The sequence below is a fragment of the Zalophus californianus genome, chromosome 10, assembly GCF_009762305.2.
Source record: "Zalophus californianus isolate mZalCal1 chromosome 10, mZalCal1.pri.v2, whole genome shotgun sequence".
Classification (NCBI taxonomy): domain Eukaryota; kingdom Metazoa; phylum Chordata; class Mammalia; order Carnivora; family Otariidae; genus Zalophus; species Zalophus californianus.
In genome coordinates this window covers 68,621,632-68,754,151 of record NC_045604.1, presented here as the reverse complement: position 1 = coordinate 68,754,151, position 132,520 = coordinate 68,621,632, and the positions used below count along the sequence as shown (strand labels likewise).

The 132,520-nt window shown below is 54.3% G+C and overlaps 2 protein-coding genes and 1 pseudogene across 7 annotated transcripts; 2 read left to right on the top strand and 1 right to left on the bottom strand.

The window, feature by feature from the left end:
- The first annotated feature begins 21,633 nt into the window (after window positions 1-21,633).
- LOC113932577 lies at window positions 21,634-23,574 on the top strand (annotated as a pseudogene).
- A 453-nt stretch (window positions 23,575-24,027) lies between these two features.
- Window positions 24,028-64,555, top strand: CAPN2 (calpain 2). Its single transcript, XM_027611687.2, has 21 exons — window positions 24,028-24,396; window positions 28,805-28,874; window positions 47,030-47,148; window positions 48,120-48,253; window positions 49,115-49,283; window positions 50,482-50,565; window positions 51,224-51,309; window positions 51,755-51,829; window positions 52,279-52,439; window positions 53,507-53,676; window positions 54,383-54,394; window positions 55,317-55,528; window positions 56,349-56,385; window positions 57,124-57,189; window positions 58,029-58,086; window positions 59,315-59,379; window positions 59,923-59,991; window positions 60,509-60,587; window positions 62,043-62,159; window positions 62,388-62,446; window positions 63,719-64,555. The coding sequence occupies exons 1-21, from the start codon at window positions 24,160-24,162 to the stop codon at window positions 63,740-63,742; spliced, it is 2,103 nt and encodes a 700-aa protein (XP_027467488.1). The 5' UTR covers window positions 24,028-24,159; the 3' UTR covers window positions 63,743-64,555.
- Window positions 64,556-67,670: 3,115 nt separating this feature from the next.
- On the bottom strand, window positions 67,671-121,818 carry TP53BP2 (tumor protein p53 binding protein 2). Of its 6 annotated transcripts, none has more exons than XM_027611752.2 (18): window positions 121,586-121,818; window positions 99,181-99,328; window positions 93,760-93,873; window positions 91,146-91,228; window positions 88,154-88,255; window positions 86,252-86,426; window positions 85,020-85,201; window positions 84,551-84,715; window positions 84,075-84,303; window positions 82,835-82,939; window positions 82,190-82,338; window positions 80,990-81,443; window positions 78,711-79,486; window positions 76,329-76,466; window positions 75,527-75,660; window positions 73,694-73,860; window positions 70,464-70,663; window positions 67,671-68,448 (listed from the first exon to the last, which is right to left on the bottom strand). In XM_027611752.2, exons 1-18 carry the CDS (start codon window positions 121,610-121,612, stop codon window positions 68,407-68,409), a joined length of 3,390 nt encoding a protein of 1,129 aa, XP_027467553.2. In that variant the 5' UTR covers window positions 121,613-121,818; the 3' UTR covers window positions 67,671-68,406. The 6 variants fall into 6 exon arrangements, with proteins under 6 accessions (XP_027467553.2, XP_027467554.2, XP_027467555.2 ...); XM_027611753.2 differs by lacking the exon at window positions 121,586-121,818 and adding an exon at window positions 100,098-100,115; XM_027611754.2 differs by lacking the exon at window positions 82,835-82,939.
- Between the last annotated feature and the right edge of the window lie 10,702 nt (window positions 121,819-132,520).

Sequence of the window (132,520 nt, the reverse complement as noted above, 5' to 3'; positions counted from 1 at the left end):
GACTGATGGAGCGAGCAAGTCCTTCCTCCTGCTGATAGCTGAGCGAGCACAGCTGTGATGTTCTCCACGAGGGACTCCTGTGGGGTGAGCACCCTCCTTCCCACCCATCCGCCTGAATCACCCCTCGTCACATCCAGATGCTGCACAACCAAACCCCCCTCATCTGGGCAGACAGATCTGCACCTTTTTTCCTGGAGCCGGAAAGCAAGGCGCGCAGAGTCAGGAGCGCTGTCTGCTCACCAGCCCCTCCTACACAGATGGCAAATGCCTCCCCGTGATCCAGCCGGACGCCCAGGATGAAGCAGCCTGTTCCCTGGCGGCTCCGTCAACCAGGACAGATGTCTGCACAGCCTCATGCCCCAGATATGCCAGGGTCCCTCACAGAGGCTGGAGAGGCCAAGCAGGATCGCCCCTCATGGCACCTGAGCAGGCAGCCGAGCCGGAACACTGGGCTTGATCGACAGAAGGACCCAGGCTCTGTCGTCCCCTCCGCAAGGGCCGTAAATCACCCAAAGGCCTGAGTGTGCTTTCCAGACAATGACAGTTTGCAGAGCTTACTGTCGTGCACAACTGTAATTTCGGGAAAGGGAGGGAGAGAGCAGGCAGCATTCGCGTCCTGGGCCTACCTGCCTCGGAACTCTAAGGCACGCAAGGGATGACTCGGACATCAGGCGTTGCTGTGGTTTGAGTTATGAGAAACGTCCAGAACAGGCAGATCTATAGAAACGGGGAGGAGATACTGGTTTGCAGGGACTAGCCGGACAGGGGACCTGGGATTGACCACAAACAGGCATGAGGTTTCTTTTCGGGGTGCTGGAAATTTTCCGGAACTAGATGTCAGTGACAGTCGCCCAGCATAGCATGTGCGACAAGAATCACAGAATCGTGTACTTTCAATGGGCGAGTTTTAGAGTATATGAATTTCATCTCAATCAAAAATGTAAAAGAAAAGAGAATACTGGGATGGAGAAGAGCCACTGTGATCCATGCGCTCGTTAGTGGTCTCTAAGGAAAACCGGGGCCCCACCTGCTCAGGACAGCGAGCACCCCTCATGCCCAATAGTGCCCAAGCTGGAAGACCACGCCCCGTGCACCAGCCCCAAGCAAGCGGAAGGCGGGGTCCAGAGTACGGGCTCACCCCTCTCCTGGTCTGGGGGTCACAACACCCCAGGCCCCCGTCCCTGGCAGGAAGGTCCAGCGGCCAACCCAGATCCGCTGACCCGCTATGACAGAGTGAGGCTGTAAACACCTTTGTTTGGACAGAACGTCAGGTCCATTGCCGGTCAGAGACCCACAGATGGTCTGCAGGTGGACCGGGCTGTCAGGCTAGCCCACGTCACTCACGTGGCAGACTTGACTCCAAGTCTTCTGATGTTCACATCCACATTCTTGCCACAACACAGGACCTGCGCTGCCCGCAGCGGGGAGCTCTGACCCGGGACACGACGAAGCCCACTGACTCATGAGTCCCTCCGCCCCACAGAGCTGCTGGGCAGCATAGACACTGGGCCGGGGGTAAGAGGACAAACACCGTTCCTGCCGCGAGGAATGCCGATGCAGTGGGAAAGGCAGAGCCAGTTCTGAGGGGACGGGGATAAGGAAGGCTTCTTGGAGGAGGTGGCATTCCAGCTGGATCCTGAAGAACGAGAGACTTGAAGGTGCTTGGGGGCTTGATGGAGGCTGTGAGAGGGGGCATCTAGGAGCGGGGGGCACGAGCAACGTCTGGAGGGAGTGTTGGTGCGTGTGCCCCCCGAAGGCCTCCTGTGTGTACCTGCTCCTGACGGCACGCACCGCCTGCACCCGGTGCCGTGGCTACCCTGCCTCATCCGTTTCCCGCTGGACCTCCTCCTTCAGCACACAAACGGCGTCGGCGTTTCCGGCCCCACAGCCCTGCCCCATGCCTCCCTTTCTCGTTACAATGTCAGAGACATGGGACACTCGTGGAGCCAAGTTCTCCCTGCCGGCCTCCCTTCCCATCACTCGGTCAGACGCTCAGCGGAGACCACTGGTCCTCTATGTAACTGCCCATAGCATTTGGACATGGGTCAACACTCTTTCCTTCCAGAAAAGGAGAGGAAGAATGAATTGCACGAGTGATGTCCTTGAGGGGGCAAGAGGCGTTCAGACCTAGAGGCCGAGGCGGGGGGCTGCTCGGAGCTGGGAGCACAGACAGTCCGTCCCTGTCTCGGGGCTGAAGGCAGGAACGCACGTGAGATGTAACGGGGGGACCATGGCACATTCTCTCCTGATGGCTGTAAGGTCTACGCGTGGGAGTAGGAATCGAGGACGTTGGCTGAGAGCCAGAACCGGGCGCAGGTGTTTTGAGGGCAGAGGTAAGAAACAGCATCTATGAGCCCAGGTTAGCGAGAGCACAGGCGACGTATGGCATGGCCACCAGGCAGTGAAGAACCCACCTGAGCTAGTGAGCATCCACCGAATGTGAGACAAATCAGCAGCACATTGCTGCTAATGAGTTACCCCAAGCTTAACGGCCTAGGGCAACTAACATTTATAATCTTACCATTTCTGTGCGTAAGGAAGTCAGGGGTAGCTTAGTTGGATAGTTCCAGCCTTAGAGTCTTTCTTGGGGCTGATGTCAGCAGGGGCGGCTGTCAACCAAAGGCCTGACTGGGGCGGGAGGGTCACTTCCAAGATGGCGCACTCACATGGCTGTCAGCAGGAGGCCTCCGTCCCTCACTCAGTGGGCTCTCCAGCTCCAAGTCCATCTCTGGGCTTCTGAAGGGCAGCTCCCACCACTAACTAGCAAATAAGGCCTGGTGCTACTCAGCGCAGGGTCCCAAGAGAGAATCTAATTGGCCCAGCTCACCGTTTGGAGGCAGGCACATAGGCCCTGCATCATCGGCCAGGCTAAGGGATTGGCTGCACGGCATGATGTCCGTGCTCTGCCCCTGGCCCTGGAAGCCCCTCACCATTCCCACACGTGGGCACTGGTGAGCGGCAGGATCCCCGCATTTTGCTGTCAGAGGCTGTGCTGCTCCCCGGTGTCAGAGCCCACGCCCTAACTGGGGACCCGTGTCCTCCAGGGTGCTCAGTGACACAATGAAGCGTAAACACGATGTGCTTTCTTGAACTGTCATCGTCACTCTGAGACCCTTTTGTAAGAGGAATTTCTTAATTGTTTACTATGAAATATACTCAGGAAGTTGCGGGCTCGGCTCCCGAGGGGTGCGCATTCACCCTCACCTGTACTTCCAGAAGCTTCTTCCCATCTTAGTGGGGCATCTTTGAATGTGGGGGAAAAAACACATACATACAAATATATGAATTAAAACTCACCAGGGGAGCCTGGCTGGCGCAGTCTGCGGAGCATGCAACTCCTTACCTTGGGGTGGTGAGCTCAAGCCCTGCTTGGGTGTAGAGATGACTTAAAAATAAAATGTTTAAAAATAAACAAACACACCAAAAAGGAAAGATAAACACAAAGCTCAGAAGGGTGGTCCTTTCCATCTTCAAGAGGGGGAGCTGGGATGGGGAAAAAGTACATAGAGATATAAGTTTTATGTAATGTTCCTGGATGGGGTAGGGGACACAGAGGAGTTCGTTATACTGTTAATCATAAAATAATTAAAGGAAGCCATGCACGGACTAATGATGAGAGCGTGCCATGAATCAAGGATTGTCTTCAATCCAGTTTTAAACAATGACAGTTAAACACAAAATCCCACAGCAGGCAGAGGGGGTGGCATATACCAGCTGGGAATCCCGCCCTGGAGACTCAGATCTGCGGGCGCTGTGCACTCCTGGTGGTGGCACCAGACCCTCACCACTGGACTCCAGCATGGCCCCATCGCCTGCTCCTCTGGCAGAACTAACCGTGAGAAAGAACCACCAAGCCGCATCTAACCAGAACCAGAGCACCTGTTCCCTCCCCCTGGGCCACAGCTCACCGTCTGGATTCAGCAGCGCCCCCGCAGAAAGGCTCCCGCCGTAGAGATTGTCCGGTGCATCGCGCTGAAGTGTAATCATTGCTCTGCTTCCTAGTCCCACTGAGTTAAATCCCTCGCACGCAGAAACCACACTCTTAGTCCCTGAGTCTCTGCCCCATTTCTCAAACCCCTTCACTGTGGCCCAGCGCTGGACACATAACAGATGTTCAATGCATGCGTGTTGAATGAATAACTCACCAAACATAGAGTTAGACCCAAGCTTTGCGTCTTGCACCCTTGGATTAGCAAGAGACAGAAAATAATCAAGCCCCACAAGGGAAAATGAGAGGAATCTAAGTGCACATGTACCCCGAGGGCTCCTGTTTCCTGTGTGGTTGTCTGAAAAGGTTTGCACGTATGACTGAAACCAAGACAAACTAGAAAGGGCTTGCAGAAGGCTAGAAGTATCTAGAAATAGTAGCTTTGATGCAGCCCCTATGAGCCTGGGACCCAGAGTAGACCCGCATTTCAGCCGTGCCGCCCCATCCTCACAGTCCCCTGGAGAAACCACTCTTCCCGCGGGTCTTTGCTCATCTGACACAGAGGGCTTGGGCGGCCCAGTGCACAGCTGTGCTACGTGCTCGACCGGCTACCCTCGTCTGGAGGAGACAGGCTCCTGCTGAGCTGAACACAGCGTCAGCCCTAGGGGCGGGCCGAGCCCCTGGGAGCAGGTGAGGGGTACCCCTCGCGGTTAGGCACGCACATGCACGCTCGCATCACACACCGAGGCGCACCCTCCCTGGTCTGGGCAACGACAACCCTGGGCAGCATCAGTGCTGTCCGCCACGTGTCCCGGATGAGGAAGGGTGGCTGCATCACTGGACTCCTAAGTGGCAGAGGAGGATTTGAACCGGGTCCACCCTCCCTAGAAGCCCATGTGTTTTTCCAAGACACTATATTGACACTTTTTTAAAGTCGATTAATTAACATACAGTGTATTATTAGTTTCAGGAGTTGAATTTAATGATTCATCAGTGCTCATTACATCACGTGTCCTCCTTAATGCCCATCACCTAACCACCCCATCCCCCCACCCCCCGCCCCTCCAGCAACCCTCAGTTTGTTTCCTGAGATTGAGAGTCTCTCTCTGTCTCCCTGTCTGAACCGCCTCTTCTTTGTGCTTTCATCTGCCAACGGACATCTGGGCTCTTTCCACATTTCGGCTGTTGTAGACATTGCTGCTGTGAGCATTGGGGTGCAGGGGCCCCTTTGGATCACTGCATGTGTATCTTTGGGGTAAATGCCCCAAAGTGCAATTGCTGCATCTAAAGAGACAAAGGACCACGTGAGAACGTGGAGAATGCACCTGGAGGGTTGCACTGGAGGCTGCTTTCTCGACACAGAGTCCCGCAGGCTTGCTGGGCTCCAGCTGCTAGTGTGGCAGGGGGAAACGCTTTTCTTCCAGCCGCAGGGAGCCAGGGCCAGGGACACCGGGGACGGGCCCTGCTCCTCCCTGCATCCATGACGCGAGCAGCCTCTCACCCCAGCTGAGGTTCCAGCCAGCGGAACTGCGGGCTGCAAGCAGCAACGCTCGGGAGGAAGGGGTCCTGGAAGGTGCCGGAGCCAGGGTGGGCTGGCCGCAGCAGCCGGTGGTCTCTGCTGCCCCCTGGGGGTCTGTCCCATGCCAACAGGCCTCCGGGACCCCCGGAAACCGCAGCCCTTGATGAAACATTGTAGTAACTCACACTTTCAGCTCTTGGTGAAACATTGTAGTAATTCACACTCCCCACTCAGCTCCTCAGAGGTTGGCTTCTAGCTGGTTTTCCCGATAAAAGAGTATTTTAAACCTATGTTTAAATGGCGCATTCTGAAAATGGATAAAGGGAAAGAACAGTGCCTTTATCCTGCCTTTCCTATATGGGCTGTATTTCAGGGTAAACCGTTGATAAGGCAGAATTGCAGCTAATAAGAGAAGGAGTGAGAGAGAATTGGAAGAGTCAACATCTTGCAACCTTCAGTGAAATGGAGGCTCTAAGCATCTGTCACCAACGGATGATAAAACTTGGAGACGGTGGGCGGGTCAGGCCGGCACTGTCTACACCCACCCGCCAATCTGCCCATCGCTAAGCAGGGACACTCCTGCCTTCTCATGTGCTACAGCAAGGTGCACAACACAGGTCCACTGGTGAGGAATTCAGTCGTCTCCCCAAAAACGACCTCGGATGTAATCAAACCCCTAGATCTAATTGCCATTTTAGAGACAATAAAAGGTTTACAAAGGTTTCTCAATATCGGCGCTATTGACGTTTTGGACCAGATAACTCTGCTGGGGTTGCTGTTCTGTGCATCACAGGATGTTTGGACTCATCTCTGGCCTCCCCTTACTAGATGCCAGGAGCACCGTGTAGTCATGGCAACTGGAAATGCCCAGACATTCCCAGATGTTCCCTTGGTGGCAAAACCTCCCCCAGTCAAGCCACTGGGCTAGAGACACAAGTCCAATGACACCATGAGGGTTCCATCAGCCAGCTCCCAAATGTGGAAATTCTACAGGACGAACGATACACTTTCTTCCACAAATAAATGTCACGGGGGAAAAGGGGGTGAGGGCAAGGCAGTTATAGATCTAAATGTAGTTAAGAAACCTAACAATCAAATACTATGCTGGGGCTCCTGGCTGACTCAGTTGGTGGAGCGTACAACTCTTGATCTCTGGGTTGTGAGTTCGAGCCCCACGTTGGGTATAAAGATTGCTTAAAAACTTTTTAAAAAATCAAATACAATGGCATAAGACATTTTGGATCCCAGTTTGAACAAACTGGGACATTTTGGAGACAATTGGGGAAAACTGAACATAAGATGGGAATTACATGCCATTTGCTACAACATGGATGGAGCTAGAGAATATTATGCTGAGCAAAGTCAGTCAGAGAAAGACAAATACCATATGGTTTCACTCGTATGTGGAATTTAAGAAACAAATCAAACAAACATAAGGGAGGGAAAAGGAGAGGCAAACCAAGAAGTAGACCCTTAATTATAGAGAACTGATTGTTACCAGAGGGAGTAGTGGGGGAGGGCATGGATGAAAGAGGTGATGGGGATAAAGGAGGCACTGTCGTCATGAGCACTGGGTCACGTGTGGAAGTGATGAATTACTATATTGTACACCTGAAACTAGAGTTATGTTAACTGTACTGGAATTTAAATTTTTTTAAATGGGTGGGGCACCTGGGTGGCTCAATCAGTTAAGCCCATGACTTTGGCTCAAGTCATGATCTCAGGGTCCTGAGATCAAGTCCCACATCAGGTTCCCTGCTCAGAGAGGATCCTGCTTCCCCCCTCTGTCTCTGCCACTCCCCCTGCTCGTGCTCTCTCTCTCTCTCAAATAAATAAATAAAATCTGTTTTTAAAAATGGGTATTATATGATATTAAGAAATTATTAATTTTGTTGAGTATAAGATATTATAGTTTTTATATAGATACATTTGTCACATCTTTATCTGATACACACTCACACTAAAGTATTTTCGATTAAAATGATATTTTTCTGACCTTTGATTTAAAATATCCAAGACACATCAAAAACTAATGATGTGATATATGGTGATTAACATAACAATAAAAAATTTAAAAAAATATCCAAGCCAAAAAAAATGCAGGGGTACATCCTCTCCTTTGAATGTTCTCCTGATCTGAGCCTTTCTCATTACAAGATGACCCCCTTTCCCTCTAATAATGCTTTTTGCCCTAAAATTTATTTTGTCCATTATTAATATGGTTTTGCCAGCCTCTTTCTCATTAACATTCACACGATCTTTTCCCGTTGTTTTATTTTCTTTCTTCCTGTACTATAACCATATGCATCATTCTGTTCATATAGATCAGTCGACCACTGATTGAGTCCCTGATTTCCTGATGTTAAACCAACCTTCTACTCTTTTTTTAAATAACCTCTACACCCAGTGTGGGGCTCAAACTCACAACCCTGAGATCAAGAGTCAGATTCTCCACCAAGTGAGCCCTCCAGATGCCCCCCCACCAACCTTGTATTCCTGGTGGTATTTCCACATGTATATAGCTGGATCCGGTTTGCTAGTACTCCCTTCAGAAGACAAAGAGGGATGTGGGTCAACCTGGAAGGGGCATGTCCTCAGGTGAGGCAGCTCTGCCACTAAGTGGAACCCTGAGGGGCTGAGAGGGAGAATTCCCAGCAGGAGGAGTAGCCGCACCCAGGGCCTGAGAGAGACAAGGCCAGAAAGACGTCCGGCCCCCCCCTGCCTCTCTTGGGGGCCGTGGGTGGCCCAGGGCCTCCCATGGGATTGAAAGTATACATTTCCGCGGCTCAATAAGTGAACTTTGAGCAAAGTGAGCCAGAAAAGTCTTATGGTCCACCAAGATATTCAAAAAAGTACTATCATTCATCATATCATCTAGAATTATGACACCAAAAATAGCGTATTTTTGAAATTTGTAAGTTCATGTTGCTCCTCACGTGTCACTCTAACCCTTTACTACCCTTTGTAAGTAAAAAGCATCGTGAAAAGAAAAGGTTGAATATCAAGCTTTTCTTCCAAACCTTCTTTCCCAGATTTGGAAGAATGTGGCCACATTTGCGTTTGCACTGAGCCCCGCGCGTCTGGAGCTCGCCTTCAGGTTTCCTGTCCCATGGGGGTTGACCAGAAAGGTGCCCTCAGCTGTTATTTACACCTTAACGTGAGTGAATTTCAGATGCTTTTATGGAAGACTTTCAAATGTGTAAGAACAGATCGTAGGGGCACTGCAGACACAGAAAACAGGGGGATGACCTTAAGAGGGAGGGGAGAAGGACCTGAAGGGAAACTGCAGATTTTGCCCAGAGTTTGGCTTTGTTAGAATCTTGTCCCTGACACCAACGCAAGCATAGCACACAGCCCAGCTATTAAACACTAAATATGAAGATGTCATTTATAGAAGTCCTTTAAAAAAAATTCCCTTGCCGCCAGAAGTATGTTAACAGCATGTATAAAACTGAACACTCAGGAACATCCTTGTTTTAAAACTGGCTTTGAATGGCCCAGTCCTGGAGACTAGAGCTGCATCTCATGATCGGGAGGGGGCCCTCTGGAGGACTATCAATTGCTCACCGCTCCAAATAGAGAAAAATATCTGGAGTTAATTAAAATGGGCCAATACCATCATGTTCCATGTGGACTGGAAAGAACTAATGTGGAATTAAGATATCAGCCAAAGGCCAGTAAAAACACAAGTCACTAGTAAACTGAATGCACAGTTCCTGGGAGGAGATCAAAGCACATTTTTTTTTTACACTCTGCTCCAGCATATTTGATGTTTCTGCTTACATGACCAGCTTGTGCGGAGAGTGGGCTCTGTTTTCCTTCGAAAGGAGCCAACACTGTGGCTGAGGGTGGCAGAGCGCACCGCACCATCCTGCCCACTGCGGGCTTCAGACTCAGAGTGCACCCAACCGCGGGGGAAGAGCCAATCCAAGAAACGACCCTGTCCACGGCATTTTGACCATTGGTCCTTGGTAACAAATACTGAACACTGGTCAGTAGTTTTGATTTTCACACCTTGAAACTACTTTCTGTGCATCCTTAGAGCAAGAAAATGAGGAAACTCATTAAGAATGTTGGAGGGCGTTACAAATACGGAGAGCGGGGGCTTCAAAACAAGCCACAGGGTCTTCATTTGGAAGTGAAGGTCAATGTGAACTCACGTGACAAAGTGTAACTTTTTTTAAAGATTTTATCATTTTTTCATTTGAGAGAGAGAGCATGCGCCCATGTGCATGAGCAGGGGGAGGGGTAGAGGCAGAGGGAGAAGCAGGCTTCCCGCTGAGCAGGGGATGCAGGGCTCGATCCCAGGACCCTGAGATCACGACCTGAGCTGAAGGCAAACACTCAACCGACTGAGCCACCCAGGCGCCCCAACAAACTGTAACTTTGTAGAAGTTAAAATTTTATGTCGTTTATTCACTTTCATAAATATAAAATGAGCTTGCGTTTATTTACCTAATTTTTTTTACAATTAATTGCCTAATTAAGAGAGAACCAGCAGGATGGTAAAGCTGCTTAAATTAAATATTAAGTATTAGATTAAATTTCTAGGCACTGAATAAAGAATGTTAAAATAGGAATTCTGGGTTATATACGAAACTGGTTAATGTCATACAGGACAAAGAAACTGTAACCTTCGAGATTTGAGGGGGTATGTCTCTGATTTGTTCAGCTGAGGGCCTTGTTCTTTTATTTTTTAACTGAAAGAAATTATTTGCATGAGTAGCAGACAAAAATCTACATGTTAACATGTAACCTTATAGAGTCTGGGTGTTATTCAATGGTGAATAACTAATCAAACAAAAGTACATTTCCCTAAAGAGTGAGAAAACAGGGGACGCCTGGCTGGCTCAGTTGGTGAAGAACATGACTGTTGATCTTGGGATTGTGAGTTCAAGCCCCATGTGGGTTGTAGAGATTACTTATAAATGAATGAATGAATGAATGAATCAGTCATTAAAACAAAAGAAAAGATAATCCTTGGGTGGACATATTAGCTGGAGAGGACAGAGATTTGTCCGACCCAGGGCCGGCAGGCACCCAGCCTCGACTGTCCTCCTGCCCCAACAACCTGTTTGCCACACTCAAGTTAAAGGTGTTGGCTGAGGGGCGCTGGGTGTCTCAGATGGTTAAGCATCTGCCTTCTGCTCAGGTCATGATCCCAGGGTCCTGGGATCGAGTCCCTCATCAGGCTCCCTGCTCAGCAGGGAGCCTGCTTCTCCCTCTGCTTCTCTCTCTCTCTCTGTCTCTCATGAATAAATAAATAAAATCTTTAAAAAAAAAAGTGTTGGCTGAAGCCCTGTTCTCAAGGTCCAGACTTGTCCAGCTAGCTCACCAAGCCACATGTCCTGGCTCCCGCTCTCCTCGCTGGCCTCCTCCCCGCCTCCCATCAGCCCACCCACCCTCACACGAGCTGACCTAGCTCTGGGCCCCCCTTGGTTATGACTTCCTACCTGGAGCCTTCCAAGACTTCCCAAGTCTGGGTAAAGGTCTTTAATGTGCACTTCCCGCCGTAGCAACTGTCAGGGTTATTCATGGTCAGCTATTTACATGCCTAAATCCTCTGTGAGCACTGTCCTGTGCCTGGTTCACGGCTGAAGCCCAGTGCTACACCCGCCCACAAATTACATGGATGGTGGATGAACGGACAGATCAACCGATCACTGAACAGTTGCTAGGAGTGGGTGGACAGATAGGAGAGAAAGAGGGAGATGGTAGATGGTGGATGGATGGTTGGGTGGTTGGATGGATGAGTGGATGGGTGGATGGGGGGATGGATGGATGCATGGATGCATGGATGGATGCATGGATGTATGGGTGGATGGATGGATGCATGGATGTATGGGTGGATGGGGGATGGATAGGTGGATGGATGGATGGATGAGTGGATGGATGGATGGATGGATGGATGGATGAGTGGATGGATGGATGGATGGATGGATGGATAAGGGGATGGGTGGATGGGTGCGTAGGTGGATGGATGGATGGGTGCATAGGTGGATGGATGGATGGATGAGTGGATGGATGGATGGATGGATGGATGGATGGATGGATGGATGGATGGATGGATAAGGGGATGGGTGGATGGGTGCGTAGGTGGATGGATGGGTGGGTGGATGGATGGATGGGTGCATAGGTGGATGGATGGATGGATGAGTGGATGGATGGATGGATGGATGGATGGATGGATGGATGGATGGATGGATAAGGGGATGGGTGGATGGGTACGTAGGTGGATGGATGGGTGCATAGGTGGATGGATGGGTGGATGAGTGGATGGATGGATGGATGAGGGATGGGTGGATGGGTGCGTAGGTGGATGGATGGGTGGGTAGGTGGATGGATGGATGGGTGCATAGGTGGATGGATGGATGGATGAGTGGATGGATGGATGGATGGATAAGGGGATGGGTGGATGGGTGCGTAGGTGGATGGATGGGTGCATAGGTGGATGGATGGGTGGATGAGTGGATGGATGGATGGATGAGGGATGGGTGGATGGGTGCGTAGGTGGATGGATGGGTGGGTAGGTGGATGGATGGATGGGTGCATAGGTGGATGGATGGATGGATGGATGGATGGATGGATGGATGGATGGATAAGGGGATGGGTGGATGGGTGCGTAGGTGGATGGATGGGTGGGTAGGTGGATGGATGGATGGGTGCATAGGTGGATGGATGGATGGATGAGTGGATGGATGGATGGATGGACGGATGGATGGATGGATGGATGGATGGATAAGGGGATGGGTGGATGGGTGCGTAGGTGGATGGATGGGTGCATAGGCGGATGGATGGGAGGATGGATGGATGGATGGATGGATGGGTGGATGGATGGGTGGGTAGGTAGATGGGTGTGTAGGTGGATGGGTGGGTAGGTGGATGAGTGAATGGGGATGGATGGACGGGTGGATGCACGGGTGGATGGATTGATGGATGGATGGATGGGGGATGGATGGATGGGTGGGTGGATAGGTAGATAGATGGAATGATTAGAGAGGAGATAAAGGGATGGGTCAGTATCGACGCCAGAGGGCTTTGGAATCTGGAGCTGTGGTTGCCTGAGAGCCCCCTCAACACACTTTGCCAATTTTAGTTGTTTATGCTGAAAAGTATCAAAGGCCTCTTGAGGCCGACATTTCTTTTTCCGCAGCTACATTGGGGTTTTTCTTGCTTCGAAATAGCAATGCTGCATCTTGCCGCGTGGTGGAGCCAACACAGCACCGAAGAGGCCCGGGCTCTCACTCCTGCGGCAGGTCGCACCCCGCTGTTCACAAAGGAGAGCTGCACCCAGGGGTGGAGACGTCAGCTCAGGCTCACGTTTGTCGTTCGGGAAGTCTCCGTGATCTTTAGAACACCCCCCTCCCCCCCCCTTGCCGAGTCTCAGACAAATCATCCGGCTCCACAAAAGCGTGGTGAGGGGTGTTTTCTCCCCGGTGGGCCTGTGGCCTGTGTTCCATTGTGAGGACAACTGGGAGGAACCGCTGGGACTATGGTCTTCCGTCAGCCTGTCCTTTCCCAGCAGGACACAGGGAAGAAGGGCTGGGGAGGCGGCAGTCCCGGCCATGAGCTCTGCTCCCGGGAAGAGGCTCTCAATGCGCCATTCCTGGTGGCCTGGGGCCCTCTCCACGCAGCCCAGTCAGCCAGGACCCTTGCGTGACTTCCTCACTGCCGTATGAGACCCTGCGGGATCCAGGCCCTCCCTACATCCTGGCCTCACCCCTGTCCTCCCCTTGCCCCCTCACAGGACCACTGCTAGCACCACCCCAACCCCAACTCCACTCACAAATCCTCAAGAGGCCAAGGGAGTTCCCGGGGTATTTTGACGGCTTGGAAATGCCCCTGGGGTGGATGTGGGGTGGAGGCTGGGCTGTGTGTCCCAAGCAGACTCCCCAAAGATTTCCTGGACTCCCCACCCCTGTCCCGGCACCAACGGAAGCTGAGCAATGGACCCGCCCAGCCAGGGTAAGGGAGGAGGAGGGTGGCAGGAAATGCTGACTTGGCCTACTCCCACCTTTCTCTCGGGTAAAGGTTGTGAGCACCCCAGCCTCGGGGAGGGATCTTCTGGTTCTCCTGGAAAGAGGGATGGTACACCCCATGCGCCTCTAAACACAGAGCTCTGAAACACTCCTGGTAGATACTCAATCAGAGCTCCTCGGAGCTCTCCACCAGGGCGCCTGGGGGCTCAGTCGGTGAAGCATCTGCCTTCAGCTCAGCTCAAGATCCCGGGGTCCTGGGATCGAGCCCCCACGTTGGGCTCTCTGCTTTAGTCGGGAGCCTACTTCTCCTTCTGTCACTCCCCCTGCTTGTGCTCTCTCTCTCTCTCTCTGACAAATAAATGAATAAAATCTTTAAAAAAAAAAAAAAAAAACGAAACCTCCATCAGGAGACCCCTTTAATAAGACAGGGGACCCGAAGCTGCATTCCCACACCTGTGCCCATGATTGCAACGATCAAGATCCCAGCCGGCTTTGCCTTGGGTAAGCTTGGTGTCTCTGATCCTTCCGTGAATAACCTTTCCCACAAACCTGTTGTGAGTCAAGTACTGTGCCAGGATCAGGAGGCGAATAAAAAAGACCGTCCATTTCCGGCATTGACGGTCCAGCAGGAACTGGACACAGAAACGTTTGTGTCCTGGCAAAAGCATAGGAGTTCTGTCAAAGTACTCAGGTAATAGCTCTGATCAGTCACGGTTGTGATTTTTTATTTATATTCAAATCCACATCACAAAATGGACATTAGGGAGCACTCCTGTCTTGACATGACTTGCATTTTGGATCAGTCCCTGGCCCCCTGATGCGGAAAGAAATCCCTCCAGGATACTCCCTGCTGAGTCAGGGGTGTCCCCAGCATACCCGGGTCACAGGTAGAGGGACAGGGGCTGGGCACCGGCTGGGCAGCGGGCAGCTGGTGTACGGCTCTGGCGTCTAGGCCCCGACCTGGCCCTGGGACCCCCGCAGCTGCCCGGCCCTTGGCTCTGGCTTTGGCTCCCCATCTGCAGCAGTTAGACAGGGAGATGGTCCCGCCCTCCTCCTCTGCCTCTGAGCTGCGGCCTTTGTGATTCTTATTCTTGCCTTAGAGCCAGAGAATCTCTGAGTCAGACACCCTGTGGTCACATTGCTCAGCGGTGACTCACACCCAGACTCCACTCGCAGCGAAGGCCCCTTTGGTGTTATTTCCTTATTTGGCCCCAGGCAGGGGCTCATGGTCTCTCTGGGGAGCTGCCCTGGCAGAGCCTCTCCTTGAGCCCAGGAAGGGCCTCGATGCCCAAGACTCAGCCTGGGCACCACCAGCCATGCCTGGAAACCCATCTTAATATGCTAAGAAATAAATCTCTGAGTCTACAGAGCAGTCTCCTCTGTGCGTGTGTATTTAGAGGGTGGGGGGAGACACTGCGTCCCAGAGGCCAGGGGAATAGCTGGTTATTGTGTCCCAAGCGCCGGCTGCATTCACCCGCGGCCCCAGAGATGGGCGCTGGAAGCAGAGGAGGTGGTGGGCCAGGCAGGTCTTGACGCCAAGAAAGCTCACCGCATAAGTCGCAGGCCCAGAAGGGGGGGGGGACGGCAGCGAGAAAGAACAGTGCGGGAGCTGGCCATGGCGGTCTGCGGTGTGCGGAGGCGTAAGAGAGCGTTCCCTCCCCGTTAGCCCGGCAACCCCCCCCCACAGCCCCCGGTTTAGGGATGGATTCCCCGAATGCAGTCTTGCACTCCAGCTGTAGCTCCATCCAGCCACTGGCCGGATGGCCAAGTCACAGCAACGCTCCGTGCCTCAGTTTCTTCAACGGCACTGTGGAAACACAGCAAGGCCTATCTCATAGGGTTATTGTGAGGGTTCATCCAGGGAGGGAAATGAAAATGCTCAAAGAGAAGCCCGCGCCCCGGTGTGTACAGCAGCATCATTTACAACGGCCACGGCGCGGAAGCAGCCCACGTGTCCATCCATAGGGAACGGACGAGGAAATGGGGCGTGCCTGTCAGCACGTCCTCGGGCTCAACCAGAGACCCCATCAGGTAGAGTCACAAATAGACAAGGGGTGCCTGGGTGGCTCAGTTGGTCTGACTCTTGATCTCAGCTCAAGATTGATCTGATCTTTTTTTTTAATTATTTTATTGTTATGTTAATCACCATACATTACATCATTCGTTTTTGATGTAGTGTTCCATGATTCATTGTTTGTGCATAACACCCAGTGCTCCACGCAGAACGTGCCCTCTTTAATACCCATCACCAGGCTGACCCATCCCCCCACCCCCCTCTGATCTGATCTTGATCTCAGGGTCATGAGTTCAAACCCAACGCTGGTCCATGCGGGGCATGGAGCCTACATAAAATTTTTTAAAAATTAAAAAAAAAAAAACCCACACAAGTAGACAAGACTGCTTAACTCATGCCCTGACTGAATCCCATTGTGCTTATTTCTAATCCCACTTTCCTGAGCCATCCATGAAGATGTTTTGCAATGACCAGAACATTCCAGAACAGAAAAGCCCTGAAAGCAACGGAATGCCTAGAAGACCACACCCAGCACGTGCCCTCCCCTGCCGGTGACGCTGGGCTGAACGCACACTGACCCCCACCAGCGATCACACGCTCTCTGCCTGCTCCCTTGCAGGTACCCCTCACCTCCGCTTATAAAGCTCTCGGTGTCCCTTGTGTCAGGGGAGAGGCTCATTGTTGTACGTGTGTGTTTGAGAAGCTGGTTAAGGCTTGAGCCGACCACCTCTCCCAGCTGCCAGCACCTGAAATAAATTTCTCCCTTTCCTTTCCAAACCCTCATGTCTTGAGTTACTGGCTTCTCTTGCCATGAGTTTATTCAAGTTTGTTTGGCAATGATGTTGGCGAACCTAACCCAGAGCCATGTTTCCGATTTGTCCGACCCCCTCGGGATTCCCCGGGATTCCCCGGGACGGAGCAGGTGGCCAGAGTCTTACCCACTCACTTCCTGAGTTAGTGGTTAGCATAGATCCATGGGTAATATCCACACAGTGAAATATTACTCAGCCATTAAAAAGAAGGAAATCCTGTCATTTGCAACATCATGGATGGACCTGGAGGGCATCATGCCAAGTGAAGTAAGTCAGACGGAGAAAGACAAATACTGTGTGATCTCACTTACATGGGGAGTCAAAACAAAACAAAACAAAACTCCTAGATACAAAGAACAGATTGGTGGTTGCCAGAGGTGGGGGTTGGGAGGGTAAGCAAAGTGGGTGAAGGCGGGTCCAAAGGGACAAGCTTCCAGTTACAGAATAAATGAGTCACACAATGTAACACAGCGTGGTGACTGGAGTTGATAATGTAGTGCATATTCCAAAGTTGCTAAGAGAGTAGATCTGAAGAGTTGGCACAAGATAAAAAATTCTGTAGCTATGTGTAGCGATGAACGTTAACTACACTTAGCGTGGAGATCATTTTGCAATACACACAAACATGGAATTATGATGCTGTCCACCTGAAATTAACATAATGTAGTATGTCAGTTATACCTCATTTTAAAAAATGAAAAAATATGAATAAATATTTGCAGAACACTCAAGAGGACAGGGTCTCCCCAGCTGCTCCAGCCTGTGACAACGCAGCAGAGGTCCTGGGCCCGCCGCTTCCACCCCGTGCAGACTTCTTTTTTTTTTAAGATTTTATTTATTTATTTGATAGAAAGAGAATGAGAGATAGAGAGCACGAGAGGGAAGAGAGTCAGAGGGAGAAGCAGGCTCCCTGCTGAGCAGGGAGCCCGATGTGGGACTCGATCCCGGGACTCCAGGATCATGACCTGAGCCGAAGGCAGATGCTTAACCAACTGAGCCACCCAGGTGCCCCCTGCCCCGTGCAGACTTCTAATGGGCCAGCTCTGCTGGGGACTCCCCACGGGGTTGGCTGAGACCATCTCAGGGCAGCACTCCAGCTCCTCTGCTCCCCCTCACCTTTATCATTCACAGGCAGGACCCCCAATAAATCTCTTGCACTCCTAACTTTGCGTTGGCATTTTCTTCCTGGAGGATGCAAAAATGACAGACTAGGTTAAATAGAATCCTTCGCTGCAGGACTTGTCAGAGGCTTTGACATAATAATACACATTAGGATTCATTAAGAGGGAACACACTATGAAGTTTGTCCCAAGTTTATTGACCAAATGCTAACATCCACACACTCACACCCATATACACAGCACAGAACATCCATTAACATCTTGTGGAACTTATGATCTGCTGAATAAAGTTTGATAAAAACTGAACTAGAAGACTCTAAATTTCCAACAACACTGGGATTCTGTCATAGAGACCTCAAAATGTGCATCCAGGGCCTCGTGGTGCAGAAGGAAAGCCCCAAAGCCTCACCTGGTTTTTATCAACAGCTCACACTGTATTTATAAGCCTCCTCCCATCAGAATTACAGAGCATGTGGTGACACACATTATCCCTATTTACAGAGGGAAAAACTGAGGCACAGGAAGGTTGACGCGTGCCCCAGATCCACCCTCGAGTTGCTGGTGCTGCCACTGAGTCACGTTCCTTTTGACCTGTTACATTGACAGATGACTGAGGGGCCACAACAGGGGGCAGGGAAACCCACGGGTCCCTGGGATCTCCGCCCCAGGGAAGTGGGGGTCCCAGCAATAACAACATTCTGGGGGCTGAGCCCTGTGCCTGGAAGGAGGGAGGGGATAAAGAGCTACAAGAAAATATGCCCAACGTAGGAGGGTACATCAGGAGACGGAGGAGAGCAAGTACTCCAAGAGGTCTCAACTGCCCAGCCCCAGCGTAGCAAAGTGCAAGGGCGTGGGGAGGCCCAGAGTGACTCAGTGACAAGGCCCGGCGGCCGTCATATGTCACCGCGGGGCTGGCAGTTGGCTGGCCCCTCCCTGCTGCAGCCTCCTGGCCCCCAGTCCTTCTGCTCTGCTCACCCACCCCCCCAACCGCCCAGGAGGCTGGTCTAGGCTTTTTGGTGCTTTCTTTCCACATTTTTCCTCTCTCCTGCCCGCTGCACCTCCCACCTCTTGCCACACCAGGGGCAGGCCCATCCCGCTCTGCTTAGGCCCTTGGACTGGCACTGGAAGCCCACCCCACCCCTGCCCGCACCCGGTGCGTCCAGCGGGCGTGTCCAACCCCCAGCTGCAGTCACAAGGAAGGAACAAGCCTTGTAGCCACTCCAAGAGGGAGGGGTCCCTAAAACGAAACCACTCGCGGTAACAACACGGAATGCCTCTTCTCTCCTTATGGCCTCTGGATTCGGATCACAGACCAGAGAGAGGGAGTCAGGTCAATCAAGAAGGAGGATCTGGCTTTTCCTAGGCCTCCGCCCTCAGGAGAAAGTGGGCCCCCTGCCGGCCGTGCAGCCCTTCTAGGCTGGGAAGAGGCCGGACAGGCTCCGGTCTGGGGCTCAGAGCCAGGCTGGTCCCAGCACCCATTAGCAGCTGTTCTGCTCGGCCTCCATTTCGTCTTCTGTAAAATGAGGAAAGAAGGCCTCCCTTGACCGACTGGGAAGATTTAATGTACATCAAGCATGGAGCTCAGGGCCTGGCTCCTGGAGGTGCTTGGGGAAAGAGTGAGCTTGGACTCGAGCGTCCAGAACCTACAGAATGTGCGTCTGCAGGCCCCAAACAGTCAGGGCCGCGGCTGGTGGTCTCGATGTTTTATTCTCTCTCTGTGTCTCTGTCACACACATGCTCATCCTCACACACGCTCACCCTCACACACACATACAGGCTGGGCCCCACCTGCGCTGGGGGCTCCCCGCACTCCGGGCCCAGTGACTCACTGCAGGAAGTTTCCCCAGGGCGAGGCCCGGAGTCCGCGGCTGTGGGCACCTGTGTGAATCCTGTGGAAGGGATCGTGTGGTCACAAACAGATGGGGTTTTGCCAGATCCGGTGAGATAGCATCATGTGAGAGTCTCCGAAAGCATAAAGAACACTCTGTTTTAAAAACTGCTCCATGGCCTTTGGTGAGGGCAGTAATCACTGTGGAAATCTGCAAATAAATTCGAGGTACTCGGGACAGCGAAGGTCCTTTGTGAGCAGGGTCCTGTGTGCCCAGGCCCTGGGAGGCTGGTGGATGGCGGCCGGGGCAGCAGGAAGCTGCCCCTGGGGCTGGTCTGCCCTGTCCCATGTCACGTAGAGGAGCTGGGGCCAGGGTCAGCCACATGTGGGCAGGCAGGGATGAGGCATGTCCTCCAGGACTGAGTTGACCTCCAGGAGACCAGCAGGAGACGTGCACCCCTGGGCCGCTCCGTCACACTGGCCAGGTAGATGCGTTTTCCCCCAAGAGCCCAGAACCCAGAAGAAATCTGGTGGCGCAATGGAAATCGGACAGTGAAACCAGTTAACAGGTTCCAGGATGAGCTATCTCTTCCCTCTGTTCTCAGTTGTGGTGGTTTCAGAAAACCTATGAGCTAGAAGCCAATTTCAATGTCTCCCATTTCATCCAAGGCTACAAAAGCAGAGCCAGGGGCAGGCGGTGGTACCTGTCTGTCGGGCAGTGTGCCCAGACTTGCAAAGGGAACATGGAGATTTCAGACAAAAGCACATCCAGACTTTGGTAGGCAAGCCTTGAATCGGAGAGAAAGACTTTTGCAATAGGGAGACATTTCCAGTCTCAAAAACCTACAAGTGTCTCACCATCATACAGAAAGGGCTTGTCTCTTACAGGGTAAAGGATGTGCAGACAGAGATAAACAGAATCTTTGCAGGGGAAGCTGGACGAACAAGGGGAAATGAGCAGTGGGGTCTGACCAGAAGAACGGTCTCCTGGGACAAGGGGCCACATTCCACTTCGTGTCTGCTCCGGTTTGCAGGCAAGCAGAGGTCAGACGCCTGTAAGAAAGAGACAAACCTGACTACAATTTGGTCAAGTGAAGCAGAGAGTAAGAAATGGACAACTGAGCACTGGTCAAGGACAAGAATCAATAGCAGAAGGGACCATATTGGTGACTACAAACCCAAAACCCAAAGTAGGGTGATTCCACGGAAATGGGGTACCTGGCACACTCCACTCCTGAAGCACGTGTGCAAAGGGCTCAGTTCTTGAATCTGAATAAATACTCATGGTGGCAGAAAGCAATTCATGAATCCTAAGCTCCTTCCTCCTCGCTGGGAAATCTAGGCCGTGGGAAACAATAAGCAGTCTCGAAATGATTTTGAGGGGCAGAGAAATAGTGCCTTCAAAATGCAGCCACCCCTTGTGAAAATTCCAAGAACAAGGCCAATGCCGACTTTCAGCTAGGAAGAAACTGTCACCCGATGATGCTGGAAAAATACCTCCAGCCTGGGTCCTACCACCTGCCAGAGAGCCCTCCGGCTATGGGGTGTTCAGAGGTCACCATCCCCTGGCTTGGCAGGTCCCCCAGCAGCAGGGCCCAATCTGGGAGGGAGAATTCTCCCTCCACCCTCCAGGTCTTCAACGGGACTAAGAATTCAATGTACACAGAGAAGCTTAACAGGAGAAAGACCCAAAGTTGTATTATGTGCTCACAGAGGCCCAATAACAAAATTGGGACCCAAAGAAAGGACCAAGACAGGCGGTTTTTATACATTTTGGACAAAGAGACGTTACATTTGTGAGGAATTGACAGGAGAGGGAAAATATGGGCTTGCGAGCTTTAATTAGTAAGGAATTCTCAGTGGTTCTGGTGCTCCGCAAAGCTGGCAAGGCCCGAGCTCGGGAGCACACCGCAGGGCTGTACCCTTCCACGAGGCACAGCGTGGCCAGTGTGCAAGCATTTTTTGTTAAATTAAACCCTGCACCCCACAAGCCCATTGCTGGTCCCTGTTCCCTCTGTGGAGCAACACAGACTGAATACACACCCTGCACTCCATGACAACCCCGAAAACGTGGGAAGTTAGCATCAGGGCCTGTGCACAAAAGTGTGCTAAAAGATACTTTCCTAAAAGAGTAAAATAATGACTCTCATACAAATATAAGATGAATATATGTCCAAGATTTTATTTAACTCATTAATGAAGAAGGGAACCAGTAGGTGTTTAAAAAAAATAGTTCAAAGGAGAATCTAAAAGTGCAGACGGTTAGGCATGCAGGACTGAGATCTGCTCATAGATGTAAAACAGGGAGGCTGTGGAGCCAAGCTTTCAGCAGGGAATGCCTATTTGCATGTATATGGACAAGAGTTATTTGCATTACTATCAATTTCCCAAAACTTACAGAGTTGTGAAATAGCTTGAAGACTAGGAAAGGGATGGAGAGGAGCTCATCAGATCCCCGGCAAGTCGGCTTAGTGAGAAGGCCTGGGAGGTGCAGAGGACACTCACTGTTGGAGCTTCTGAACCCACTGGATGGGTTCTGACCCAACACTCAGGTAAAGGTGACTGCAGCCACCAACAGGGTGGACATCCTGGACCCCGCACTCTCCGCTCAGGCGGTCTGGACCCAAAGATTGAATTCCCCATGCCCAGCGAGGAGGCCCGGGCCAGAATCCTGCAGATCTACTCCCACAAGGTGAACATCAGTCCTGATGTGAACTACAAAGATCGGGCCCGCCATGCGGATGACTTCAGTGCAGCCGCATGCAAGGCCATGTATGTGGAGGCGGGCATGATCGCACTGTTTGGGCGCGCCCCGAACTCACGCATGAGGACCACATAGAGGGCGTCCTGGAGGTGCACTCCAAGAAGAAAGCCAACCTGCAGTTTGCCGCACCTGCCCCCTCGTGCTGGGTAGATGCATAATAAAACATGGTTTCAGGAAAAGAAAAAAAAAAAACCTAACATTGCAGAGAACACCCAGGATATCTTTTTTTTTTTTTTTTTAATTCCAAAGACTTTTAAGTGTTTCCTGACAGGTCATAGTCTAGCAAATTCTAAATACTCAAATCTCAAACTATGCTTCAAGATGGACTATCTATTCTTCCTGTTCTTCAGGCTAAAAGATAATTTATTTTTTTAAAGATTTTATTTATTTATTTCACAGAGAGAGCAGAAGGGGGAGCAGCAGAGGGAGAGGGAGAAGCAGACTCCCGGATGGGCAGGGAGCTCAATGCAGGGCTCGATCCCAGGACCCTGAGATCATGACCTGAGCCGAAGGCAGACGCTTCACCAACTGAGCCGCCCAGGCGCCCCTAAAAGATGATTAAAAAAAAAAAAAACGTTAAATCATGAGCGACTCTCATCTAGCTATAAAACGAACACATGTTAAAGATTTCATTTAGCTCATTAATTAAATGAGGCAACTAAGCAGATGCTACATCTGGTTCAAAAGGAAAGTGCAAGAAGCACCAGTTTATATGAAATGAAGCATATTGAAATGAATGGGCCAACCGCCTCGGACTACCGCAAGGCCGGGAGACCCCTGCACTGGACAGGATTCACGTGGATCCCTACACTGTGCGGCTCCGTTACCTATAACTCAGTCATGAAACAACTCACACCCAATGAAAGGTGACCATCGGGTAGGCTGGGAAGAAGTGCTCTAAACCAGGATGTTCAGCATTACTGACATTTGGGATCAGATCACTTTGCTGTGTGGTGTAAGAAGTTGAGCAGCATCCCTGGCTTCTACCCACTAGAGGTCAGTGCCCCCCATCCGCAGTCCTGACAATACAAAATGTCTCCCAGCAAGGTCAAGTGTCCCCTGGGGTAAGGTAGAGAGGGCAAAGCCACCCCCTGTTTCCCACTGAAACACAAATGCTTGCCTCTTAGTGCAGGGAGGGGGAGGACGAGCAGTCCCTGCGCACCCGCGCCTCCGGGATGGAGCCAAGAAGCTCCCTCCCTCCGAGCCCCTCCCCCAGCACCCCGCCCCCGGGGGAGGGGTCGCCGGCTCTGCTCTCCAAACACCCCACCGGTATTGACTCCATCCTCCCCTTCAAGGTGAGTGTCAGATAAACAACAATACCTGGAATTGGTAATCTCTGCACCCAAACCTGGGGCTCGAACTCACCACCCCGCGGTCAAGATCGCGTGCTCCACCGACTGAGCCAGCCAGGCGCCCCACGAGTACCTTATCAGTATAAGTATGCCCCTGCAATATCCGGGACATACTTACACTGAGGAAATATTGGTGCTAACCTGAAATTCGGGATGTATTTTGAGTGGCCAACCCCGGGACCCTGTGTGTGATGTGCAGCGTGTGATTCTAACAGGCGCTGAGGCCTCGGAATCCCCGCGCTGCCCGCGACCGCTGATGCGACACTGGGTCACCCAGCCTCTCCGAGGCCCGCTGTTCGCCTCTGCAGGATGGGAACACAGTGGGGGGACACCTGTCTCCCGAGGTTGCTGAGGGCGTAAATGAGAGGCCGTCTGCGCGCTGTTGGACACAAAGTCGGGGGCCCGGTGATGGCCGCTGATTTAGTCCCGGACCCGCCTTCCAGCCCTGGGGGCGGAGCGTTGGCGGCCGGTCGGGGCCGCAGGTGGCAGCTCCCGACCCCCGGCGCCGAGGCCACACCCCTCCGGGCGCTGAGGCCACACCCCTCCGGGCGCTGAGGCCACACCCCTCCGGGCCGCCGAGGCCTCACCCCTCCGGGAAGCCACCGCCCTCCGGGCTCCGAGGCCACACCCCTCCGGGCGACGTGGCCACACCCCTCCGGGCGCGGAGGCCCCACACCCCTCCGGGCGCCGAGGCCACACCCCGCCGGGAGGGGGCGCCTCCTGCTGGGGGAGGCACAGCCGGCCGCGCCGCGGACCGCAGTCTAGCCGCAGCGCGCCCGAACAGGCCGCGCCCCTGCCGACACCGGTCCCTGCTCGCCGCGCCCCTGCCGAGACCCCGCGCCATGGCCGGCATCGCGGCCAAGCTGGTGAAGGACCGAGAGACGGCCGAGGGGCTGGGCTCGCACGAGAAGTCCATCAAGTACCTCAACCAGGATTACGAGGCGCTGCGGGACGAGTGCCTGGAGGCCGGGACGCTCTTCCAGGACCCCTCCTTCCCGGCCATCCCTTCCTCCCTGGGCTTCAAGGAGCTGGGACCTTATTCCAGCAAGACGCAGGGCATCGAGTGGAAGCGGCCCACGGTAGGGCGCGGGGCCGGGGGTTGCGGGGGGCGGCGGGGGGCGCGGGGCCCGAGGTGGGGGGGGTGCGGGGCCGGGGGCCGGCGGGGGGCGCGGGGCCCGGGGTGGGTGGAGTGCGAAGGGTGCGGGGCCCAGGCTGCCGGCAGGCGTAGCGCAGCGGAGTCTGGGAGGGCCGGCGCCGGCCGCCGGGAGCGCGCCACGAGCGCACCAAGCGCGCCCCTCCCCGTTATTCGGTGCAGGCGCGTCCGCCGCGTGGGCCTGGCCTCTCTCCACCCCGGCGCTTACCCAGCCAGTCAGGCGCGCCCTGCCCTCCGGTGCAGTTACCAGGCCGGCCAGGGGAGCGGCCTTCGGACTCCACGAGATGTCGGGGCGACATAGGGGGCCTGGGAGAAACTTTGCTTGGACTCCCGCGGGGAGATGGTGGGAGGAAGGTCTGCGGGGAAAGGAGGGTGGGAGGCAGTATCTGACCAGGAAAAGTCAGGCTCTAACTCAGCTTGTGTCTGCTTCAGGGAAGAGGGAAACCCGCAGCCTGGTCCTTTTGTGCGTAAGGATTGTCTCATGCAGTCGTGGTTAAGATTTATCCAATCAGAGTTTCGTGTTTATTTTTCCAAATGGGAGCGCTGGCGAGATCTCCGCGTAACATTTACCCTGATGATTAACGAAGGACAGGAGTGATGCAGCACAGAGCCAGATGCTCCTCCTCATTGCACTGGCCCAGAATGCTCCCTGGGGAATCTCGGGGGCCCCTCTAAGCTCCCATGTCCTGCCCACGCCCCTTGCCCTGGCAGACCTTGGGACAGCTTGCCCCCTCCTCCAGTTGTCCATCCGGTTCGCCATGGATCCCTGCAGGCTCCACCTGCCATGGGACACTGCATGGGATTCCCCCGCCAAATCTGAACAAGGCTTCCTGGGAGCCCAGGCTCTAGATTCCTGACCTGAGAATAAAGTTGCTGCCCTGTGTCTACTCCTCTGGACCTCCCAGGTCACCTGTTACCCTAAACCCAGCCTATAAGCAGCAAGCGCAGTAAAAATGCCCTAGGCGGGGTCCCCAGCACTTGAGTTCATTTCTTGCTCACCTGCTGGGTGTCGCTGCCTGGACCTCTAGCCTCTCTGCTTCCATTTCTTCATCTAAAAGGAGAGATGTTGCCTAAGTATTTTCCTCTTTATTTATTATTCTTTATCTTTTATTGTTCCTCACAGAGCCCTGTTAACTTTCCTCAAGTGTTTTCGCAGTTTATAGATATAATTATGTATTATCTGTCCTTCCCTCGGAACTGCAGGGACCCCCTGTGTATTGGTCACCAATGTGTCCCCAGAGATCAGTGCCACCTCATCCAGAGGTCCTGAGCGCCTGTTAACATGCCAGGCACTGTCTTCAATGCTTGGGATACACCTGTGAACAGAGGGATGGTGATTCTTCATGGAGTCAGGGAATGAATGAAGGCAGGATTGTAATGAGCCTCAAGTGAAGTTATAGTTGTGAGAGTGACAAGTAAAAGAATGTATTCACCTGACAGTAGCATGGCGCCTCGCTCACAGTTTACAGAGTGAATTTGCACACTCCTTCACTTGTTCTCTCATTCACTATTAAATAAGCATTTGGGGCGCCTGAGTGGCTCAGTTGGTTAAGCGACTGCCTTCGGCTCAGGTCATGATCCTGGAGTCCCGGGATCGAGCCCCGCATCGGACTCCCTGCTCAGCAGGGAGTCTGCTTCTCCCTCGGACCCTCCCCCCTCTCATGCTCTCTCTCTATCTCATTCTCTCTCTCAAATAAATAAATAAAATCTTAAAAAAATTTTTTTAAATTTAAAAAAATAAGCATTTGCTGAACACCTACTATGTGCCAGGCACAGTATGTCTAGTTTTGCCTCCTTAGACTTTAGGGGCTGGTGAGGGGAGGCAGGTCACCCAGGAGGTAGAACTGCCTGTAGAGCTTCCAGATGGGCGAGAGATCTAGAGCCATCTCAGGACCCTGCCAGCTCAGATGAGACAGGTTGCGAGCTTCACAAGTTGCGGGGGGGGAGGCGGGGAGGCTGTTACGTTCCCATTCAGCAGTTGAGGAACTAGAGGCTTGCAGAAGTTAAATATTTGTTCACACAGGTGTCCAGGGTGGAGCCGGGACTCTGTCCAGCCTGTGGGTTGGACAGCTACCTTCTGCCTCCGTCCTGCCTTCTCGAACACTGCTGGGGTTGGGGTCAGGCGAGGGAAACAAAATATCCCCTGGATCTGGACACCAGCGAGTCACTGGGGACTTTGGAAGAGCAGCTGCGGTCGGAAGATGGTGCAGAGCCGGTCGGCTGGGGGCTGTAGGCGCCACAAGTGAGGGACCCAAAGAAGGAAGAGCATCATCAGCTCCTTTGAGAGGGTGTCTGAAAAGGGACAGGGGAGTGGTGGGTAGGGCGGGCCGTGGGGTTTGAGAGGCTGTGGGATGTGTCATGTGTTGAGTCACCAGGGAGGAAGGGGTGAGAGACAGGCAGACAGCAGGAGTTGGTGACACAAGGTCCCAAGGAAGGGAGAGCAGGGAGCGGGCAGGCCCGGAGCGGGAGGGTGTGCTCCTCCCTACGGAGGGGTTTCCTGACCTTGCTGCTGAGACCAGCTGCAGTGCTGGGGAGGTCAGAGCAGGGGCAGGCTGCCTGAGTCCCCCTGTGCCCAGAGAGCACAGACCTCTGGTGGCCTCAGATTCAGGGACTATCATCCCCTTGCTCTTCAGTGACAATAGCTGACTTCTGTGGGGTGCTCACCAAGGACACGTGGTGTCACTGAACACCCTGTGGGGGTACACCTGTCACACCATCCCCATTCCACAGATGAGGAAACCAAGGCCAACAGAGGTGGAGGACCTTGCCCGGGTGTTAGAACCCGTTGGAATGGCAGGGTCAGGGTTCAGACCCCGCTTGTCTGGACCCAGAGCCCAAGCCTCGACCCCGTCGCCGGGGTCACATCGGGGTTTAATCCAGTGCCTACATGCCGTGCACGAGGCTCACTTTCCTGAGGCACCTCCAGGGGCCACCCTGGGCTTTGCCTTCTTTGGAGAGGCTGCCCGAGGTGTGGGAAAGTTTCTGAAACAGTGGAAAATCCTGCTGGTGGAAGAGCCTGGCGCACAGAGGAACGCAGTGTGATTCTTGGGCTCTCGGCACCAAGCCCAGTGTGTCCATCGATCAGCTGCATGAGTGCTTGCCTGGCGGGTTCGGCTGTTCCGTCATCCCCCCAAGCAGACCGACCTGAGCAGGGAGGGGACCATGGCGAGGCATGAAAGGAATGCACTCTGCTGTAGAGTGATGCACAGGGACAGGGGCCGGGGGGCCGGACCCAGGCCCCACCCAGAAAAGGCTTCTGCTTGACCCAGAGGAACACACCGAGGGGTGTGGGGTGGAGCGCCGGCGCACCGAGGCCGCCCAAGCCGATGAAAGCCTGGATTTATGCCTGGCTTCCTCTGGCTTCCTCTGCGGCTTTGGGGTGGAGCGCTTCAGAATCAGGAAACAGAGAGGGTGGCGGGAGGGGCCAGAATTGTTCCCGATTGGCCTCCATGGGGCTGGGTGGGGGGGTGATAATTGTGAGTTTTGTTACTAATCAGTGAGGTTGTAACACCCTTAGAGTTTTGTTACCAATCGGTTAGAGGCAACCTCAGTACAGAGCTATTGTTATCCGCCAGTGAGTGCAAATCCCAGCACTGTCTGTAACTTAGAGCCCCTATCTTTGGACACATTGTTTTACATTGTTTTATCTCCGTGGCCGGTTTCCTCCCTGTAAAATGGGGACGGTACCCATCTGAGTCCCCAAGAGGGCCCCATGACATAAAGCACCACGCACAGCACGCCTCTGCAGCGGCTTCCCGAGACACGGATGCTGCTGGTATCCCGGGCGCTGGGCGGCTTCAGAAGGCTAGATCCGTTCCCCTGCACATACCCAGCAGCACCACTGGACGGGGCACAGCTAAATACCAGACCGCAGAGTACAAGTGCTCGGGGGCTCAGAATCCCAGACACGAGCGAGGGCTGGACTGTGAAGGAGGGCTTCATGGAGGAGGCGGCAAGAAAGCTTGAAATACAGTAGGAGGTGAAACAGGAGAGAACAGGGTGGGAAAGGAATCCCACGAAGACAAAACAGCTGACGTGCAGGAATGGAGGAGAGGGGCTGGTGGGGCGGCCCCAGAGTATGAAGGGACCCCACAGCTGATGGAGAGGAAGCAGAGACATGAAGTAGGCTGTAGGCAGTGCGGGGCGCTGGGGTTCCACGGGGCAGGGGTACGAGAAGTTGCCCATGGCAGTCTGGCTCTAACTGCAAAACTTTCCCTGGTGGGGGGGGCGGCGAGGGGAGAAGGCATCTGGTGCACCCGCTGGGAACGGAGGTGTCCTAACCCCAAAAGCATGTGTCTGGTGGCTTGACAGCACTGTGTGGGTCTCGTTCCCAGGAGATCTGCAATGACCCGCAGTTTATTATTGGAGGGGCCACCCGCACGGACATCTGCCAAGGAGCCCTGGGTAAGTGACGGCACCTGAAATAGCCTGTGGGGTCTCGTCTGCAAGGCTGCAGCCTGCTGGCTTCCATTTCCAGAAGCTTCCTGGCATTTCTTCTCCCCTGAGGGGCCCATCCCAAGGCACACATGAGGCCTCCTGAGTCCCCTGCTCTGGGCTGGTTGTTGAGACTACACAGACGCGCCCACTGGAGGGTGCAGGTGCTTCTGGATTCCAACCGCCCATTGCGCTCGGCCCTCCCCAGGGGCAGAATGGCTAGCAGCTGATGCAGTCGGTCTCTGGGCTGAGGGCCAGGTGGGAGGACTCCCCGAGGCCAGTCACAGCCCTGACACCTCCGTTCTTGGGGGCTCGGGGACCGGGGGTGGTGACTCAGTGTGAGGGAAGAGGGAAACCTGAGCTCGCTGCTGAGCGGAAGTCAGAGCACCAGAGTGTTCTCAGTGTTTGCAAGACGGGCTCACCATGGTATCACAACAGCTGGAAGCAGCGCTTCTCGTTGCAAAGGTGGTTGTAATGTTGGTTTAAACGCACGGGGAGGGGGGAGCTGAACTGTGAGGGCCTGAGGCCGAGCCCCCATTCCCTCCGGACGGACGCAGTGACTGCTGAGCCTGGACCTGCCGAGTCTCCGGCTTTGGTATGAACTCTCCCAAGGCTTCTGTGAAGGCTTAACGTGGGCCTGGGACCATGACTTGAGATGCTCGTAGAACCCTCGTAAGGAACAGGAGCCTGTGGTCACTCCGATAAACCAGAAGCTTGTTTCCTGCGATCAGCTTCCCCTTGCTCCCCAGACTAGTCCACCTGCAACAAAATCGATGAGCTGGAATCGTACCGCCTTTCCTGGCCTACTTTGCCAAGGTTCCTATACTCAGAGTAATAGCGGCTCATGTTTCTTGAGTGAACACTGTGTACCATACACTAAGACAAGATGCAGAATCCCCGCGGTGCTGTGATTATTCTTATCGATGAGGACACTGAGGTCCCGGGAGTAACAGTGGAAGTGGGGGTCTGGGATACAAGCACGGACCGCATGATCCAGGGCCTGTGTCCTCAGCCCCCGGGCCACACTCGTAGAAGGGGGCTGGAGAGTCTCAGCCTCCAGCTGTGTGAGGGACTCTGGGAGCCCCACAGGAAATGCCTCTCGGAGAACATGCCCAGCTGGCGTGAGCCCAACCTCTGTGTGCAGATGCCTGAGATGCCGGAGCACATTCTTACCTGCCTAGAACACCCCCCCACCCCCTTTCCTTTCCTCTCCCCCACAAACAATAGAAGCCAGGGGTCCTTGGGCAATCGGAGTTAGCTGACAGAGGCTTTGGCCAGCTCTGGGGATTGGGGGATGGGTCACACCGGGGCTGGACTCCACACGTGGCCCGAACATCTACTTTAATAGAGTGTTATGACATCTCAAGGGCCAAATTGCAAGTAGCAAATGCAGGATTTGAGTGTTCTTTACATAGCACCAGGCCTTTCAGAGAGGAGACAAGTGGACCTTACATTCCAGGGGTACGATTCCTGAGATCTGCCCTGGGTCAAATAGAAACAAGATCAAGAGTGATCAGCCCTTTTAGAATTCCTCAGTCATTGGTCTGTAATTTCTAAGGCCATTTGCTCTCTTGGCCTTTCCTTCTGGAGGCTCCTGGTTGGAGGACCGCCTGTGGAATGTGGTTGTCTGGACTCTCACCCACCTCTGGTCTCTGGGCACAGGGTGGTGACTGTGGCCAAGTCCGAGCAGGCTCAGAAGCATGTGGAACAGGGGACCGTGGCGCGGCAGCTGGCCACACAAGTGGCAGCCGGGGCTCAGCTCCTGGACTGTGGGCAAGTCCTCACATAGATGAGGCATTTGGCTGTTCTAAAGTAGTTACTCCCGCCTGCCACGGCGCGTGGACCACATGCTCCAGCATGGCGCGCGGCCAGACCATCTGCAGCAGTGACAGCCCGGCCACCATGCGCACCTCTGTGTGCCCAGCCGCAGGCAGTCACCCCAAGTCTGCCGTGAACCCCCCCACCACGCAAACCAGAAGACAGCCCGGGGGTGCGGCTGGGGGTACAGGCAAGGCCACAGAGCTGAAATGCACCGAAGGAGAGACGCGGATCCAAGTGTATGTCTTCCTGCACTCCTCAGAGCTGCCCTGACACCGTGACTGTGTCAAGGGGACCGGAAGGTGACATTCTCAGAGCAAAATTCACTTTCTGCCCGGAGACCAACTTGGCTCACCAGGGACCCCGGGCGGTGCCGTCCGTAGACTTGTGCATTTCTGAGTGCCAGCGGGCCCAGCAGTGGGCCGTCCACAAACCACCCCCCTCTCCCAGGAGGCACAGCCCAAAGCCCCAGCGAAGTCGTTCGCACCCTGTTTGCAGAACTGCCCCTACCGCAAGAGCAGCTAAGTAGAATCTGGACTCACGGCTGGCGACCTGCTCTTACAGGTTAGAACTGCCCCCAGAGGCCGGGAAAGTCCGGAAGCTGAGCTCCTCCCACCATAGGTTTTCACTGTGCCTCTGCGGAGCTTTCTCCAGTGCCCCCAGAGTCCCCACAGCCCCCCATAGCTCTCTCTGCTCTCCCCAGGCCTGGTCTCCCCCCCACCCCCACCCCAGGCCCCCCGGGGGACGGCTCGAGGCCACCAGCAGCTGTCAGAGCTCTTGAAAGGCACAGCCTGTGTCATTGTCACCTGGAGGATGTTTTCCAGTCACCCTGCCTCCACGCCCAAGAGGCACCTGGGTCCCCAGAGCACCTACTGGGCGGTGTTGGCTACAGGTGTGCTCCCCACAGCCCAGCCCACTGGAGAAGCACCTGCTTCCTCCACCAGATCAGCCTGGGGGTCCTGGGGCAGGTTACCCAAGCTGAGACTCAGTTTCCTCTTCCGTAAATGGGAATAACAACACTACAGTTGACCCTGGAGTCACACGGGGGTTAGGGGCGCTGATGCCCTGCACAGTTGAAAATCCACATCCAACCTGACTCACCCAGAACTTTACTAATAAGTGTTGTAAATAATCTTTATTTATTTTTAAAAGATATTTATTTATTGGAGAGAGAGAGAGAGAGCATATGCACGAGCAAGGGGGAGGGGCAGAGGGAGAGAGAGAATCCCAAGCAGATTCCGCACTGAGTGTGGAGCCCCACACGGGGCTCGGTCTCATGACCCTGAGATCATGACCTCAGCCAAAACCAAGAATCAGGGACACTTAACCAACTGAGCCACCTAGGCGCCCCTGTAAATAACTTTAGATGATTTACATTATAATTTTTTTAAAAAGTCATTTTTATGGTAGGTGCCTTTTGAAATGTTAATAGACTTTATTTTGTGGCACAGTCTTAGATTTATGGAAGAACTGAGAGGACAGTACAGAGAACTCCACCTACCCCACACCCAGATTCCCCGTCTTGCTGAGCTCTTATTATGGCTCGGGACCCAGCACTGATATGGCATCATCGAGATTTCCTCAGCTGTTCCCAGTGTCCTGGCTTTGCTCCAGCATCCCACTCAGGGACCACGTTATGTTTGGCTGTTGTGTCTGCGTGGGCTCCTCTGGGCTGTGGCAGTTTCCGATGCTTCTTGCATTTTAGGGTTCTTGTAGGAGGCCCCTCTATTTTGGAATGTGCAGGTGCCTTTAAAAAAATAGTGTGTGTAGTTTTAAAACAAGGATGGAAAATTAAGTGTCCGCTGGTTTGGTGGAGAAAGTAAATACATTCTCTTCTCTTTGCAACAGTCGCTTCGCAGCCAGCCCCATCCTCACTGCCCCCCCCGCCCCTCCCCCCAGGGCGTCTCCAGCTCCTAGAGCAGATGTGTGGCCGCTATGACTCATTTCCTCCCAGCCTCCCTTCCAGTTATAAATACTACCCCCAGCTTTGCTCCCCGAAGGCTGCAGCCATGCTCCCAGCTCCCTTCCTGCTGCCCTAGGACAGTCCCAGAAGCTGGGACAGCTGGAGCGCTAACCCTGCTGTTTTCCCCAGGCCCCTGCCCTGCCCCGGGTGCCCCAGCCTTGGTCAGCACAACAGCAGGCTTCCTGACCTCCGGACCCCAGAGAGCAGGGGCAGCGGAAATTCTCCCCCCAAAGAACCACCCCCCCCCCCCCGCACTGTGGCATACATTTGCATCTGAAATCCCAGGGTGCCCAGGAGGAGTTTACAGGGCTCCCCTGCTCCCCATTGGCCTCTGATCACACTGTGGCTTTTCACTTGTCAGGGGCTCCCTGACCCAAGAGCCAGGCCACATCCCTTTGGCCTCCCTTGTCTGCCCCTGAGATTAGGGTTGGATCAGATTTTCCTAAGATCCCACTACTTTTGACATTCTGTGACTCCAAAAATATGCTACCTTCTGCTGGCAGGAAGCCCTCCCCCCAGCTTCTTGCACCCTCCCCCCGCCCCCCGCAAGGGGTCAAGGTCTGGGGAGCCCTGCTCAGATCACCCCCCCAACGGGCCAGCTGCGGCGGGGCTGGCGAGGCACTGGCCAGCAGCAGTGCGGGTGATGGAGCCCCAGGAGGAGGGGGGGGGTCCACACGGCGGGGGCCGGCCTGGCAGGCAGGTGTGCGTTAACCAGGACGAAGTGGCCTGTGTCTGCACTCCAGGACGATAGATAGCACGAGCCACGTGTGCGTTGTGGCCATTGCGGGGGGGCGGCGCAGCGGCCCGGGGCGCCCTGGGGTCCAGCCTCCCGCCCCTTACTCTCCGGGTTGGGATGGTCCTCACAGACTTGTGTGTCTCTGCCGGAGCCAGGCTGGGCACATGCATCCGTGAACACCTGTAAGCAGCAGGGTCCAGAAGGGGGGACGTGGGGGTCCGTCAGGCCGAGCGTGGCCGTGGCTCTGTGGCACGTGGCTCTTCGCTTTGGGCGGATCGCCGTCCTCCTCAAGCCTCCGTTGCCTCATCGGCGAACTGGGAGTTAAGGGGAGCACCTGCCGCAGGGCTGAGGCTGAAACTGAACGCACCTGTGCAGCTCCGGGCGGCCGGGCGCGTGGGAGGGGCTTGAGTGCTGCATGTGGGCCGCGCTGTTCCCGCGAGCGGGTCAGGTGCGCCTGGGGAGGCCCGTGGCGTGCGCGCGTGCGCGGTGCCGGCCCTTGGTACCTGCCCGGCCGGGCTCTGGGCCTCGCGGTCGGCAGCCCCCGAAGTTGTGGAGAGGGACAGGAGGTGGTGTTCGGAGAAGAGCTCACGGGGCCCCGTGCAGTCCCCTGAACCCCACCGGCGGGGCCCACGCTCTGCCTGCAGTGCGCCTTCAGCCCCAGCTCCCGCCTACCGCCTGCGCCGTGGGAGTGAAGGTGATGCTAGTGTCCTCCCTTTCCCGTCGGGTGGGGAGCTGCACGACTCGGTTTCTTGGTCTGTCTGGGGGTCTGGATCAGAGTGCAGAACTCATTCCTGTGGGGCTACTTTGTACTGGGGTCTTCTCTCCTGCACCTCGCGTCCCCCCCCCCCCATGGGGAGATTTTTGTCCACAGTTCAACACTGAGGATGCTCCCAGGGACTCAGGAGGTTGGGGGCTCCTCCTGTGGGGTGGATGAAGGCGGCGGGGGGCGGGGGAGAAAGGGCGTGGGTTTGACGGCGCCCCAGTCCCCAGAGCTGGGGAATGCAGCTGGTGGCTTCCTGCTGGTCCTCCACCAGCCAGGGCCCAGCTGCGGGGCAGGGACTCCCTTCCCAGCATCCAGTGGTCCAGGCAAGTTCAGAGTCAGGGCTCAGTCCTCAGCTCCCTCCTTCTTTGTAGGGCCCCTGCTCCGGCAGGGGAAGGGAGGGGCAGGGACACATTGTCTGGATCATGCGCTGGCTCCTAGAAGGAGGCTTGTGTTAACCAGGGCGGGGTGGGGCCTGTCGCCCATAGCCTCGGATGTAAATGAGCAGTGATTGGGTGTGGGGGCATTCTGGTTTGGGGGTGCCCTCCTCTGGGCTGCTGTGGGGCATGGAAGGGTGATGGGAGGGACCCCTATGGGACTCACCAGCCACCATCCCACAGGCCTGGGCCCCCGGCAGGGTGTGAGCATCTTCTAGAGAAGCCCCTCCCCAGCAGCTCCCAGGGGTGGCCCCAGTTAGCCCCCCGGAGCTTCTGTCCCCTTCCTTCCAAAGCCGGTCCAGTGGCCTCCCTCCACAGGCTGCCTAGGCCTGTCCCCTGTGCTGGAGACCATTAAACACCAGTGTGTCAGGAGGGGTCAGATGTGGCCAAAACCAGCCTCAGCATCTGCTCTGTTTGGAATTTGTGTAGCTTCACGCAGAGAGCAAAGGAGCAAGGCACTAACACAGTGAGACCAGGGCCATTGAGACTGGACATAGGGCAGGGCCTCCCACCCTCCGTGCTGTTGGGTGGGCGGCGGCATTCCTGGCCCCTGGCCACTGCGTGCACTAGGCACCACCCAAACTTGACAGTCAGAAATGCCTCCAGACGTTGCCAAGATCCCCTGGGGTGGGGGAGTTGGTGGCAAAGCGCCCCTGGTGGAAAATCACCGAACACCAGAACACCAGCACCGGAGTGTGCAGGGGAGAGGGTGGGAGGGTAGTGGGGCCTGGAGGGAGCCTGGAGGAGGGAGCCGCGGTGGTAAATAATGGGCAAGGCTCTGTAACCCCCCCACAGTTGGGAGGAACCGGCATGTAAAGTGGGGTGCATTTCTGGGATGTTTGAACTTGTGGGAGGGGCTCCAGCTCTCCCCCACCCCGGGGAGTTTCTGCAGCAGAAGACGGGCTGCCTCTGCTTCTTGGAAGGTGCTCCCCTCCCAGAGCAGGCGTGTGGACTGCATCTCGGGCCCTGGGATGCCCCGGCGACGGCAGAGTGACTGGGCGCCTTGTGCGCCATCCCCACACCGTCACCTCCATGCTGGCTGTCCTATTGCTGGTGTCCCCCCCCCGCAACGGGGCAGGCCGTCACAGTCAGCAGGTGCATCGTCCTGGCCAGATCTCAGGAGAGCGGATTCCAGGAAGGTCCCTGTCTTGCTACACCTGTATCTAGCATTGTAACCCACCCCCAAAATCAGTGGCTCGAAATAACAGGATTTTTCTGTTCACTTACATGGGTTTGAAGGATGGCTGGGGTCAGCCCCGTGACTCAGGGCCCTTCCCGCACTTTCAGCCACTGGGCTGGGGTCACCTGAAAGCCCCTCACCCACCTGTTTGGAGCCTGGGCTGGAGGCTGGGTCAGCAGGGGCCCCGGGGTCCCTGTGCCTCTCATGTGGCCTCTTCCATGGAAGCCTCAAGTGAGCTGAGCTTCTGGGCTCTCCCTTGTCCAGGGAGAGACCCCAGGAAGCTGCCTCACCATTTATGACCTAGCTTCAGGGGTCACGCGGCACCCCTTCTGCTGAACCCTATCCACTGAGACACTCAGAGGCTGGCCCGGGTTCTAGAAGAGCGTGTGACCCCAGAAATACTGTGGCTGCCATTTCTGGAAGATGCCATGCTTCCTCCCCTTGGAATGATGGTCTTGTCCTTCACCAGCGGTGACCCAGGGAGGCTCGGATACTAGCCCGTCATGGTTGGGTGGCTCGGTTCTCTGGGATCCCCCAGTATGCAGGGTAGTGGGGCACTCAGCTGGCTGGGCTCACCGGTGCAGTCTGGGGACATGGTAGGGGGAGAGCAAGAGGTTAAGAGGGGCCTGCCCCCCAAGGGCTGGGACTGAGTCCCCGAGGGTGACCAAGGAATGAGGTGGAGGGCAGGTGTCCAGGCAGAGTTAGCACTCTCCCGTGGGAAGTGCCCCCTTCTGGAAAGTGTGAGGCTTTATTGGGTCTAGAGGGTCTGGTGCAGAAGGGGAGAGGCGGAGCACCCTCCCTAAACTGGTGGAGTCTAGTCTAATTTCTTCTACCTCACCTTCCCCTCACTTGGAGCCCTGCCCCGCCTGTGCCTGCTCCCTGCTCCTCTGGGACTGAGCCACCCCTGCACTGCTCAGGTGTCCCCACCTGCCCTTCCCTAGCCCTGCAAGGGCTCCTCCCCTCCACCTGCTCCTCAGGACCGGTTCAAGCCCATCTCCCCTAGCCCCCTGCCCTCCTAACCCACACGCTTACCCACCCCTTCTGCATCCCTCCTCCCCCTTACCCTCCCCACTCCTTCTGCAGCCCCGCCCCTCTTGTAGCCCCCACCCTCCTAACCCACCCCCCCCTGCAGCCCCCCACCCTGGTCAGACTTGAAGCCGAGGGCTCACCGCCACCTGTGATCGTGGTCCCCTGCCTGTCCTCACACTGGCCCAAGCCCCTGAGAGCTAGAGCCACTCTTGTCCGGAGCCTGCACACCAGGCGTGGAGGGGAGAGGGAGCAAACAAGGCACTAGAAAGCAGACGGGGGCGGGGGGAGAATATTTGTATCCATGTCCGCCAGGGTCCGTGCAAGGAGGGGGGTGCTCAGAGGCTCTCACGGGGCCAGGGGCTCGTCAGGCCCGAGAGAAGCAACAGTGGGGGTGCCGAAGCTCAGAGGGCTTCCAGGAAGCGTCAGGGCCGGCCTTGGGCGATGCATTGTCTGCGCTTTCTCAGCGTGTGTGTTTGAAGCGTGTACACGCTGTGTGTGCGGCGAGTCAGGGACACGTGCTCGGCGGTGACACGGGCCCTGCCCTCATGGATCTTCTGTTCTGGGACCCGTCACGGGCAGCCACACTCTTCTGGGGGGGAGGGAGACCGAAGCCCAGCGTCTCCTGGATTCTCTGCTTCACTTTCCTGTTTGTGGAGGGAAATCCCTGATGGCAGGCGGAAGCATGCCACGAATATCATTGTGCTCCCCGCCTGGAAGCCCCCCCGCCCCCACGGCCGCAAATATTAGGAAACCAGCCCTGTCCCGCTCCCGGCGGTGGGCCCCCGGTGACCTCGGCCCCTGCACAGAGCTGACTTAGGACGCACACAGAGGCCGGGGAGCACAGCCCTGGAAATTTACTGACATGGCTCTGTATGAATTCACCTTTTCAGAAGAGGGCTCTGGACCTTCAAGGAGCCATTCATCAGGCCGCCTGGAGGGCTGTGTGGGGAAGGCTATGTGCGCCCCGTGTGCTCAGGCCGGAGCCAGGAGGGGGTGAGCCCAGTCGGAGACACTTAAACCTTTGTCAGGGTAGTCCGGAGGGTAAGGCATCTGTGCCTAATGACCCCAAATTGCAACGCAATCCTCCTTTCCCAAGCAAGTCAGAAGGGAGGGGCAGGTCTGGACTTGGAGGGGATTCCCTGGGGCCCATGAGCACAAGGGGCCTAGTGATGCCAGCAGGTGCCCGGGGTGGGGGGTGGGGGGGAACAGAGAGAAGGTCACTCAGTAGTCGTTGAGTGAATAAATTAATCCATGCGATCTCTCTCTGCCTTAGACACAAAATTCATAGATAGAATTCCGTGCAAAAACCCACAGCAAGACACACAGGGAGAAGGTGGTCCACCTGCAGGGGGAGGAGGCAGGGTGCTTGTGCCCTTAAAGGGCCCTCTTGCCTTGTGTTCTGTGAGGGACCCTCGGCCCCCCATCCTCTCCTCTGTGGCTCCCCCTCCTCACATGCCCCCCTCGTCCGCTCTCATCCTTTCTGGGACCACACACCACAGCCTGAGACTTCGCTCTTCTGGGTCCCAGCTTTCTCCCCTGACTCCTTCCCTAGAAAAACACATGTTCACATGCAGAACTTGCCCAGAATGTGTGGGGTTCCACATCTCTGAAGCCCATCTGGGGACCCCTAGTTTGCCTTTTGCATCGGCTCCTAACAACCTTCTGACTACCATAGCTAAGAAAATGTGAGGTCAGAGAAGTTGAGAAATATATCCAGGTGCACCTGTCACCAGCAGGATCAGGATCCAGACCTAGGTCTTAGCACATGTCCTGTGCTCCTTCCCACCCGCCTCTGGTCGGGCCTCCCAGGTCTGTGCAGGAGGCCTTCCCCTCGTGGTCTGGGGCTCACTGAAGGCCAGCCTAGCAGCTGGGGAACAGCCAGCCCCGCCCCTGGGAGCCTGCCTTGGTGAGCGAACACATCAACCCCAGCCTTACTGGGACCCTCTGGCACCCGCCTGTTCTGTGTACTCGCTAGGCACCCAAGGCTCTCAGCCGCGAGACTGGCACTCCCTGGGTTGTGCACCTGCTCCTGGCTCCGTGTCGGCAGAGAGGGCGCCTGGGACAACGTGGCCGCGGGGAGGAGGGTGCGCGGGAAGGGCGATCCCTAGGGGCCTGGCTGAACCCAGCCAAAGGGGACGACAGAGAGAACAGCCAGGAGCCCAGAACCTGACAGAAGCAGAGAGGAGGGAGTCAGAACAGGTGGGTCCAGGCTGCGGGCCTGGGAGGAGGGCACACGGGCACATCTCCTGCAGGGATCCCGAGGTTGCCCCCTGGGGAGGAGAGGCATCTCTGTGTCGACCCAAGTGAGAGGTGGGGCAAGTCTGTCTTGGCCCTGGGACACCCTCCCCTGGGCCGTTTCTGTAATGCCGCCTTCCTAGCCGCCCCCAGCCCTGGTTCAGCCTCTCAGAAGCTCTCCGGAGTTCTCACTCGAGGTCTGGTCTCACAGTGGGGTGAGGACTCTTGTGTTCTGCTCTGGGAATTAAGTCGAGATGCAGTGTGGGGTCTTTGGAGAAAGGGGGTTGCAAGCTCGCGGAGGCAGCTCATGCTTGACTGAGCGTGTGGCTGTTGGGGTACCCAGGTGGGCTTTTAGGATAGGAAGCAGGGCAGAAAATCACCCCCCACCCCGCCCCCAGCCTCTCAGGCCTGTACCAGTTGAGTGTCTTCCAGAACAGACTAGTAGGGGCAGGAGTTCAGCGGGGGGTGGGGGGAGGAAGGGGGAGCCCGGATGTGGGAACAGCCAGTCTGGAGCCTGTAGTCAGACCTTCAGTGGGTGGTTCAGGAACCCCTGGGCAGAACCTTGTCTGCTCCTTTAATGATGGGCATGGCCAGCAGCCCGGATGTTCAAGGACCTGTGGTGACCCAGCTCCAACCCTTGTCCCTGCCCGTGTCTGGGGTGCTGGACAGGGGAGTCCCAGGGGAGTCAGAGCTTCAGGCAAAGTAGACAGAAGGTGCTAAAATTTACTATGCCTCCCCTCAGTGGGGCCTGACCCCTCCCCCAGTGCATACAATGAAACCATGTCTTGTGAAGAAAAACCATGGGTTCTAAAGAAAAGACAATCCAAAAAGAAGGGGGTGTCGAAATCTAGGGAGAGAAAGAGCCACAGATGCTGTCAGAAGGACCTCAGCTGCCAGAGGAGGTCCCTGCATTTAGGTCTGATGGGGGATGGCCAGGGAAGAGCCTCACCCACCCCCCGGAGAAGATCTGGTTCTGGGCAGGCCAACAGCAGGTGCACCCTCCCTAAGCATGCCAGAAGGTTCCAGGGTCGAGTATGTGGAAAATATGCCCATCGTGCCCTCTCCCCGCCGAAGCCACCACAGATTATTGTTGGGAAGCCTCCACTCTTGACCTGCTTGGCTTTGCATTTCCCATGGAAACATGGAGCCTTCACCCATCATCACAGGAAATCCTCAGATAAGGCCCAGAATCAATAAACCAAAACCCAACAGTTTAGCATGCTCGTTTCTGTTTTGTTTTAAGATTTTATTTATTTATTTGACAGAGAGAGCAAGAGCAGGAACACAAGCAGGGGGAGTGGCAGAGGGAGAAGCAGGCTTCCCGCGGATCATGGAGCCCGATGCGGGGCTCGATCCTGGGACCCTGGGATCATGACCTGAGCTGAAGGCAGATGCTTAATGACTGAGCCACCCAGGCGCCCCTAGCATGCTCGTTTTATACAGAGATGAATCTCAGAAGAATCGGCTAACTGAAGTGAGCGTGGGTGCCTCGGGAAGGGAGACTAAGACGGGGCAGGAGTCCACAGTTTTTAGTGCCCTTTGTGCTAATTTTTAAATCTAGGGGCAGTGAAAGCTTGATCTAAAAAAAATGCTAAAGCTGGGGGCGCCTGGCTGGCTCAGTCGGTAGCACCTGCGACTTTTTTTTTTTTTTTTAAAGATCTATTTATTTATTTGACAGAGAGAGACATAGCGAGAGCAGGAACACAAGCAGGGGGAGTGGGAGAGGGAGAAGCAGGCTCCTGGCAGAGCAGGGAGCCCAATGCAGGGCTTGATCCCAGGACCCTGAGATCATGACCTGAGCTGAAGGCAGATGCTTAATGACTGAGCTACCCAGGCACCCTGGAGCTCGAATTCCCAACCCTGAGACCAAGAGCTGCATGCTCCTCCAACTGAGCTGGCCAGGAGCTCCTAATGTGTTTGAGACATTAGTTTTTCCCTTTTCCATGAACTGCTTATATCTTTGTCCATTTTTCTATGGAGCTCTCATTTCTTTATTTACTAGAAAAGTTTATATACAATGTCTGGGATCTGAGTATTTTTCCTTATTTTTTTTTTTTAGTTTGATTTTGTTAATTACGATTTTTTTTTTACCATGTAGACTTTTTTTAATATACTTTAATGTAGTTAAGTTTATCATTTAAAAGGCTTATGGCGGGCGCCTGGGTGGCTCAGTTGGTTAAGCGACTGCCTTCGGCTCAGGTCATGATCCTGGAGTCCCGGGATCGAGTCCCGCATCGGGCTCCCTGCTCAGCAGGGAGTCTGCTTCTCCCTCTGACCCTCTTCCTTCTTGTGCTTTCTATCTCTCATTCTCTCTCTCTCTCAAATAAATAAATAAAATCTTTAAAAAAAAAAAAATAAAATAAAAAATAAAAAAAATAAAAAAAATAAAAAAAATAAAAGGCTTATGGCTTCCAGGTTACAATTCCATAGCCTATCTCCACTCAGATTATATTGGAATTCTCCCATTGTCTCTTCCAGAATGTCTATGGATCTATAAAAACATTGTATTTATAATGTTATCATGTTAATATACTAAGATACAGTTAAGATATATGGCATAAATACATAGGCAATCAAAATACAAATAAAACAGATGGCTAGATTTACCATATTTATGTAGGATTATGTAAATAACATTAGAATATATGCTTAAAATATATAATGTTAAATGCTAAAATATGAACATTATTCCATTTAGAATTTACCCCTATGACAAGATGAACTAGAACTTGATTTTTTTTCTAGAAGGCCACTCCATTGTTCCAATTCCACATGTGAATAGTGTATCTTCACTAAATTCCTGTGTTTGGAATGATTCTGAACTTTCTGTTCTACGCCATGTATCTGTATTCTCATGCACAAGTTCTGTATGGTCTTAATTATTGTGGCTTTATGCCTGTTTTAATACCTGATAAAGGTAGACTCCCTTCCCAGACTTTCTTCTGTCTATGCTTGACATTTAATTTTTCCTTATAAACTTTACATCAGCTAAGTTCCAAATTTAAAAAAATCCTCTTACCATTTTTATTGGGATTGCATTAAGTTTACAGGCTGACTCAGGAGGAAGTGGCATTTTTACGATGATGACTTTTTCTAGCCAAGAATCTGGGCCCCGTTTTAAATGGGGTAAATGATTATCTGAGCTTCTCCATGCACGATGTTACCCTTGGAGTTAGCTAAGGGTGAATAGCTGATGAGGGATAGACCACAGTCAGCCAAGTCTTGAACACTCTTGGCCATACACACTGTGTGTTGGAAGCCTTCTGTGACCTGGTGAGGAAGTATCACCAGATCCCTGGCAGGAGAGGCCCTGATTTAGCAGGTGGAGCTGGTGTCAGGACTCAAGAACTGGGCGTAAGTAGGTCATGCCCAGATGCCACCTCGAGGGAGCAGTGCCCGGGGTCGAGGGGCACAGCTCAAGCCAAGCCCAGGAAGAAATACTCTCACCACACCCTCCCCCTCCTCTCCTGTGCTCCCCAGGGCTCCCGTTGGCCAAACCCGCCCGCAGCGAGAGGCGCTGGGAGCCCACGGTTTCGTCCAGGGAGGCTAGCTCCGGGGCGGAGGGCAGGATGAAGGTGTGCACTGGACCTGGGGAGGCACGCATGTCCCCACCACCGTCATCTCTGCTCTGAGACAAATGGACTAAGTGAAGACAAGGTCATTAACGGTGACCGAGTGTAAGCAGACTCTGCACCCAGCAGGGGCTTCGTGGTGTGCTGCTCAGGGACAGTCCCACGTGGTGTGGGTGGTCGCCCACCTTCACCTCTCTCTTGCGGACAGGTAATTTAAAAGCCAAAAAACTACACATCTGCATCTTTCCAAGCCCGTCTGTGTGGCAGCTTTCCTGGACAGTCCTTGTCACTGAAAGACACCCTCGCAGGCTCTCCTGGGGCTAGACCAGTGGAGCAGTGGACAGGTGCATCGCCGTCTCACCAGTCCTAACCCAGCCAGCTGGTTGTACCCGGATCCTGATGCCACTGACCCAAACAGGCTCTGCCTGGGGGAGGTTCCCGGGACTTCTCCACCCACCTCGCCTCTGCAGGAACAAGTCCCTGCGGGACTGTCCAGAGGAGAAGGGCAGTTGTGAATCATTTGGGGGAAGGGAGAGGCTGACCTTGATGGGGAGGACAGAGGACCCGAGGCTGCAGCGGGAGGTTGTGGGACAGGTTTCCCGGGGAGGAGAGGGCCCCACGCGGACATGGCATCCAGGCGGCAAGCAGGGTGCTAGTGAGCACCGTGCAGCCAGACACGGAGACAATCAGGTCCCCCCTCAAGGACAGAAGTACCCACGACAACATCCTGTGAATTAGATGCCTTGGAAATTCGCAAAGGAGACCACGTGGGTCACACATTAAAAGCTTTGCTCAGACCCACCTGACGGTGGCTCGTTACGGGGACTTCGGGAGGCCACCAGCCTCCCTTGGCCTCCTGTCCTCCGCTGTGACAGAGGCCGACAGCACCTGCCTGTTTGTTCTGTGATGAAATGAGAGGATGATTTTGGTAAAGCCCAGGGACCTGCCATGTCGTGAGTCCCCATGATGTCACTATTCTAGTCCCTGATGCTGAGAATGCTCACAGGAGCGGGGGAAGTAAGGAAACGAGATGCGCCCTGTGAGGGAGAGAGTTAGGAATCCGAGTGTAAAACAGGATTTCCGACGCTTTCACCTTATTAGGCATCCGCGCACTCTTCCAGGGGCCTCCCAGCCTTCAGCCCCACAGCTTGGAGGGCTCACAGGAAACGTTTCGAGTCTTCGGCTGTAAAATGCTCTGAGTCTTGTTCCCTCTTGTTTGCTGTGCTCTTGGTGCCCCTGTCTTGACGGTGTGACAACAGGCTGACGTCCTGCCGTCCCAGTGAGTCACCGTGCATCCGACAGGTGGCAAGTTTTACTGTCCCGTGAGCCGTGGCCTGAGGGAGTTCAGATATGACATAGGATTTCATGAAGCTGCTGGCGTGTTACCCCTCCATTTTAAGCGTGGATTGCAGTTGGATATTCCTAGTGGGGTCAGTCTCTAGCAAGGTTCCGTTTTTAAACAAAACCCAGGACTTGATTTAGAGGATTTGCTTGGGAGACCGGATCACCTCTGGCCTGAGTGCCCTCTGAGCTTCCATTTCCTCAGCCCACAGAGGCAACGACAGCCCGGGTGATTGTGTCGTAAGGGTTACAGATACCTGTGCAACATGCTCTTTGCAGAGCGTTGTGCACATGCTGCCTGCCCGCTATGGCTCAGGGCAGGTCCGGATTCCGCCGCCTGCGCCGTCCCTTCAGGACACCTGACCTCAAGCAAGTCACTCGATGCTTAAAGCCACAGTGCCATCATCCAGAGGCATTCTAGGATGACACACCCTTTCAGAGGAAACCGGTTAGGTTGGGACAGCTCTGCACAGGGCAGGGGGTGCGGGGGCCTTGCTGAAGGAAGAAAACTGGAAGGCACGGAACACGGCCACCGATTTCCAGGATGTGGCGGGAGCCTCTGGGTCTGGTGGTGAGTGGACATCTGAGCTGGGTGTGGGGCCAGTGCTGACCTAGATGTATGGCCCACAATAAACAAGAGCCCCGTCCCTCCTGCACCCGGTCACATCCCAGGAACAGCCATGACGTCTGAGGCCACAGAGCAGGATACATGTGCGTCATGTCAAAGCACCAGCTCCTGGGACCCCGGGAGCCCGAACGGGGGAGGGGGGGGTCCAAGGGACCCACTGCCACTGCAGTCCCTCCACCCTGAACGGCTCTTCCCAGGGTGCTCGTGGCTTCCCAGGGCTGCACAACAGGTGTGGGGTTCTGGCTTCAGGACTCTGTCTCTGGGATCCTACACTTGAACCACTCTGTCCACAAGCCTGTCCTCCTCCACGTGTTGACCCAAATCCAAGCACTTTGCAAGATGCCCAGAAAATCTTGAATTCGCTCAAGAAGAGGAAGAACCACAGGCATCCCCAGGCTTCCAGAGAAGGACCAAAGCCACGCGAGGACCCGAGATCAGGGGAGGAGGAGAGGATTGGAAAGGAGATCTCGTGAGCCCAGGAACAGTGGCCACATGGTGGGCCTGTCCTGCAGACGGGACAGTATGATACGGTCCACGCGGGAGAGCGCGATGCTCAGAAACCGCCAGAAGATCGTCTGTTTTATTGACCAGGAGGCATGTGGGCTCAGCACAGGGAAGCCCCTCTGGGTAGACTTCCATCCCCCCGTTGGGGACTCCTTGGCTCCTGCCCCGTGAGAGCTAAAGACTCCCACCGCCAGGTTTCTTTGCAATCTCCATATTCTCAACACGAAAGGGTCTCTACTTTGGTTCCTGTCAAAGCCTACTTGACCCAAAAGGTTGCCTCTGGGATCTGACAGACAGAAACATCACACCTGTTAAACTCTGCCTTGTAGCTGTTCCATCATCGGCCCCGCATTTAATCTCCTGAGCTGTGTCTGCTCCGCTCTGACTCAGGGACGGTCATGCTCCTGACAGAGTGCTGGGAGGAGGAGAGGAGGTAATGACCCGAAGCTCTCAGGAGAGTGGCTGGCACACCGGAGGGTCTCAGCAAGTGAGAGCTGTTGCCCGCGCTACCCTAGCACTCGGGGAGACTGAGGTCATCACGTCACGTGGCAGAAAAGACCAAGGCAGATCAGGCTGCAGGTAGGGCTTGATTCAGGGTCTCCAGGGTTGCCATCAGGACCTGGTTTCTAAACTCCTTCCATCTCCCAGCCCCTCTTCCTTTGAGATGGCCCCATTCTCGGGCAGGCTGCCCCTCCCACGGCAGCAGGGCCCCTGTAAAGCTCTCGTGGCACCTGACGGGCTCTGGCTGGGCCACAAAACCTTCTCCAGGCCAACCACTGCAGGCCGGAAATGTGATGCCTGGGTGACCGCAGGCCTGCCTCTGGAACTGAAACCTCACAGACCGAGCATGTGGGCAGCTGGTTTCTCAGAGGATTCCCGGAGGCAAGCAGAAAGCCACGGCTGCGTCCCCAGCACCCTGCACCCACCCAGGTGAAGGATCGAGGGGATTCATTTGCCTGCATTGGGTTCCAGATGGCACCCTGAAGAGCTGCCCCACACACCACCCGTCAGGACACTAAGTAGTCGCCGGAATCCAGAAGAACTCGGTGACCTTCAGTAGCATCTTCAGGAGCCCTGTCCTTAGTAAACATAAATCCAACGATGCCAACTAGCCCCTGCACGGCTGTTTCCTGTTAGTGCTACGGGAGGTGGTAGGAAAGCGCACGCCCCTTTAGCATGAACTTGAGGTCCTGGGCCTCCCCCGGGAGCCTGTTGGGCCCCGGCCCTTGGAGGTGAACGTGAGCCCCCTTCGATGTGCCATTGCTGACAACGGCTCGCTTCTGACCACGTAAGATGGTTGCGGAGCTTGCGTGCTGAGCACCTGCCGCAGGCGTGTGAGTGCTTTACACACTTTACAGCTCAGCCACCTGTGAGCCATAGGAGACACGGCAGCTCAGGGAGGGGCCCGTCCGACCGTCCGAGCTCTTGTGCCCCCGCACGGTGCCCTCCCACCACCGTCCATGTGCCCTCGCCCGCGGGGGGCAGCCCGGCCACCCGCCCTCTCTGACCCTGGAACCCGTGCTTGCCCCGTGCGGGACGTGCAGGACAGCCTGCGTGGGACCTGCCGGCGGCCTCTATGCCCTCCTCCCGCTGACCGCGTCCCACCCGTGCTGCTGCGTCCTCTGCTCCCCAGCTCACCTGAGCTCACCTGCACACCCCGCACTCCCAGAAGCGTGGGCACCTCGTCATTCCTGCCACACCCTCCGTGGGTCAGGTGGGTGGCCTGGCCGGGAGGACAGCGCGGCTCTCACAGGTCTTCCCGAGAGTGGATCCTCCCGCCTCTGAGCAGGTCCCCCCTCCCCGCACTAAAGATGTCACCAGCCCTCCAACCCGCCTGTCGTGTGGGGGCTCGTCCTCAGCTTCCAGCACCCGGGGCGAGACAGGGTGAGACTCCTACTTGGAGCTGCGTGCTGTGTTTGCAGGTGACTGCTGGCTACTGGCGGCCATTGCCTCCCTCACCTTGAATGAAGAGGTCCTGGCTCGCGTCGTGCCCCTAGAGCAGAGCTTCCAGGACAGCTATGCGGGGATCTTCCACTTCCAGGTGACATTGTGTCGGCTCAGGCTTCTCCCCAGCGGGTCCTGGGGGGCCAGGGACAGGTCCTGGGGGGGTAAGGATAGGTCCTACAAGGCCAGGGACAGGTCCTGGGGGTCCAGGGACAGCTGTGGGGGCTAGAACAGATCCTGGGGGGCTAGAACAGGTCCTGGGGGCCAGGGGCAGGACCTGGGGGAGGTAAGGATGGGTCCTGGGGGGCCAAGGGCAGGACCTGGGGGGCCAGGGACAGGTCCTGGGGGAGGTAAGGATGGGTCCTGGGGGGCCAAGGGCAGGACCTGGGGGGCCAAGGGCAGGACCTGGGGGGCCAGGGACAGGTCCTGGGGGGCTAAGGGCAGGTCCTGGGGGCCAAGGGCAGAACCTGGGGGTCCAGGGATAGGTCCTGGGGACTAGAAGAGTTCCTGGGGGCTGGGTAAGAACAGGTCTTAGGAGCTAGGAACAAGTCCCAGAGGCTAGAACAGGTCCCCTGTCTTGGCCAAGTGTATCAGACCCTGGGGTTTGCAGACTCTTAGGACCGTGCTGTTCTGCCGAGGCCTCGGAGAGGCTGCAGGCAGCTCCCTGGCCTGCGCCTGATGGGGGACCCTGCCAGGATAGCAGCAGGGAGCCTCTCGGGACAGTCAAGGAGGGAGGCGGTACAGGCACCCAGGAGGTCATTCCCAAGTTTAGAAAGCCTACTTTGCGGGGGGTCTGAGACAAATGGTGAGGTACTGCTCACCTTTCACGCCAGTAAATAAGAAGTAGTATCCTTGAGAGAGAGAGAGAGACTCGGGGCAGAGTGCTTGAGACATGGGTGTGCGCTTGGAGGGAAGGACAGGTGCCTCTGCCCTCAGCTTCTCAGTGAGGACCGGCCAGCCGGAGGAGGGGTGGGAGCATCTCCTCCCAGGATGGGCCCACGGAGGCCAGGGGTCCCCGTGCGGCCGCCGGCTCCTCCCCCAGCCTGCCCCGTGTCCCCTGCCCTGCAGTTCTGGCAGTACGGCGAGTGGGTGGACGTGGTCGTGGACGACAGGCTGCCCACCAAGGATGGGGAGCTACTGTTCGTGCACTCCGCGGAGGGCAGTGAGTTCTGGAGCGCACTGCTGGAGAAGGCCTACGCCAAGTGAGTGACCGCAGCCTCCCCTCGGGCAGCCCGGGTTCTGGAAGAGGCAGGTGGGGGTCAAGGATGACTCTGGCCAGAAGTGGGGTCCGAATGCAAGGAGTGCATGCATGGGGGGGTGCCTGGCCACACTGTACCCTGGTCAGTGACCGTGCTCGCCACGTTGGCCACGTTAGCCGCATGTGCAGGAACAGCTGTGGCGCAGACAGCTGACCTTGGAGAACGACCTCCACCTCCTTGGCAGGTCGGGGATGTTTTTGTCAGCTAAAGGCAACAGAGTTTTTCCTGCAGAGGGATGAAAAGCTCAGTAACTTCTACAGAGTGTGTGGTGTGCGATTAGCAGTGGTTTCCCACCCCAGCTGCCCATCCTCCGCAAGCTCCGTGGCAGCCCCCCCACCCCCCTCTCCCCGCAGCCCCCCCCTCCCGCCAGGGCCACCCGGGCTCTCCAGCATCCAGAGATTTCCATCCCTCGCAGCCACAGCCAGGGAAGAGGGCCAGGCTGTGAGAGTCTGGGGTCCGGGAGCCACGTCTCCATTACGTGCCCTGTTGCTCAGCTAGAAGCCACGGGACATACTGCGCGTAGAACCACTTTCATTAGCGAGCTGCTGTCTTTTCTAAGCTGTAAATGCCAAACAGCCGGTGGGCCGCGCAGCCCTTTGCTGTCAGGATGCAGAAACAGTACAGGAGGTCGGGCCAGATGACCGCCCGGGGCCTTCCCCCTGTCAGGCTGTAGGAGATTTGTCGGAGCTCAGGCCCCAGGGAATCTGCGCAGAGGGTCCCTGGGGCCCCCAGCCAAGGAGGCATGGGGTCGGGGTCGGGTCGGGGGCACTTCGAGAAGCGGCAGCAGCATCTGTCCCCCCTCAGGGTCAACGGCTGTTATGAAGCACTCTCGGGGGGCGCCACCACCGAGGGCTTCGAGGACTTCACAGGGGGCATCGCCGAGTGGTACGAGCTCAGGAAGGCCCCTCCCAACCTGTTCCGGATCATCCAGAAGGCTCTGCAGAAAGGCTCCCTCCTCGGCTGCTCCATCGATGTGAGTCGTGTGCTCTAGCGGGCACGAGCCCTTTCCCATCCACCACGCTGGGCGTCACCTGGAACCGAGGGGTGGCCGGCAATAGCCAGGCAGTGTGGGGGACAGCTCGTGGGGCAAGGGCACCTCCTGTGCATCACCAGCCCCGACCACAGGTTCCGCGAGTCCCCTGCCCGCGGCTGGTCCTGGGGGAGATACCCCTTGCAGACACCTGCCCCCGGGGGCAGGGTCCGCGTGGCCTGGAGCCCGGTAGCCTTCCCCTTCTCGGCTGCCACGTCCGCGGGCCTGTGGGAGGCTTTGGAGGGGCTGTTTCCTTACGGTGCCTGCAGGCCTCCCCGGAAGCAGAGAAGTGCGCACCCCATCCTGTCCCCGGGCCTCCTCCAGGCTGAGCCCACTCCCGAGCCCTGTGCCATCCGGGACGCATTCCCCCTGGGGACAGAGAGAGAAGCCCCAACTCTTGGGGCTGTAGTCTCTGTCCGACGTGCTGAAAAACACAATTCAACCTAGTAAACGTGAAGATGTAATTGGCTTTACTAGGTGATTCGTGAAGCGGGGGGCACCCCATCCAGCAAGGGGAGGGTGGGGCGGGAAGTCAGCTGCTGAAGGGAAGTCTGCTCCCAGGAGGCCCCTGTGTTCCCTGGGGGAGGGTCTTATCCTGAGGGCGACCCCCGTCTCTGGGGGTAGAGACATGCGGGCCAAGCCCGTTTCTGGGGAGGCTGAAACTACACTGGGATTGTGTGTCGGGCTCGGCCTGCAGTCTTCTTTCTACCAGACTCCAGGCAGGGATTCTGGCTCATTCTGCAGACCCTGCCCTCAGCCCTTCTTCCCATTGACTAAGACAGACCTACCAGCCTCCCTTCCTCCCTGCGGTTGGGGGGACGGGGGGACCCCCGAGGAAGTTCTGATAGAGCAGGAGCAAATCCTGCAGGTGGCCGCACACAGAACCATCCTCAGGGGACCCCGCAGCGGGGCCGGGCTGGACCACGGGCTCTCGGGCCACCCGATGCCACCCCAGGGTCTGTGCCAAGCCTGGGGCCACCAGCCCTGCCCCAGGGTCCTGCGGAGGGTCGTGAATGCCCGTCTGCTGGTTGGGCTGTCCCTGCCATCTGAGAGCCGCCGCGGGGGCCCCGGTGGATGGGAGGGGGCAGAGCGAGGTGGAGCGAGGCTGCGTCCAGCGGCCCGACTCCTCCCGTGTTTGCAGATCACCAGCCTGGCAGACTCCGAGGCCGTCACGTTCCAGAAGCTGGTGAAGGGGCACGCGTACTCCGTCACCGGGGCCGAGGAGGTAAGGCCAGCTTCCGGCCTCTCCCTGCATTTGGCTCGCGATCGCCCCGCTCTAAGGGACCAGTGAGAAACTCGAAAACGGGTTGTGGCGACATCCAAATGCGGTTTCCCAGACTGTTCTGGGTCTCCGCGCCGAGTCTCAGAGCCCACACTCCGCTCCTAAACACGTGCCCCGGATGGAGGACGCAGTGTCACATGGTGCCAGTGCTGTTCTCCCGCTGAGGACAATGCACAGCAATCCCGCGACAGCAGCCAATGCGGCGTCCGCAGTTACACCTTTCCAGTGCCACATGTCCTCCATAGCACCGCCACCCAGGACTCGAGATGCGGGCAGGGCATCCGCGTCTTGTCTGCGCACTTCCTGCGGCAGAGGGCAAGGCTTCCCCAAGCTCCGAGAGAGCAGCACGGCCTTCGCTAGTCAGGAGGCTCAGGGGCACCGTGCGCGGGCACCTCGGGCTCACAGCGTCCCCTGAGGGCCGGACCCTGGGAGCTCCGCGCTCGGCAGCCGTGAGGGGCCTGGGGTCCAGCCCTTCTCCCTTTTGTGACCCCCCCCCCACCCGTGTAACACGGACCCGACCCCTCCTGGCTCATGGAGAAGGGGCTTTGGGCCTGGCTCGAACCCCGCATCTCCCCCTCTGCTCCCCATTCCCCATCTTCAGGTGGAGAGTGGGGGAAGCCTGCAGAAGCTGATCCGCATCCGCAACCCCTGGGGAGAGGTGGAGTGGACCGGGAAGTGGAGTGACGGGTGAGTGGGGTGCCCTCCCCAGGAGGTTCTGGGGGGCCAGGAGGGAGGAGGGCCCGAGGCTGGCGGCCGTGCTGGGGGGGGAAAGGTCTCCACCCTGGGGGCACTTGTGGCAGGTGCCCCTCTAGCCAGTCGGGCCCCTTCCATCAGCTCGCGGCGCACGCTGTCTTCAGCGCGGTCCCCTGCTGACCTGGCCTTCCTGGGGCGGCGGGGAGGGGGGCGCGGCCAGGTCGGGTGCCTCCAGCTCAGCCACTCGGGGGGCTCTCGGTTCCCCTTACGAAAGCTGCCGGGGTGGGCCGCCCACGCTACCCCTTCTCCCTCCGACGGGCCGCGCTCTTTCTGCCCTCCCCACCCTCCCCACGGCTACGAGTGCCGCTCCCCCCAGGGCAGTCTGGGCCCTCCGGGGCGCCGGCTTCTTCTAACACCCCTCCTGTGCCCTGGTCTCCAGCTGCCCCAACTGGAGCACTGTGGACCCCGCGGCGAGGGAGCGGCTGACCCAACGGCAGGAGGACGGGGAGTTCTGGTAAGGCTGTCAGGGCCGCAGGGAGAGGGGTCTGCCCAGGGGCTCCACCGGGAGCTGAGCCACATGACCCTGCCAGGGGCACTGGGGCGTGGGAGCTGCTTCTGTTCTCCTAAATCCACTGGAAGAGCCTGAATGAAACTGTTCGTGCACCTTCCCCATTGGCCCCTCTCAACAGCGGGGTCTCGAAGCTGAGCAGCTTCACAGAGAAGCCCGTTCAGATCCCACAGGAGAGGAGGGCCGTTCTCCCATGCAGCAGCTAGGGGCATCCCAGCACTCTAAGGAGAGCAGGGCCGGGCCGCGGCTGCGTGGCTGCTCCCACCTGCGTCCACGCCGCCCGGCTCGCGGCTCCGCCCGGCCTCCACAGCTCCCCGTCTGGCCTTGGCGGAAGCTCAAGTTGTGTCCGGGGGTCGTCTTGTAACCTGGGTGCCCATGTCCCCGCCTCTTGCCAGGATGTCTTTCAGCGACTTCCTGAGGCACTACTCCCGCCTAGAGATTTGCAACCTGACCCCCGACACCCTCACCAGCGAATCCTACAAGAAGTGGAAACTCACCAAGATGGACGGGAACTGGAGACGGGGCTCCACCGCGGGAGGCTGCCGGAACTACCCGAGTAAGGCCCCGCCGCACCCGGTCCCAGCTCACACCCGTGGCCACTCTGTCCACGGCCACTCTGACCACGGGCAGCCCAGGCAGCTGGGCCCCGCAGGGACCTCACCCACGGGCCCTAACCGCTGCCCACACTCCAGGCCCCTCCCTCCGCAATCCTGCGACCCTTCTGCCTTGTGGTCCGGGGCCCCTCCCCTCGCGTCTCAGAAATGGAGTCCGCGTGATCCCGCACGTTGGGCCCGAGGGACTGTCCCGAGGGGTTTCTAGAGGTCAGTCCTTCAGCCTCCACGACACAAAGATGCATCAGCTGTTTCAGGCTCTGGCCTGCAGAGGTAGATTGAGTGAGCTGCCCGGGGCCGCAAGCTCACGGGGACTTGAGCGCAGACAGTCTGCCAGGGAGCTGGTCTGGAAGGACTCTGTGGTGGCAAGTCTGGGTCACGTGGATCCTCTGCTGCGGATGAGGGACCTCAGGGTCCCAGCCCAGCGGCATCCTATGCCACAGAGCAGGTCGTCGGGCGAGAGGACAGGTCCCTCCAGCCCCGGAGCTTCTAATCCTTCATCTCAAGTGTGTGGCCACCAAGTGGCGGTTCCAGAGGTGCCGGGAAGCCGCTCTGCCCCAGACGAGAATCTCTCCCCAACCCGCTAGATCAGGGGTCGGCAAACTCTCTCAAGGGCCAGATGGCAAATATCTGGGGCTTCGTGAGCCGTCAGTTTCTGTCACGCTCCTGGCTCTACGGCTGGAGCCCGAAGGCAGTTAAATGAATGGATACGGCTGTGTTCCTAAACTTTATCGACAAGAACAGGCAGCCAGGGCTGCACAGAGCTGGAGCCGGCCACGCCCTGCACTGGATGGTGCCTTTCTTTCCCCAACAGAGTTTCATCCCATTAGAGAGGGAGGCAGTCCGCACGCTTACCCTTAAACGTGAATGAATCTCAGGTCCTTCCTGTAAATGGGTTTGGGAAGTGGGGAGGGCATGGGGTTCCCCGCCCCTGCACACCGGCGGCCTGGGGCAGGGCTCCCACAGGCCTCCCGCTCCGGAGTGACGGGGGCCGGCCCCTCTCTGGCCACAGACACTTTCTGGATGAACCCTCAGTACCTGATCAAGCTGGAGGAGGAAGACGAGGACCAGGAGAACGGGGAGAGCGGCTGCACCTTCCTGGTGGGTCTCATCCAGAAGCACCGGCGAAGGCAAAGGAAGATGGGCGAGGACATGCACACCATCGGCTTTGGCATCTATGAGGTGCGGGCGGCACAGCGGAGGGACTGCCTCCTTCCCTCCTTCGTGCGTCTCAGCCCCGGAGGCAGGACGGGAGGAGGGACCCCAGACAGGGAGCTTGGCCACGGAGAAGTGAAGCTTTCATGAGAGCCGGCAGCCGGGCCCGGCCAGTCTTGGGAGAAGTCGTGAGGTCCCCGCAGGTGCCGAGCCGTTGCCTGGGCCCCCACAGCTTCCCAGATAGTCCGCTCTTTGTAGGGGCCTCCTGCGTCTCCTGAGATCCCCCCCCAGGCCTGGCACCACTCTCCTTGGAACAGAGGAGACTTAATCGAGAACAGAGCTTCCTGGGCCCCATCTGGGAATACCATGAGGGCAGGAACTGCCCCAGTGTCCGGCTTGTAGGAGCCCAGCCCAGCGTGGGGGCCTGGGAGCAGCTCAGGACAGGGAGCACGGACTCCGCACACTCACGTCCTTTCATTTCAAGCCACATTCAAGAAAGCCCAGCTCGGCCCCAGGCAGAGGGCGGCTGCCCCTGCCCGTCTGGGACTGGACCCCTGCACCCTCCCCACTCGTCCCTGCAGCACCGACCAGAGCCACTCGGCTGGGGTCTGATGGGTGGACCCCACGTTCAGTGCCCACGCTGAAAACAAAGCTCCTGACCAGCGACCGCGGTGGGGCCTTTCTGCAGCAGCCCCACAGGCTGAGCGACGCGCGTTCTCCTCTCTCCCTGCAGGTTCCAGAGGAGGTACGTCTGCAGACGTTGGCGCAGGGTCCCCGACAGGCACAAGGCTTAGACCGGGGGCCATGTGAGGCCTGGGCAGGGGCTGGTGGCTGCAAAGGATGAGGCCCGTGCCCTCTGGGCCCTGGTGAGATGGCTCAGGTCCCAGGCCCTGCTGGTCGGAGCTCAGGGCCGGGTGTCCCGGCAGTCCCCGCGGGGCCTGTGCACAGTTTAGTTCTGGGCGGATGATGTGAGGTCCCAGGACCCAGGAGGCTCTTCACAGAGTCCAGCAGATCTCCTAAAACAAACCTGAGGGCAACGAGGAACCGCCCGGACTGTGAGACGGCGTGGGAGCAGAGGGAGGCCTGGACCCAGTTCCCAACTCTGCCCTTTGCAGGCTGTGTGACCTAAGACAAGCTACGGGTCCTCTCTGGACCTCGGTTTTTTCTTCAGTAAAACTGGCCAACCATCCGCCTCGCGGGACCGTAGGGACGAGGTGAAGGGCATAAGAGCACACAGTAGGCCCACAGCTGCCGTTAATGGGTCCGTCAGGGCCGCAGCTGTGCTGGGGGGCACACGGGGCACTCTGGCCCCCGGCAGTACGCTCCACGTGGTCAGGCAGTACCATCCGTGGCACGCTGGGCTTTCCCAGATGCCGCTTGCGGGTCCTGGTTCTGCCGTGGTCACACTGACCACAGCTGAGCTGGGCTGCCGTCCCCGGTCGGGCCATCCTCACCTCCGTCTGTGTGTCGGGCACCACGCACGCCCCAAGTCACCGTGAGGAACGCCGAGGGTCTCCGTGGGCAGATGGGGTGGCTCTGCAGAGCGGGGCGCACGTGGGGCCCCCTGGTGCACGCACCTCTGAGTCCCCTGGGCCCTTCATTCTCCTGATCTGGAGCAACCCAGACACTCTGCCCTCGACTCGCCCCTGTTTCTGTTTGTCCATCAGATGTACGGACAGACCAACATCCACCTCAGCAGGAACTTCTTCCTGACGCACCGAGCAAGGGAGCGGTCTGACACCTTCATCAACCTGCGCGAGGTGCTCAACCGCTTCAAGCTGCCCCCGGGAGAGTACATCCTGGTGCCGTCCACCTTTGAGCCCAACAAGGACGGGGACTTCTGCGTGCGCGTCTTCTCAGAGAAGAAAGCCGACTACCAGTAGGTGGCCTGCCTGCCCCGCCCTCCCTGTCCCCGCGGGCGTCTCCCTGACCCTTGGATCACCGCGTCCTCTGAGCGTGTCTCGTCTGCGACACCTGCCAGCTTCCAGGATTAGCAGGGGAGGTGGGGTCGTGAAGGACTGGAGTGTTGTTACTCGGGGTCTGCGGTTCGAGCACAGTTGTGTGTCTGCAACATCGGGTCATCCGGTTCATCGCAACAACACGGACTGGGAACCCGGCCTTTCCGGTCCCATCAGGGGCAGAGCCTGGGCCGCGCAGGCATCCCCCTCTCCTGCCCAGTGCCCGCGAGCGCCAGGGTGTGAGTGACTGGCCTCACTGGGCCAGTGATGGGCCAGACCCCACTGGGCCCTTTCCAGCTGATGCCACCATCAGGACAGCCTCACGTCGCAGCGGACTCTCGCGCTTTGGCCTCCGTCTTGACCGAGTCTATTCGGTGGGGCGCTTGATTGCAGGAGACATAGTCCCTCGGGCAGCTTAGCCAAGAGAGGATTTACTGAAAGACCACGGGGGATTTGAGCGGATGGGAAGCAGGGGACACGGCCACTGCTGCGTGCTCCCGTCAAAGACCCAGGACCATGTGCCCGACCGGCCAGCTCAGTCCAGCCGTGGGCCTGCTGGCTTTGGCGAGACGCGGGTGCAGCAGACTGGACCCTCAGCGGCCTGGTGTGGGATCCCAGGGCCCAAGAAAGACCCTCCGAAGCTGAAGTCCCCACACTGTGGAGAAGGACTGGCCCTGCAAGCGGCACTGGGCGCGGATAACCCAGCGCGGCCTCGGTGACATGATTTCCTTCTGTCTCCAGGGTCGTCGATGACGAGATCGAGGCCAACCTTGACGAGGTACGTGCAGTCCCCGGATCCCCCCGCTCTGCCCTGGATGACCCAGGGCCCAGAGCGACAACACAGGATCTCCAGGGTTTAGGAGGCCCCAGGACCTCATGCCCACAGCTCCAGATGAGGCTCTGCCTCCCGCGCACGCGCTGGCCACCATGCGGCCCTCACCCCTGCTGCCCGGGACTCGGGGTTCCCATGACTTCCCTTCCTGGGCCTGTTTCCTAATTCGTAAAATGAAAATGCTGGGCGACAAGGTTCCTGAGGCCCCGAGGGCTCCAAGAGGTGCTGTTGAAATAGTGGTGACTCTGGAGGGCTCGGGGTCTCCAACGAGGCCCCCCCACAAGAAATCTAGAGTCCAGGGAGGCTCTCCTCGACCTGATTAACTCTCGGCTCCTCGGTCGCCGCACTGTGCCTGTCCTGAGTCCCAGGGAGAGACCGAACAGTCCCAGAGGGCCGCTGTCGCAGGCCTTCTAGAACATTCCAGCTAGGCTCTGGTTCTGAAGCCAGAAGCGTAGACCAGAGAGGGCCATTCTGGTCGCGGGTCAGAGAAGACCCCGTGAGGAGCTCACTAACCCCTCCCACACAGTTTCCATCCCTCTCGTGTTTTCTCTAGAAAACATTTTTCATTCTTCACTGTCCTTTGTGTCAGGCCCATGCCTTGGCCCTGGGGGCCGCGGGGGGCGGGGCAGGCGGGGAGGCCCCCTCCTGGCTCTGACCGGCTCCCACGCCCACCTCCCCTTCCAGATAGACGTCAGTGAGGACGACATCGAGGATGGATTCAGGAGGCTGTTTGCCCAGCTAGCAGGCGAGGTGGGTGTCCGCGCGGTCGCTGCGAGGGAGGGACAGCCCCATCCTCGACGAGACTCCAATCGGAGGGGCAGAGGAAACCGCAGAAGCAGGGAGGAATTGCGGATGGACTCGGGCTCCTGCTCCCATGGGGGGCTGCCGGCTTACAGTCGGCTCCACCCATGCCCCTCCCTGCTCTAGGGTCCTGGCTCGTCTCTTCCACGCCAGCTGGGACGTGGGGCTCAGACCTCATCCTTGATTTTCACAAAGCTATCCCGGGGGGACAGAAGGGTTTCGAGTCTCGAGAATGCAAGCAACCGAGGGCCGTGTTGCGTCCCCAAGCCGTGTGGGCCTCGGGCTGCTGCCAGCCATTTCCTCCATCATGCGTGGGAAGCCAGCTCGCCTGGGCCTCCCCGCCAGAGTGCCGTCCGTCTCTGAGGGACAGAGACTCCCTTCCGCGCTGGTTGCTCGTCGGGTCATACACGGGACCGCGGCCGGTCTCGGGGCTTGCGCCCCATTACGCAGTTCGTGTGTGTGCCCAGGGGCACCTGGACCACCCCAGGAGCCCGGGCCATGGAGAGAGCGCTGGGTGGTTTTCGGAGGAGCCAGTCCTGACAGCCTTACAGGAAGCCAGATCCGAGTCTCAAAGGGGATGAAGTCGCATGGGGCCACACGCGGGCGTGGAGCGGAGACTTATCCCTGATATTGTCGGGCTCGGAACTGGCGCCTGAGGTCGGCCTCGAGCCGGTGTGCACGTGCCGCTCATGGGCAGGTCTGGGGGCTTAGCCTCCTGCACCTGACCCGGGGCGGGCCTCCACAGTCCCGCGGCCCCCAGGTAACCACACTCTGCTTCCTGTCCACAGGACGCGGAGATTTCCGCCTTTGAGCTGCAGACCATCCTGAGGAGAGTGTTGGCCAAGCGTAAGTGCCCTCCTGGTGGGGCCCTGGTCCCCGTGCCCTTCCGCCACCCCCTCCCACCTCAGCACCTGTGCCCACCACCCCGCACCGGGCAGAAACAGAACAAAGGTGTCCAGGCAGAGGTCAGAGGTCGCCCCCGAGCCGCCACCACTGGTGGGCGTGGCCCCTCGGGCTCTTTCCTCGCCTGTAACATGGGTAGATCGCTACCTAACTTCCGTGAGGGCACCGTGGGGCGGCCTCCTAGGAGCGGCAGGTAAGGAGGGCAGAGCCAGCCCTGAACCCCAGCTGTATTTAGTGGGGTCGCCGCCAGGGTGGAAGGACAGACAGCCCATCTTAGGCTCAAACCACAGGAACAGTTCATGAAGTGTCTCCCGGCATGTGGGCCAGGGAGCCTCTTCTGACGTGTTGCTCGAGCCATGAGCCAGGCCAGTGACTCCGGGGCCATGGAGGCGGCTGCCAGGCCTCCTGGAAGAACTAGCAAAGCTGGAGTGGAGCCTGAGACCTAGAAGCCGGCCTAATAACCCCCGACACAGAAGCAAATTCTCTAGAAGCGCCTGGGCTGGCGGGGTCGTCCACCCCAGAGCGCGTGCGCAGCGTGCCCGGCCCAGGGTCTGCACGTAACGGGTTCCTCGCAGGCAGGCCGGGCGAGGACAAGAGGTGGTGTTTGGCCTGGAGGCTGCCAGGCACGAGTGCAGTCAACAGAGCTGTTCAGGCGTGTGGCCGTCAAAGACTCCTTGTTCCCGCACAGATGGAGGCTGGGCAGGCGGGGAAGAGCCAGGCGCCGGGGGACTCAGCCTCCCCAGCCACCGGCTGACCCCGGCCTCCGCCTGGGCCCGAGGAGCTCGGTGCCCACAAGGGCAGCCCTGAGACAGGCTATGTCACAGTGTTTGCAAGGACGTGACAAAGGATGGGTCTCTTGTGCTCTGTGGGGAACCAGATCCCTGCTTGGGACCAGGGTCTCCTGCCGCCCACCAGCCACCCCTGTAGCCGCTTCTCCTACTGGAGTGCAGGCAGGTCCTGGGGCTTCTGGGTCCGCGGGGACACAGGCTGACGTGGCAAATACATGCTCCGCTCTGTCCCTCTGACCCTGAGAGCCCCCGTGACACGGGAAGTAGGTAAAGTGACCCCAGTCCTGGAAGCACAGACATGTGTTTCTGTCCTGGGCTGGGGGGAGGTCCTCGGGTCAGCAGAGCCCCAGGAATTTTTCCATCGCTTTTACTTTGTCTTCTAGGCCAGGACATCAAGTCAGACGGCTTCAGCATCGAGACCTGCAAAATCATGGTGGACATGCTAGACGTATCCTTCGGTGCTGCAGAGCACAGACGGGGCGTTTGGGCCCCCGCCTGTTCTGCTCAGAACCCCAAGCACCCTGCACAGGCCGGTGCGGGACCCCTGCCCGGCTGGGCCCAAGCAGCTCCGGCTGGTTTCCTTAGGGGCCGTGGAAAACATCCCCCGACCGTCCTGTGAATCTGTTTTTCTCTGGTCAGGGCATCTCCTTCCCCGGCCACCCACCCACCTGCCTTGTTGCACTGGGGGCAGGGGTTGGTCTGAGCTGCTGGAAGTTCAGTCCTGGGGGCTCACAGCACCTCCTGTCCCCACACGAGGCCCTAGAAATACTCCCAGAATCAGCAAGGAGCCTCTGCGCGTCACCGACGTCTCCTTCCCCACAGGCTTGGGGCCCCTGCCAGCCCCTCCGCCAGCCCGTAGATGCGGCTCTGGCCCAGGTGCAGTGCAAGGTGCCTCAGCTGGTGCTCCCTGTAAATATGTGCTGGGCGCCGCCATCCGGTGACAGGGTGCCCACATGGACGCACTGCAGTGGTGGTCCTTAACGGCAGGCAGTCAGACGGTAGCGGGAAGCTGGGGCTGAAGGAGTTCTACGTTCTCTGGACGAAGATCCAGAAGTACCAGGTGGGCGCCCGGGGGCGGAAGGCGCGGCACATGGGGCTGTTGGGGACGTGGGTGTGAGGACACACCTCCCTGGGGACAGAAGGACCTCCCCAGGGGTGGGGACTTGACCCCCAGAGGCAGGATGGGCAGTGCGAACAGCAAAGATGAGCCTGTGCAAGGAACGTGGTCTGCTCCCCGCCATCTCCCGCTAGTGGCCAGAAGCAGGTCACCTTCCAGCTGCCCTGAAAGTGTCCTCAAGAGGCTGTGTACCCTTTGTCCTTTAGACTTTGACAGCTTGGGCACAAAAGTGACATCACAACACGGGCCCACGGTGTCTGGCTAGTGGACTGGCAGGCACGTGTACAAGCCAGCTCGCGGAGAGAGGCGGACCGTTAGCTATTTAAGGCAGAAACGTGGGTGATGTTCCAAGGCCAGGCGAGAGGCAGAGCTGGGAGGCTTCGCGACCACTCCGTTTGGCGCTAACTCATCACCTGCTGGCTTTGCCTTACGGTCCTTGTAACTGTTTTGCTTGTTCCAGAAAATTTACCGGGAAATTGACGTGGACCAGTCGGGCACCATGAACTCCTATGAGATGCGTAAAGCATTAGAGGAAGCCGGTAAGGACTTTTTACGTGTAGAACATGTGAGCGCTTATTTCCCGTTAAATGGAGCAGTGCGGGCTCAGCACAAACACATCCTTTCCATCCCCCTTTTAAAAGCTAACGGGTAAAGTAAAACGCCCACCGTGCTCTCTTGGGTCCAAGTTTCCTGCTGAGAGCCTGGCAGGTCGGGCGGGCAGAGCCGGTTCTCAGCACACTGGGCGCCCCCCTTGCACACAACATGGGGTTCTCCACTCTACTGGTTGGGATGTAATCCTGCCACAGAGACCCCAAATAATCATCTTTCTCTCCCAAACAGTCTAAGTGTCAGGGGCGGTGCCCCTTTTCCCGCGGGACCACACTGGCCACGCTGGCTTGCTGCCACGACGTTCTGGCCACAGGTGGATAGCGGAGAAACACAGGCTCCTTGCCTTTCAGGGCACATGTCCCATTGGCAGGGCTTAGTCACGGGCCCTCTACGGGCTGCAAGGGAGGCGGGAAACGTGGTGTCACTTTCAGCCAGCTGTGGCCTATTAGAAATTCTGCTGCTGTGAAAATGGCGGGAAATAATGCTAGTTTACAATGAACAGTTTCTGCCACATGCATCCAGCAGAGTCTGGTCTCCAAGGTGATTCAGAGTGAGAGACAGGAGAGGAAGCTTGAGCGACAGGGCAAAGCAGTGGGGCCGGACAGCCTTGTGTCAGCCAGTGAGGAGACAGGCAGGGCCAGGTGAGCAGACTGGAATCAGGAGCGAGGGTAGGAGGCATTGGCTTTACAAAGCATGACAGTCCCTTGGAGAGCGCCAAGGGACAAATGCAGTTGTCATGATTTGAAGGGCCACCTCCATGTGTCCGTCTGTGGCACGGGAGCAGGTGCAGGTGCGGGCACGGGAGCAGGTGCAGGGGCACGGGAGCAGGTGCGGGGGCACAGGAGGAGGTGTGAGCACGGGAGCAGGTGCAGGTACGGGGGCACGGGAGCAGGTGCGGGGGCACGGGACCAGGTGCAGGTGCGGGCACGGGATCAGGTGCAGGGGCACGGGAGCAGGTGCGGGCACGGGAGCAGGTGCGGGGGCACGGGAGCAGGTGCAGGTGCGGGGGCACGGGAGCAGGTGCAGGTGCGGGGGCACGGGAGCAGATGCAGATGCAGGTGCAGGGGCACAGGAGCAGGAGCAGGTGCAGGTGCAGGGGCACGGGAGCAGGTGCAGGTGCGGGGGCACGGGAGCAGGTGCAGGTGCAGGCACGGGAGCAGGTGCGGGTGCAGGCACGGGAGCAGGTGCAGGTGCGGGGGCATGGGAGCAGGTGCAAGTGCAGGCACGGGAGCAGGTGCAGGTGCGGGGGTACGGGAGCAGGTGCGGGGGCACGGGAGCAGGTACAGGTGTGGGGGCACGGGAGCAGGTGCGGGGGCACGGGAGCAGGTACGGGGGTACTGTCTGACGCTCACACCCAAGCCGTGTGCTTGTCCGTCCCACCGCAGGCTTCAAGCTGCCCTGTCAGCTCCACCAGGTCATCGTTGCTCGCTTTGCGGACGATGAGCTCATCATCGACTTCGACAATTTCGTCCGCTGTCTGGTTCGACTGGAAACACTGTTCAGTAAGTGGCCCTTTGGGGAAAGACCCATTTCAGTCCTGTCGGGGTGAAGGCAGCCGCCCTACGCCTCGGGTGAGGTCGCCTGAACCAGGACGTGTCTGCAGTTGACTGTGAAGATCCTTCTCCGGCGCAGGGACGGAGGGCGGGAATAACAGCTTGGGATGAACGGGGAGGAGGACAGTGCGTGCTCTGCTGCCCTCGCTCACGGGGTCGGCCCTTCTTCCTCCGCAGGGGTTTTTAAGCAGCTGGACCCCGAGAACACCGGGACCATACAGCTGGACCTCATCTCTGTAAGTCCGCGGCTTACATGGCCTCCCTTGGGAAGGAGCACTGGCCCCGGGGGACAGGGACCTGCGGCTTATTAGCTGCTGCTTGCTTAAAGCTCCACCTTACAGACCCTCGGGGCTGTGGCACTCGGGCCCGGAAGTGGCTGTAAGGTCCCACCACGCACTGTCCCCGGCAGCCCCTTCCCAGCCCCCCATTGACCTTCAAGTCCCTCCTCCCAGCAGCTTTGCCTCGAGGAGGCAGTGGAGGGAGGGGCTGGAGGATCCCTTGTAGGAAAAGGAACTGCTGATTCGCACGCATGGGAGGCAGGGCTGATACAACAAAACCCTTTGGAGGAAGTCCAAGCGGTTTGGGAAGCTCTGTCGTTCTTTCAGAGTAAATGACTTCCTTCCCCTTAAAAACACTCCCGATAGTAACTACGCTTGAGGTATGCGGCTGGAGCCCCTGCAATGCCCACCTGGGAGATGATCCTCGAGCCAAATGGAGGGGGGACACTGGTTCCCTGAAGAGCAAAGTGTGAGGTGTTCTCTGGTCATCTCGATGCCAGGACATTCTCTCACCCCCAGGAGGAAGGGTGCCCTGTACTCCCAGGCCGTACATGTCCTGCTCTGAGGGGAACGGAGCTTGGGGCAGCCCAAGGGCTGGGCAGGGGGCCGATGCCTCACGGGAATGACCACAGACCAGCGAGGAGTGAAGAGGCAAGCGGGACGGGTGTCAGGGCCTGGCCACTCCTTTCCTTGCACTTTGAACTCTGGAGGAAGCCTGCTATGATGCGCTATAAAGGGCTTCAGCCAACTGGAAATCTGTGAGCCGGTTACAGATAACACTGAGTCGCTTGTCCAACCGTACATACGTCTCTGGGAAACAGCCCGCCCTGAGATCGCAGTCCACAGTGGAGGCTCTAGTTTGCTAGGATGAGCCGTGGTGCCGTGGGGAGCTTGGCAGAAGCTGGGGGTCCAGGCCCGTCCCAGCCCAACTCAATCACAAACTGACCCAGAATTCCCACTTCACTCCAACAGAGACCAAGGGCGAAAGCCTCTGGTTCCGGGGCGAGTTGCAGCCCAGACGCACATGCGCCTGACGTCGTGTGGCCCGAGGTCCGGGTCGTGGCCCCCTGGCCCGTGGCACAGAGAAGCTGTGAGCCTGTGCACTGAGGCCCTCATCCTCGCCCAGCTTTGCTGGCTGCAGTCGGGTCTTTCAGGAGGCACTACGGGCACTTAAATAGCCTTTCATTTTGTACCTGGTCTCTGGGCTGACGGCTCTTTTCTTCCTCACAGTGGCTCTGCTTTTCGGTCCTCTGAAGTCATAACGGATCCCACTGAAGACAAGCAGCTGAGCACTAGGCCTCCACAGAGAAACTTTTTATCTGGACCTTGCAATCATGGGAACATTTACTTAAACAGATGATTATAGCTGAAAATAAAGATGCTTTTTGAGATAGAACTTTCAGATTTCAAAGTAAAAGATTTGCATATCATGATATTAAACGCCAGCAAGTCACTCAATCCTTGGTAAGCTCAAAGAAACCCTGAAATCTGTTACTCAGTCTACTTTTACACACTTTCCTGTTTGTAGCAATATTCAACCAGGGAAACGACGCAGGGAGGTATTTTAACAGCTGACCACACATGAAGTCCTTCTCCAAGGACACAAGGTCCCTGCTGGGAATAGTTAAAGCAACTTCAGATTTAAAAATGCAGCTGTGACGTTGGCCCAACAGCAGTCCGTGTCCCCAGAGTAAAAGGGAAAACAGGATGCATTGCGGAGGGACCGAGAAGACACCCCTCCGTCACGTGACTTGACCGGTTACCCGCGTGTCTTAGCCCAAACCCTGAGCAGCCTGCTCTCAGACGGGGAGCATCCCAGCTGCTGAAGGGAGCCACCTGAAGCGAGCACCAACGCAGGGGCCCGGGTCCGATCACGGTCAAGGACAGAACCCGCTGTCTGCTGCCTGGACGTCACCCCTGCCCTGCTTGTGCGTGGAGTCAGGAGGGACAGAGCATGGGAGCTGGTCCTCTGGCTCCACCCTGGGAAAACGCTAGCAGCATTATGAAAATACCGCCTAGTTGCCTTATCTTCTTCCGAATGTGCTGTTAATAAAGAGTCACCCAGTCCTGCGCGGTGCTGTCCTTCTGGAGGGTCCGGCGGCGGTTCGTGCACACACTGGCCACAGCCTGCTACCTCTGAATTCCCCTCTTGACAGGAAAAGGCTGCTTAGCTCCCCTTTCCTGCACAATGATACTTCTTAATCCAATTCAGAAGTTCCTAAGTGGCCACGGAGTAGGTGCCACCCTAATCTGCTTCTGGTCTCCCCGAGGAGGCCCAGGCAGGCCTGCGGGCGTGGGGACCAGATGGGGGCCGGCAGGACAGGCACAGAAGTCCCGGGCCTGCAGGCGGTGACCCCTGGGAGAGCCCTACAACACGGAGAGGAGCAGGATGGGGGGGGACAGGCAGGTGCATCTCCCAGGCTTGGCTGGGAGGTGATGGGGCCCTACCTGCAGGCCGAGGGGAGGGTGGGAGGGGTGGGGAGTGTCATCCACTCAGCAGCAGGGGCTCGGGCCTCGAGGTGGGGGCTTCAAGATCAGGTGCACTGGGAGTGGAGAGGCCCCGGCAAACCTGTGTCTGCGCGGCAGGCTCTGCCCCTCTGCACCTGCTATGCAGACCTGGCTCACCCGCTCACCTGGCACCAGTCCAGTCCCAGCCGAGGAAATAATGGAGACAAACAGGGAAGGTCTACGCTTCCCTCAGCACAGAAGGACGGAGGGAGAATTAGCAAGTTCCTGGGGTTCTCCCCACAGTGCAGCCCTCGCCAGCGCCTACTTCACAGGGAGAAGTCAGCCAGTGCGTCAGCGCCCTACCCCCCCCCCCCCACTGCCTCCGGACCCCGCCCCCCCACCCTCGGACCCCACGGGAAGTGGCTCCAGCCCAAGGCCCCCAAGTCTCTGTGCTGGGCACACAGGCTCTCTGCACGTCTCCCTGCACGCAGCATCCCAGCACCCTGAGAGCAGGCCCCTCCTTCCCCAACATGGAACACGCCCTCCTCCCAGCAGCCCCTCTCCCTCCTCTCCCCCTCCCTTACCCCTCTTCCCCCCTCACCCTTGCCCTCCTCCTCCCTCCCCTCTCCCTCACTCTCCCCCCCTTCCCCTCCCACAGCCACCTGGGCCCTGCTACTTCCTCTGGCCCCTGCCTACCTCCCAGTGTCCAGACCTATGAAGGAGAACCAGCAGCATGTTCCCAATTTTTTGTGCCTTTGACACGGTGACCTCTGCCCTCTGCCCATCCTCCATGTGCCCCCCTCCATCCCCACCAGAAGCCCCTCTGCAGCAGGACCCACCCTCCAGCTGCCCTACTCCCCCTTCTTCAAAAATCTAGAAATGCCACCATGAAGATGCCTCATGGGCGTCACTCTGGGAACTGGGGACGCCTGGGTCAGACCTGGGTCCCTGACGTGCACGGTCAGCCAGCAGAAATCACGCTCCTGAGCAACCTCACACTCACAACGCCACAGCACTGAAGCTGTGCGCTCTCAACCCGTGGCCGCAATACTGACTGGACACGCTGCCGCTGGTCCCGGTAGCACCCCAGCCCCGCTCTGCAGCCCCGCTCCGCGACCCTTCCCTGTACGTGCAGATATTTCTACGAGAACCTCTGATGCAAGGATGCTCTGATGATAAACAAGGAAAAAACGAAGAGGAAGAATACAAGCAAATGTTCTCAGTTTAGGGCAAAGCAGGTGATCATGTTCTCCTAATTTTCACGTCGTCCCTTCCCGTACATCTGAGCGATTCTTTACGATTTCGCAGCTCCTCCACGTACAGTACCTGGCATGGGCCCCTCCACGCCGAGGTGTGCAGAGATGACGCTGAACTGCGTGTCCCGGGCAAGGTCGCACGGCCGCTGGGTAAGAGCCAGATCAGGCCCAGAGGCCCCGTCGTACTTGATGCCTATTGCTTAGCGGCTTAAACACCCATCCTCCAGGGCCTGGCTGGCTCAATGAAAGGAGCGTGCGACTCTTCATCTCAGGGTCGTGAGTTTAAGCCCCACACTGGGAATAGAGATTACTTAAAAACAAAATCTTAAAAAAAAAAAAAAAACCAAACACCCATCACCTCACAGTCCCATGGGACTGGCCAGTCCTAGCAGAGACCCGAGGTGGGGTTCCCAGCTGTTGGCAGGGGCTTTCCATCTTCCCTGGCATGGGACCCCTTCCTCCTCGGGCGGGCAGTGGCGGGCTGAGCCCCTCACACCTCTCCTGCACCCACCTGGCAACCCAGAGTGACCTCCCTGTCCCCAGGTCAGCTGATAGGAAAAGTCCCTCACAGAAGCACCTAGATCAGTGTCTGGCCGGGTAACCAGGACTCCTAGTCTGCTCTGCCCCAGAACAAAACCCCACGGCCTCGGGGCTCACACAACACACACCTACCTCTCAGCTTTGGAGGCTATGGGTCCGAGATCAGGGTGCAGCCGACATGCCATCTGGCAAGGACCCTACCCAGAGTGCAGATGGCCACCTTCTTGCAATGTCCGCACGTGGCAGAGGGGAGGGCCGTGGCCTCTTCCTCCTCCAAGGGCACGAAGGGGCGGGGGCTCTACCTGACATCACATGTGCCTCCTCAGCCCCCAGAGGCCCCACCTCCAAACATTGTCACCCCAGAGGCAGGAAGATGGGGGCATCCTCAGAATTCTGTCCACCACACACATCTTCCGACTACTAGCTCAGTTGTCCCTATTTCTCCATTAGTCAGTTGAGCCTGGGATGTTCTGTCTTTCATTCATTCTTGCTGTAATTTAGGTGCTCATGAAAACATATAATAAGAAGTGAGCGCTCGTTCTTCATTTGTGGCTTCTATTAACGGAAAATAGTTCCATTAAACAGAGTGGGTTCCAAAGCCATTCACAAACTTGGTAACATATTAAAAGCCAACGCAGAGACCCTGTCTGTGTACGTTTTCATCCCACGAGTGAGTGTGGACAGTGTAGGTGAGGATGAGACGGTCTCACAGAGGCTGAGGGACGGTGAGACCCTCCGTCCCCCTGGTTCTCCACTGAGGGCCACCACAAAACTCACCAATTACGAAACCGAGCTTTCTGTAAGCAAGAAAACATTTCTTCCATGTCATCACATGGCTGGTAAAGAAATACTATTTTCCCGCAGGGTAAGCTGCCCAACGGCTTATGAACTTTAAACAAGGCTTTTAATGACACAAAAAACTAAAACTAGGAAAAAGCTTTAGAGTCAAAAAGTTTAATTTTATTACAATTGTTTTTAAAGTCAGCTATGATCTTGACAAATATCATGGGTAAGTCTATATAGCAAGTCTCCAATTTCCAAGATACAAAAGACAATAAATATAGATTTAAATTCATTCTAAAAACAAGGTTCTAAATCTAATTAGCTGTGCTACAGCTTGGTTCCAGTATCTCAAACATATGTGTAATTCTGAAGAGCTCCTATCATAAAGGGATTGCTGACAACCAACAGTTAGTTCTTCACCAAAAACATTCGTGCGCAGGGCACCCGAGCCCCCTGGGTCCCCTGGGACCTGAGGGGGGCCAGGCAGAGGTGCCGCCGCGGTGGCATTGGTCCTTTCTGGCTGGGGCAGGGGAGGTGCGGACAAACACCAACTAGGCAGGACATGAAGCCAACTTCCCAGGAGCCCAACGAATGGCCCTATTTCTGGAGAAAACCAGGACAGTCACTTTTCATCTTCCCGAGTGCTCCGTAAACACCGCTCCCCAACAGTGTGATCAGCTTACTTCTAAGCTCCAGTCCATCACGCTGAACGTCCCCCACGGATAGCAAATTCTCCAATCCTTCATTTTCTTCCAGAGGACATTCTGCATTGCTCTCAAGTTACGTTGTCATTAAAGTCAGTCTTGTGAAATTTTTGCCAAAAACAAGCACATTATTTCTTCTCAGTGATAACAAAGATTAATTATTCAGACACTAAAATTCTGTAAAGTTTCAGGCCAAGCTCCTTTGCCTTGGTTTAATTCTTGGGTAGAGCTGCAAGAGAACGGAGAAACGATTTACACGCTGTAGAGACAGACACGCAGGAGTGTAACGGGTGGGGGGCTGGTGTCACAGGAGAGAAACTAAGGAAAGGACTCTCTGCCACATGAGGCGCCCAGAGCTGCCCGAGGGCACAAAGATTCACATTCAGCAACTCCTGAGCGAAGGTCACAGGGGTCCCCACCGGGCACAACACCGTGGCGAATGGATGTAAGAAGGCGTGACGGCGCTCAGCCCTGGCCGTGGGCTCAGCCTGTGACGGCTGGAGGTGGTCTGCAGCACCGCGTGCGTGGGGCACAGGAGACACTGGGGTCTTTCAACTTCACTCACAACAGCCAACGACCACTCTCATGGGACCTGAGACTGTAAGCCACAAAATGCCACAGACTAAAAGGTACTGATTTAAGGGAGGGTAAGTGGAGTTTTTTGTTTGTGGACTTTTGTGGTTTTGTGTTTTCCATAACAAGAGGTGGAGAGGAGCCTGTGAAGGTCGGAAGATCTGCAGTTTGGAAGCCACGAGTGAGTCAAACCAGCAGTTCAACCGGCAAACTACACAGAGCCTCCTCGTCCTCCCCCTGCTTCGTAGACAAAAGGACCAAGGCTCACTGTAAGAAGGGAGACTCAGACGTCCAGCCAAAACTGAAAAACTAACTGGTGGATCAACATTATACAAAAGATTGTTTTCTTGAGAAAAGATCAGTAGTCAATACAATCTTCCAGACTCCCATCTGAGCCTCTGATTAAAAACTCAACATTTATGTGATTTCCATTTTTTGAACCTCCAAGGAAACCCAAATAAGTTACTTAGAGGCCACTTCTACCCCAAAGAGATTTCCAAAAGGCTATATTTAAATCCGGATCAACATGAAAATCTTGGGTCTGGTCTGCTGATGTCAGAGCCTCCTGAGGGCCCTGCACTGAGGCCAAGTGCCTCCATATCCAGGACAAGTGAGGCTTCTCGGTTCATGAGTCACAGGACCTCCTTTTTAGAAAAGTAAAATGAAAGACCAATCAGCAGGCACTTGGAAGAGGTTTCCCCAAGTAAGAAACTAGAACGAATGCGAGCTGCTGGTGTTTGGGGCGCTGGGAAGCTTCAGGGACTCCGTGGCTCAGTGCTCTTTGACTTTCACCCATTCTTGGTAATTTTCATTAAGACCACACCAGCGGATGCTAAGCCCCAAAGGTTGACTAACAAGGACCCGTGCGACTGGGGGGCAGCAATCCAGATGCGCAAGACACAAGAACGGACACGGAGGGTCAGGAGGAGACGCCAGGTCCCCACACCCCGGACATACCATGGAAAGCGCCGCGGTCCCGCCACCGCGCATTCGCACACCGAAACGGGTTGGCGGCCTCGACCCCAGAGCAGCTCCAGCCGCACGGACCATGGGTCCAACGGGAGCCGACCGGCAGACACCCCAGCGGTCTCGGGAGGCAGTGTTCCCCGTGCCCGCCAGCCACACCCCTGTTGCCCAGCAGTGAGCGCGCAGGGGCGGAGGTGGGAGCCACGGTGCTGACCACCGCTCCCTCCCCCGGCTCTTCTGGTTTAGACTCTCCTCTCAGGCCCTGCACACACAGGACGTCACTCCCACTCCCTGCCCTCGGCCCACCCTCCTCGCCTCCTCCCTGCAAACGCTCCTGCGAGCCCCGTGCCGAGCACAGCCAGCCCTCTGTCCGGATGCAGCAGGGCCGCCAGCTTTCACACCCTCACATGCCTGGACTACTTTCCCGAGCCGGAGGCAAGGCTCTGCGCACCGGCCCTGCGGATCCTCATTTGTAGCCAATGGTACATGCACACTTGACGCTGCCGGGACGCAGCAGGGCCCCGACCTCGGGCGGTAGCGGGCATGCACGTGGACCCTCCCCTACGTGTACATCTAACGCCGCCTGAACTCTGACAGCCCACGGGCGCGAGCAAAGGGCGGTCAGCGGCAGCGAGCCCTGCCGGACACAGCGCACTCCCGCATGGCCCAGCTCGCCCAGAAGCGCCAATGGCCAGCGTAACTTACCCCCAGCAGGTTGCGGGGCACATAGCCCTCCTGGTCGTGCAGGCGCGCCCACCACCACTCGGTCTCCTCCTCGTCCTCCCGGCGTATGACGGTCATGCAGTCCCCTTCTCGCATGGGCAGCTCGTCACCATTCTGAGGCTCATAATCCCAGAGCGCATAAAGGACTCCTTTGTTCATGATGCCCATTTTCTCCTGAACCCCTGAAATGACAGGAAGAAACCACACAGGACACGTGACTCAGACTGTCCACTCTTCCAACCCTTGGCTCCACAGAGCCAAAGGAGGGGAACCAGGCAGGCGCAGGGAAGCTGGAAATACCACACAAAGCACCCCGTGAACAAAGCCGGGGGGGGGGTTGTCCCATGAGACGTTAGTCTCAACGATCCTCTCTAAGGCAGCTCAGAAACTAGTCGTAGTACAGAAACTCCTGCAAGCCCAGGAATAAAAATGAACTGTCCAGGCTATTAGAAGAGTGAGCACTCTGCCTGTCGAATTCCAGCCACCCCTGAGCGTGGGGACCAGTGGACTCTTGACCTGGAACCTACAGCAGCAACCGTGACAACAGTGTCTACTGAGCAGGCCCTGCCCATTTCCAAGTGAGGAAAGGGAGAAAGAGAAAATTGTAAGATACGTTAGAACGCGGAAATATTTCAGACATGATCGAGTCAAGTCTAAAGTCATGAGGATCCAAATTCTAGAAGATACGGAAACCCACAAACGTCCACTTTCACTGTAGTGACAGACTTGCACGTTCAGCCCTACTTTGCGCTCCTCCACTCTCCCCTCACCGGCACAGGGCAGGTGCAGGGAGCCCAGGGGCGGGCGCGGGGGGGGGGGGGGCAGGGGGCAAGTGCAGGGCAAGTGTGGGGGTAGGGCAAGCACAGGGTAGGGGCGGATGCAGGGTGGGCACAGGGCAGGCACAGGGCGAGCACCGGCCAAGTACAGGGCTAGCACAGAGGGGGTGCAGGGTGGGCACAGGGCAGGGGCGGGGGGCGGATGCGGGGCCAGGCGGGCACAGGGCGGGCACGGGGCGGGCACAGGGCAGGCGCGGGGCTAGGGGAGGGGGGCAGGCACGGGGCCAGGTGGGCACAGGGCGAGCGTGCGTGTGGGTGTGGGGTGGGCACTGGGCACCGTGGGCCAGAAGGGTTAGTCCGGTCAGGAGGCCCGAGCACTCCAGAGCTAACGGTTACTGTTTTCACCTTTACCGGTTTAGAAAAGGCAGGAAAGTATCAGCTTGCCCCTGAATAGTCAGATTTTTCAACTTCTTGTAGACACTGAACGTAAATACGAACTTATTATTCGTCTATCAGTTACGACGATGGAGCTCTGGGCAAAACTGACACAAGACACGGAGCTGCTCTCTTCCATCAGAGGCTCTGCTGACTAAGGGTCAGGCTTCTACTAATGGGGATGCTTACACTTCCAACTTCCCTGTGACCGTGAGCCCCATAAGGGTGATGCCCTGAACGAACTTGGACTCCATCAGGCTGGAGTGGGAGCAGGGAAGGGGCAGGAGAGAAATGGGGGCACTGTGGTTTGCTTAAACAACAGCTCTCCAAAGTGTCAGTGAGATTATTCTGGGCAAACCTGAATGACTGTAAAATACTAATTAAAAGATATTTGGTCAGAATTAGAAGATCATATTCTAATAAAAAAATAACTTCATTCTCATTTCCAAGAAATCATCAAGAATGGAAAAAAATTTCTCCTTACTCTACTATTCACCGAAGTAAGAGTTTAAAATTCTTTTTGAGGGGTCTGAACACATGCTTGGTATCACGGGTCACTGGGTAAGCGAACCGAAGCCACGCGGGCTTTCACCCCACGTCCAGCAGGGGTCAGAGGCGGACATGGCGGGAAAGGAACTAGGCGTGTGTCCCTGGGACCAAGTGCCCCTCCGGGTGGACCGTTTGTAACTGCGAGTGAACGCGCGCCCCGATGCTCCAAGGTAGAACGGAGGGACAGACGCAGCAGATGCAGCCGTAAGCGGGGCAGACAGCAAGAACCAGCGACACCACACAGAGGAGGCTCCAGAACAACTGAGAAAGGACACGCAAGCTGGAGAATCACAGCATGACTTACTTCCCAAAAACGGCAAACCCAGGCGTTACAGGATTCATTCCCAGGTGATGGAGGGATTTTTAAAAAGCAAGGAATGATAAACGTGAGGAAGAAAACATTCAAGGTCAAGGTCGCAGCTGCCACAGGTGTGAGGGGCCACGTCCGGGCGGGGCCCCCAGACCCGACCAGGGAGAAGCCAGGCCGTTGCCATTTCAACATCTACAGCAGAGACACGCTTTCTTGGAGTCCATGATACATTCCATAAAGTAAAGCCTCCGATCAGACGTCCCTACTGTTTTTAAAGATCATATTCCATAATTAAGTAAAGCTCAAGATGGCCAATACAGCTCATATGACAAAGTATACATTAATATCTTAAGAGTAAAATGTCAGTCTATCAAAATTATCCCCAATCCAGAGATCGAAACAGGAATGAGGGGTCACCCTCCGTGCCCACAGTGAGTGTAAGAGCTGCGAGGTCACCGCGCCGGCCCGGAGCCTGAGAGCAGCCCGAGAGCCGGGACGCAGCCACGCGGGGACGCAGGCTCACCAGCCTCATGCCCTTCCACTACCAGGCGGAGCAGCTTCCCGGAGCACGAGCGGAATGGCGTCCTGGCACCTGCTCACCGCCTCTCCTCAATTCCACTCCAGCCCAGCTAGGAAGAGTTAAACTCCCTCAACTTGTAAGGGTCGTGACCAGAAATGTGACCTGACAGACGCCCATCTGACACCTGAAGTCCCTTGTTCTCTAGGATCTGAGCTGATGTTCTCCCTCAGAATCATAAACGCAGAACGAAGACAACAAAAGAGAAAAATGAGCTCTGAAACAGGCGCTGCCCTTCCTTCACTTTATGACAAGTCTGATCCAGTGGGAAATGCTGGGTCCGCAGTGGAAGGGGGTTCCACTCGCAGGGGCCCAGTCTCAGGCCCGCACGGGGACAGGGGCCGCGGGGCGGGTGGCCAGTCTCAGGCCGTCCCCAGCAGGGCCCCTCGGAGGCCCACGCACAAGAGCTGCATTCATCTGGAGCATCAAGGCTGCCCTGTTCTCAGTGCCCAGGACTACGCACAACACAAAAACGGTTTCCTGGTGATGAAACACTGAGCAAACCATTCCCCAGAAACAGGGCAGACGCGCCGTCAGCGGCGCATGGCGTGGGACGGTTACAGACCGTAAAGGAACTGTGAGCACTGGCTGTAGCCCTCCTCCATCTCCTCACACTTGTCTGCGGCGGTCTGCAGGTCGCTGTAGGTCGTGGCGAACACGGCGGCTCCGGACTCCACCAGGAACTTACACACCTGCACGTTGTTGCAGGAGGCCGCGCAGTGCAGCGGGGTCCTGTGGAGCGACACACAGCAGGCTACAGGTCTCCCCGCACGCAACACCTATGGCCCGACTGCCCGTGGGGACCATGCCGAGGTGCACCGTCTGGGCCCTTCTGCTGAAAACCAACGGGTAACACATGGATCCCTGAGCCCACGGGAGGAGAGCCGGGAGGACCAGTCGAGGACGGGCCACCCTAGGCGCTGCGCGGGGCAGCGCAGAGGGCGAGAGGAATCACGGACGTGAGCGCAAGGACGTGAGATGCGTGCAATGGTCTAAACGGGGCGAGATGTTCTGGAACACCTGCCCCCATGTCCCGGGCAGCGTGGAGGGCGCAGCAGTCTTGATGGCACAGGCCGTCACCCGAAACAGGTGCGCGGCCATACTCCCTCCCCGGTCGCACTAACGAGGGAATTGGGTCGCACACAGAAAACTGCCTTTACCTAACAGTTTGTAGGGTCCAAACTGAACTTTAATTGCGTAAAGCTTTGTCAATTCGATACAGACCAGAAAAGCGACTGTGAAATACGCACATCTGTTTGTTAAGGCCGCGGGCCGGCAGGAACTTACTGATGGCCTTACGGAGAGTCCCTCCAGCCGCTCACATGTCTACCGCATGCTCTGAGCGACCCGACTCACAAAGGAGGAAGAAGAGCCTGCACGTAGCTCACAGAAGGACTGCGGCGTGTGGCCCAGGCCCGATCGCACAGACTGCACGTATTCACCCTTTTCGTCCCTCCCCTCATCATCCCATTCCTTTCATGTGTAGAGTCTCCAAAACCACGTATTCCCCATCCTGCACCCCAGAACACTGCCGGCCAAAGTCTGGTGAAGATCACTGCAGATTTTTTAAGTGCACAGCTTTTCTAATAGTGAAAAATTACATAAAACCTAAACTGCTAATAATAGGGAAACAAAGACATGATTACACATTAAGAATTTGTTTTGGGGCGCCCGGCTGCCTCAGGCAAGGGAGTGTGCAACTCTTGATCTTGGGGTCATGAGTTCGAGCCCCATGCTGGGTACAGAGCTTACCTTAAATAAAAGAATTTGTTTTCCTTAAATTATAAAGTTAAACCAAAAAATTAGGCTACAAAATATACATATATGCAAATTTGAAGGGACTAGATTAAAAAACGGCTGTTTACCTTTAAGAAATTGTATATATAAAAAAGTTTTTTTGTATGCTTACAAAAAAAAGCATAAATTTATACTTTCTTTAAAAAGAAAAAAATTACAAAATTTACTCTCTGTTCTGTTACAGTTATCAGGCATGACCTTATCAGGACCCCTTGTTTCAGTGTGTAATAATAATCCATTATCTTATGAAGACTGCTTGTCATTTACAACAATGTGTCCTGTGTCTTACGCACATAACCGTTCCACAGAACGCTCCATGAAAAATGGATTCCACGGTCAAAGACACTTGGGAAAGGCTGCAAACTCTGCTTCCCTCTTGCAGACGCACGGTGGACATCAGTGTACTGAAGACGGGTGTCACCGGGCTCGCAGAACTGGGCTTGACCCAGCATCTCTCAAACTCGCCAAGTCGGCTATGTCTGTGACACTTGGTGACATCTCCTTATCACTCAACTACGATACTTTATAAAGCTGTGCGTGCTTCCAGAACGGGAGTGAGAGGAGCGTCACACGGGGACACACGTGGGCGCCGGGGACTTACCATCCGTCACTGTCTGCGGCATTGACGTTCACACCAAACTGCACCAGGAACTTAACGATTTCCGTGTGGCCTGCACACACAGCGTTGTGCAGAGCCGTGATGCCCTCGTCATTGGGCAGGCTCGGGTCATCAACCTGTGACATCGAGACCAAGGGGGACCGTCACCGCTCAGGTTACTATCACCTGGCTCTGCAGGATCAAGTGTACAAAAACAGCCTCCTGTGGGTTGTTGTTTTTTTGTTTGTTTTTTAGTTATAATTAAAACCTCTAGGAGCCAAGATGACTACACCAACTTCAAGTCTAGAAATAAGACCGCCAGAACAGCCACGTTAAGTAGGCGCTCATTGTAAAAAGGTCTTAAAAATGAAGAGGTGCTGGGAACTATTTTTGGTTAGTTACCCTCTGGCCCCCACCACAAATTAGTGTCTGAGAAGGTGTATTTGCCATGGAAAGGAAAAAAGGTCAACTAAGAATATTTTAAATAGTAGGCTTCTGAAAATAGGGACCACATGTGCAACCTAACACCGCAAGTCTGCGTCCACCCAGGAGCAGCTATAAACGGAAGGGAACTGTCTCCCCGGACAGAAAAGTACTCAGGAGGAACCCTGGGGAAAACCGTACTTCCGCGTCACCCCAAACCCCACAGTCACCTCAGCGCAGCCCCATGTGTGAGCCTGTGTGAGCACGCTCCGTGTCCCTCCCTCCCTCTGCGTCCCCTCTCCACACCTCACCCCCACCCCCTCTAGAGGAGCTTCCTAAGCAGAGGAACGTTGTATTCAAGAATCTACGAATCCAGTCATACCTCATAAATAATTCTCTGTACAAGGTCAAATTCTCCCTCCAAAGACGAATCCAGAAGCAAAGCAAGGGGGTTGAACTTCACCCTCATCCCGTGGGCGATCCGTTCCGAACCAGTTTTACGCAAGTTTGTCCTTTTGCCCTGCAGAAGAGAGGCAGGATGTAAGGACCCCGATTGCAGCGAGCAGGCCTCGGGAAAGGGAAGAGGAGCATCTCAGCTGCAGAAGTAAAAGGACATTTAAAAATCTCTAGCAGCACATTTTATTGACATACAACGTTACCCAGAGATGCAGCTAAACCACAATACGCAGCTTTTACTGAATACACACACCACGAGGTCACATGGGAGTGACACCACAGCGGGCCTTCTGTGGGGCGTCAAATCAGCCGAGACTGGTCTTCAATTCCCTATCTGATCAAGGTTGGCAAACCTCACACAATTAATCAGGCAAAGGCACACTCAGGGTTATCATGGCCAATATTTAAAGCACTCGTGGACTCCTCACAGAAACCCTGTGACCCCATTCTACAGATAAGGAAGTTAAGGCGCCCAGCCAGGAACACCAGAGCTGGGATTTAAATCCAAGTCAGCTGGCTTCTCCAAATACCTTCCTTTCAACCACCTTCCTTGGGGAAAAGCACATAATTATGGGAACAATACATATTATCAGCCTGTTTTAGGTACACTAACGAGAAACCCTTCCAGTCTTCAAATGCTACCCCTATCTTATACTCAGAATTTAACGTGCCCGGCTAGCTCAGTCGGTAGAGCATGAGACTCTTATACTCAGAATTTGACTATCCTCCAAGATCCACGAGCAAATTCGTCAAGCCTTTCGACTATTACAGCAAAATTGTTAAAACTGATCTAACAACCCATCAAGTAAGTCTCCTACACGCGCCCAACAAAATGGAAACGTTTCCTGGGGCGCACCGTGCTACGCAGCCTGGTCCTTATTTTATTTTGGAAGCGGAAAACTACCAAGGTTTAGAAAACATCAAGTGGCCGTCACTCCATTTTACAAACATGAGACGACTCAACTGCTGTTGTTTCTTGGAAACAAGAAGTGTAAACGTTATGTGGCCATTTACAGGCAGGGCCCTGCACACGCTCGCCAACGAGCCTGACACAGGTGCTTTGGTCCCACTCATTGCCAGACCAGGAGGAAATCGCTCCCCTGGGACGACAGGAACCAACTGTGACACTGGACCCACAGTCTCCTCTGTCCCTGGGAGCGTGAATCATTTGGACCTGACAACCAAAGCGGGGGACACAGCAAACATAGGTGTGATTCGTCTCTCCTTCCCGCGAGGTTAGCACCAGTCGAGGAGAGCCCTGAGCCAGGACGGACAGGACACAGCGCCATTTCCAGGGCTAACCTCCATTTACACCCTGTCCCCTAGAATCCAGCACGTGCCATATAAAACCTGTAAGCAAACGTCCACAGAAATCCGGAAGTCACAACAAATCAGGATGATCATTATCTCTGAATACCATTACATCTCAAAGATGCAATAAGGGATCAAACACATAAAGCACTTTAAAAAGATCCCTACAATATGCAGTTTTGCTATGGTCTTTAAAATTCATGGTTTGGCATCCTACAGAAACACCTGAAGAGGTCAACTTTATTTAAGGACACCTGGGATTTTGATCCTCTCTGACTTCAAAGGAACACGACAGACTCGCAAAGGCGTAACAATCGCAAGGCGTGTGTGCCCAAGTCAACACACGCACAGCCTGGGAGGAAGGGCAGCCGGGGCTCAAGCGCACCTCAGGGGTCCCCTGCGTGGGAGGAGAGGAACAGGCTCGTCCTGCCCCCATCTGTCCTGAACCCTCCCAAGTTTATCAACGTTGGAAGTTTGAGGATCCCCCAAAACAGTTCATTAAAGATACACGTCACTGTGGCGGGAAGAAGAGTGTGAAAAAGTGATGTCACCAGAGAGGAAAGGGCACCGTCTGCCTGATTTCACAGAGCTGGTCAAGTGAGGGAGTTTCCGAACCAGGTCTCCCCCTTCCCAGCCTCGCCGGTCTCCCCAGCAGGGACCGCCCGCAGTGGCGTGTGCTTTGTATTGTAAGAACCCAACTCTGCCTCTTCACAAAGAGAAGGGTTCTTCCTAAAAAATAAAGATGTTCTTTATCCTGAATCTGCCAAATTCTTACAATACTTCTGAGATCCACCGAGTGCTAAGGGGGCCATAAAATAAAAGGAAAACCATAGACATGTCAGTGACCACGGGCAATTCATACACAGACCATCTTTTGCAAATGGCTCTGAGAATGTGTGCATTTCCCTGGGTCTTGACAGTCAACCACCTGGAAGTCTTTGACAAGTTCGGTGGGGGTGGGGCTCCTAAAAGGACTGCGAGACACCACATTACTTACAGGAGGCAGAGACACCTGCCCCGTGATTTCGGGTGGACGCATGCTGCCCGAGTCTTCTCCTGGCCCTTCTGGCTCCCCAGATGGGTATGGTGGGGGCGGGTACGGGGGGTACTCCTCCAGGTACACTTCCAACAGATGGGGTGCCTCTGCACTTGGTTCTTCTACACTGTTCTGGAAATCTGGGCTGCTGTCTGGGACTCCTTCGGGCACATAATCGAGGCCAGGGGAGAGGGCTGGCGTGTCACTGCTCTCAGAACTGGCGTTCCCCACGTCCTCTGGGGACACTGGCTCAGGAACCAGAGAGACCGCCTCCTTCTCTGGCTCCACGTGTAAATACGGATTCTGGATTTCTACGGGGCTTTCAGAGTCAGCCACCACTGATGTCGGCTTGGACGGATATGAAGGGACGGAGATGGTCTCCATGGCAGCGATGGTGGTCCTCTGGTACAGAAGTTTCTGGATATTTGGCCCATTTGGACCCTCTGGCTCCGTGATCGAGCTCCGTTTCTTGAGCGGCCGCGGCGCGTTGGACAGTTTTTTCCGCAAGGCTTCCAGGTCGGCGTCGCTCTGGTTTCGGTAGGGGTTGGACAAGAAGGGCAGCAGTTTGGTCGGGCTGAGTGGCCGAGGAATTCGTTCGTTCTCATGGCTCTCCTGGCCTGAGGACACGGGCTCCGCGTCGGGCTCGGGACTGCCAGGCTTGCTCTGGCCACTGGAGTACACGTTCTCCGGGTGCTGCTGCTGGCTCTGGGCTGCGGCAATCACAGGCTTGCCGTATACTGATTGGAAACGGAAACAAAGCCCCGATCAGGATTAAATCAAACCGGCAAGTGACAGACACAGGGCACAGTACTTAAAGCCTCCTTTAACTTTAGTAACTACATGGCACCTTGCAACACAAGTCATTTTTTTTTAAGATTTTATTTATTTGAGAGAGAGAGAGAGAGCACGAGAGGGGGGAGGGTCAGAGGGAGAAGCAGACTCCCTGTTGAGCAGGGAGCCCGAAGCGGGACTCGATCCCGGGACCCCAGGATCATGACCTGAGCTGAGGGCAATCGCTTAACCAACTGAGCCACCCAGGCGCCCAACACGACTCATTTTTAAGAACAACAAAGGACTGGGGCGCCTGGGTGGCTCAGTCATTAAGCGTCTGCCTTTGGCTCAGGTCATGATCCCAGGGTCCTGGGACTGAGCCCCACATTGAGCTCCTGGCTCATCGAGGAGCCTGCTTCTCCTCCCTCTGCCTCTCTCCCTGCTCAGGCTCTCTCCTCTCTCTCTATCTCTATTGCTGTGTCTCAGATGAATATAATATTTAAAAATAAATAAATAAATAAATAAATAAATAAATAAATAAATAAAAGGACAAAGCAAGACTTCCATCTCCGCACAGTAAACCTACCACAGAATGCAAACCCTCACTGATGGGAACGTGCACCATTATTTTATGTACCATGAAGAAAAACGCTGCCATTGTAACTATAAGAAATCACTGGCTGTAGCATACAAACTTAAAATGTCAAAATACGAAAACAACGTAAAAAAGCAATGGAAACGGGCAATCTTTCCTGCATCCAGATTAAAACTAAACACGCACCGCCCTCTCTTTCCTTGTCTCAAAACTAAATCACTGGGGGAAATCGTACTTGGCTTACAACATTATTAAGAACCCCTTTTATTTACCAAAACTATTCCCCTTATCATTCTGATTCTATCAAAACTACCCAATTCCCAAATTACTGCGTCAGGCAGTCCTCACTGAAGCCGACAGCCACGGCACGTATGTAAATTCTTTGTTGTCTGGTTACTTGCGGGACATTGCAGGGCACAATTACATGCTGATTTCATGACCAGAAAGCCAACCTTATTCAATTAAAACAGGATGAACTTGATTCTAGTTTTATAAACGAGGGACTCTTAGAAAGAACCCAAAAGATTACCAGACTCTAAGTCTTTCTAGGTTTTTATAGCTAACTAGCAGCTGCATCCTCATCAAAAGAACTTAAAATACAGTCGAGAACGTGAGCTTTACAAACATCGGGGGCAGTGTCCCGTCGTCCACCCCCAGGAGCACCTGGTGAACCCCGCAGAGAGGACACCGTGCAGCGCACCGTGGGGACCGCGTGCACCTCACTCCTAAGGAGCTCCGGGGAGCGGGGGACAAAGATAAGAAGCAGCCTTAGAACAAAAGAATCCATCAACGTTGCTGTTCGCTGACAGGTGACCGCTCTGGCGCAGGACTTGGCCGCACTGAGCGCCAGTGAAAATGAGACCCAGAAGCTCACCAGTCGAGAAGTGCGGCCCTCTGGAATGTGTCTTGGTCAGTGTGCTCTGCACGGTCTGCTGCAAGTTTTTTCCGGGAGCCTGATGCTGTGTATACATGGAGTATATGGAGCTTGCTGCCACGGTCTGGGGTTTTCGGAAGGGTGGGAGAGGGGTGTCTTTGGAAGGCTGAGGAGTGAAGGGCCGGACGGCGGCGGCCGGGGGGCTCTCCTGCTTCCCAGCTGGAGACAGGGCCTGGCCAGCCGAGGGTGCGCCGGGGGACACCACGACCCTCTGCTGCTGCCCCGTTTTCGGCCTGTTTCCCACGGACGCAACAGCTGCCGACAACTGCTGACGGTTTCCGTCTGGCTTCATGTCTGATGCTGACTGACTTGTTTGCCCAAAATACGGCAAATTAATCTGTTTTGGTTTTGACGGAACAGGAGGTGGTACTTTAGCCACATTTTTATTGGCGGCCTGAAACACACACACATACAAAGCAGTTACAACACTGTCCAAGTGGGTACATAGCACGTTCTAGATAACCGAATTCTGCAAATATAAATGTACGCCGAGAACATCAGCTCTACATTTTCAAGTCATGAAAAACGTGTAGGTCGCTGCACTGAACTACGTTTGATAAGGAACCTGAGGAACGCACTAGGATTCCCGCCCCGCAGGCCTCTTCCTGGTCGTCACCTCCCACGCGGGAGCCTGGGGTGCCCGCTCAGGGACTTTAACTGCCACTTCACATATTCACAGACGGCCCCAATAACCCAAAATCATCCTCACTCACGAGAACATCACAGCACTGTGGTCAAAACACCTAACAGGGAGCAGGCCACCATCACCCACTGCTCAAAGGCTGGGATCCTAACGGTCACAGAAGATTCACCACCAAACTGTTACTGACACAACCTCGGCTCCAGATTCTGAAGACACAAGGTCGCTGGGCTGCACAAATATGACGTGCTTCAGCGCCCTCCTGGTTCCCAGAGAATCACACGAAATGGGAGCCAAGAGCAAGTATGGCAGCCTTTCTCCCATACGGTGTGAGACCACAAACACACTCAAGCTGCAGAACTCAAAATGACAGAATTCTATTTTCTAATCTTCCAGAAATACTTTGGTTTTCCCTGCTCTCCCTCAACACGACAGTCTCTCTCTTCTAAGGAGCACACACAGAATTACCACTGAATGTTAAAGTGAGCCATTCTTCGCACCTGCGCGTCCCGCAAGATGTCCTCACTGCTCTGGTTTTTCCTCAGAGCCCCAAAGGGGGACGGGGCGGCAGACTGGTCCACCGTGTCAAACATCGAAAAGGGGCGCACTTTCTTCTCCTTCTCCCTCAGAGGAACCTCTCCGTCATCAGCTGAGGACAGAAAAAAAGCACATGGATATTCAAGCCATTCGTAGTAAGACTTTTTTCACATAGAAGGTTCTCTCTCCTCAATCGCTTTGAAACCCCACACCCGAGACATGCTTCCCTGTTTTTCATTAAGCTCACTGGAGAACGGCCCAGATGTTACAATGCTAGAACTTTAACTCCGCAGCTAAGCGAAGGTGTTCTGGAAATGAACACTGCTCCCCAGGTTTACCACGCTAGAAAACAAACTAAAGCCGACTGAGGGGACACCTGGGTGACACAGATGGCTGAGCGTCCAACCCCTGGTTTTGGCTCAGGTCATGATCTCACGGTTGTGCGATCGAGCCCCACATTGGACTCAGCAGGGAGTCTGCTTGAGATTCTCTCCCTCTGCCTCTGCCCCTCCCACCCATACACTCTCTCTCTAATAAATGAATCTTAAAAAAAGAAGAAGAAGAAAAAGAGTATAGGGCGCCTCTCAAATGCCAGAACAGAACCCCACCTTGGTCTGGGGCACCCCCTGAGCTCACAGGCACAGAGGCTTGGCTCGCGGAAATGTCTGCACTTGGGGGGCTCCAGTCGGGGCCGAGTGGATGGATTTTAGAGCCTAGAATGCAGAAAAACAAACACGGTAAGCCGGCACTCTAAAGAGATTTTATTCTCCCCATTAAACTTATTTAGAAAATATTAGACTTTAGATTTCTAATTTAAACTTACTGAAACAAATTTAAGATTAATTGTAGTAAACAGAAAATCTGCTTGAACCAGGGAGGACACCCTGCTTCTTACTGGTACAAAACCATCACCATCATTGTCAGAAAACAACTTCCAGTTTCGCAGACCAAGGGCTCCAGGGCATATCTTACGCACCAGTGATACACAACAAAAAGGCAGAACTGTGGACACCAACCAGTCCCACAGGTGGGGACGCTCTGCACGGGTTTTCTCTACACAGACACGGAAGCGTCAAAGTCCTAGCTTTGTCCTAACAGGAGCAAAACAGAAGCAGTTCTTTCTGCAGTGAAACCCAGACCCGGTGGCTCTATTGCTTCACACTGGTAATTACGGCAAAATAATCGCAACTGTAAAGCTTCTGCATGTGACAGTGACTGGCTGCTACTTCTTCTTGCAGGGGTCTGAAAGAGGACGTTTTCATCCCGCTTCTCCTACAAGCCTCCCTTCATCTACGACTCCTGTCCCGAAACTCTGGCTCGCACCTCCCCCCACACCGAGGACTACCCAGGCGCCAAGACCACTAACACTAGGCACTTCCGTTATGGTCACTGTGAGCTTCCAGAAGGTTCACCTTCATTCTACAAAGTGCTAGCAAGCGAAGTCTCCTGCGTAAGCACGTACGCACACTGAGCACCACCGGTCGGCAGAACGCACTCCCCAGCTCGCCTTCTGTAAAGATGACACCCCAAACACGTACGCGGTGTTTTCACACAAAAGGAAAAGGGGTCGAGTTATCAACATCAGAGAAAAATGTCCTCATTAACAAGAAGGAATTCAAAACTACCTTCATTGCAGAAATAGCGTATTTCATCTCATTTCCCAAACAGAACTGCATTATTTAGGGTTAAGAAACGTATCACGGCGCTAGCAAAAACCACAAGGAGATTCTCAGGATTTAAACATGAACAAGGGCGAGGAAGACATTTTTTTAAACCCCAACCTGGGAGTAATGACGGTGAGGACGCGGAGAATACGCTGTGCGAGGGGCTGGAAGTGACCCGTTTTACCTTTAGTCTGGGAGGCGGCCCCAGATCGCATGTTGGGCAGCGTGTGTACTTTGAGCGGCCCTTCCGGAGCCTGCGTGGCCAAGGAGCCGTCCGGCAGAGCGGGCTTCACCACAAGTTCGGGCCTCGACGGGACGCGGGGCATCGTGGATGACTGGATGTAGGGGCCCACCGCGGCCACGCGACTGGGCGCCGGCAGCCCTTGCGGGGGCAGGTTCCCATCAGATGAAACCTTAGGGAGAGGCGCGGGAGCATGACGAGTCTGACGGCATTCCAGCCAGAAGAGGCCGTGACATTTGCTCATTAGCTTCAGGGTCTCGCCCCCCGCGCACAAGAGACGCCGCAGACCAGCCCCACCCCGGCCGGAGTGGCGGCCCTCGCTCTGTCCCGAGCAGGAGGCCCTCTGCCCGGAGGGGACCCGGGCGCGGCTCCAGAGGCGGCGGTGCACGTGACCCGTGGGGCGGCCGGCGGCCACCTACCGGGAGGCTCTCCTTGTGCTGCAGCGCCGCCTTCTTCTTCCACAGCCGGTCCCGCAGCTCATTAACTCGCTTGTCCATGGCTGCCACCTCTGAATTGCGCTGATTCAGACACTCGCGCTGCTGCTGCAACTTGGCATTCTGCTCCTGATTCAACGTGTTCCGTAACTGAATAAAATGGGGGGGGGAGCCAAGGGCCAGGAAGAAAAACTTCTCAGATAATCACATGCTTGACTATTACATAATTCCTAAAGACGTACGGTCCCCCCACCCGTCCACACTTCCATCTTATGGTTTAAAACCGTCAGCCCACCAGCTGTGGTCATAAGGAATGCCTGTGTCAGGTGCTCTGAAGTTTATTCTAGACTCTCTGGGGTTTACGTCCCCCAAATCCCCACTTTAAGGAAAAGAAACCAAAATCCCGCCCTTGCAGCCACTTCCGTGGTGACTGTGTCCCTGGAGTGGGCCGCACCTGCAGCTCCTTGTAGAGCCGGTCGAGCTCGGCCGCGGCAGAACGGCTGTCGTGCCGGCCGTCCATCCTGCCGTTCTTGAGCATCTCCAGCTGTCTGGTCAGCCCCTCCACTTTGGACACAGCCAGAACGAGCTCCCTCTGCTTTTGCTGGAACAAACTGTTCATTTGCTCAATCTCCTCCACTAGAATGAGAACGAGAAAAGCAACAACAGTTGAAAAGAAAAATGAGAAAGGAGCACTCCCAGGCAACCGGGCTTTACAACAAACTTCCTAACAAAAAGTACAGACGTTTTTCAGAAATGTCCTAGAACCAACCTATTTCTTTTACAAGCAACTGAAATCCACAGAGACATTTCTAAATGTCCGTGCCTCCCTCTGAACAGATCTCTAGCAGAATTTGTGTTATAAATATTATTAAGCTCCAGATTTTAGAAACAGTGAAATTTACTTAGAACTTTTAACCTCAGTTTTACAGTGGTAGAGGCAGCTATTAAATCATGAAAATTTTAATTAAAATGGCATTGTAGGGGCGCCTGGGTGGCTCAGTCGGTTAAGCGGCTGCCTTCGGCTCAGGTCATAATCCCAGGGTCCTGGGATCGAGCCCCACATCGGGCTCCCTGCTCAGCGGGGAGCCTGCTTCTCCCTCTCCCTCTGCCTGCCTCTCTGCCTACTTGTTCTATCTCTCTGCCAAATAAATAAATAAAATCTTTTTTAAAAAATGGCATTGTAATAGAGGGGCCTATTATATGAATAAAACTCCTTGCCTTCATCAAATTTTCAGTCAAAAAATACTTAGAAAGAAGAAAAAAATAAACACCCTACTAGTACATTTTTCCAAAGGTAACGTGAAAACCTTGTCTAAAACACCCAGCAGCAAAGGGGAATCCTCTCGGGTCCCCTCCCTGTCCGGGAGCTTTGTACTATCGCTCAATAAACTTTGCTTTGCTGCCCATCAAAAAAATAAAAATTAAATTAAAAAATAATGAAACACCCAGCAGCTAAATCCAATTCACAGGCACCAAGAGCATCAAAACTGCAGGGAATCAGGCTTTGAAAAAGCTTGATTCTAAAGTTGCCTACACGCACAGCCTCGGCTTACTGTCACTCAGCACGCAGTGCTCTAAGTGCCCGGCACCCGCGTCCCCGCGTCCGCCCACCCCCCACACACACACACACCCGCGTCCCCCCGCGGAGACTTGAGCGCTGGCAGGGCCCCTCTGGGAGCGACTCACCGAGTCGGCCATTGCTCAGCCTCTTCTGCTCCACGTGGCCCTTCAGGGCGCGCACCTTCTTTAGCTTAGCCTCCTGGTTCTCAGCCATCTCCTTCAGCCTCTTCAGCTTCTCCTGCTCAGCAGCTTGTTGCTGCTGACGCTGATCTTGCTGTTTCAAAAACTTTAAGCGCTGTTCCTAAAGATGGAAGCCATCATCAGGCCTACCCTTTTCAACAGGTGTATCACGGCCCCAAACGAACCCAAGCACAGCCGAGAGGCCAAGGCAGGGGGCAACCAGCCATCCTGCACGCTGCCCCTGAACCACCTTGGACAGGAGTGAAAGACACAGCCTCTGGGCCCCAACCCGACTTTCTCTTGGGGGAAAGACCCAGGAAGGAGCAATTTTATTCCCAGTGGTTCCTCTGCAGCAGGTGAACAGTGATCCCACAGTTAGTTCTCATGAGGGGCAACTATGAAGTTAGGACGAGCTCACGCAGAAACGGGAGGCACTCACTATAAAGGCGGCTTTGCAGTCAGATTTGGACTCACAACCCGAGCTCTGAGACCCTCACCAAGGACACGGGTCGCCTTCTTCGGCTAAAAACAGGGTGATGGAGAGCCTCGTAGGACCGCGGTAAGGAGTAAATGAGATGTGAAGGGCACAGAACCCTAGATGGCCAGGGCACACTCAGCACACACACTTAGCGAAGAGCTGAAGAGCCCTCAGGCCTCAGAAACCTACACTGTAACATTTTGTTCCTAGTTTGCCTTCCTCTCAGGCCATGATCCCGGGGGTCCTGGGATCGAGTCCCATGTCGGGCTCCCTGCTCGGTGGGGAGTCTGCTTCTCCTTCCCTGCTTGTGCTCTCCCTCAGTATCTCTCTCTCAAATAAATAAATAAAAACTTCAAAAAAATGTGAGTAACAGAGCCACACAATTTATAATCAAGAGTACACTTCTCGGACTAATATGCCTGAAACATAAATAACACAAGAACAGTTTCAAAATAAGATGCTGAGGTTAAAGATGTATTCTATTACTCAGCCTTTTTACTTCCAATTTATGTCCCTGATACTCAAGAAATGGTGCATCAGCATTGCAAGGGAGCTTGTCAGAAATGCACAATCTCAGACCCTGCACCACAGTCCACCCCGGCTCCGGTGAACTTACGATCACCATGGGCGTGGTCAGCTGCAGACACGGGAGTGTTCAGACCAGGGTGGTGGATGAAAGGCCGTCCGCCACCCATGTTCATACATCACACAGCCACCCACAAGCTTACGTCTGTGGCGGCTTTTGTGCCATGACCGCGATGCTAAGAAGCCTGCAAAGCCCACAGTACTGACCACCAGCCTTTATGGAGGAAATGTGAGGACATCTGGGTCAGACCACAGCCTACAGCCGGCGGGAGAAACAACAGGGAGACTGGTGTGGATGGTAACGGAGAGGCTTCTCATATTTTACCTCTTCGAGGCCGAGATAAGGACTAGTCTGTGGGGGCAGGATGTCCCAAATAAAGGCAAGCAGCCTGTTATCGGTGCCACATGACAGAAGGGGACAGTGTTAGCACTGGTCAACGTTACAAGTCCCTCTTGCTGCAGTAGGAATTCAGGATAAGGCTAGCCCAGAGCAGTTCCCTCTAGCAAAGTCGGAGGGTTCTTTATGCCTTTCCTGTTTTCCCGATCACAACATAACATGGTTAACTGTGATCAGAACCAGGGGTCAGGAGATCCTGAGCAACTGGGATGATGTAAGGATCTCTACAAAATGCTATGGTAAAGAGAAGAAAAGTGCCACAGAGCAGGGAACTTGTGGGTTGACAGGATCAACCTGTATCTTGAGGTCACTGGCTTAACAGGGTGCATGGAGACAGCTCTACACACGCCCCCACAGAGGGGCCTGTCCAGTCTTTACAGGACCTTACCTTCGTAGCCAGCATTTGCTGCTGGGCCTCAATCTGCTGCTGCTGGCGAGATGCCATTTCCTGAAGCTCGGCAAGAGTCAGATCCATCCTGGGGCTGTGAACCTGCACATGAGAACACAAAGAATCCAGCTGCAAGACGAGCATGGACAGAGACCCCTCCCTCAGAGGCCTGTGCAAGCTTCCCCTGAGCCCCTCGGGACACAATTAGCCAGTTTTCTTCCATAACATGAAAGAGACTACTAATTTTTATATTAATATCCCCACAATGACTTATTAAGTTTCGATGGAAGACATACTAATACACAGACGAACACTCTTTTAAGTTATAAATGTAAAAATTAAAGTCTCAATATATTGTCTGTGACTGAAATGGAACAATTTAGAATTACCTTGTTCTGAACTTAATTTATACTAGAAAAATAACGTTGGATCACAGTAAACGTGATATTGGGGCACTGGCAGCTAACCCAGAATATAGGCGTCGGAACGACCTTTAAAAATACTGCACTAGCAAGGAAATTCAAGACAGAGTTATCAGAACAAACAAGACGTCTCCTCTGTTCAGCATGGCCCATGGTGTTCTAGCTAGTGCAGGAGAGTGAGAAAAAGGCGTGCGCTGTATCCAGTTTGGGAAGGACAGACAACACAGTCATCCGTGAGGAAAATGGTGTAGAATCCACAGAGGAGCTACCAGAACTAAGAAGTTTCTAGCAAGACTGCAGGATAAACGATCCTGATGCAAAAATCCACTATATCTCTTATGTTAACAACTAGAAATGTAAAAAAAATTTTAAATACCATTTACAGTAGCATAAACCCCACAAAGTACCGAGGAATCAACTTACCAGAAGATGTACTAGACCCGCGCCCTGGAAACCCACAGCCCCGAGAGAGAAGGCGGCCTGCATGAACGGCGGTAAACCGTGGCGCTCAGTCACACCATGTTCCTCACGCGACCGGACGACACGACTTAGCTTGCCTCGGGGCCCAACACAGGTAGTGCTGACGTCAAGCCAGAAGAGCAGAGAGCACTGACAGACCCGCACATGTACCAGGCAACTGACTTCCAACAGAGGTGCAAAGGCACTGAAGTGACAGAGTCCTTTCAACAAACACGGTTTGGTCAACTGGATACCCATCTACCCATGGACAGAACTTGAATTCTCACACCACATCCAAACAGATCATAAAATGCAATGTAAAGTAATAGTACAAAACTTCTATAATTGCTCAATTATACTTTACCAAAATTAAGAACAAGTCACAGACTGGGGAAAATATTTGCAAATCATATACCTAATAAAGGACCTGGATCCAGAATATGGAAGAATTCTCGAACCCAGTACTAAGAAAGCAAACAAACCAACAAAGGAAAACATGAACAAAAGATCTGAACAGATACTTCACCAAAAAAGATACACGACTCGCAAATAAGCTCATGGAAACACACCAACATCATCAGGCATTAGAGAAATACACACTGAAGCCTATTCGCCCAAATTGAAAGGACTGACCCTACCAAATGTTGGCAAGGATGTGGAAAACCTGGAACTCTGATGAAAATGTAAAATGAAACAATCACTTCGGAAAACAGTCTGGCAGCTTCTTAAAAGGCGAACGCACACCTGCCACATGACCCTGCACCCCACTCCTAGTATTTACTCAAGGGAAATAAAATATGCCCATACAGAGACTTGTACCCAAATACTCATTACCGCTTGATATGGAATGACCAAAAGCTGGAAACAACCCCCGTAACCATCAAGAGAGAAATGGATGAACAAGCTATATCTGGACAAGGAAAGGCCTCTCAGCAATAAAAAGGAACCAACTACTGATACACATGAGACGGATCGAAATAATGATGCTGCGCAAATTCAGACAAAAAGACTACATACTGCATGCCTCCATGTATGTAAGATTCCAGAAAATAAAACTAATTTATAGTGACGGAAAGTGGACCCGCCAGGGGTCCCTGAGGATGGGGAAGAGGCAGAAGGACACGAGGGAGCTCTGGGGATGATGGATATCCTCACTACCTTGGCTTCACAGGTGTATATGCGTGCGAAAACTGACCAAATTGTGTACTCAAACCATGTGCCACTGTGATAGGCCAATTATACTTCAATAAAACCCAGTGAGGGGACAGATACAGTGTCAAGATGCATGCAAATCCTGTCAATGGCTAAGACCACGTTGTGCTCACCCTTATAGGAGCTTTTCATCCTTGTAGGAAAACCGTAGGATCTCGGAAGAGAAACAAGGAGAATTTGGGGAAAGGCAGAACATGAACAAATGGCCTGGATTCTCCCATAAATTCATCCTGGATTTTGGGGAAGACGACACAGCTAATCCCTAACAGTATTAAAAATTCTGAGCTTCGAAAAGAAAATGTCTATAAGGTACCCCCCAAAGATACTTGCTAAAATTCACATGCAATAGCAAGAGCATGAACATGTACTTTTTCATTCTACTAAAGCGATTATAGCAAAAACTAAAATCGTAAAAAATAAATCCTCCCTCAACCTCATTTACCATTTGTTTTGCTCTGAATTTGCAGTATATCCAGCATCTAATTGCTCTCAATAGTCAGCCAAGCAGAGATCATGAAAATTAATCCTTTCTAGGAAATACATTTGAAACAACCCTTTAAAAAGCACGTCATGATCTCAGGGTCCTGGGATCCAGCCCCACATAGGGCTCCCTGCTCAGCGGGGAGTCTGCTTCTCCCTCTGCCCCTCCCCCTGCTTGTGCGCACGCCCACTCTCACGTGCGCGCTCTCTCTCTCTCTCTCTCCTCCCACATCTCTCAAATAAATAAATCTTTAAAAACAATAAAAATTAAAAAGCGGTCCTCCCTCAAAACCCACTGAGCAACAAAGTGGCAAGGGCCATCCTTCATAAGCGGTGAGTAACAAAGTAGCAAGGGCAGGAGGGAAACGTTACCTGAGCAGCTGCTCGACTCGCTCTAGCAGCTCAGCACCAACACTTACCCCGTTCTCCTTCCTTCGGTGCTCACCAGGGGCTTTCACACCATTTCTCTTTACACTTGGATCCTGAGACCGTGGTCCACTCACTAAGCACAAAATTCAAAAACGATGCATTAACACTAGAGCTGGCAGATCCTGTAAGTACTGGCCCATCTCTGAGCTCTGCGATTCTTGCTCCTGGGTATTTAAGTAGAAAGCAGACGGTAAACAAAATATTTTCTCACAGCAATGGAGTGAAGGTCTCATAGTTCTGCCTGCTTTGAAAAACCTCACTTGGAACGGCGACCAGTCAGCACTAGACGGTACTGCGCTAACCTGTACTTCCCAGAGATTAGCAAACGCAGTATCTCCCAGGAAGTTTTAGATTAAAATTTCTTCTGAATTAAACATCTATTATACCGGGGCACCTGGGTGGCTCAGTCGTTAAGCGTCTGCCTTCGGCTCAGGTCATGATCCCAGGGTCCTGGGATCGAGTCCCACATCAGGCTCCCTGCTCTGCGGGAAGCCTGCTTCTCCCTCTGCCTGCCGCTCCCCCTGCTTGTGCTCTCTCTCTCTCTCTCTCTCTCTCTGACAATCAATCAATCAATCAATCAATAACATCTATTATACCTACTTAGCACAGATTCCCATGCCAATAAAGGTCTGTCCTCAGAGCCAGGTATGACACACACACCTATCTCGAATGCATTAGCTTTATTTTTAAAATACCGTTCAATTCTCTGACAACAAAGCTCAGGTAATCTGTCACATTTCTTCAAGAAAAAAAATCTACCATTTAGGAATTATTGATTTCTTTGCTGCCTCCAAGAGAGAGCCCTGAACCAGCTGGAGCACGTTCAGGGCACCATCATGGTGCCAGGAGCTTGAGAAATCGCTCACATCCGTGCTCAGCGCAGGTCCTGGCTAACCGGGGACGAGAGCGTGGCAGGCCCACCCTCACCCACAGTCTGCACAGAAAGGCTCCCACCCTGCTGGGCGGGCGGACACTGCTGTGTCCCCGTTGAAACACCGTGTGGCACTGGTGTTTGGGGCGCTGTGAACACAGCTGCATCTTCAGACTGTATTTCTCACCTTACAGACACACTGAGACAGCCCTGCTGAGGCTCTTGAATAATTTAGCCGCTAGGTATACAGAAGATATGAGAACTGGGAGGTGAACGGGTCCAAGTCAGCTTCCTCCAAGAGGACGTATGCAGTAATGTCAACAAAGGACAAAATAAAAATGTGATGTAGATGCCCATTTAAAATTACAATGGCAGCAGCTTAGGGAAAAAAATAAGTGCCGATGTAAAGTAAAATCAGAGACACCAGTGATGCACGTGGCCTCTGACGGGTCAGGCCACCCGAGTGCTAGCGCCTCTCCCTGCAGAGTGCAAGAGTCCACACTAAGTCACGCCACACTTAACAATTTCTAATTGCCGGCCACCATATGGACATGTATATTAAAGCAGAAAAACTGAGATGTGTTACGATAATTAACATCTGTAACCTATATTCCTGCTCCCAAGAACAATGTGCTGAGGTCACAAATCCTCAACTTCCCATTTTAAAAGTGCTCCCATTTTGAGAAATACCTAATAATCCTGCTCAGGGAGCGGCTTCCCCACAGATGTGACTGGAAACGAGGCTGCGGGGTCCCTGGGATGGCTGCACCCTCAGGCCCCAGCTTCTCCCAGCCCACCGCTCCTCCCCCGGCACAGCACGGATCACCTTCTGCCTCCTTCCCTCGTCTACGCACTCCGGTGAGAACCCTCAGTCCCCACAGGTGTGAGCACCTGACTCCCACATCCTCCGTCCCACGTGACTTCCATCCGAAGCTGGCGTCTCCGCCTCTAATTCCAGCTCACTTCACGGCCCAAACGGGGCCCTCATCACCTAGAAGTGCTCTCTCTCCCTCTGCAATCTTAAATTCAGACGTTCTCCTTTCTGACCCTAACTTCCTCTCACTACGCCTGCTCATGAGCCCGAGACGGCAGCCCCTTCCCCTGCCCACCGCCTCCTCGCCCCGTCCACTAGCCCTCCTCTGAATTGGGCCGGCAAAACCCCAACCCTGGGTCAATCCAACCATCTTCTTACAACTGTCCAGGCTGCCGAGCGCGGCTGGAGGGAAGGCCCCCTGGTTTTGGGGTCTGTGGCCTCACGTGGCCCCCAGCAGCCTGGCCCCCCTGGCAGACGCTCCCCCGCTCCCCACAACAGCTCACGCTGACCTCTACCCCCTCCTACCCCATGGCCACCCCAGAGAAAGCCATCGGACAAGAAGCCCCTCCACCTGATCCCACAAGGCTCAGCTCTCTCTTGCTCGGCTCCCCCCGAACGCAGGACCCTGTCTCCCGGGCTGAGGGCACACCTTCTCAGGTGCACATGCCCTCTCCCACAGTTCAGCCTCCTGCTCTGGGGACTCCTTTCCACCCGATCCTCTCCTCTTCAAACAAAACAAATCAAGGGACACTGCACCCTTTTCTCCGAGACAGTCAGGTCTTAGAAGCTGACCTGTCCTCCCACCTCCATGTCCCTTCCTGTCCTGCACCCCTCACGTCACCTGGCTCCTGATCTCTCCCCATGCCTCCTATGTGTGCCAAGTCCGCAGCTTTGCTCGGATTCACACAATGCTACCCACCTGTGTCCCTGCCGGGGGGCCGTTCATGACGAAGGAAGAAACGAACTTCACTCCTCTGACCACCAAACCTCTGCAGAACATCAAACATCCGCTCATTATCAGCAACTGGACGTTCTAAAGGAAACAAACAGAAATCACATGATTTGCATGTACAAGAAAGAGCATTTACCATCCAACCTTCATGCAAATTATGCCTGTAGGAAATACTGAGCATCGTAGATGCTTTCTTCTCATTAAAAGAGCCCTTAGAAATAAGCGCCACAGATTTCCCACACACACAGTCGGTGTCGAGCCAGCGGGCACTGGAAAGGGGAATGCGTCTGGGCCAGCCGCCAGGGGCACAGGAGTCTAACTCAGTGCTCCTGACTGGCCACAGGCTCGCCGTTGAACTCCGGGGGTTGCAGAAGTCTCTGTAAACTACTGGCCTCTCAGGTCCCTTCTAACTCGAACATTCTAGGGTTCTCTAAATATAAACGAGAAATTAAAAATAACTTTCTAAATAAATAGCTTGGGGGCGCCTGGGTGGCTCAGTTGGTTGAGCGTCTGAGACTCTTGATTTCGGCTCAGTCATGATGTCAGGGTTATGAGTTCAAGCCCCACCGTAGGGCTCACTCAGCGCACAGTTGGCTTGGGATTCTCTCTCCCTCTGCCCCTCCCCCTGCTCACGCACATGTGCTCTCTAAATAAAATCTTTAAATAAAGTCTAGTCCTACTATCTCTTAGGCTATTTTTAAACTATAATTCTATAAACTATGTTAAAAAAATCAGACATACCCACTTCCAAACAAAAGGCTATTTACCGCACTAAAAATACAGCTGGCCCTTGAACAGAATGGGTGTGACCCACCCCAGGCTCACCTATATGGGAATTTTTTTGATAAATACAGTCCAGTCCTGAAATGTATTTTCTGTTCCTTACGATTTTCTTTAAAAAATATATATATATATATATATATATTTATTAGAGAGAAAACACGTGTGGGTGGGGGGAGGAACAGAGGGAGATGGGAGAGAATCTCAAGCCGACTCCTCGCTGAGCATGGAGCCCAAGATGGGACTCGATCTCACGACCCTGAGATCATGACCTGAGCTGAAACCAAGAGTCAGATGCCTGACTCACTGAGGCACCCAGGCGCCCCACGATTTTCTTAATAGCACTTTCTTCTCTCCAGCAAACTCGATTGAAGAATGCAGAATATAACACATGACATACAAAACGTGGTCAGCAGAGCTTCAAGGCAACACTAAGCTGTAAGGAGTGAAGTTTGGGGGAGTTGGAAGTCCTATGTGGATTTCTGACTGCACGAGGAGGGGTCGGTGGCCTGAACCCCCACATTGTTCAAGGGCCAACTGTGTATCTATTTGGCCTGTCTTCCGGTGAGGTTGCCAGTTGTGGAACTTCTCTCGAGACAAAAGGAAGAACACAGGATATTCTAGTAGATGGGAACTTCAGGAGAAATCATGTATCTTAAGCTGCCCTCGAAATATCTTCCAACCTCAAAGATCTGGATATGAAAACCAAACTACTGTTCGAGGATGCAACTGCTTAAAATCAGAGATACTTAAGCGTCTGCCTTCGGCTTGGGTCGCGATCCTGGGGTCCTGGGATCGAGTCCCACATCGGGCTCCCTGCTCAGCAGTGAGTCTGCTTCTCCCTCTGCCTCTGTCCCCTGCTTGTGCTCTTTCTTTCTCTAGCGCTCTCCCTCTCTCAAATAGATAAAATCTTAAAAAAAAAAAAAAAAAAATCAGAGACACTCCAGTGCTGTCTGTAAGCTTCACTAGCAGAACACTGAACAAGCCTAAGAAATGGCCAAGCACCTGCTGGTAATCAGAGCCACCGAACCAGCACCTGAAGTCACCAACGGGCAGAGAACGGAGTAGCCGGGTTTGCGGACTCGGCCTGAGCTCAGTCCACTCAGCCACAACAAAGTACCATTCTGCTCGCCGTCCCGGAGGTGACAGAAGTGCCCCTCTTCGTCCCTAAACCAGAGAAATTCCAACTAAGACCCCCCAGAAGGAAACACCCCTAGCAAGCCGACAGACACCCCCTGACAGAACTTCTGAGTAGACCTTCCACCTCCTGACCAAACACACGCGTGCACACACACACACACACCTTCCCCTGCACGTTCCGGGAGCACAGAGGAGGTGGAGCCAGGCTCCGGATGTGCACGCTCACACACGCCCTGCAGGTCCCGCAGGTGCCCTACAAACAGTGCCTGTCCACCCGCAGCCATCCTGGCCGTGGGTTACGTGGGAGGCTGGGTTACGTGGGAGGCTTGCAGACAGTTTCGGTTATAAAGCTACTAAATGACAGAGACAGGATTCTGAGACCCAAGACCTTGCTTCTAATCACAGCATCATAGCAACAACCCACAAACGAATTAAGAATTCACTACCACCAAAGTCCCAACAGGACTTTTCACAGAACCTTTCAAGGCCTTTCTAAAACTTATCTGAAAAAGAAAAAAAAAAAGGAAGAATAGCTCACATACTTTTTGAAAAAGCAGAACAATGAAATAAAAGCACTTCCCTTACAAACACTTACATATTCTCAAACTGTAGTAATCAGAACCCCTCGGTTCTGTCACAAGAAGACAAAAGTAACGGACAAAAGCTCACAGAAACCTAACCCCATGCGCGATCGAACATGGCATGCAGGACGTTTCACGTCAGTAAGCAAGAAACCGCCGTTCGATAAGGCACTTCAGACAATTCACTGCCCGTTCGGGAAACAAGCAGTTCGCTCCGTAACTCACACGAGTCACAAAACTTAATGGGGGAGGGAAGGAAAATTCTTTCAAACTTACAACATTACATAACAGGAGAGTAGGTTTACGGCCCTGCGGTAAGGAAAGGATCCTTTTAAATCACACAACAGGCCTGGGATCCAGGATAGTTGTTTCTGCTTTTGAATGCCTACAAATCAAGAGGCAAACGCCAAGGGAAACATGAACAAAGCCTACGGAGAAACAGTACTTTAAAAACGGAAACCCAGGGGCGTCTGGCTGGCTCAGTCAGAAGAGCGTGAGACTTGAGCTCAGGGCCGGGAGCTCCAGGCCCACTTTGGGTATGAAGCTTACTGAAAATGTAAGAAAATTTTTAAAAATTAAGTATATAAAAATGGAAACCCAAATGGCCAAGAGACAAATGAAACAATGGGCAACCTCAGCTATCAGCTCAGCAAAAATTAAAATATTATCCTATCAATTGTTGACAGAAGATTCTTTCAAAAATAACTGGTAGGGGTATGAGCGGACAGCCTTTGTGGAGGGCAATCTGGTACCACACGTCAAATTTTAAAGTGTGTGAACCTTTAATTAAGCAATTGCACTTCGTGGTGTCTACTCCAGGGAAAAAGTTGCACGGATCAAGAAGCTCCTCAAAGGACTTTCACTGCAGCATTTATAAAAGTAAGAGTGGAGGGGCACCTGGGTGGCTCAGTCAGTTCAGTGTCTGACTCTTGGTTTCGGCTCAGGTCATGATCTCAGGGTCGTGGGATCGAGCCCCGCGTGAGGCTCTGCGCTCAGCGTGGAGTCTGCTTAAGATTCTCTCTCCCTTCACCCCTCCCTCTGCCTGCACACTCTCTCTCTCAAAAAAATTTAAAAAATTAAAAATAACGATGTAGATTTACACATACTAATCTGAAAAACACCTCTAGGCTGGACTGTAAGGTTAAACGGCAAATTGCAGGATATTGATATGCATGATACTATTTACAAAAAGAAAAAACAGAAGGAAAATCAACACACAAAACTATTCCTACAATCATAAACGCAGAGAAAAGAGTCTGAGAGGTTCTCTGCTCCGCTAAGCGGCTATGCTGAGAGATCAGGGATGGGCAAGGGTAAAGGCTTCCATTCGGTCCACATCACTTCCTCTTCTACAAAAAAGAACACATTCAGGTGCAGTCATTTTTTTTTTTTAACTAAAAAAGTGAGAAGAAAGAAAATCTTCTCAACATCATCATATCTGAGTGAGCAAGACGCTGAGAGGAAAAAGAACGGGTAGAAGCAAGAGCTCCCAGGAGACACCGAGCCTCTTCCTGCTCCCGACGGGTGCTATTGATCACCTCTGTAAAGCGTAGAGCAAGGTGATCCGCTGAATGAAGGCGGTGGCGGCCAGAAGCATCCGGCCATGCACTGAGTCCCTCAGGACGTACTCACGGAGCAGCACCAGACGCCAGGCCCTCTCCCTGAGCTGGGCACACTGACACAGGACACACACAAGCCTCTCCTCTTAGGGAGTTTACGTCCCAGTGCAGGTGTTTGGGCTATGGGGATTCAGGAGGCAGTAAACGAGGAGACACACAAAACCCAGAGGATTAAATCAGGAGCTTCACGGCCACGGTAGCAGCATGCTCCAGCAGCATCTCTCCTGGAGGACGGAACGTTCTGGCTCAAGTCCGCACCTGGACAGCAGTGCAGGCAGTGGGGGGGGCTCGCGCCAAGGCCCTACGGTGGGAAGGAGTTCACTCGGGAACAGAAGGGAAGCTGCAGGACGAGGAGAATGGTGCCCGATGATAGCACAGACTTCACAACCCAAGATCAGAAATCTGGATTTTATCCTCAGGAGACAAGAAAACCACGGAGGAGTGGAAAGTCAGACTATCACATTTTCACCTGAAAAGGATCATTTGGGTTTCCTTATGTGAATGGTCTAATCCAGCTCCTTTGTGAAGGGAAAAGAAGTAAGCGAACCAGGGAGAGAGCACAAGACCGTCCACGACACCCAACAGTACGAAAGTCGGCCAAAGATGACCAAGACGTCTCGGCCTGGTAGAGAGGGGGCTCGGCTGCAGGCAGGGATTGTGAATGGTGAGGACCCAGTTTACACGGTGTGTAACCCACGCTGGGACGCCTGGCACCCCCGGAGGAGGGAAAGAAGCAGGGGGAGGTCACCCCGGCTGTGCAGGAACAAGGCAGAAATTATGGAAAATTACTCACACATCTATAAACTCCTCAGGGGCCAGAAAAAGACCAGGCTGTCCCATTTTAGAGCTCCAAAGAACTGGAGTGAAGGATTGATTTCAAAGCTTAAAATAATGCCTATGATTTCACCACTGCCTTTTGCCACCACGGTAACTCAACACTGAATAGCTTTCCCTAAAAACCTACAACAACTTGGAGAGGGCAAGGCAATCAGGACACCTCCCGTTTCTAATTCAGTGGGGTCCAAGCGCACAGGAACCCCCTGAGCATGTTCCAGGTCCGGCCCAGAAGCTTGCGCCGCTGGGCCACCTTGCCCTTTCACACGGCAGCATCCTCGGTACTGCCGAGAAGGGAAGGCGCCCTGCGTCACAGCGAAGCTGGAGAGAGAACGCGGCGCCCTGAGGCTCGGGCGAGTCCCGGGTTTCTCTGCAAACAACACGCGCGCGGCCCGTGGCCACGTCTACTCGGCAGCCCGAGCCCGGTCTCATACCAGAGCCACACCACACTTCGGCCAAATGGCACTCGCTCTCTCCGGGCTCTTTGCACAGATCCACCACGTCTCTGCACATCGTCTCAGGGGTCACGGGGACCTCGGTGAAGTGCTGCTCGTTGTCACTGAGGTACACGGTGAGAAACATCTGCAACAGAGACAGAGACCACGGCTGTCAGTGTCCACACTATGCTTTCACCTTCCAGTCACCTCGCATTCCCTTCCCAGAAACCTAGTCGAAGAGCGGTGCAGCAGCCTGGCCCCTGGGCGAGCAGTGCCTGCAGAGCCCCCGGGGGCCTTGGGGTTCAGGCCAACCAGTTCACACAGAAGGCCAAACGAAGTCCTGCCATGACACTGTATTTGTTAAATACTTACACAGTTCCTCATAGGTGCCAGACCCACCCTAGAAACAGCCTCCTACCAATCCTGTGAGGGAGATTCGGGGATATCTGCGTGCAACCTTATGTCTACACGGCCTCTTCGGCGGGAGACCTAAGAACGTGCTGCTCTGAGGGTGGGTGGGAACCAGGAGACACAACTTGGAGGGAACTCTAATATTTACACCAGGCGCATAGACCACCTATTCAAAACCACGTACTTTTATTTTTTTAAAGATTTATTTATTTATTTATTTACAGAGAGAGACACAGCAAGAGAGGGAGCACAAGCAGGGGGAGTGGGAGAGGGAGAAGCAGGCTTCCGGCCGAGCAGGGAGCCAGACGTGGGGCTCGATCCCAGGACCCTGGGATCACGACCTGAGCTGAAGGCAGACGCTTAACAACTGAGCCACCCAGGCGCCCCAAAACATCGTACTTTTCAGGCTAAAATGTTTTAATCAAATCAAATACCTACATTACAGCCTAAGTCTTTATCAACAAGGTGTTAGCAAAGCAACGGGCTGTGATGCTAAAACTTACCCGGCCTCACACACAACATAAACCGGACAGCGGAAGGCCTCAATCTCCAGCTCACTAGCCATCTCTCTCCTAATAAAAATAGACGTTGTCTCTTAAAAACACTGAGAGTAAAGAGAGCAAGCTTTCATGCCAATTAAATTATCCCCCCCAAAATGTGAATTCCCAGTGCTGGAGAAACTGACAGCAAATACACGGCGGATGGCAACGGAGGTAGGGAACCCTGTGTGTTCACTCAACTTAGTGGGTCCACGTGTATCAGGATAAAACACACACAGTCTGACAGAAATCCCACTGGGAGCACTTCTCCTGCGAGAGTAATTCTTCTCAGGAAAGGAGAACGCCAAGGCTTTGGCAGGTCCACTCTGGACCAGCACACATTCTGTAACAATGATTAACAGGCCACCGACACTGGGAAAAGTTGGGGCTTTAAGGCCACAAAAGGGCAGAATGAGCAGGACCTGCACTGCGCTCAGGATGACATGGGCCCCCCACAGCCACACGCCTCCCCCTCTAGCTCAGACTTCCTCACCACCCTGACAGAGCTGCACTAGGCTCTTCTAGCAAAAAGGCAGCACCTGGTTAGGGACAGTGATGGACGCCCGCTAAGTGGTCGGGCTGGGTGCCACAGGGGTGCGGTCAGTGAGAGGAGGGGCCGGCAGGGGAGAACACCCCCCCAAGGGGAGCAGGCTCAGCACCACGCACCCTGCAGCTCCTCCTTCACCCCCGACCGTGTTTTCTTAAGGTCACCGCGTCCTCCCTTCTTACATCAAAGCTCCCAACCCGCGGGAACATGTGCAACGTGGAGAGTCGCCCAGACCATGAGAACACGAAGTAGGGAACCCAGAAAAATTAACACAGTGGATACCAGTGAAACAGTAAATAAAACATGGAAAAAACCGTACAGCTTCCCAGGACGATCTGAGCAGCTTTCAAGCTAATTCTATCCGGTCCTTCCCCTCCCGACAAACCGTATTAATAAAGACACATCGTTCCAGGCCTCAACCAGACAGGAAGGCTGCACTTTAAAACCACACAGAAATCATAATGCCTTCACAAAAATCACTTGGAAAAAATAACAAAGATTCACTAAGCTCACAGACTTGCACCCTGCTGTGGCTCTGGCAGATTCTAGGGCCCATTTCATGACAGACCTCAACAATTTACACTCTGGTATGCCAGTGGCCCTCTATGCTCCCCACGCACCCCAACACCGTCTGAAGTTCAACGCCTCAAAGCCAGACAGTGTCTGTGCCGCACACAAGGGTCCCAGCACCCCCCGGCCCCCTCAGAGAGCCTCTGCACACACAGCTCAGAAATTCACACCAACCCCACACAAGAAGGGCCGGCATTACTCTCTTTACTAATGAAGAAGACCCACGGAAGCGACAGACTTGGCTACTAAAACGACAGGGTCAATTCTGCTCTTCTGACCCATTCTCTCCTCTCCAGGCTGTTCCTTACAGCAGGAAAATAATAGGAAACGCTCTGTGTAATCACAGTAACCCAAACTCTAATAGAGATCTGGTCTCTTACTTTCTGGAAAACAACAGCTTTGTTTACTTACAAATACAATGACAAATAAGAAAGAAGAGAGATGTGTTCTGTTTAAGATTACCTTTCCCCCAAAACGCACAACACTGCGTGAATGGCGGCAGGTGCATTTCTACCTTCAGTGTGTGAGGATGCGCGCAGTGCTGACTGACGGGGAGACCGGACCGTCCTAATGTGGCCGGCAGGCCGGCAGGCGGGCAGGCGGGCGGGGAGACATTGCTCTGAGTCCCGGGCAGGAGGTCTGGGCTCTGCCCCCAGATCTGTTAATAATTAGCCAGATCGCCTTAGGGGAGTCTTCCGCCCCAAGAACTGCCACTGACTTCGGGCGTCAGGGTCAAAGCCGACCTTTCCACAACAACCCGCACGCTGCAGCCAGCATCTGGCACGGAGCGAGGGCCTGAACAAAGGTAGTAAGAAAGGTTGGATTCCATAGAAAAGACAGGATCTCGTGACAAAATGGGGGGGGGGGATAGTGCTGCGTGTGAACTGCACAACTCAGGAGACACAGAGTGAATTCAGGAGGAAAGGCGGGACCGTTCTGCACTGCGTCGGGGGCGGGGGGGGGGCAGCCGGGGAGGGGGGGGAGTGGGTCTGGATTAGCGGACCGTGACCTGCCCACGCCAACACCTGCCCCCACTCCCTTTCCGGGCCTCCTCTCCTAATCGGCTCCAGCTCCACGATCCGCACAGGCCGCCCTGCTCCACCTGCAGCCAGCCTGACTGCTCCCCTGGGCCCTGCGGGTCTGCCCTCAAGTGCTGCCGTCCCAGCAAGGCCTGCCCTGGCCACCCTTGCCCAAATCCCAACACCACATGTGCACGCGCACGCACTTCCCTGCTCTGTGCTCTCCTTGGCACGGTCCCTCACACACCACATTTACACTTCGTTAACCTGGTCTTATCCTCCGTGTTCCCTTCCAGAATGTACGCTCCACACAGGCCAGGGGCTGTCTCTTCAGCACCGTGGACCGCGCGGCCTGGCACGCACGCAGTAAGTCCGTGTTCATGGGTGAACGAGTCCTGTAGCTGGTCCTGCACCGCACAGACGCCCCTCGGATTTACTTTCACGGCAAGTCTCCCTCTGTGTGTCGAGAAGTGTGGAGCGCACGCGGCACGAAGCACCGCCAGACACTCCAATGGAAACGAGAGCAGAGTCCTCCCGGTTCTTGGGCCCACCCCAGCCCCCCATCCTGCTGCTTCTTCCCTCCACTCAGTACGTACAGGCCACCTGCTCTACAGACTCAGTCCTACTGTGGAAATCACCTGTAATAAGCAGCACACAGCACAAAGTTCAGAACAGAGGGGTCTGTGTGGAGAGGGACGCGGGTGCGGCATGCACAAGCCCGCGGCTGGAAGCAGAAGGGTGCAGAGCGCACCTACAGGGGCAGCTAGAGGTGCTCGGGACATCAGTCCTCCCGTCCGCACGTCCACACCGGCAAGGTTCCGGAAGGCTCCAGGGCAGCCAGCTAAGCAGAACAAAGCACGAGCCAGGCTAAGGAGACAGCATGCATAAAGGCCTTGAGGAGGGGTCTGGTTTGTCACGTCTTGGGGACAGCAGGGTCCGCGGAGGGGCAGCAAGGGGAAAGGATTCGAGGGGAGTCATGAGGCCACTGGTGCTCAAACTGGGGCATGGACAGACAGTTGTTAACCACGGATGGCTGGGCTCCACCCTCAGTTTCTGACTGAGTGGATCCAGGAAGGGGGCTGAGATGCTGCATTTCTAACAAGCTCCCATATGATGTGGACGCCGCTGGTCTGGGAACCACTGTTCAGAAGCCAGAGCAAGGAATCTGGACTTTAACTGAAGAGCCCACTGGAGGCAAATTGTCAAGAGACAGAGACATTAGTGATTGCCGGGTGGCTGGGGTAGTGACTGCTAACAGCTCCGGGGCTTCGTCTGGGGCAATGTACATGCTGGAATTAGTGTGAGGGTGGCACAACCTGTGCAAAGTTGAAAAACCACTGAATTGCATACTTCAGAATGGTGGTATGTGAGTCATATCTCCATTATTTATTTATTTATTTATTTGAGAGAGAGAGAATGGTAGAGAGAGAGCACGAGAGGGAAGAGGGTCAGAGGGAGAAGCAGGCTCCCCGCCGAGCAGGGAACCCGACGCGGGACTCGATCCCGGGACTCCAGGATCATGACCTGAGCCGAAGGCAGTCGCCCAACCAACTGAGCCACCCAGGCACCCATCTTGGAGGATTTTTTTTAAAAGAGGTCCTTGGAGGATTCCAAGCAGGGGTGTGAAGTGATGTCATCTGAAACACTGCGGCTGCCGTGGGAGGAGATCCAGGGGACGGCCATGCATGCCCAGCTGAGAGGAAACGCAGCACCCGAGCTGGAGGGGGCCCAGGCTGCAGGTGACGGCAGACGTGGTCAAACAGCTAGAGGTGGATTATTGTGAAAGCAGAGCCAGAGACGTGCTTGATGGACGGTGGGTGGACGTGAAGGCAGAGAGTGACTGGCGTGAGCCCGGACCTGCTGTCTCGGCACCGGGCTGAGCGTCGCACGGAGATGAGGGGACCGGCCGGGGGAGCCTCCAGGGCAACTCGGAGCCACCTACCAGACACCGGAATGGACTCAAAAGTACGACAGGAGCAAATAGAGGCCTTGGCGCCCAAGGCTGGGCAAGATCAGCCAGGGACGGCAGACAGGACAGGGCGAGGGCTGGGCTGGAGTCAGTCGTATGACATCAACGTCCCGGACGTCGAGGACCCAGCAAAGGACTGAGAGAGGCCATCCACAGGTAAAGAGAAACTCACCCAAAGGAGTGCAGGGCCCCAGAGACCAAGTGGACAGACTGTCTCAACAAAGTCCAGTGAACTTAGGGCCTCCAAAAAGTGGCCAGAGAACTGACTCTCGGCCCCACGCGTGGCACTCGGAGGCTGCCAGCTGCCCTGAAGCACGGACGGCCCAGACCAGACCCCGAGGGAGGACGCAGACCCAGCACAGCAGAGCCGGCCACGGCGGTGGGCCTTAACACCACGCAGAGGCAGCAGGGCCCCAGACGGAAGGCTGGGTGCAAGGGATGTCTACTTTCATTCCAGCAGGAGAGTCCTAATGAGCAGAGTGAATGGATGGGACCAGCCAGCAGAGAGGGGACTGGTGGGGCAATACTGACCATGACCGTGCTCCAGACCAGTGTCCACGGCCCAGTGGGGAGCTCCGCCGGACAGCCCACAAAGCCTCTGCCCTAGGCCAACCCGCCACAGACCACCCTCACCTGCATCCTTTCTCCAAGTGATTATTCTACTTCTTACTCGACAAAGAGAATTTGTCAAGTGTGATGGATTTCTTCGCTGGTCACCACCACACAGTGGCAACAATATGGCCAGAAGGGGGACACTTCACACTAAGTGACCGCGGAGGGGCCTCCCCCGCCCACGCCACTGCCGGGTGGACAAGAACCACCCCCGGTCCCCGCTGCCGGCCACGATATTTGTAACTGCCTCTTCTCCCTCCTAGAACATTATGAGTAAAACAACGTAAAGGCATCCCAACTTTGAGATAAACTTTTAAACCCATTCCATCCACTTTTAAATGTATACACATAAGTATGTCAAGTTAAATATCACTTATGCTAATATATCACTTATAATTTAAAATCTTTTAAGTTATAATCTGGCCACAATTATGGGCTTCAGTGTGATAATTTATACCTATTTAAAATTTTATAGAGGAAGTGAATCAGGGATTTTCTCAATAAATACCAATTCTCTTCTTACTTGAAAGACTGGCAAAAAAATAAATCAGAAAGAGGATCAAAAGAGAGGGCCAGCTAAACTCATCATCCTATTAACCTGAGAAAAAGCAGGTGCACGCCTTCTTCACGTGGCCATCTTCCTTTAGTTCACAAATCTGCTATGCTCCAAAAGGATAAAGAAATTCTTCAAAAATGTAATTTAATTCCCTAAAAAATGAAATAAAAACAAGGTGAAGCTGGTTTTGCTTTGTTTTGTTTAAAGTTTTATTAGCATGTTGAAAATTTTACTTTAAAAAAGACATTTTAGCTGACTATCAACTAAGTCCTGCAGGAACAATTTGGGTCTACAGTTCATGAACTTTTAAAGATTAAAAAATAAAATTGTTAAATCTTAGAAGTTTCCAGCATCCGATACCAAAACACTGTAGAAGGAAAAAGCACAAATTTTCGAAAATGTGTTGGTTTCGCACTGTTTTGTTACAAGACTGTTCACCACATCCTTTTCCACAAACGGGAACCTGGAACACACACATACCCACGCACAGAAAAAAGTCTGGAACCATATTCACCAAGTAACAACAGTGATGCGGTGGTGAGAACATTATGAAGTGATTTTTTGGGAGCTCAGCCATACTTAAATTTTCTAGAATGATTACGTACCATGTGCACAATAAAATTGGTATTTTAAGGAGCCGATGATGAAATTGGGAAGATGCACACAAGGCGCCACTGCTTCCCGGGGCCCTGCTGTGACATGTACGACAAGCATGCCCTCCGTCGTGCTTTTCTGGGGCCCCAATGCTGCCCCAACTTTAGTCGGGGGCCATGAGAAACAGCAGTCCAGAAACAGATCTTGGAAATCCACCCCATGAGAACGGAACAGTATCTGGTCACAGAAAGGACTGCAGTGCGGAGATGCGCGGTGGCGCGGATGAACCTTGACAGCATTATTATACTGAGGGACAGAAGCCGGACACAAACAGGACACGTCCCGAACATTCAAGGGCACAGAGACAGCGCATTAGTGGTTGCTAGGGGCTGGGCAGGGGGGCAGGAGTAACTGATCAAGAGTACGGGGTTTCCATCCGGGGTGATGGAAACGTTCTGGAATTGTGGTGCTGGTTACATAACCCTGTGAAGTTACTAAAACCACTGCCCCGCACACTTCACGGGGTGAATTTCACGGAACGTGAATTATATCACTATTTATACGTGCTTTGTGTAAGATACAAAAATCTCTTAAGGGAGATGAAATATGCTCGTGGAAAAATGAGACAATTTACTATTGAAATACATGAATGAGACTGAAGGTAAAATGGAAATTCAGAAATGAAAAAAATGCACATGATGGGAGACAGGCTGAGGCTGAGGTTTTGGCCCAGAGGCACAAATTAATGGAAAGCATAAGAAAATAATAAAACAGGGGCACCTGGGTGGCTCAGTTGGTTAAGCGACTGCCTTCGGTTCAGGTCATGATCTCAGGGTCCTGGGATCAAGCCCCGCATCGGGCTCCCCGCTTCTCCCTCTCCCACTCCCCCTGCTTGTGTTCCCCCTCTCGCTGTGTCTCTCTCTGTCAAATAAATAAATCTTTAAAAAAAAAAAAAAAAAAAGGAAAGAAAATAACAAATCTATATAACCTTACTTCCAAATACGTTGTCTTTCCTGGCATGTATATTTTAAAACACCGTATTCCCAAGGATGCAGAGATGACTTCCTCAGCTCCCTGGCCCACAGGGAAGCACGCAAAATGGGGCTCCCCGGGGAGGCTGTCGTGAGAGTCTTACTTGTTCTCACGGACTCAAGCTCCGAGTATTTCCCGAGAACCTTGGAGGTGAATTATTGTCATCGGGAAGAACGCAGCAATCATCAGGCCAAAGCCTCACGGCAGCCCTCACAGAGCTGTGCACCGCGAGGACCGGGAACCACGGGGGCACCTGAAAATGTGCGTCGCGGCGGGCGACAGTGACAGGCCGACAGAGTGGACGCTCTTCTTCCCTCGGTACCAGTGAATACCAGCGGCCCCTCCCGGGGGGGCAGAGACACAGTAACACGCTAACTACATGCTAACTTCGTGCCAACTTGTAAACCAGGAACTTCATTTTTTTATAGCATGAGCCACAAGGAGAAGAGATTCCTCAAAACACGATAAAATCTAAAGTGTCCTTCAGAGCAGACGAATAACAGGCAGGTCACATAAGATAAAACAAACCGCAAAACCTGGGGGGGTGTAATTGTTTTAACTAAACTGAAACAATGAGGTACCACTTACAGCTATTACATCAGTGATTTGATTAAAAGATCCAACAGAGACTGTAGGACAGTGATTCACCCGGACATGATGGTGGCACCATATACATTGTTAAAATCCATTTGGAAAATAAAATGGGTCGTGTCAAAAGGCACAGAATTCGGTCTACCTCACGACCTTACTTACGGGAATTTATCCCAAAGAAGTAACTGAAATGAAGAAAAATTCTAAATGCCACTAGATTTTCACTACAAGGTTAGATCTATGAAGAGTAATGTGGCAAACTGAATATCCAGCAACATGGAAAAGTAAATTATGACCCAAATACGGTGTTAGGAAAGTGGTAAGATTAAGTGACAGAGCAGAATCGTGTAAGGTCGTAGATCAGAACCGTCTAAAATACACGTAGAGATGAACTGGCCTGTACGGAACACACAGGATGCGGGCACACACGTCCCTTTAAAATGTTCTCAATGTTAACGTCTCCACACTAACTTCAGTTTCAAAGTTCACTTACTATAGACTGTGGTAAAAGACTGTGGAAATACTCTCCTGAAAGCGGCAGCCGAGATGACTGTTTACGTCAACTTCTTAAGGTGCTCGATTGGAGAGGAAAGGCTCGGAGGAGATGGTATTTTAAGGAACCCCTCGCCCTGTGCGCTGCCTGCCACCCCCGCCCTCTGCAGTGACTCAGGCCCACGTCATGTCCGAAGACGACTTGCCCTTCCCAAACCCTAAAGTCACAATCTCCAATTAAAAAGAGTGGGTCACAGACGTATTTTTAAGGCTCCGTTTCAGAGGACATGTAGTCACTGGGACTAAAATATTATGCTCTTAACATAAGAACGATTCATGTTTGAGGAGGCATTATCTCAGATTAAAACTTGGAAGAGTCTTCCAAGAGAAATACAAAAACAAAAACAAAAACCCCACAAAAACTGGCTAGGGCATTTACAAGAAATTTACTTTGTGTCAGAGGCTACAGTTTATGCCTCTGATTTACAAAACCATGAAAAGCTCCACAGAAAAAAAAAGGAACCAAAAGTATAAAATGCTCCTCATCACAGAAAGGAAACAAGGCTTTGTGATAGCAGCTTTGGAGTTCTGACTCATAAACCCTTCAATCCGTCCAGTTCACCTAGGAGAAAAGAATACGGGGGGTGGGGGGGAGGCGTCCCTTAGAGGAAAAGGAACAATCTGTAAGACGGGTGACACAAATCCTCCCCAAGCCTCACAACTCTCAGGAACTGCGCGTCAGGATGGGCAGCAACCAGGCTGGGGGTGAGACCAGGAAGGAGTCTGCATGGTTCGGGGTTCAGCACTCCCCTGTGCGGGAAGAAATGCAAACCATCACTTCCCTTTTACACTGGGCTGCACCCTGCCTGCCAGAGCAACACTCCCTCAACACGATCATCCAGACGGGGAAAGAATGAACAAACAGGAACATCAGCCGAAGCTTCGTTCAACCGCTCAGGAGCACATGGCCCTTCAGCCCAGTGGTGGCCGCCAACAGCAGAAGGGCTAGAAATGACACGCAGGTCATCCCCACCTTCTGGGATCTTCTGCCACGCCTCCTCACAGGTGGGTCAGGCTTCATGGGTCAGCGCTCCATCTGGTTCTCCAGCCTGGATGCCCTTCCCCGCCCCCCCCCCCCCAGTGTCCACGTGGGCAGCCGCAGGGGTCTCTGGGGAGCCTCCCTCGGGGTGCAGGGACACGCATCTCCCAGTGCTGCGTCCTGGCCCTCAGAGACCGGCCCGGCCTCGTGTCAGCTGTCAGGCACCACGGTTGGGAGGCCAGGACTTCCGCCTGGAGTTTACTCTCAAGGCCACTAGGCTGCCCATCGAAACCTCCATCGCGGACGGTGAGTTGCATCTATCAGTGCTCTGTTCGGAGTCAGGGACGTGTAAACCCACCTGGACACTGAGCGCACCGCTTTTTATCACAGCATCGTTTACAAATAGTCCATCAGTTTCTATCAGCCACATGAGTTAGTTAAAGCAAAATCATAAAATCATAATAAATGGATTTTTTTTTTTTTACCCTTTTGGTCACGATAGCAAGTAAGTGGAGGTTAGAAATCAACACCCCAGAAGTCTCAACAGCGATCTGGACGGCACCAAACAGGGAGTCCCCCAGGCACCCAGTGTCATCCAGAGAACACGGTCATCCTCCAAGATCATCTCCATTCCAGAAAAAAATGATATGGCAAATATGAAGTGGCTACTTTGAGAGAAAAATCCTCTACGGAAAAATCATGTTCTCTCAGAAAGCTGCTCTCAGATGTCTGATCACATCCCCACTGGGTGCCCGAGAGCCCACAGCACCACTACCTCCGGGCCTCCCAGGACTGGCGTCCTCCCGACATCTATCCCTCGGGCGAAGCTCCTGGTTCTGTCCCTTCCCAGCCCCAAGTGCTTGTTGACCTGGACATCTGTCCCGCCCACGCCCGCTAGGACTTCCTGAGCACAGGTGCGACCAGGAAAGGCAGGAGAGGAGATTGCGACATGCGGCGGCTCCTGCAGAGGCATCTGGACAGAGGCCGAAGGAGCCACCTAGAAACTCTGGGGAAGACGCCCCACGGGAAGGCCACACGCGAATGACCAGAAAGAAGGGGCAGGCGCGAACAAGGGCTGGTTCACCAGGGCCCCGCAGGTCAAGAACAAACAGGCTTTCTAGTACGGGAGAGGTGACTAGCGGGGTTTTCAGAATGTGGTCCCCAGACCAATGGCATCAGCATTACTTGGGGACTTGTTAGAGCAGAAAGTCTCAGCCGTGCTGCCCCCCTAGCAGACCTCCTGAATCGGGGGCCCTTGGGGTGGGCCCCGCCCCCCTACTACATACAGCTTGAGAAGCACCAGCTTCGAGGGTTATGAGCGGGGCTGGGAGGACTGTGCTGTCAAGAACGACCCACCCCGCGCACACTAACTATTGCAGCACCAGGAGCTAACTGGGAAACAGTAACAGCATCGAAACACACTCACGGGCACTCACTTATCTCTGCATAATTTGAATTTCAGGGAACTTTGTTTACATCATCTGTTGCACAATCACGGCCTCAAAACACCAAATGAGAAACCTAAAAACCCACACTTTTCCTCACTCATCTCCCTGGGTTAGCTCACCTGTTCCCTACACCCTGTCCCTTAGTGTCCAAGTCATCCCCATGCTCCTAGAATGACTCAGAGGCCCTCAGACTGGCCCAGCCCCTCCTACACACACAGGCAGGCTCGTTCACCCCTCCAGCCGCAAGAAAACGTGCTCTTTGCTTCACTGACATCCACTCGCACACAGTTGTTTATACGCCTGTCTCACTGGTGTATAAATTCCTAGGACAGAGGTTTTGACCCTGAAAGGCTTCTTCCACCCCCACACTATCTCAGATCTCCCACACGGCACGTCGACAACACAAGCTCGTGCAGTTGCATGGACGCTGTGGGTCAGAGCTCCATGGCGGCCGGGAGAGTCAGCAGGAACCCAGGGCGTGAGCAAGAGCGAGCGCCTACACGAATGCGCGGTGTAACTTGAAAGTGAGCATTCCTAAAACCAGACCATGGCTCAAAAGAAGAAACAAGGCATTCTGCTTGGAGTAACTTAAGAAATCTGTTCTCTCCTTCTCAACCATGCCTGAAGCCTGACTCAGAGAGATCTCAAACTCCAAGTCTATGCCGCAGAGCATCGCGTTAGGCCACTCTGCTTTCAGTATCTGTCATCAACAAACAGCGAGGAGAGGAAAAAGACTAAACACCGTGTGTGAGGAGGTCACTGCCCACCCCGACCCCTGCTCCCTACGGCTCGCACTCTTCTACCCTGAGCACGGCTGCTTCGTGGGTGCAGGAACAGCTTCACATAAAGGCACTTTTTCATCCTACGTCTCGCTTTTCTCCACTCAGCACACTACTTCTCGGACCAGCCCATGAGGCCGTGAGTACAACCAATCCACTGCTTCCAGTTCCCCCCTTTCTGCCTCACCCTTTGTAATCCAAGTGTTCCTCCATTCTCAAAGACTCCAGCTCTGGGAACCTCGAAGAATGCTCAAATGTCAATTGTGGACATAAATATAGCTGGGTGAGAACTACCCTCACCTAAAAAATCCAAAGAAAGAACACTCAGGAGCACCTGGGTGGCTCAGTCGGTTAAGCATCTGCCTTTGGCTCAGGTCATGATCCCGGAGTCCCGGGATCGGGTCCCACCTGGGAATCCCTCCTCCATGGGGAGCCTGCTTCTCCCTCTCCCTCTGCCCCTCCACCTGCTCATGCTCGCCCTCTCTCTCAAATAAATTAATACAATGTTTAAAAAAAATTAAGACCATTCATCCAATCCACCAGTACTTATCGGGTCCCACAGGGTGTCAACCAGTGTGGCAAGCGCCAGAAACACGGTGGCGAGAGGTGTGGTGCCTCCAAGAGATGGCGGAGCAACTCCTGGCTGCACACTGACGGGCTGTATGCGGGAGCCTCGTGGAGATGCACACAGATTCAGGGAGAGCAGGAAGCAACCACTCCCTCCCAAGGAGTGCCCCCGAACTGGAAACTGAAAGATGTGTAAGATGAGAAGAGGAACATCCAGGCAGAAAAACATCCCCACATGCAGAGGCGTGAGCGCACCAGGCACAGCATCGTCACGCTGGTCCTGGAGCTGCCGAAATGGGAAGGTGGGGCAAGACTGGACAAATACGCAGGGACGGGCCAATTCTCAACCCGTGGGGCACAGACATGCTGCAGAAACTGCCAGGGTGGCGTCACCCACACACGGAGTTACGACGAGGTCAGAGGGCGCAGAGCACGTCATGGACGGAAGCAGGTCCAACTTGCCAGGAGCACAAGGAATGCAGACACCCAGCCCCACCAGCAGCCCTAATGCAGATCCCCTGGGGGCACGGACGAGGCAGGAAGCACATCTTCTGGAACGGGGACACAATTCCAACTGCAGGCCAGAGAGTGGTGGCATGAGCGGATGCGGACTTGTTGGGTGTTTTGCATCTTTCTATCACTTGCACCGTGAGGCTCAACATTTGGATGGAAGCACACGGTCGGCACAGAAGGCTGACCTTAGACCCAGGCTAGACATCAGACACTTCACATCTGACCAGGGAGCTCATCTCACACACTGCAACAGAATCAGTCCTGGAATCTCCTGGAGAAGGAAGACACAGACTTCTGTTTCAGGAAAACCACCACGGACGTAGTGTGTGGAATGGACCGGAGGGGCAGGGAACAGTGCAGGCAAGAAGAGACACAGGGAGAGGACTGCCGGAGCCCAGGCAGGGGAGGGGCGCCAGGGACAGGAAAGGGGTAGTGACACAGAGACGGCACGGGGTGGGAGGACCACAGAAGAACAGAAGGAAAGGGGCCCAACGCCCAGGTCTCCAGCGGCCAATGGCAACAAGCAAAACCTACCAGGAAAAGACCTCTCTACCATTGAAGTGTTATGCAAAATAGCCCCCCTCTTCTGGAAATCAGCAAATGCCCAAAATCTCCCACCTATCACAAACCAGCTAGCAGTTGTGGTTCAGAAAAACAGGGGCAGGTGACCTTTAGAGTTGAGGCAGCTCTGACTTTAATTTCCTAGATAGCTGGCTACTATGTATCTCTGTCAATAAAAGGGAGAGATCTCTGATTTAAAACAACTGGTAAAGGGACTTGTAGGTAAGCCCATCAGAAGCTGTCAAGGCGGTATGGTCACGGGGTCAAAAGTACGGTCGTCGCAAAACGATTTTAAGGTTCGGGCTTCCTTCAGAAACCAGACTTGCCCTGCTCAGTTTGAAAGACGCCTAGTGACTGAGGGCTGCTCTGGAATCCTATACAGAATCCGGTTTCTCCTCACTCGCTAGGGAGGGAGCTTGGTGGAATGGGAGCCGCCTTCCCTACTCCCGCCGCTCTTACTCCCAACCCTTGGGCGGCGTGCTGCCAGCTCGTCTCACCCCAGGGCTCCCCAGTGGCACGAAGGCAGGTTATTAAAGCAGGGGACACACTGTGTCGGTCTGTGAAATCAATAAGGGGAGACCTCACCAGAGTGGATTCTGGATGCGGAAGGGGAGGCTGGAAGGGGGAGCCGCATCACTCAAGGTCAACTGCAGATCGAACAGAAGAACCCTCCCCAGGGAAGAATCCCGAATTACAGGCCCCCACGGGGAAAGATGCTCACTGCACCTCCTACAGGAAGTGAGCACCCCAGCAGCGCGGCCGGTGACAAACCACCGTCCCCCCGAACTCCTGTTTTTCTCCAGTGGACTTTGCTTCAAAGCAACCCTCCCAACTTCCTCCTTGTCCGTAAAACCACGTTCCTCTCCTTCCTGTGCTGGACTTGGGCCTATGGTCTTGTCCTAGCTTGCGTGTCCCAAACTGCAATTCTCTGCTATTCCTGAAAAAAGCACTTTCGTGGGAAAGTAACTGTTTCATTTAAGGTTAACAAGTTCACAACCAGTCACACTACCGGCTGGGCCCTCGCTGTGATAAGGTGCGGCTTTTACTCATTCTCAGGGGCTGTCTGTGGACCTTCCTCAGGGGCCGTAAGCGGCCTTCCCTCTCCCTGCCTCTCCCGGCTGATTCCGTTTGGCAGCTGCACAGCCCACTGTCCACAAAGCAACACAGGGGTCTTTCCTAATCAGTGAGATGCGGTCCCTTCTCCTGCTGCCACGCCCCCGGGGGCTACTGCATCCCCCTAGTGCCACCTCAGCCCTCGGCACCCTCGCTGCAGTCCTTGAAGCGCCAGTCCCCTGGGGCCGTATTGTGTCCTCCAGGCCCGTGCCCCCAGCCCAGCCTCATAATGTTCTAGGAGGGAGAAGTAGCAGTTACAAATATTGTGACACACAGGACCAGCTCCTCCCGGCCATGCGGGTCCCAGCTGAACTGTCATTTCCCTGCCCCACGACCTAAAGCAGCCATCCCAGCTGCACGATCCTACCGGAATCCCACGCTCCGTTTCTTTCTTATTCTCCACGCCCCCCCCCCACCCCACTCAGCTCCATGGCAGGTAAGCTCCCTGGACATGTCTTATCCTCTCCTGGATCCGGGCAGTTAGAATAGTGCCCAGAACACCGCGGATGGTCCCTACATATTTGCGGACAGATGCCAGCCCAAAGGGCCATCCAAATACAATCAACAGGTTAATGAAGACATCCAAAATCAGTCTCTAGGGGCGCCTGGGTGGCTCAGCCGGTTGAGCATCTGCCTTCGGCTCAGATCATGATTCTGGGGTCCTGGGATCGAGCCCCACGTCTGGTTCCCTGCTCGGGGAGGCCACCCCTCCCATTGCCCCTCCCCGCCAAACCCCCCCACCAGCTCAGGCTCTCTCTCTCTCTCTCTCTCAAATAAATAAAATCTTTAAAAACAAAACCAAGCAAAACAAAATCAGTCCCTAGTTTACTTCCGATAAATTCACCTCAATAAGCTGGATCACTACTCAGACTGCGTGGTCACTCGGTGCCCATCCTGACTTCCCACCAGCAGTGGCGAGGTACCACGCAAGCTCCTGGGACCAGCTGAAGACGGATGACTGGGGATGGCGCTCTCCCCACAGACGTTGTACATCCCCCCATCCTCCACGTCTCCCCACATGCCCGTCCACTTCTGATGCTCCCTTCCCTGCATCATCGCCTTCAGGCCCAGTTTAAAAAATACCCTCCAGAGAAAGAGGATTCCACACGCCTCCTACAAACGGTGGCTGTCCCCCCCCTCCCTCCCTGCCAGTGCCGTGGAGGGGCTGAGATCTCCATGGAGTGTTCGAGGTACAAAGACAACAGGCACTGAGGTGTTTCCACGGCACGGAGGCAAGGTGGTCACCTCCGTGTCATTCAAAACTTTCTTCTCACCCAGTTTGGGTTGAAATATGGAAAATGTCTGTTTTCCCCTTCCTACTTGAAAAACAATTGTAGTTATGTTGTGAAAACTAATGTTTGAAGTTATCATTCACCAAAAGAACACCATGGCCACTGTTTGTCCTGTAGAGGGTATACAGAAATTGTCTAACAGAGGCACTCTGCCACCTCAAAGAGCGTTTGTCTGCAGGCAGACCTGGTTCCTATCTCATTTCTGCTGAGTGACCAGGAGCAAATTCCTGAAACCCTTTGAGCTTCAAATTCCTCCTCTGTGGAATGAGGAGGAGAAGACTCGCTTCACAAGGGCAGCAGGAAATTCAATGGGATGACCAACCTAAAGCACCAGGCATGGGGTCGGGCACAGACGGGGTCTCGGGAGAAGCTCCTTCCCCTTCCCTGGGAGGGACACCAGAGCGCAGGACTTCCAAGCCCCCTGCTCTGCTCAAGCAGAAGTGGTCACCCCACGGCAGACGACTGAGCATCTGTGCTGTCCCTCCCCCGTTATTACCATTAGCACCTGCACCTGGAATTCCAGACTCCTTTATTCATGACGGTTTTCCTCTACTTGTCTACTTGTGTCATAGAGACTTTGATTTGAAATGTCTGAAATGTAAAGAAGGTAGTACTAAGCTAAAAATTTGCTTCTAGAGGAACAACTGAAGTAGGCATTTCAGAAGTAATAGTTCAGTATTTACTGGCCAAATGAATATTTTTGATGAAAATGTAGTTCTCTTATCATCCCAATAAATCATTTGGTTTGGGATAAATTTTATGTAGAAAAAACTATAAAATGACCACAAGTTGCTGAGTCTGGGAAACTACTTTTCCTACACAAGGTCTATGTTTAGAATGTGCATTTCTTTGATAAAATAACTTTCTTTTGCTCAGACAGTATACAAAATGTTTTCAGGGCCCTGCCTCCATGTCACCCAGTGCTCCTGAAGGATCCCCTACTGACTACAACTTCTCCTTGGCTCTCCCCAATAGAATGTAAAATTTTAATGTCTCACTCAGCACTCCAAAATAAGTATACGTTTCACACAGAATCCGTCATCTGTGTTTTCTTTTCTCAATTACATCCGACTAAAGAAAAATGCTCTCTTCAGAGCACAGCACTCCATCGAAAAGCAAGTATTTCAATCATGTTTGGCTTAGTCGAGTGGCATGAGCAGAAAAGAACACTCTGGATTCCTAAACTCTCCTACCCCACTCTCCTTATCCTTTGACACTTCGTAGAGGTTGGGGAGAGGTTCACAAGCCAAGACAGCAAATCGCACCAACAAGCACTGGTCGCAGTCCCCTCTGAGCCGGAGAGAGGCCGCATGACACAGGGGCGCCAAGAACAGTGTGGAGTTAGCTTCAGACAGACTTTTTAACAAGTGCCACAAACCTGATACATTACCAACGGATAAACGTCTATAGTATTCCTTAAAAGCTTCAGAAAAAAAACAGGTTTTGTTTTACTGTTTCTACTTTCTACTGTTGGAGGGTCAAGGGACAGGAATTGGGAGAGAAAACAGTTCTTCCTAGAAGCAGCATATGAGTAAATGACCCTCCGTTCCCGTGTCCTCCAGATAAATAAATTCTCTTCAAGTTAACTGTTAAAATACAAGCAGCTGCAGGCTTGTGCTAAGGTTCTTTACAAAGTCTAAACCGTTTCCCCGAAACAGGTAAAAATACAGAAAATTTTTAATGCTTTTCAGCTTTTAATGAATATAGCAGAAGTCACAAGGCAACAAATCTCACTACAGCACATAAAATATGAGGTATCTGCCGCATTTTTTTAAAACAGATGATCTGCTTAACTGCCTTTGGGAATTACAATTCTACAGAGATGGAGAACTTGCCTTAAACTTTATTCTGGAGCCTAAGCTAACCTGCTACATTAGTATCAACAAGAAGAAATTCTTTCACCACATGGTATAATCATATAAATACAATGTTCTAAAGCTGTAACTTGAAAGCTTTTTAATTTCAACACATAATTTCACTTTGGAAAATATGTGCAAATAAGACCGCCCTTTTACAGGAAAATAATACAAGTATTGAAGAAGTTATGCCTTTGGTCTGTGAGCTGCATGAGGTGCAGTTTCCCTTAGAAATATATAAATCCTACCAACCAGCCGTCAGACTATTCTAAAGGTGATACAGCGAGAACCCAATTTTTTTGTCCTAGACTCCCCAGACTAGAAGCTCACACAACCGGGTATCATCTTACAACATCACGGAATAACTAGAAATAATTGGGACACTCTGCAACCCTGGAAGAGAAAATGCCACAAATTTAAAACTTAAATCCTGATCAGGTCAACTGAGCTTTTTAAAATAAGGTATCATTTTCTTAAAATCATTATCTGTATCAGGGCCATACGATGAGATAAGTTCCAAGAGAACACTAAACTAAGTACTGGAAAACCCATTTCCCAAGTCATTAGGGGTAAACAGGTCATTACGATTTCATTTTAAAGTATTAACGTAGGGGCGCCTGGGGGGCTCCAACCGTGAAGCGTCTGCCATCAGCTCAGGTCATGATCCCGGGGTCCTGGGACCTGCTTCTCCCTCTGCCTCTCCCCTCCCCCGCCTGTGCTCTCTCGCTTTCTAATAAATAAATAAAATCTTATGGCTCAGTTGGTTAAGCAACTGCCTTCGGCTCGGGTCATGATCCTGGAGTCCCGGGATCAAGTCCCGCATCGGGCTCCCTGCTCAGCGGGGAGTCTGCTTCTCCCTCTGACCCTCTCCCCTCTCATGCTCTCTATCTCATTCTCTCAAATAAATAAATAAATAAAATCTTTTTTAAAAAAGTATTAATGTAAACAGGAAGCTGCCAATATGTGATTCCAACATAAAATTACTCTTTGGGCTACTCTGTCGAACGGGCCACTGTGTCAGTACTGTGGCCACGAGGCCCATGTGGCTATTTAGATATAATTAACACTAAATTGTTTTAAAACATCAGTTCCTCATCCCACTGGCCACACTTCAAGTGCTGGTGGCCACCGTACTGGACAGGACAGACACCACGCATGTCTATCACAGCCAGGCACGCCTGTAACACATGGTATCTACTGGACAGACAGGGAAGTTCAAGTCCTCTGGCCTTCCATGTGGCAATGCACAATACCATGTGGTTTTGTGTGTAGCTTTGTTTTGTTTTTAATTTACCATTTCAATAGCAGATACAAACAGGAATTTTTATAAAGCTCCATCTAAAAAGAGTAATGAATGCTTTTAGAGATAGCTAAACTCATAAAGATATTTCTGAATATATGCTTTGCTTAAATATAATGCTTCGCAAAATAAAAGTAATGAAAAAGATATCTGATATAATTTTGATTACTTGAGAAATTTTGTTTTTAATAATTACCTCCCTTTATCTGATAATCAAATACAGTGAGGATGGCTCAACTAAAAAACTATACTCTAAACCTACAAACAACACTTCCTTCAATGAGGAAAATACGGTGTCAAGTAGGAGAGGTTAATCAGTTTCTTCTTACCAAGTTGTAGAAATATCAGAGAATCAGAGATGCTTTGGTGGGTATCTGAAAATGGGTGTTAATTATCACAACCACTATGCCGCACCCTATCATTACCTCCACCCTGATACTCAGCTGTTTGCCTACTTATTTTTAGCTAGCCTACTAAAATGCACCTTCCCCTTCTGGTTTTGGGTCCAATTATCACTTCATGTTCCACATGAAAATCACTTGATTCTCTACCATTTGGTGAGAAAATATACAAACACCATTTATTTGCACATTTTTCATATAGTGCTGTCTAAACAGCAAGCTGTTATCTTTAGAATGCCTTGAAAAGCAAATCAAGGAATGTACTTAGTGCCAGAGAACTACACACTTAAAAATGGTTAAAAGGGCAATTTCTGTTATGGACATTTAACCACCACAACAAAAAAAGCACATCAAGACAACTGTCTACATCCGTTTTTTCATAGGAAGCACACTGCTTTTCCCAATCAATTGGTTAGGATTTTTCAAAGTAATAAAATATGACACCTCACTCGACATTAAAATTAAAACCCAAGTATATTAAAAGCCAAAGATGAGAAATATTTTTAAGAAAACGGGTTTATCCTCAAGTACCCAAGACACAACAGGATAAAGACACAGGATAGCACTAAATAAAAACCTGCCTCCCGTTTGTATGGCCCCCAGGACTAAGAAGCTGTGTTTCACCAGGATTGCAAATCCCAGACAAGCTGGGCACTGGACTGTTTTGGAACGAGCAACCCTAATCCTCAGACCACACCCTAAGGGCTATGCAGTATCAGCATCCCCATTTTACAGACGCTGAACCTGCGACAAATCACTTTTTAAAAGGAGGTGGTTCTGGTCACAAAGGTCGTAGCTGACAAGTAGTGAGGTCCTGGCTGCCCGCAGCTCTATCACTGGGGGACTTGCCGCCCCCCACGCTGGGAGTCTGTGCTGAGGGTGATCAGAACCATACCGTAACTCACTTAGTCTCCAGAGCAACATAACCTTTCATAGATTCTGATTATCTGGTATATAGCGGGGAGAAGGAAACTCTCCTTGGTTTTAAGAAAGCCCAAAGCATATTTTGACATGAAACTATTCTTAAGAAATCACATTGCAACAACCAGTACTTACCTTGCTCCTGTTTTTAGGAAAATTCAGAGACAATCTGCAAAAGTCATTTCAAGAGAAACATTTTAAAAAAGGGGGGGGAGAAAGAAACGTAAATCCAAGAGATAAAAATTTTAATAGCAAACTCCTTCACCTTCTTCCATGGTCCATATTTTAATACCGGGCATTCCCATCACAAACCTGACTTTGTAACCAGGTATTAAACTAAAACGAAGATGCATAACACTCAACCTGAATTGTGTCAGGACAAAATATCCCAAACCATCCAAACTCCATGATCCATCCCAATAAACCAAGTCGGCCCAGACTGTGAACGTTTAGGACACCCTCCCACGACGGGGGGGGGGGGGGGGGGGGGGGGGGGCGGCACAAAACTTTCTACTCCGCACCTGTAACTGCACGTGAACAAAATCTGTCCTCACTCCATTCCACAGATGGGGCAATGGGGTAAAAGTCGCCTGCTTCTTTGTTTCAACACATGAAGCCACAAGAAAACAGCGAGGGCCGCAAAGTGACCCCTGGTCCCGGGGAGAAGCGCGAGCACAACTTCGGGGTGGGGGACGGGGGACGCGTGCACGAGCCTCCAGTCCAGCTCTCCCAGCGCGGGCGCTGAAGGAAAGCGCCACTTCACTCCTGCGTCAGCCTTGGGGGGCCTGGGCTGGGGGCCTCCAGGAGGCAGGGGCTCGGAGGGTTGGGGGGGCCGGAGGCTCTGGGCCTGGGACTGGGGGGCCGGGTTCCGAAGATTCAAGGGGCTGGGGACCAGGAAGTCCAGGGGGCTGGTGGGGGGAGGCTCAGGGGCCGGAGGCTCGGGGAGCCAGGGGGTTCAGGGGAACTAGGGAGGGTGCCGGAGGATTGGGGGCGGGGACTCGGAGGGTGGGGGTGGACGGGGGGGATTTGGGGGGTCGAGGAGCGGCGGGGGCTGAGGAGGGGCCGGGGGATTCATGGGGCCGGGGACTCGGAGGGTGGGGGTGGCCGGGGTGGGGGGGGCAGGGGGGCCGGGGAGCGGGATGTGGCTGGGGAGGGTTCGGAGGAATCAGTGGGCCGGGGACTCGGGGGGCGGAACCGGGGGTTCGTGGGGGGGATGGAGGGCTCAGTAGGATTGGGGGGATTCGTGGGGGGCCGCGGACCGAACGCGCCGCGGGCACTCCGGTATCCCGCGACCTGACACTCGGGCTGCCATCGCACACCGAGAGCGAAACCCAACCAAAACTAAAGCAAGGGCAAGTGTGATGCCTGTTTCACTCCAACCAAAAGTTTTTAAAAAGACAAAGCAACCCAGACTCCGGGTCCCTGTTCTCGACGCTCGAGAACAGCCCCAAGCGAGGACCCAGGCGGAGACCGGAGGAAAGTTTCGGCGGCTGCCCGCCCGCAGCTCACCGCGGGCCGGGGGCCGAGGGTGGGGGGCCGGGGCGTCGGGGGGCCGAGGGTGGGGGCTGGGCTGGGGACCGCGGCCTGGGGACCCGGAACCGGGCCGCGCCGCCCGGACCCCGGCTCGGCCCCCGCGCCCGCCCGCGCCCCGCGCACTTCCGCGCCCGCCCGCGCGCTTACCGGCATCATCTTGGACCCGAACCGCATGGAAGCCGCGGCCCGAGCCGAGCGAGGCGCCCGGGTCTCGGGAGCGGGAGCGGCGGCGCAGGGCGAGGTTCCCGGAAGGCGGCAGACCTGTTGCGAGGCGGCCGCGGCGTGGGCGGTCCGCCGAGCCCTCCCCGCGGACGGGGGCGCCACCGAGCCCCGGGCCCACCCCCCACGGCCCCGACGCTGCTTTGTCTCCGCGGCGCCCGCGACGGCCAGCGAGCCCTCTGCGCTCCGCCCCCCGCGCGCGGCGGTGGGGGCGGGGCGGACCGGGAGCGCGCCTGCGCGGGCGGGGCCGGGAGCGCGCGGCGGTGGGGAGGGGCGGACCGGGAGCGCGCCTGCGCGGGCGGGGCCGGGAGCGCGCCTGCGCCAGCGGGGCGACCACTGGGACGCGGATTCGCGGCCGGCGCCTTCACCCGGCTGCGGGTTGCCCAGGTTCCACTGTGAGACTCTGGTCTGACTCGCCTTCGCTAAATAAAGGAATACACTTAAAAATGACTTCGCGTGGGGGGGGGGCGCTCGGGTGGGAACAGCCTCCGTGGGGGGGCGCTCCGGGGAAGAGCTGGGTGGCGGGTAGCCCCCGAGGTGCGGGCTCTCCAGTGGGGGGCCCTCTAGGGGTGCCTCCTCCGCAGCGAGGCTGAGAAGGGAGCGAGGCGAGGAGAGCGCCTGCCTTACCCAGCTCCAGGACAGGCAGCGCGTCCTGGGTCCCGCACCCCTTTCCCAGATATTCGCCAAACCCCATGTCGCGCACCCCGGCTTCATACCTGGAAAGAGTGAAGTGCGGCGAATTCCATAAGGATGTAAACTTCTCCAAAACTGCGGTGTGAAGTCTGGGTACAATGGGAAGGCTGTCCCGAGCTAAGCAAAGGGGCTCCGTCCCTGCGTTGGTTATGTACTTGGCGGCCCGCGCGTGTGCTGAGTGCCACCATACACTGATGCACAGAACAAACCTCGGATGGGTGGTCAAACCAATAGCGACGGGTATCAATAACCAATGATTACACAAATTACGGTCATAAGGACAAAACTGAAGGAGATCGGGGGAGGGTCCTGCAGGTACAACTCTAAAGAGGGTGGTCCAGGCGGGCTTCGGGGACCCAGGACCCAGACCTGAGGCTGGCGAGCTAGTGGAGCACCCGCGCAGGAGGGAAGGCTTCCAGGAGGAGGCAACGGCCAGCGCGAAGGCCTCCAGGAAGCCTGCCTGCTTGCGGCAGGCCGGTGGGGAGGCAGGACAGATGCAGAGACCGCAGGGGGACGGCAGAGTGACACCCCCCCGACTCGTGGGCCCATGGGAGGGCATGGGCCTCCCTCCCTGCGAAGTGGAGAGCCCTGGGAAGGTTGGCAGCAGAGGATCTGATTCCTGTTTCCTGGGATCACTCTGGCTGCCGTGCAGAACCCGCCGGACCTTAGCAGAGAACCTGCAGGAAGCTCTTGCAGTCCTCCAGGCCAAACACGGAAGTGGCGTGGGCAGTGGCCCGGCCGGGGTGAGGGTGCTCAGGTTTGGGATGTGTTTTGAAGGCCGACCCCACAGAATTCCCTGACAGGTTAGTACGGATATGAGAGAAGGAAGTCGGGGGTAAGTCCAAGATGTTTGTCCTGGAGGACGAAGCTGCCACCAGCTGGGGCAGAAGACGGCGAGCGGGGCATCCCATCCTGCAAGGATCCTTGTTGGCAACCCACAGCTCATAAAGGGACCATTTAGCACTATAAAAACCTGACCTCATTTTACACTGGTTTTCATTCTTTTCTTGCACACAACGAAATCGCAGCAACCACCTAAGATATCATGATCTACATTCACCTAGAAAAAGAATTCTGGGCATCGGTTGCAAAACTTCCGGTTCTCAACAGAAAACACGTCTCTTTACCACCCGGAAGCTGGTCGCAGGCTACGGCACCTTCTATTTAGCCTGCAGATTTGCTCCGTGCTCTCCCGCATTCCCCTCCAGAGAGTAGTAACCCAAAAGGGACATGGGGCAGAGGCTTCTGTGGAAAGCCTCCTTACGTCCACCCCTGTTTTCCCTTTGCCTTGGACACCTTTCCCCCTTACCCTACTTCTACTCGTGGGTCAAGTGCTCGCCTCAGTGGAAGACACTTGCACTGGAAGTCACGTTGGAATGAATACCTCATCCATATCTCGTAGCCATTTACGGATGTGCACGAATGTATGAATATACATATACATGCTTATAATGTGCTTTGAGAGAGAGTGAGTGAGCACAAGCCAGGGGAGGGGCAGAGGGAGAGACAGAGAATGTCCAGCAGACTCCCTGCTGATCACAGAGCCCGACTCGGGGCTCGATCCTACGACCCTGAGATCAGGACCCAAGCTGAAACCGAGAGTCGGACGCTCAACAGAGTGAGCCACACAGGCGCCCCATTTGATTGATTGATTGATTGATCGATCATGATACTTACACCATATGATATAGGAAAAAAAACACATCTTTCTCCCTAACTAGACTAAATGACAAAAACTCTTATGCGTTTATTCACGTATTTGTCTATGTTCAGCCCTAACATTGTGTGTAGGGCAAAGAATGGATGGTAGTTAATAATAATTGTAAGTGGGCGCCTGGGTGGCTCAGTTGGTTAGGCGACTGCCTTCGGCTCAGGTCATGATCCCGGAGCCCTGGGATCGAGTCCCACATCGGGCTCCCGGCTCGACGGGGAGCCTGCTTCTCCCTCTGACCCTCTCCCCTCTCATGCTGTTTCTCTCTCTCTCTCTCTCTCAAATAAATAAATAAATAAACTGTTTAAAAAATAATAATAATAATCGTAAGTTTACCCTTCTCTCTTGTCTCTGAAGGTTTGGTAAGGTCTCGTCTCTGCCTCCTGCCGTAGCCTGGGGGGGTGTCTCCCTGCACATCCTTGGGGGATCACCCCGTGCGCCCTCTTGCTCTCTCCGATCCGTTCTCCACCCTTGTGGTGGACAAACCGAAGCCCAAATCTGGCCCTCCACCTGTTTTGTGTATTGCCTGTGAGCAAAAATGGTTTTGACGTTGTTTACCGGTTGGGGTGGGGGGAGGAGCCCAAGAAGGAAGCGGTAGATTTGTGACACACGAAAACCACATGAAACTCAAATCTCAGCGTCCTTGCGTAAAGTGTTGTTGGCTGTCAGCCCCACTCACTGGTTGACACTTGTCCGCCACTCTCACATGGGACCCGTGAGGCCGAAAGTGTGCCGTCTCCGGCTCTTTCCGGGAAAGGGCCTGCTCCTGCCCCAGCAAGCAGCCGGAGGGTCTTCTCAGCCGGAGCGCGAGATGTCACTCCCCAGCTCCCGAGTCTCAGTGACGGGGTGGGCGCGTGCTCGGCCGGAGGGCATGGGGCCCGGTGGTGAGCAGCACACGGACGTTTATTGTACTTCTCTGTCTTCTTGTGTCTGCCCTAAATTCTAGAAAATACTACGTTTCTAAAAAGGAAACATGGAAGTCTTCAGGGGCTGTCCATCGCTGTGGGGATGACCCGCGGTGAGCATGGCCCCCAAGGCCCAGCTCACCCCTGTTCTGCACAAGAGTGAGTGTGGGAAGGAGGAATGGAACCGTGCGTGCCTCTCTCTGTTCGTGACAAAAGACTCAAAATTGGTAAGCATGTGGGACAAACTCAGGGCCCTGGAGACAACTGTCTGTGCTGTTGGCCGTAGCTTGATGTGCTTTAAGGAACTTTAAGGAACTCGATGTGCGTAAAGATTAATAAAATCTTTAAAAAAAAAAACAGTCTAGGTGGCTGAAGCTACAGGAATTTATTTTTTCAGGGGTCTGGAGGCTGGGAAGTCTGAGATCATGGTGCCCACCAACTCTGTTCCCTGGTGAGGGCTCGCTTCCTCACACTCGAGGCCTTGTTACCTCCTGTTGGCCACTCTCTGTCCTCACCCCTGGCCTCCCCTCACTCACCCTGTCTGCCTTGCAGCGCCCTCCCTCGTCTGAAATAGCCTTGCCAAAGGCACCAGGGACCTCTATTTCACGGATGCGATAAATGCTTTCCATTGTTGTCGGAGCGATGCCCGTCCGCTCTGCCTCCCAGCGCGCTTCTCACTGGACTTCAGGACGGGGTTCCCGTGGTCCCCCCCCACCTGCCTCTTCTCCATGTCCTCGAGCCTCGTTCTTCCCCACCAGTGCTGACGCGAGGCTCAGGCCTCACCCTTTCCGGCCTTCCTCCTAGATCCACGGTCCTGTCACCTGCACACAGGGCCAAGTCCACACATCTCGGTCTGGTCCTGCTCCTCTGGCCCTAGAACCGCGCCGCCGAATGCGAAAGCCACAGGCCACGTGTAGAGGTAGGATGTGGCCATAGACCGTGGGAAGCCACAGTTGTGAATTTTTTAAAACTTGAATTCCGGTATAACTACTGTACAGTGTTGTATTCGTTTCAGTTGGATTGGACGGTGCTGGGGACCCTGTCCGGTCACGTCCAACGGCCTGCTTGCTCCTCGCAGCCGCTTCGAGGTATGGCCGATGCAGCTCGCCTAGAACCAAATGCATGGCCTTTCTCCCCAGTCCGGCCATCATCCAGTACTTTCTGTCCGCAAGGACGGCACAGGTGCTCATCCCCTCCCTCAAGCCAGAGAGCGAGGCGTCATGCTGGACTTTCTCTCCCTCCCCCTAACCTGTGCTCAGTCACCAAGCTCTGTCCTCTCTGGCTCCTAAATATGTCTTCACACTCCCCGCATCCTAGCCCCACAAGTGCCCTGTCCAAGCTCCCGTCACCCCTCAAGCTCCCACACTCGCGGATAGCCCTGCTTCAAGCCCTTCCTCGGCATGGCCTCCGCGCCCCTGAGCGCCCGTCCCTGCCCCACCGCCCTCTGAGACTCCCCCTCGCCGACTCTGCCCTCGCTCCTGCCAAGGCCCTCCCTCCGTGCCCCACATCACCTCTGCATGTTCAGCCTGGCTTGGGTCACCCGTGTCACTCAGTGCGTGTGTCTCCCCCGCAAGACTGCAAGCCACAGAGTAGGGACTTCTACTCAACCCTGCTCCCCACTGATTCTCCACTGCCTACAACGGGGCCCAGGACATGCCCCCAGGGTGAACACACGAACGAATAAGAGAGGGAATTAAACGAATGACTTGTTCATTTGCCTGTAGCGCATGTGGTTCAAGGCGGTGCGACTGTCAGCTTTCTGCTGTAACCAAATAGCACAGCCCAGCGGCGCCTGGGCGGCTCCGTCGGGTGAGCGGCTGCCTTCGGCTCGGGTCGTGATCCCGTGGTCCTGAGATCGAGTCCGCGTCGGGCTCCCTGCTCTGCAGGAAGCCGGCTTCTCCCTCTGCCCCTCCCTCACTCATGCTCACTCTCAAATAAATAAATAAAATCTTTAAAAAAAAAACAGTCTAGGTGGCTGAAACTACAGGAATTTATTTTTTCAGGGGTCTGGAGGCTGGGAAGTCTGAGATCATGGTGCCCACCAACTCTGTTCCCTGGTGAGGCCTCGCTTCCTCACACGCCGGGGCAGAACGAGAAACGAGCTCCCTGGTGTCTCTTCTTATAAAGGATTCGTACAGGATCTCAATAGGGGGCCCCAGCCTCGTAACCGCACATGAATGTAATGAGCTTCCAAAGGCCCCACCCCCAAATACCATCACATTGCAGGGTAAGGCTTCAGCGTGTGAATTTTGAGGGGACACAACGAGGTCCACAGCACCAGGTGTGTTGTCCTATCTTATGGCCACAGATTCTGCTTGTCACCCCAAAGAGCTGTCTCTTAAATGCCTACAAGAGGCATTTGACCTACACCCTCGTCAACCTACAAGAGGTTGACGAGGGTGAAAGATCTGTGGAACCCAAACCCATTGCTGATGGTTGGCCCATGGGGTCAGCATCCGTGAAGAACTATGTAATTCTAGCAGCACCTGAACACAAAGAAAATCTACAGGATGACACAGATTTCAGAAGCTTGAATCGAAGCTTCACTATGGACAAGTAAGAGAAATCTAACCCAGCGTACTGACGATAGACGCTTTCAAGTGCCAAAACGTCACGAAGGCCCCTGGCCATCATCACGAGCGGCCGTGGCCTCCGTTGTCCCCGGCACAGAGGGGTTTTGATTCCACAGCGAGGAACGTACACGCATCTCTTCCCAGTCTCTAGTAAAATATTAGGTTGGAATGAATTGCGTTCTCTTCATTAAAAAAACATTTTAAACCATTTTTAAATGGGCTTTATTCAAATTTTTTCAAGAGTGCCTGTACAAAACACACTAGTTTGTAGATAAATGGCCACGGCTCCTTGGCGGAAAGGACCAGTCCTTGAAGTTCTTGACGTTCCCCTTTGCCAGCACACACTTTACCAGCAGTTCATTATTACAGGAAGGCAAGCATGCTCAATTAGAAAGGGAAAATCTCATCAGAAGGTTTTCTGTGGCGACACTTAAACCCCACTGACGTCCAGTAACAGTTACGCGTGAGCTCACGGTAGTTATTCGTCGCCAGGAACAGATCCCACTGCACCCCTAGCATTGCCCAGCGTGAGGAGGGTGCGCCTTTTCTACAAGTCCTGGCCGAGCTCGTGTGTACCGCTCTACCTGAGGCCCAGAGAAGTTTTAAAAACGTCCACAGAGAAAGCAAACTTGGAAGGACTATAAATCTGAAGTAAGGAGGGGCGCCGGGGGGGGGCTCAGTCAGTTGAACGTCCGACTCTTGGTCTCAGCTCAGGTCTTGATCTCAGGGTCGTGCGTTCGAGACCCGCATGGGGCTCCACGTTGGGCGTGGAGCCTACTTAAAAAAGGGGGGGGTGCCTGGGTGACTCAGTTGGTGAAGCATCTGCCTTCCCGGGGTCCTGGGATCGAGCCCCACGTCAGGCCCCCTGCTCCGCGGGAGGCCTGCTTCTCCCTCTCCCTCTGCTCCTCCCCCCTGCTTGTGCTCTCGCTCTCTCGAATGAATAAATAAAATTTTCACTTTAGATTAGTGCAGCCCCAAGCTCTAGCCAGTGAAGTTTTTCCTTTCCTTTCAGTAATTTGTTCTCTGAAAGTGTTAATAAAATGATTTGGGGGAAAGTATAGATCCATTCTCAAATATACGTCACATTTACCACATCTCTTAGGATAAATATGAAATCAGGAAAAAAAAGCCACCGCCCAAGGAATGCTTATACATATTACAAAGGACCAACAAGCTCTCCCTGTCCATGTAAATATGCTTTTATTTACCAAAAAAGGAAGAAAGGGAGGAAGGGAGGGAGGAAGGAAGGAAGGAAGGAAGGGAAAATCAATTTACATACAAGTTTTCGGGTTACTCAGGCAAACACTGCTGAATGTCTGGTAGGAGCTGAGAACTGTCTGGGGCCTGACTGTGTGATACGACACTTACAGGAGTGCAGGCACTATTTTGAGCACTCTGTGTGTAGGGAATCTGCCCATTGCCACAGTGACTGTAAGCCTGGGACCTCTGCGATCCTGGTTTTGTGAAGAAGCTGAGACCCAGAGAGGTTAAGTCATTTGTCCGAAGCCTCCCAGTGGGTGAGGGGCAGAAGCTGGGATTTGAGCCCAGGGGCTCTGAGTCCAGAGTCCGCATTCTTAATCACTAGGCCATTGTCCCTTAACAGCTCTCCTGTCCTCTATCCTGAACACTTCCGCCGCGGAGGGCTGGGGGCGCATGGCGTCCGGTGTGGGCACGACAATAAATAAGAGTCAACGTCCGAGCAGCCTCCCAGAGGCAAGCGTGTCCATGAGCCCGAGTGAAATCAAATGTACAGATGCCGCCTGATCCCCCCGCCCTCGCAGGACGGGGCAGTCTGTAAAACCCTCACAGGGAGGACAGAGGACAGCCCTTGGGCTGAGTCTAAAAGATGAGCTCACCTGGCGCCTGGGGGCTCCATCCGCTAACGTGTGACCTTTGACTTTGGCTCAGGTCATGATCTCAGGGTCATGGGATCAAGCCCCGCATCAAGCTCCGTGCTCAGCAGGGAGCCTGCTTGTCCCTCCCTCCCTCTCTCTCTCTAAAATAAATAAATAAATCTTTCAACAAATAAAAAATAAAAGATGAGCTTCCCTGAAGTTGGTGTCTTTTCTATTTCATTTACTTGAGGCCTTGATCTACTGGGAGGAAATTTTATTTCCTTTAAGCAGTGTTTTACTGAGTGTTTAGTACACGCATAGCAATATGAAGCGTGCAGATAAGACCTGATCTGGGCCCCAGACAGGCTTCCCAGTCCGGGGGGGGCGGGGGGGCAGTGAAATGCAGGCAAACGTAATCATGACCCGGGCCACTGTTCACAGCACACTCACTGTATGCCACGCCCTTTACAAACATTTTCTCACATAATTTTCTTTTTTTTTAATATTTTATTTATCTATTTGAGAGAGAGAGCACGAGCAGGGGGAGGGGCAGAGAGGGAGGGAGAAGCAGGCTCCCCGCTGAGCAGGGAGCCCGATGCGGGGCTCGATCCCAGGACCCTGAGATCATGGCCCGAGCAGAAGGCAGACGCTTGACGACTGAGCCACCCAGACGCCCCTCACATAATCTTCACTAGCCCTGCAAGGAGGTACTCAAGAGTCACGCGCCCCACCGACTGAGCCAGCCAGGCGCCCGCCCCTGAACAGAGGGCATTTAAGCTGAGATCCGAATGAGGACCCATCCTCAGAAATCCTGGGTGAGCAGGCCGGGCAGCTGGACAGCAAATGCAAAGGCCCTGAGGGAAACGTGAGCATGACCAGGGTGGCTGGTGGCCGGAGCTGAGGGTCCCGCCCCAAGTCCTGTGGCCAACAAAGAGCAGAGCTGACCATCGGCCACACTCGACCCCGAAGCAAACTGCCTAAAGAACGAGTGGAACATTCCGCACGTTGTCAGCACCCAGTGTGTTTTTAAGTAAACTTGAGCAAAACTCAAAGGAGGGGAACCTTTGGAATTAAAAGTCAACACAGAGGGGAGTTGCAAGCAGAAAGGCTTCCTGAAGGCAGGGATGCAAACACAAAGCCCTGTCTTGCACGAGCAGTGCCGAACCCGGCCTCGTCCGACGCTGGGCTTTGCCTCAACCATCACGCACCCTCCACTCTTCTCTGACACCGAAACCCCCTGTGGGCTGAGGGAACACAGCTCGGATAGCTGAGATCAGAAGTGAAGATCGCCCCTGCCAGCTCCTTCCAGGAACCCGCACAGAATGCCCAGGCTGGAGGCTGCCTAGGCTGGAGGCCGCCCGGGCTGGAGGCTGCCTGCTTCGGGAGGCTCTGCAGGGGACTGCGTGGGGTCGCTGGTCCGGTGCGATGTAACTGGGGTGCACAGGGGAGGCGCTGACCGCATGCACAGGAGTTGTTATTCGATAGCAATCCTAAGGCACATGGTTGAGGCCAGCCTGTGGGCAGGCCGGCAGTCACAGACAGGGAGGGCAGAAAAACACAGTGAAACAGGGCACCAGGCACAAGCTAAGACGTGTTGTTCTGACGCCTCGCTGGTCAAATGAGCCCATTTGAATTCACGTCGGCCTGCATTTCATGGGACAGCTCTGCCCCAAAGGAAGTTCGTTTAATCCTCAAGGGCTGGGCCTCCTCTCTGGATCCGGGTCCACGATTGTCACACGGCGCAGGGAGGAGGCCGAGCTCGACATCCCGGCTGACAGCCGGCAGAAGAGAAGGTCCTTTTCCGGGGTGTGATGTGTGTGTTCTGCCTCATGGTCTGCGGGCGGCAGGCAGATGTGCACAGGACCCTGAGCACTGCAGATGCAGCTCTTCTAAAGTGACATGAACCACAAACTTCATTCTGTCATGATTTGATTAGGAAAAAACCCACTAATGCTCATATTTTAAGTTCCGTGCCAGGCCCCGAAACAACGCGGTCTATCTTCCTAAATCGTCCCAACAATCCTGTGAAGTCGATGCGGTTGTAGTCCCAGTTTCCAGACGCAGCAGTCGGGACTCAGAGACCTGAGTATCTTGCGGAAGCGAGGCGCAGAGGCAGGTGACAATCCACTGACCGGGGATTCACAGACGGCACGCTCGTACCTCAGGCAGGCGGTCATCTGAGTTTGGACAGCTGTATAAACTCGAATAAGTACCACGAAATCGAGCCACACCACGTTTACTCCAGCCTCCCACCCCTTCGCATCTGTCTTCCCCGCATCTGGCAACCACGGGCCTACTTTCTGATTCTCACGGCTTCCAGCGTGACATTGGACAGCATGACTCCGAGGTGTCATCCACGTCTGTGAACTTCTTTTGCTGAATGTGCCCGTGCGGCCGTGTCGGGGATGTGTCCTTCCTCACTGCTGAGCAGCATCCGCTGTGTGTCTACACCTTCCCCTCCCGATGGACGTTTGGGTTCTTCCCTGGCCCGGCTCTTAGGGACAAGCCTGCTATGCACGTTCGTGCAGTCAGGTCACCAACCTTCATTGGGTTGTCTGTCTTATTCCCATGGAGCTGTAAGAAGTTCTTGCATATTCTGGGGAAATGTCCTTCCAGAGACATGTCCCTTGCAAATCTTTTCTCCTAGTATGGGACTTGTCTTTTCATTTCTTAATGGGGTCTTTCAAAGAGGAGATGTTCTAATTCGATGAAGTTCAATATATCACCTTTTTCTTTCTTTGTGCTTTTTGTGTCATAAGAAATCTTGCTTAACCCGAAGTTTCAAAAATCTTTTTTCCATATTTTCTTATGGAAATTTTATAATTGTACCTTTTGTGTCTAAGTTTAAGATCTGTTTTGGGTCACCTTGTGTGCGTGTTATGAAATAAGGTCATAGTTCTTTTTTTTCTGTGTGGATACCCAGTTAATCCAGTGAAGTAGGTCATCCTTTCCCCCATGTAATTACCGCGTGCGGCCGGAAGCGCAAGAAGTGAGAGCTCATGCCTCCAGCCATAAGCAGCAGCACGTCTTGAAGCAAGAAGAGCCTGGGAGGAACGCACACTGGCCAGGGGGCAGGAGTAACAGCCGCTGTGGTGACTCTGCGGGTCCCCAGTGGGCCTCAGGGCTGTCGCTTTCGTTCGCAGCGT

Bases quoted from the DNA above. Each gene is read 5' to 3' on its own strand.
- CAPN2 (XM_027611687.2), top strand. From the start codon at position 24,160: ATGGCCGGCATCGCGGCCAAGCTGGTGAAGGACCGAGAGACGGCCGAG. The intron at 28,875-47,029 runs GTAAGTGACGGC...CTGTGTTTGCAG, and splicing joins CATCTGCCAAGGAGCCCTGG to GTGACTGCTGGCTACTGGCG. The intron at 56,386-57,123 runs GTACGTGCAGTC...CTCCCCTTCCAG, and splicing joins TCGAGGCCAACCTTGACGAG to ATAGACGTCAGTGAGGACGA.
- TP53BP2 (XM_027611752.2), bottom strand. From the start codon at position 121,612: ATGCGGTTCGGGTCCAAGATGATGCCG. The intron at 84,304-84,550 runs GTAGGTGGCCGC...CCTCTCCCTAAG, and splicing joins AGCACAAGGAGAGCCTCCCG to GTTTCATCTGATGGGAACCT. The intron at 79,487-80,989 runs GTGAGCTTCTGG...GTTTCCAATCAG, and splicing joins AGGGCCGCACTTCTCGACTG to TATACGGCAAGCCTGTGATT.